The sequence below is a fragment of the Coenobita brevimanus genome, chromosome 40 (genome assembly GCF_032717465.1).
Source record: "Coenobita brevimanus isolate Jiangsu-jjx chromosome 40, ASM3271746v2, whole genome shotgun sequence".
In the NCBI taxonomy this organism is placed as follows: Eukaryota; Metazoa; Arthropoda; class Malacostraca; order Decapoda; family Coenobitidae; genus Coenobita; species Coenobita brevimanus.
In genome coordinates, this window is record NC_136993.1 from 56,242,623 (window position 1) to 56,386,801 (window position 144,179).

The 144,179-nt window shown below is 40.1% G+C and overlaps 1 protein-coding gene across 1 annotated transcript; it reads right to left on the bottom strand.

The window, feature by feature from the left end:
- Nucleotides 1–45,823: 45,823 nt before the first annotated feature.
- On the bottom strand, nucleotides 45,824–119,074 carry LOC145397123 (uncharacterized). The gene is made up of 11 exons (XM_080270323.1): nucleotides 118,866–119,074; nucleotides 117,815–117,976; nucleotides 92,051–92,202; nucleotides 89,582–89,713; nucleotides 89,118–89,283; nucleotides 66,849–67,096; nucleotides 64,191–64,369; nucleotides 60,515–60,751; nucleotides 60,114–60,179; nucleotides 46,209–46,316; nucleotides 45,824–45,961 (listed from the first exon to the last, which is right to left on the bottom strand). Exons 1-11 carry the CDS (start codon nucleotides 119,072–119,074, stop codon nucleotides 45,824–45,826), a joined length of 1,797 nt encoding a protein of 598 aa, XP_080126449.1.
- Nucleotides 119,075–144,179: the final 25,105 nt, after the last annotated feature.

A 144,179-nucleotide genomic window follows, 5' to 3' on the forward strand; every position in this document is an offset into this window, starting at 1 on the left:
TGAACGTTTTTCTTTTTAAACTAGGTAACTAAGGAGATTTTCCCACCGTTTACAACAAAATGTCATCTGACAAATGGTCGAGTTACAAAGGAGTCTGTAATTGTTCTAATACATAAACATAATATGGAGTGTGAAAGAACCATGACATTGAGCATCTTCTTTTGGTTAGGTCTGGGATATCGCATCGCTACAGAAGGGACGCTTGTCTCTAGATTTTCTTGAATATTAAAGGTAACCCAGAGGGCAAATGTCACATTTTTCACGTGGAAAAGATTTGGACTGGAGATCTCTAAAAGATGTGGATATCTGATCTTTTTTGATATGTTCGTTTCACGAGAATTTAAACACGTGTAATAGACGTGTTGAAATTCATCTAAAAGATGTGGATATCTGATCTTTCTTGATAGTTCGTTTCACGAGAATTTAAACACGTGTAATAGACGTGTTGAAATTCACAAGTAATATCTGGTGGAATAAATCACATGCATCCAAATTAGAAAGGCTCTCTAGAAGCCAAATGGATATATATATATATATATATATATATATATATATATATATATATATATATATATATATTCACTCCCTAACTCCAACAAGTTCTTCCTATGTTGAATAAAAGTAATAATTTAGCCAGTATAAATTGTCAAATTCATCAATCATCAAAGCATTGTTAGCTTATAAGTCGATTAACTCATACAGACTATAAAGTTCAGCTTGGGAAGAACTTGTGGGATCTAGGGATTGAATGTAAATTATTTTTATCCATTTGATTTCTAGACAGCCTTCCTAATTTAAGTCGTATAAAACTTGTCTAATGATAAATAAAATAAACAGTCAAGATGCATCATAATCATCAACGGGTTAATTTCCAATAATGTGCAAACTATATAAATGTCCTGCAAGATTCATATACTACATACAGTACTGTAACTACATCAGTATAGTTAAGGTATAGTTAATGGTGAATGGAACCCATGAAACTTGTCGTGACTATAAGGTGCAATACATCAATAGTCTGCGCAAGATTGGACACTAATGAGTATAGGTATGTTTTAAATTAATACACAGAGTAGTTCTTTAATTTATATAATGTGTATTACAGAAAAATCATTCACATTGCTATCTTAAAGAGTTGATGAGGTGAAAAGCTTTGGATTCCACCTTCTGCAGAAGAGCTCAGTGTGATAAAAAGAAAGTAATTAATCAGATAAATTAATTGAGGCAACTCATTAGGGAAAAAATAAAATGCCATAGGGGAACTTAACGGTATACTAAAGGTTAACAAGGGATCAGATAGGACGGTAAGGATAGCAGACAACCAACAACCATCAGCACATTCAGCAGCATGTTCGTTTCAGTAGCCAGATCCATTGCTCCTCTTAGAGTACAAATGAAAATATAAAGACTACAAACAATTAATCAGAAACCCTGGGAGCACTGTGAAAAACAAAACCCTACTTAGGTGCTACCACCAAGAATAATAACGTACAGTGTAGGTTCTGTGTGACAAATGGAGAAGCTGTCCACCTTCCTCTTAAGGACAGTGCTGGCTGCGTGGTATATGCGGTTCTATACATGTAGGAGAATTACAGTGTTAGATTATCTGAAAGAATAAAACATAGATATTAGTTTCAAGACAATATCTGAAAGAATAAAACATAGATATTAGTTTCAAGACAACACTAAGTACAGTAAATTAGGGATTTTTTTTTTTTTGTTTAGTTCATAGTACCGTGGGCTCACACAGCACGCGAGTTCACAGTACATGAATCGCATAGTATGCGAGTGACCAAAATAATAACCAAAAAAACTTCACTGCGCGAGTTTAGCCCACAATCCATGAGGTAGAGGCAAGGAATGGCCCAAAACCACTATTTTCCCTGACTAAGCAACCCCCCCTCCCCACACAACGGGCCCATTGTGACTTCAGAGGCTCTTGGGGAAGGTGCTCAAGAGGAGTCTACAGTAAGATCTCGCCAATAACGACTTCGACAATAATGTTTTCGGCAATAACGGTAAGTTAGAACAGAAACCCAGTTTCTTTAATCTATAGTAAGTCTACTAATACCAAGTCGGTTCACTTCCTTCTAAAACGGCTCCAAGCTCGCACAGGGGGCGGAGCATCGAAGTGACGTCGACTGGCTCTGGCACGAAACACCAGCTCAGTTGACTCCTGACCATGATGGAGGATGGATGTTTGCTCCACTACTCAGACCATAACATATTTTTCGGTTCGGTGAAGGAAGGGACTGAAATGTGCGATGGAAGGTTTAGGGGTGTGAAGGAAGCACTACGATTTCCCCTGCTTCGTTTTCCCTTGTTATAAATGTTTAATTTGAATCTGCGGTTTTATACATTTTCTGTTACTTAAGCCAACTGACATCACACACAAGTCACACCTCCCGGCGCCCTGATAGAAAGTGAACCAACTTGGTATTAGTAGACTTAGTCTTTAATAATTGGATTCGATGAATGACAGTTATTTCGCGGATGCCATGTTGTTATACTGTACAGCAAATACGTCCATAACAAGATAAGGAATGTCGCAAACAAACAAGAAGAGATGAAGGACATTGCCAAAAATGTGAGCAGTAGCGAGGAGATGGAGGATCCTCCCCTCACCACCTCCCCTGACTCGCCTGCCACCGTCCCCTCCACCGCCACTGCCCCCCCTCCCCCCCGACTCACCAGTCGCCTCCACCTCCACAGTCCCACCTCCTTCACCTGGCATATCTGCAACCTTCACCATAATGACTTGCTGCATTCTGGAAGAAATATAACATTCAAAAGGCCATAAATTTCTTCATCAAAGCCTGCAATAATACAACACTGGCAACTGTTAAACACGCGCGGTGTGGAGGGTGGTGCAGCAGGGGCATTCTAAATGTGCTGCCGTGCCTCGGAACCCCTGTTATTTACGTGGATCAGGCATGTTGTCTACTGTTGTTAAGGTGACTAACCATACTTTTGTTATTGTAGCTATATCTGCAGTATATGTCTGAAAAATTTTCCCTTTATTATGTCTCTAAGGGTCAAAAAATTTCAAGGTATGAAGGGGTACCACCCATATGTAATTTTTCTCATAAGATTATGTATTCACAGTGCGCAATTTCAAAGTGCGCGAGGACAAGGACTGCCCATCCACTCTTGTACTGTGCAAGCCCACTGTATTTTATTTTATTTTTTTTTCAGTATTGGTAAGAAGTAACCCTTTTTTGCATGATTTAGGGAACAATTTCCACCGCAAACAACTCCTAAGGCCTGTAATTGGGTGAAGTCAAATTCGAAATAATATCCTTAAACTGGTACTAAAATATATATATACGGTATATATATATATCTATCTATATATATATATATATATATATATATATATATATATATATATAATTATATATATATATATATATATATATATATATATATATATATATATATATATATATATATATATATATATATATATATATATATATATACAAATTTAATTTTTTCTCTGGAGAGAGGATTTACCCATATTTTGATTTTAATTGACAGTACTTTCAACCACATGTGATCACATACCCAAACCTGTCCTAACTCCCATTAAGGGGTTGAAGTCAAATACGAGTTGAAAACTGTAAAATCGAACAAATTATTTACCTTTTAGTATTAACCAAACCTAATCTAATCTAACCTAACCTAACCTAACCTGGCCTAATCCCTATGCGTGGTTGAAGTCATATATGAAATAAAAAAAAGGGAAATAAAATTGAATGAAGTGCTTTTTAACCCATTAACTGTAGCATCAGGTTTCATGGTCAATCCCCCCCATGCACAAAAAAATGGGATTTTTTTTCTTCAAAAATCATTTTTGCTCTTATTAATGAAAGAGTGCATGGAAAATAATAGGAAACCAAATGAGTTCATTATCTACCTTAGTTTCGTTGTGGTACGCTATTTGCGGACATTTGGGTGAAAAATGTAGCATGCATTTTTTAATAAGAGCTTGAGCATATGATGTACGTAGCAGTCGCATGCTATTCTTCATATGATGTACGTAGCAGCTATCGGGTTAATTAAACTAACCTAACCTACCAAATCAGACCTCATTCATTCATTCATCCATTGCCAGATGCCATGTATCCCAAAAGCGGGGTTGCCAAGACCTAATCCAACAAAATTTAACCCCCAACCTAACCTACATTAACTGCAAAAGCATCTTACCTAACCTAACCTGGCCTAATCCCTGTATGTGGCTGAAGACATACAGTAACAAAAAAAAAAAAAAAGAATTAAAATCGAACAGAATGCTTTTTAATCTAACCTAGCCTACCAAATCAACCTAATCCAACCAAATTTAATCCTCAACCTAACCTACATTAACTGTGAAAGCTCATAAATTTGAGGGCAGGGACGGGCTAACGTCGCCCTCCTCAAGCCATGACTATAGGGTGAGTTGATACTGCACGAACAATAACACCTAAAGGACATATTTGCGAGAAAAATGTCATATATGAAACCCCCTCTAAGCTGAGGAGTAAATGTCACTGGAAAGGCTGGAATTCCCTTAGGGTGTGACAAACGAAATGTAATACTACCTAAATTAGCACTATACAGGCACCTGACAGAATTAATGCCTAGCCTATAGGCTAGCCTAGGCTCTATACATCATGCAGATAGGCTAGGCTATTTAGACCGAGCCTGTGTGGTTGAATAGTTTTTTTAAGGCAAATTTCTTCGACACACTAGTCTTTATACCTAAAGCTTATATATGATTAACTTTTGATACTGAAAATTGATAGAGTACTTCAAAAATCTTACCTTCCCTCAAAGCTTGTGCCTTTGTACGTATGGTAAACGCTGGATTTGAATGTTTGTGCAAGGTTACCATTGAAAATACTCAAACTTCGCTATAGGTAGCAAGATGGAATGGCAAAATATCTAGAATAATGCCACAGATATTAAAATATCTTTTAAAATGGCTCAAATAACTATAACATTTATAGAATGTCATTAGATGTATAAAGTAAATATTTATACATGATCAAAGTCAATTCCTCTATATCTAGCGAGAAAGTTTGGCTAGATTGTACGAACATGACACACTGTTTGAGGCGTGCTGTTTACGTCGATGATCTATTAATAATAATAATAATAATAATAATAATAAAGAAAATGTTTAATAAGCACATAAAATGTATTACTTTGAATATCATGAATATCTACTGTACCATCATTTATATCGCTATATTAAGAGAGATGATCATTTTAGATAACGAATTATCCACAACCGCTTCAGTCTGTCTGTCTGTCTCAAATATGGACTTCATGGAGAAGGTTTGGGGAGGCCTTTGTTCAGGACACTAAATGCCTGATGATGATATATATATCATCATCATCATCAGCAGCAGCAGCAGCAGCATGACCTGCCCATCTCCATTTCTGTTCTTTTATATCATCTATATTATCTTTTACTAATTTAGTCTGCTCCCTGACCAAAGATGAAGAGGGCGGGGTGCCTCAGAGGTAGAGCGTCCGACTCGCAATCGCGAGGTTGCGAGTTCGAGCCTCTCATGGGTACCCGTTGACGGGATAGTGGTAGCGCGCTCCTGTAACTTAGTGGGGCTATATGGCAATAGTTGCCTAGCTCGGGGATGACGATCAAATCATCAAAGATGATGTTTTTCTGCCCCTCAAAGATATTCCCAAAGAGCAATAGAAACGACAATGTAGGGAATATCCTACATATATATATGTATGTATGTATCTTAATTTCCAGTCAATAAATATTTCATAAAGTGCTAATAGGCACGCTACATAATTACTTTCATATATACCAAAAAAGGCATAAACTCACTGCTCTGTACAGAATCACAATCGGAACTAATCTATTTCATGTGAATTCTACCACCACATATATATCTCATACTATTCTGAGAGAATTCACATGAATTCTTCATCCAGTTTTACACGAGATCTTCTCAGCTAAGTTTCCACGTGGAAAAGATGTAGAAATCTGGTGAATACTGGTGTACACGAGATTTCACCAAATATCCATGATTAAAAGATGTGGACTTCACGAGCTGTGCCCACTGGGAAGCGCATTTCTCTATGCCCAAAATTTAAGTATAACAATTTAGTTAATAATTGGGGTTATTGTATATGCAGCCAAAATACCATGCAAATATTCTAGAAACTCAACAAAGCCATTTCTTTTCACTCACAAGGCAGAGAAGTCAAAGGGAGGTTTGTGACATAGTTATGTAAGAAAACAAAGACAGGAGAAACCCGTTTATTTAAGTTACTTTTAATATTGCAGATGATGTACCATAAAGGAGACGAAGGGATGAACGGAAAGCATAATATCAAATAAGTTAGAATATTGTGTGACACCTGACCGTCACAGTCAATAGAATATTGCATAACACGACCGGCAGACAGACAGGTCAAATGTCTTCACTTACGACAATGCAACTTTTTTTTTTTTTTATGAATACACTAATGCTTATGGCTATGACATAATTTTATTTTAAATATGCTGATCTAAGTATTATTATGGATTAACTCGAGATAAACGTGTTTGTATAATTCTGCGTCTGTGCGCTCCTCTGTAGACGTCTGTGCACACTCTTCGTGCACATCAGGATGTCTCATCGAGGTTTTCGTATGACCTTTTCATTTAGGTGTTCAGCCTCCTGGAAGGAATTTATGTAATTCATTTAATTTTCGTAACGACTGCCTGTTATTTCATACAAAATCTTCAGCTAAATTTGCACTGAAGGACTAACATAATTATTAATTCAGCCATTATACTGTGATCAAGTATCACTCCTTGAGCTGTTGATCATCAGCTTATGAGACGCGTGCTGCTGATGCCAACGTTTTCTTATTTTCTTTATTTTTCTGTGCTGAGTTTCTTGCATCTGCTATAAAAAATTTCGTTGCAACCATTTGATGTTTTGCAGTCAGTAATACAATGATAGATCATATGTAAACTATGGAATGGAGGCATATTCATAATACAATAAGTAAAATACGGCATATAGCAGAAGCAGATGCTTGTGTATCAGCCACTCACCACCTGCGTTACAGGCCCATCTAAAGGGTGGTGGGAGCTTCATTCATAAAAGATACTAATGCTTAGTAGGGGTTGCCGTAAGTTGTAACATTTCACAACTTTTGAAAAACGTGTATCCCTTTCTTTGTGGCCAACTGTATACCCACGAGTAAAAGTTCGCCGACAGTCCCTACGAGGCATATGTTTCCAAACATATCCCATAGAGAGCGCGGCGCTCGTCCACCAAAGGAAGGGAGAAGGGAGGAGACGGAGAGGGGAAAGAAGGCAACGATACAGGAGGGAGAAAGCCTGTGGCGACGGTAGATGCCAGATATCGGGTGTTTTATTATCATTATCATTATTATTATAATTATCATTGTTATTATTATTATTATTATTATTATTATTATGTATAAGAATGAAGGATGTAATCCAGCGTTAGCCTTTAGAAAACGGCTTGCAGCTTTTGTAATTTTTTCTGACTAATTTTAGACGATTTTTCCTGTGTGATGGAAGCACCAGTGATGTCCAAAGGCTAAAGGTTTGATAAACTCAAGCAGCCCATAAACAGCGGTTTGAATATGATCAAACTGTCAAAGACTCCACAAGAAAATACCCATCGTCTAAGTGTTAAGGAAAAAAGAAATTAATTTAATCCTGTCAGGTAATATGAAAGTAAGCTGCGAGGTAGAAAGACGTAAATTAAGAGGCAAGGAGAGAGTGACTAGCCTTACTCATCCCTGAGTGGCACTGCGTGAGCAACAAACCCCAGCCACTGATTGGATGTAAACCTGCACCGGCTGAATCCGATTAGAACGCCTTAATTACCCACTAAATCACCAGGCGCCAAAATTTAGTTATATGGTTACTACCCAGAGTAGTAAATAGTTTCTTGGTGTACAGGACACCATTTGGCGTGTTAATCTGTGCAGACTCGTAACCAGAAGGAAGAGGAAAGAATGAAGGAAAGACAGAAGACGAAGGAAGGAAAGAAGAAAGGAAGAGAGGAAAGTCAGGCACCCAAGAGCAGCACTGCATCGAGTGAGTGGATGGTGAGCTCCCCCATCTACCACTACAATAATAATAATAATAATAATAATAAACAATTATAATAATAATAATAATAATAATAATAAACAATAAAATACTACTACTACTACTACTAATAATAATAATAATAATAAACAATAAAAAAATAATAATAATAATAAAGCACCCGATATGTGACATCTACCATCGCCAGTCTTACTTCCTCACTTGTCTTCTCCCCCCCTCTTCTCAACCTTCATTATTCCCTCCCTGCTACACCTTCTCCTGTACACAGACGCACTCGCATTGCAATCCTACCCAAGTACTGCCCTACATACATCTCCTATATGACCAACCTTCTTCCCACATTCGACCTTCGTTGTCCTGAAAATTTGTATTCATCACTTGTCAGCTCCACGCATGACTTCTACACCCATTATGTCAGCAGGTCACATTATGTACCATCATGATGCCCACACCTGGACACTGGATAATCGCATCGTTCAGGCAGAGAGGAAGGAGGTGGAAGACGGTTTTGCCTTTCAAAGACGACCTTCCCCCAAGAGTCTGCATCTGTATCGATTGTTGAGGGATGATCTAGTTGCTCTTCAGCACTGCGTTTATACTGATTCGTGGCATAAACTTATCGATAGCATCAACCATCAAACGACTGTTGGTTCCACGTGGTGCCTTATCAAGAAGGGTGTTAAGAAGAAGCCCCCTAGTGTCTTCCACCACAGTCCAGCACAGTATGCACAGGATCTTGTAGATGTTTGGTCTGCACAGTCACGGGCTTGCGCCTTTCCCACACACATACAGGACTGCTCTCCACCCAGAAAAACTTTCGTGCACTCCATCTCACCGCCGTTTTCCTGAGGACAGATGATGAGGATGGTGTGGCTAGAACTGACAATGAACTGCGACGGGCCTTCGCCAGGGGTAGGGTAACAGCTCCAGGTGATGATGGCATCACTTTTTCTGTCCTCCGTGTCCTCCTGAAAGTTCCTGGTAATCCCCTTCTCCAGCTGCTCAACCTTTGCATCCAGTTGGGATACGTGCCACAAGCCTGGACCCACAGTACAATCGCGCCTATTCCTAAACCTGGTACTGATAAATTCCGACCTGTTTCCCTCACCTCCTGCTTCAGTAAAGTACTAGAATGCATCCTCCTCACAAGACTCTTGTTTAGGTTGCAGGACAAGCTCTCGCCCGATTGTATGGCTTTTTGCTGCAGCGAGGGACACATTACTGCCCCATGGAGCTATATACCCTCCTATCCCCCACCAGTCTAGTGGCCTTCATTGGTTTAAAGAGAGCATTTGATGTCACCAATAGAGACATCATCCTCAACCAGCTGGTGGATTTTGAAGTTAAGGGGAAACCTGCTGCGACGGATACTTGTTTACGTGACTAATAGGTCCTCTCGTGTTCTTTTTAAGGAAGCATACAGTACTGCTAAGGATTTCGAGCTTGGTACTTCACAAGGTGGTGTCCTTAGTCCTTTTTTGTTTAATATCCTCATACATCGTCTACTCACCCTTCTTCCAGACATCCCTGGAACCATGATTACTTGCTATGCTGATGACATGTTCATTCACTCAAATTCCCCAGCAGATCTGCAATGTTTCTTTCACTTGTTTCACTAGTCGGCTTCCAAATGCGGACTCATTATCTCTCCAGAAATGAGTAGAAACTTCACTTCCCATCCAGCAAGAACACTGCCTGTATTCTCTTTTGGGGATTGTGTTGTTCCTCTGTGTACGCAGTACCTTTATCTGGGGGCGCCTGTACAGATTTCTCCCTCCATTTCTGCAAGACAATGCGGGCATCCGATTGTTCAGGATCTGCTAACCCGGCTACAGCAGAGCCTAAAACCTCTCAAGTGGCTCACTAATTATGCTGCCGGGGTGTCTATTCCTGTAGCACGAACCATATATATAGCGTTCATTCGATCAGTTGTTGATTATCTCTCCCCTGCTCTTTGTCAGCTTTCCATAACAGCCTTACAACCTCTTGAAAAGTTCCAAAACACACTAATGAGTCCTGGTCTTCACTGGCTCAAACAGAATTGTCAACATGCAAATTGAACTCAGCCTTCCACCACTTGTTGAGAGAATATACTCCGTGGTTACATACTTCAGCGTTAAGTGCCTGCATTATCCTCACCTTTCTCCCCTCTACTCTCACATCATTCGGACTTCCTTTGATCCCACTGCACCAAGGCCTCTGCTTTGCAGTGGTGGCCACACACTAGTTAATACTGTTTGTTCAAACGTCCGACAGCTAAATATCAACGTACTGGTGCTTGCTGAGGAGGTGGACTATGACTTTCCACCTTGGCAGACCCCTGTGCCTGCTATCTCATACACTCCAGCCTCCAAAACTGACCTGCCAAAGCTTCAGAAACAGCTAGCTTTGGAGACCATCACCAGGCTGTCATCTTCCCTCCCTTCGACCCACCATATCTACACTGATGGCTCCCTGCAGGAGGATGGCAGTGCTGGCTGTGCTGTATTTTCCCCAAGTCTGGACCCACCTCAAGGGGGCTAGTTGGGCTGTCGATTGCCAACCGCGTTGAGCTCTACGTATTGCGAACTACATGGACTCCTGGATCCAGTTACTTTATTAATACAGACAAACAACAGCAGCTTGATCATCTGTGACTCACAGCCGGCCCTCCATGTCCCCTCCTCTCCCAGGCCTGCATATCAACACCTCGTTATGCAGATACTCCAACAATCGGCCACTGCCCGCGATCGTTTGCTGTTGGTGCATTTTCTGTGGATTCCCTCTCATATTGGTCTCACAGCCAACAACACCGCTGATTCCTTGCAAGGACTGCGTGTGGACTGGATCCGCCTGCTGTGGATGGTACTAATGCCTCCTCCATTTCCTACAAGCAGATAATATGCAGAGCAGCCCACTTCCCTATTCTCCACCGTCGAAATGCTGAGAGGGCTCACAATGCATCTATCCAACATTATGACCACTTTCATCCCCATAGATATCGTTGCAGTGGTCTTACGGTTCGTCGACATAACATGGTGTGTGCCCACCTCAGGCTGGACTACCGACCTGTGTGGCAGGTGGCTGGGGCAGGTAACACACCTCATTTCTCCTCCTGTAAGCTGTGTGACGCACCCAATCCCAACACCCTTGACCATTATTGCCTGCAGTGTCAACTTGTCTCTAAATTAGTACCACATGGACTCACATTAGTGGCCACTTGTAAACATTTGTTGGATGTTAATTTGTTATAGATAGACAGCGTGTCCTGCGTGGCACGAGTTCCTCTGTACTCACTTCATATATGGCCACATGACACTGTAATAGGTTTGTCGCCTTCAGGCGTAATAAATTAATCAAATCAAGCCTTCCTCCTCCTCCCGCCTCATTGTCTCCCTCACCCTCCCCCTTTTCCTCTTCTCCGTTCTCCCGTCCCTTACTCTGGTGGACGAACGCCGCGCCCTCTATAGTATATGGGGTTGCCATACGTCCGGATATACCCGGACATGTCCTGCATTTAGGTGTCAAAATCCTCGTCCAGGAAGAATATTAAAAATTCTCCAAAAGTCCGGAATATCAGCTTTCATCACTTTTTCTCGAAAAAAAATTAATATATCAATACACTCTAATGAAACAGACAGGCCTTCTTTGTTATCGGCAACTGTTAAGTGTTGCCAACTTGGCTGGTTTAGTGCTAGCAGCTAGCTAAAATGTCCTGCCTTTTCCTGTTGTTCAGCCACGAACTTTTTTTTTTTTATTCCTTCCATGGTGCTTTTATAGCCATAAAATACCTGGTAGCCTAACTGCACACAATTACTGGCTTAGTTTTCATTTTTACACTGAAGCATTTGTTATTCTTATGTTCTTATCCTTCATCTAAGGAGCTTTAGCATTTTTAAGTCAAAATCTAGCCAATTCTGTACTTTGCCTGTTTTTCATCATATTGTAAAAAGACTAATTTTTGTGATACAGTACAGCAGTACTGATGTGTGTGTGTGTGTGTGTGTGTGTGTGTGTATCTATCTATCTATCTATCTATACATATATATATATATATATATATATATATATATATATATATGTGTGTGTGTGTGTGTGTGTGTGTGTGTGTGTGTGGTAGGTGTGTGTGTGTGTGGTAGGTGGGGTTGCTCACCATCCACTCACTCGATGTTGTGCTGCTCTTGGGTGGCTGTCCTTTCCTCTCTTCCTTCCTTCCTCTTATATTTTTTCCTTCTTTCTTTCCTCTTCCTTCTGTCTGCGGGAGACTCTACATTGAATGACAAGCCAAAAGGTCTCCTGTACACCAGGAAACCATTTACTACTCTGGGTTGTAGCCATATAACGAAACTATGGCGCCTCTTGGTTTATTGGATAATTAAGACGCTCCAACCGGATTGTGCTTGTGCTGGTTTATTGCCAAGAGGTTGTTGAGGTTTATTGCTCACGCAGTGCCACTCAGGGATGAGTGAGGCTTGTCACTTTCATCTCAAATGTCAGGACCAACTTGCCTAGCCCAGGGCTCCTACGCTTCTCATGGGGAATCATAGGAATAGATGATGAAGATGATATATGCACAGATATATACATTTATACATGTATATAATTATATATGTATATATATACATATTTATATGCATCTCTCTCTCTCTCTCTCTCTCTCTCTCTCTCTCTCTCTCTCTCTACACAATAAAGATGATAACTGTAAGGTACTAGTGCATTTTATAACTTAAAGATATTTAACCCCACACGAATTAGTTGATGGAAGGTTCATTTGACTAGTACCCAAGGCGAATCGCTCCTACTTCATAAATAAGACTTATCTAATTTAATGCTAATATGTCTTGTTATTTTAATATGAGAGTGGTTGAATTCTATCAAGAAAACAAATCTAATATAATAACAACAATGGTAAATGTAGTTGCAGTGAATATTTTGTCTAACAATACCAGCCTCTCATTATGCATTCTAGGCAATTGCTGGTACTGTTTATTGGATGGTATGTGATTATTTATTCCCTTGTGAGATTTCTTCGCGTATATCCAACGCATACATCTATATGAACCAAACCGTATTTTATCCATCGTGTTTTTTATATTGATATTTTTGCAATGACTAACCAAACCTTTAGTCTAATTAAAGTTACAACTTGGCCATACAATTCAAATGAAGCAACATTTTCAAGGCATATGAATGTGTTTACCATTGCTCAGTGATAAGAATCTCACTTTATATATATATATATATATATATATATATATATATATATATATATATATATATATATATATACATATAGGAAGAGGATTACCAGGCAGAAGACAAACATCGTGGCGAAGTTAGGGTCTTTATTTGCTAAGGTGACCAGAGTCCCGCTTTTAGGCGGGACAGTCCCGCTATTTTTACGTCTGTCCCGCTTTTTAAACTGTGACTAAAATGTCCCGCTTTTTTTACAAATTATCTTAAATGTCCCGCTTTTAGAAAATTGCTATTACATTAGATGTAACATGATCTTCTTTTATGAAAATATGATGAATTAGTAAAATTACGCATAATCCTAACCAAATGACATACCGAATTATTAATATAAAATCTGCAATACTAACTGGTAACTTTGGTCGGCCCATTCACTGTATCGTACAGTACGTTCAGAGCAGTGCTCCCAGTTTTAGGGAATTATCCCTAGATTTGGAACTTTTGAGGAACTTTGGGAATAATCGGGGGATTTCGAAAAATTTAGGGAATTTTAGGGATTTATTTTAAACATCAGGGATTATATAGGGAATATGTCCTTATGCACTTAAACCGCACCGGCGCCAGTATAAAATACTACACTCAAATATTAATATTTCAGATATCTCGCTTAACCAGTCAACCGTCCAGCGCCCACATAAAAGGTACTGTCTGACATACTCCATTCCCCGATTTGAAATCTCAGCCAATGAAAACGTAGGAGTCGCGATGGATCTGTTGTCAAAGGTTGCCCATCGGCTCACTTGCACTGAGTGCCCTCAGCTGAACAGCTGGACCTCATCGTCAGTGTTTTGTAACGTGTGTGTGTGTGTATGTGTGTGTGTGTGTGTGTGTGTGTGTGTGTGATGTGGTAAGTGAGCTTAGTGTCTTTTCATTATTCCATGTTTTTTTTTTTCTTATGAAATAAATATGTTCTACCGTATACTCAGTTTTTTTTTTTTTTCTTTTATTGAGGCGAAGGTACACTTGATCGGTTGGTGACGATTGGCTGAATGCAACATGTCCGATTAACATTTACTAACCCAAATTTCCTCATCAGATATATGTTGTCAGTTAATAATAGATTATGAAGTAATGTTGCATTCAGCCAATCATCACCAATGTCAAGTGCATCTTCGCCTCGAAAAAAAAAAAAAAACTGTAGTGGCTCAGTCTTTTAAGTAAACATTTCTAATGCAACTGTGCATTTTCATAAACCTTTTCTAGCATTATGCAATGAAAAATCTGGTGAAAATTATTTGGGGAATTTTTACCAAATCTAGGGAAATCTAAGCAGCTGTCTACGGAAATATGGCAACAGTAAAGTGGGATCCCATCAGAGTTCGTATGAGACGTCAGTCACGTCACCGTCGTCACGTTTGACGTTAGTGTTTGATCAGCAGTCGCGGGGTGAGGTGTAGCGCGGCAACAGTCGCTGTCACTAACATAAGCCTAAATATATATATATATATATATATATATATATATATATATATATATATATATATATATATACGTGAGTGTCCCGCTTTTAGCTCCAATAAATCTGGTCACCTTATTATTTGCTGACATTCCGGAAAGTGCTTATTTCATCTTCTGAGCAAAATCTACAATCGAGAAATATACACAGTTAAGATTTTTATATTTTTATAACGATCAAAACAAGACTAAAAAACATGAAAGTAAAAATACGAAGTCCATTAAAATACCGCGTTCGTAAACCAAAAAGTAATTAAATATAAAATGAATGGGGTAGAAGTAAGAAAGCAAAACGTATCTGTAAAATAGTAAGTGCAGTACTGTAAAAAACTTACCTACAGTAGTGTGGAAAACAAACCAGTTCACAGGAAGCCATGTCACTGATTAAAGGGTTAAAGCGATATTGGTACAATGCTTCCATAATGGGAAGGTCCGTGTCATTGCTGCGCCACTAAGAAATGTGGATTTTGCTCTGAAGATAGAATAATCATTTTCCGAAACGTCAGCAAATAAAGACCCTAACTTCGCCACGATGTTTTTTTTTTTTTTTCTGCCTGGTGATCCTCTTCCTATTACGTCTGCGATTACCACTCTCCAAGTAGAGAGAGAGAGATAGGGAGAGAACTATATATTTGAACCGTGATATTAAAGAGAAAGAAAACGGACTCGATGAAATTGCCTAACAATACTGGTAAGAAAACTGAATTTTTAATTCCAAGGATACAAAAATATACAAAAACCAGTATGAGGTTAAGCACCAAACCACTGTTAATCACTGAAGGAAAAAACAGCACTGTAATGACCCAGTTTATTCTTAGTACTAAAACTTTATACACAAAACAATCTCTAGTTTTCTCTAACTGACGAGATCTCAGTTGTCAAAGTATTTTAGTCTGGTCACCATTTCTACGATACACACACACCACAAAGTCAAAGTATATTAGTCTGGTCACCATTTCTACGATACACACACACACCACAAAGCCAGTCAGGAGACAGGACGTGTGTTCTGGGCATTCCCCAGGTCCTATCCTCCCCACTTACTGATTTTTAATCAGCCCATACACCACTGACCGGGCTAATGTATGGCCCGGCCTGCACTATATGTGCAGGGAATCTCTCGACGAACGAACGATTCTACGATATCGTCATCTTGAAGCATAGTAGACTTTTGGAATTCCGTATTTACAACATGCTCTGCAAGGAAGACGGCAGCGGCTGCAATAAAGCTTCCTCCCAGGAACGCAAACATCCCCTGGAAATGAAGTTAATGTTAAGATAACTTCCCCACCCTCTGTCTGTCTGTCTGTCTGTCTCTCTCTCAAGATTTTTGGTTAATAAATACAGTGTATACATCTTATGCCTTTCAGTCCTGTGTTTAAAATATGTTTTGCTTTTTCTCGACGATATAACTATCTTACGAGAGTCCCCTAGAAGTGGAGGGCAAATCAAGGCTATATATAGACATCCCCTTCAGTTCGAAGCGCTTCTTAAGTAAAATAAAATCGGATGGCTGTAACTTGAAATTAAATTTAACTTACGGCACCGAATTGTAGTGGTCAGGAGTAGTAATCAGTGACTTTAGTCGGTTGATTTACATTTGAGAAAACTGAGTCATTCCCACACTTTGAAAACTACGTCGTGGTTGCATGAAATACGTTGAACCTTGGTCATTAGATAGAAATGAGTCTCCTTGGTTACTAGGCGACGTTATACTTCAGTCTGACAACACCTGGCAGTCAGCTTATCAGAAAGAAAGTACGGATCGTTGGCAGATGAACTTATATGGACTACAGTATATGCAATAAAGTTTTCTTTTACTCTGCAAATCTAGACTGTGTTTGTATTCACTAAACTATATATAGAAAGTATTCGTGAAGGCTTGTTACATTGATGCCCCTTCAAACGAGGACGTCTTTTCACTTTTTTTTTTTTTTTTTTTTTTTAGCTGACCTAAGACTATTTCAGCTGAGTAAGTCTCCCAACCCCACCTTTCGCTAGTAAAGGAAAAAATATTTTATCCTAAGTTTCGAAATGCATTTCGTAAATTCAATAAAACCACTTGATATTACTTCATATTAATTACTAACTATGTTCATCGTACCCACAGATTAGAGATGGAGAGATTTCTATTAATTAAGATTTTCCTTGGTAGTTTGACACAAGTAGAAGAGTTTGGAATGGCCGTCTTCATCCAGTATTCAAAAAGCCCCGATTCAACCACAGACATGGCTCTGTTGAGATAAGTTTCACTTGGTAAAAATAGCAGAGACATTATTAAACATTAAAGTTCTAAGACTAAGTCTACAGTTACCTGGAAACTGCAAGTTTTACATTTGAATCACTGAGCCAGCAAAGAATGGGGAAAGTTTTCATTGTGACCATTTATAACAATGCGTTTAACTCCAGATATATGATTCAAGTGTGTCTGGGAAGATTATAAAATGGCGTTTCATACACACCAGAAAACTTTTCACATAATCAAATACGTTTGGTTGAACATTTCTGGAGGATGTTACATGGAAAACTGAAAACAGTACTGTCGACGGATTACCAGGCAGTGCAAGATGAGCTCAGATTATGGAAGTTTTTTTTTTTTTTTTTTTTTTTTTTTTTTTAGCTCACTGAGGTAGACATGCTGGCGTCAAACATTTTATTTATATTTTTTTCATATCTTGTTTTCAAATATGCACACTAATGGACCCTTCCTAAACAAATCAAAATAGCAGGTATAGGGTCTGGAACACAGAGTGATGAAAAAGAATCTGCAACAACCATATGATATGTCCAGGGATGGCCCGAGGAGTATGTGATGGGGGGGGGGTGCAAGAACGATTTTGACCAACATGATCGGTTTGGCGTTACTGTTTGACCAACTAAATAGATATAAACAAACAAAATTTATGTCCCCCCCTCCTCCTTCCTTGCCACCATTCCATGGGTGAGGGGGGTCCAGGTCCAGTCACCTTGAACCCTAGAATGCTTACGTTATTATCCTCACAGTACTGCTTTCGCATTGAGAATTTTACCCAATTTTGGAAAATTAATAAAAAATACTTAGACAAATTTTTTTTTATTAAATTTGACAATGCAGATATCAAAAGTAACTCATATACTTCCTTCTTACATAGTAATAACCATCAGGGTAAGAAAATAAATTTTACCTGAATTTATTTAGGAGGTACTAAATTTTTTTTTTTTTTTTATAACATGAACATTAAAATAAAAAACTCAATAACTATGGGCTCAGTTGCCGCTGGGCTTGGTGGCCCCCTCCTTGGGACGTTGAATCTTAAGACTAGGTAGGTGGCTCCCCTCACATATCACCCTGGCCTGAAATGGGGGAAACGAAAAAAGGGTCAATTTTCAGGTTACGTCAAATGGCTTTATTTCCCAATATGTTTTTGTTTTGTTATCAACCACCTGCATATGAGTAGAAAGTGTTATTTTATCTTTTTTTTTATTATTACCTTGTTATTATTATTTATTATTACCTTGGTGTTGTGTACATTCTGAGCAGATTGGATGATAGTGACGAGGGCACACAGCTTTCTGACAATCATAGCACCTGTAGCGTGTCTTCCTGTCCGCTTGTCCTATGCAGAAGTGGCACCTTATATGGGGTGTGGTGGTCTCTGCAGCAACAGGGCATCCATGATAGCCAGGAGCAGGATCAGGTAGTGACACCTTGAACATGTGTGAAATGATCAGCAGGAGACCACGGGATAAAGTTGGTGTATTCAATCTCCTGATTGCCCAAGGCCTGATCAGTTCCACAGCTAGTGCCTGCATATAGTGCCTCCTTGCCATTTCTTTTTTCTTCTGTTTTTTCATGTTCTCAGTGAAGATGATGTAGGAATTCAGAACCCCTGCATTCAGCATGCCATAGAACAGGCAAAGTGGCCACCTCTTAGTTTTACGGGATGTTGAATATATAGCACACATCTGGTCAAATGAGTCAACTCCACCCTTCGTACTGTTGTAAAATTCTATGACCTCCGGCTTCTTAGACTTCTCCACAATATTTCCCTGGTCATGCATTGTAGACAGCAGCAACACAATCTTCTTTGTACTCTTCTTGTCGGGCATGTAAGAAACTAGTGTCTGTTCTTTTGTGTATAGGAATGCCGAGGTCCCTGGCTTCCTATTTTCTTTCTCCCTCATGCAAGTCGGTATTTCCTTCTTGATGGCCTTGATAGTGCCAACAGTTGTCATACCAGAGTTCTGAAGGAGGTCCAGTGCTAGAGGGACCGATGAAAACCAGTTGTCGGTTGTCACATTCCGACTGGTGTGGTGGTATGGTCTGGTTAGTCTCTTCGTATAATAATGGCCGAGGCCTAACCCTTTGTCTTGGTTTGGGGCTCCCGTCCCTAGGTACGGGATGACGCCAAGCATGTACTTGCTCTCGTTGTCATTACAGAGTACCAACTTCAGTCCATATTTTGAAGGTTTGTTTGGGATATACATCCTAAATGAACAGTTCCCCCTAAATCCCAGCAACTGTTCATCGACAGTCAGATTTTCCCCTGGCACATACATCTCTTTGCAGTGTCAAATGAATATGTCCCAAATCTTGCGGATAGGTGCCAGGCGGTCTCTTGCTTTCCTCTCCTCCCTGGTGTCGGGGTTATCAAACCTGAGACAGTTTAGTAGGAACTCGAACCTTTGCATTGCTAGGCCTCCAGGGTACGTTGGAGACCCTATGACCGGGTCCCATGTTTCTCGTGTTGACAGGTGGTTATCTCGCTGGCACCCACTGAATATGAGTATTCCTAGCAGTGCCCTCAGCTCATCACTCACAATAGGTGCATGTGTCGCAGTCCTCTTGGTGTACTTGGCAGCCCTCACCTCAATCATTCTATTGATCCAAATTATTGTCTCATGTAGGACGTCCTCAGAAAAAAATAGTGTGAAGCAATCCCGTGGGGTGGTAGCAGACTGTTCCTCACGTGATGGACCTTTGGTGTACTTAGGCATTATGTTCTTTGAGGGCGTCCTAGATGACAAGACACCTGTGGCCGAGAATACCAAGTAAACCCACTTTTGGTTTTGAAAGTGGCTTTTGTGAACTCGACTTCCAGTGAGGAATCCATGCTGTGCTTCCTTTTTGCTTTAGTACGGGATTCTGCAGGGGGGTCTGGCTGTGCATGCGAGGGGCCTGGGACGGGGTCTGGTTTGCATGCGAGGGGCCAGGGACGGGGTCTGGCTGTGCATGCGAGGGGCCAGGAACGGGGTCTTGGTGAGATGATTCAAGTTTCAGACGGTGCTTGGCAAGACACTTCTTTGGTGTTGAAGTTGCATGCTTCTTTTTCATGGTTTTTCTGATAAATGTTTCTTCATATTCTGAATCACTCTCACCATCAGGATCAGCTACATACTCTACATCATTGTCACTGTCATACAAAACCTCACATTCTAAGTTATCGTCACTGTCTTCAGCATCACTAACAGATTGCGCATCATCCACATTCTCCTCTATTTCTTCCTCAGCGGCACAACAAACATCACTTAGACCTGATCGATTCATCACTGTCTGTAACTCTTCGTCACTCAGAATTTTGCCACCCATTGTGCACTTTTTTTTCGACATTTTCTTTCAGTTTAGTCTATTTTAGTCTCTGTACACTTTAGTCTTTTTGATATAATCATACACTAATTATACACCTGCAAAAAAGGAACAAACAAAAATTTAAAAAAATGTAACACAAATGCTTTTGTCGGGTAAAAAACACTTAATCCACATTCTCCTCTATTTCTTCCTCTTCCACCTCCCCAGCGGCACAACAAACATCACTTAGACCTGATCGATTCATCATTGTCTCTAACTCTTCTTTACTCAGAATTTTGCTATCCATTGTGCACTTTTTTTTTTCAACATTTTCTTTCATTTTAGTCTATTTTAGTCTCTGAACACTCTAGTCTCATTGATTATACCTGTGAAACACCTTTTTTTTTTAATCAATTTAGACTCTTTTAGATTGTTTTCACCCTTTAGTCTCTTTGATTTAATCAGAAACTAATTATACAACTGGAAAAAAGAGAAAACACAAAAATAAAAAAAATTTAACACAAATGCTTTTGTCGGGTAAAAAACACTTTAAACCCAAATATCATGGTGATAAATGCGAGATGAAACCACACCACTACCTATGTAGGTAGGGGGTAGGGTGGATTGAAGGTATAGGGAAGGACAGCTCCAAAGCTCTTATCATAACAAAATAGCTAATAAATAAATCGCTGAACAGGGAAATTACCCCAACGTAAGCATTCTAGGGTTACCCTATGGTATGGATTATGGCTTAGATTATTCCCCTGACATGAAGGAAACTAGAGTATTTTGTCATATATATATATATATATATATATATATATATATATATATATATATATGTGTGTGTGTGTGTGTGTGTGTGTGTGTGTGTGTGTATAATGAAAAAGTATGTAAAAAAATATTTTGTCCTCTTGGAGACCTTTCCTTTTGTGTAAGAAAAAAAAATCTCCACTCTCCATTTCTGACCAACTCAGTAATTTTTTTATCAACTCAGTACACACATTAGGGGGTTGACCCCTCACCCCTCAGTCGGCCATCCCTGCATATCAAATTCTACGAGTACTTTGTCCTTGGTCAGTCACGTCATATAGAGCACATGAATGTGTAATTATTAAATAAAGATTCTAATTATGTTCTTTAATTCAACTTTTAAAACACTCCGCAGCATACTGATAGGGTTTAAACAATATCATGAGACAGCACCCAATATTTGCATCTGTCATCACATGATACCAGCACATGAACACATTTTTGGCTACACCCCATGGTGTCAATCCACCATCCATCTATTTTCCTTCAACGACCTGTTTGTAAAATGACATATTTTCCCTGATGAACCTATTTTCCATTATGAATGGAAATATACCATAAATATATTCTTTCTCCATGGACCTACTCTTACCAATTGACTTTCTCCAAAACCCTGTTTCCCGCTTTGGATATATTTCCCACCATGGACTAATTATTCCCATTAACGTATAATCCCATGGACCTGTTTTCCACCACTGGCCTTTTTTCTTCATATGAACATTTTTTCCCTCATGGACCTATTGCATTTTTCCCCACGGACCCACTTTTCACCCTGGACCAGTTGTACACTTGGAGTCTGATTTTGCCTTCAGTTCATTTTCCCACCATCATCCAGTCTTCCACCTTGTACATGTTTTTACCATCTTTTGGGATCTGTTTTTGCCATGGGCGTTTTTCCTCACTGAACTTTTCTTATTTTACCCATGGACTTATTTTTACCAACTGGATAGGTCGTCTTTCAGCCAAATTTTCCATGGACATATTCTACTTAAATCTGTTTTCCCATTTGAATCTATTCCCACCATGGCTCTAGTCACCCAAAGGAGCTAGTCCCCATCACTTTTTTTTCTTACTACCCACCAACCTACCTACAGCCTAATCCAGTGTAGTCTGCTTCAGAAACAGAACTTTAACTTAGCATCTACCCATGCAAGGACGAACCGAAAGAGACACAGAGAAAGGCTCAGCAGATTTAACTGTATAGACAAACCTAGACTGGTGAGGCATAATACACGACTGTTTTGTATGGAGAACCCTAAAAACATGTAACAAAGGAGCAACGACCAATAACATCCATTTGGAGCTACTAGTTATTCCCTTATAGTTGAGGGTACTCGGTGTCTGTGACTGAAGCACTATGTTTCACAATAGTGCATTTAAACATAAGTTACCAAATCTCCAAACACTGTTTAGGAATATCGCAGTGCTTAGATAACAATAGATGCTGTTGGCGCCATAAAAACATGGAGTGAAACTGTGTATATATATATATATATATATATATATATATATATATATATATATATATATATATATATATATATACTTACCTTATATTTAATCCGTAAACGAGAGGGCTGTCCTTCTGAGCCATTAACGATGACGTGAAAGAAAGGAAGCCAAATTTTGAGACAAAGGAGTCACAACGTCCTGTTGCTGAGAGAGAGAGAGAGAGAGAGAGAGAGAGAGAGAGAGAGAGAGAGATTGGCATTGCCAGTATATAAACAGGTTACTGATTCATGGAGAAAAGGAGATAGGGTAGTGGAATAAGGTTATCAAAGGCATCACGAAGGAGATAAGAAGGCATTGCATGACCGTACCTGAAAGATTAGGTGTACAAAAGGGGGTTGTGTTGAATTAAGAGGTGTAGCTGAAGAGGGGGGAAAAAAAAGTGAACAAGTATCACAGAATTTCCGAGAAAATATGAAACTGTTGAGGCAGGAAATGAGTACTATGGGAAACACAAAAGAACAAATGGATGCACCAGTAAGAGTAGTGAATGAAGAAGTTGAAATAGTTTATGGTGAGGTTAGAAAGGAGATGGAGTAAAAAGAAAAAAAGAACTGATGGCTGAGTTAGTGTAGTGGAAATATTACTTGTTGCTAATCAGAAAGATGAAATTACTGTCTGTGATTGGTTAGGAATAAAAGAGGTAGAGGAAGCTTTACAAACGTTATGCGTGTAAAAGAAGCTCGGCTGCCTGGTATTGCTGCAGAAAGGAGGATAATGGTGCTGAATTGTTAGTCAGAAAATTTACTGTGGGTTTTGATGAAGGTGAGGTACAAGGACCCAGCAGAATACTTGTTTGTACCTCTGTATAGCGAAAGGGGTGACAAGGTGTGTTCGAGCCTTAGCTGTATAAGTCTTTGAGCCCAGCAGGTAGTGTAACATGGAATAGTGGTGCCTATAAGATTGATGAAGCACACTGAACACCATAATACGAGAGAAGCAAGGTTTTAGGTGTCGCAGGGTATGCGAGGATCAGGATTTGCTTTAAGAACTTTGTGTGAGAGATATAATGTATTGAGAAATGGAGGGATATGCACTGTAACATTTATGTGCATAGAAGAGTACTATATAACAAAGTTGACAGAAGCACTGTGTGGCAAGGGTTACAAATTCCTGGGCTGGGAAGGAAGCTTCAAAGTGCATTGAAGAGTTTTAGCAAAGGAGTAGGGCATGTGTTGTGACTGAAATATATCCTCCCATAATGGATTTACTAGGTTCCTCAGAAAAATCAGGGATCACAGCTTTAATCACACCGTGGTCAAAGCTGTGATACCTGACTTCACATCTAAGAGGTCCAGGGTTCGATTCCCAGTCAGAAGCATACAAATATATTTGTATACACGCATGTAACGTGTGTTTTTCCAACATCTAACCCGAGTCGTCCCAATGACATATGGATACGTCACCATGTTTTGTCACGGTGACATCCGACGACATATCCATACTTTTTGCAATTCCGAGGTCCGTCATTTGCACATTTTTCAAGTTTCACGGGTGATATTGGTAGGAATTTGTGGGAGACCTTCCTATACCTAAGGCCAGGCGACGATAATACCTGGCCCCACCAGACCACCCCTCCCCACCCGCACGCCATTTTCTCGGCAACTCACCTGTCAGCAGTAACCCAGCCAGTAAAGACATGTTGCACCACGGTCTCTCTGTGATTCCTGAGGTGGAAGAAAAAGGAAGAAATAAGCCAGTGGAAGAAACAAGCAGAAGTGGTGAGGTGGTAATGTTGTAAAAGAAGGTGCCATATGTTGATATTTTTGGTGAGTAAACAACTCTTATATCACCTATATCATTGTCTGAAAACCAATCTACTCTTGTATCATATATAAATTCGTACCAAATAAATAAATGTCTAATCAGTTATGAATGATTTGAAATAGCTACCCCTCCCATAGAAAACGTTTTCTCTCGAGCCTGGCCTGAGAGAACATGGTAACAAGGTAAAGGTACTCTTATTTCTACCGTATTTCTAAACTCAACTGAGCACTCTCTGAATTTTCGATGTTTCTCATAAAAAGCGGAGGTTTGAGCCAAAAAAAAAAAAAAAAAAAAAATCTGCCAGGATTGGGGGGGGGGGGTCATTGGTGCAAAATCTCCCGGGATGCAGCGGGCTAAAGACGCTCGTGTTGTGTCTGGCATACATTGAAACTGCTCTGTCACTAGCTGAGTTACGTGGGGCTGTGAAATTATCCTAATGTGTTGTGACTGAAATATATCCTTCTATAATGGATTTACCAGGTTCATAAGAAAAAAAAAAAATCAGGTTTCACAGCTTTTATCACCCCGTGGTATTGTGGTATCAGTGCCTGACTTCTGTGTAAGAGGTCCAGGGTTCGATTCCCAGTCAGGAACGTACAAATATATTTGTATACACGCGTGTGATGTGTGTTTCTCCAACACACACACACACACACACACATATTGTATATATATATATATATTGTTACGGAACAGAGAAAGATAATGTACACTTTAAGTGAGAATACGAAGAGTCACTACTGTCCCATAAAGTTCCAGGTTCAAAACAAAAGAGTTAGGTAAAATTACAAGTTAAAGTTTAATGCACAAACTAACAACTAAACATTCAGGACTCATAAGGATAATGTAATGGCAAATAAACAGGTTAAATATATGGTTAACTGCAATAGCCTCTATTAACACGAAATTAGCAAGAGTAAATTTATCTAAGTCAGCCCTGTTAAAATGAGATACCCGATAATACTCGGTGAATGCCAGATAAATAATTACAGATACAAACTATTATCAAAAATGACTGACACAAAGAACCCCACATGAATTACAAAAACTTCATTAGGCCCTACAAATTAAACTTATGCTATACAGTACAAGAAAAAATACAACAACAGTTATACTCAAATTACACACAGCTGCTAGATGGTTGGAGACTTCTTGAGCACTCACAATAATAATATCTGTACAGGGGAGGACAGAGATGTGAACAAAATGAGGAGCAGATCTAAGTGGCAATGATGCAGAGACTGAGCTCATTATATAGGGGCCAGGAGAGCTTGATACAACTTGTAATGAGGACGCGCAAATGAAGCCATGGGGACAAAGAGATGACAATCCCGCAAAGTATAACAGAGATGTCGACTTACTCTACTATAACGGTAGAAGGGGAGGACTGAGGCAGAACACGCTCGTGATCAAACATGCAGCAACTGTGCGTTAAAATTACACAAAGGATGATGAAATCATAGGCTATGTAACACCTCCCCACAAAGAAAAAGAAATTTACAAAGGAAATTTCTTATTACTCTAAAACAATCTGTCTAAAGTCTAGATAAGCAATCTGCAATAACATTCTCTTTCCCCTTGACATGTTGTATGTCTAATGAATACTCCTGAAGAAGTAGACTCCATCTTGTCAATCTCTGATTTTTATCTTTAAACTTACTAAGGAATTTCAGTGGGTTATGATCGGTATAAATGACTATGGGGTCAAAACCAGAACACAAATAAAATGGAAAATGCTGTAAACCCAAAATCGAGGCCAAAAGCTCTTTCTCAATAGTTGAGTAGTTCTTTTGAGGTGGAGTGAACTTCTTACTGTAATAAGATACAGGATGTTCAATACCCTGATTATCCTCTTGCAGCAAAACAGCCCCAGCTCCTGTATCACTTGCATCAACAGCCATCTTAAAAGGCTTAGCAAAATTTGGAGTAGCGAGCACTGGCTGACTTAATAGAATAGCTTTAAGTTTGTTGAAAGAGGATTCACAGTTATCGGTCCAGACAAATTCAACTCCCTTTTCAGTAGGTCTGTAAGTGGTGATACAAGAATAGAAAAGTTAAGAACAAATCTCCTGTAATAACCTACCATTCCCAAAAATCTTTGTAGCTCTTTCCTACTTTTAGGTCTGGGAAGATCACTATAACCTGAACCTTAGCTCCTGGTGGTGCAACATGTCCATCACCAATTACATACCCAAGGTACTGAACTTTAGCTTGACCAAACTCACACTTTGATAAATTAGCTACAAGATTAGCATGAACTAAACGGTCAAGAAATTTACTGACATGGCATAGGTGATCTTTCCAGTTGTCACTGAAGATTAATACATCATCAATATAAACAACACACCCTGCCAAACCCTCTGTTACAACATTCATGAGCTTCTGAAATGTGGCTGGTGCATTCTTCATACCATACGGCATTACAGAACATGCAAAAGCCTTTCCTAGTGTTACAAACATGAGATCTCCCTAGCACGTTCAGTCATAGGTACTTGCCAGTATCCCTTTAACAAATCAAACTTACTTATGTACCTAGCCTTTCCGATCTTGTCTATGTAATCTTCCACGCGAGGGAGAGGGTAAGTGTCTGTTTTAGTTATCTGATTAACACGTCTGTAGTCGATGCAAAACCTCTGTGACCCACCTGGCTTAGGGACTAGAGTGACAGGAGAACTCCACTCGCTCTGACAGGGCTCAATCATCTTGTGGTCCAACAGGTAGCCAAGCTCCTTCTGGATGAGAAGAACTTTCACTGGGTTCACACGGTAAGGAGGCAATTTAATTGGCTTTGCGTCTCCAACATCGACATCATGCATCAACACAGTGGTTCTTCCTGGAGTGGCACGGAACACTTGCGGGTACTCCTGCAGTAATGAAAAACTCCTGCCTTTCCTTGGGAGGTAGATGAGAAAACTTAGTCTGGAGATCATTCATGATATCAGGATTCTCCCCCAAACTATCACTCAGGCTCATACTGCATGGAGAGCTTCACTTGCAGACTCGGGTGGAACAGCTACAGTGCAGACTGGATTATTTTCGTCCCGCCTGTGATATAACTTTAGCATGTTGATGTGACATAGTTGCTTGCTCTTTCTACGATCCGGTGTGGCGATGACATAGTTGACATCACTGAGTTTCTTCTCCACGAAATAAGGGCCACTAAACTTGGCTTGAAGAGGTTGCCCATGAACTGGTAGCAGAATCAAAACCTGATCTCCTGGCTGAAAGTGGCGTAACCTGGACTTCTTATCATACCAAGTCTTCATCTTCTCCTGAGCAGCTCCTAAATTCTCTCTCGCCAGCTGTAAAGCAGTGGACAGCCGTTCTTTGAACTTCATCACATACTCCAACAGGTTGACGTCATCTTCCTCCGACAGCCAGCATTCCTTGAGTAGCTTAAGGGGTCCTCTTACTTCATGGCCAAACAGTAGTTCAAAAGGTGAGAAGCCCAGTGATTCATTTGGAGATTCTCTTGCAGCAAACACAACGAATGGAAGACCTTTATCCCAGTCTTTCTGATGTTCCAAACAGTATTTCTTGAGCATCGATTTGAGTGTTTGATGATATCTCTCCAACGCTCCTTGGGTCTGGGGATGGTAAGCTGAAGACGTGATCTGGGTGATGCCCAACTCTTTCAGAGACTGCTTGAAAACATTTGACATGAAATTACTTCCTCGGTCTGACTGTACCTGCTTGGGCAGACCAAACTTTGTGAAGAACCCTAGCATTTCCTTAACCACGTTCTTTGCTGAGATATTTCTAAGTGGAATGGCTTCAGGATAACGAGTAGCCATATCAATCATGGTCAACACATAAGAAAATCCTGAAGAAGTCTTAGGAAGAGGGCCCACAATATCCACCAACACACGGGTGAAAGGCGCCTCAAAAGGAGGAATGGGAACTAGAGGTGCAACCTTTTCGGTCTGATTACACTTCCCCACAACTTGACAGGTGTGACAAGACTTACAATACCAGGAAACATCCCTGAAGATACCTGGCCAGTAGAAGTGTTTCAAAATGCGTGCCACAGTCTTCCTCACTCCAAGGTGTCCTGCCAAACTGGAATCATGAGCCACTCTAATGATATCCTGCCTACAAACACGAGGGATGACAACTTGATGTACAACCTCCCATTCACAGTCGGCTGATGCTGTTGGGGGTCTCCACTTCCTCATAAGTACTCCTGACTTTACATAATAACAAGTAGAAGCACCAGCTGACTCTTCCTCACTGCAAGCAGAGTTAGCTAGACCTTTCAACTCAGGGTCAGCAACCTGCAACTCAACCAACTCTTGACGAGACAAATTATCAACACTACGGGGTACTGCCTCATCTGGTGAGTGGTCCAAATTAGCAAGAAAAGTGTCAGCTAGGATAACATCATCATCATCCTCTAAATCACCAGTAACTTTAGACTTAGCCCTAGTGACAGCACATGCAGGGAACACATCAGGGACATCACAATCCTGGGCCGCAGCCACTGGCTCACTAGACAACTGAGGAGCTGGACACACTTGACTTCCACCAATATCATTTCCAAGTAAGAAAGTTACACCTGACATTGGGAGTGTCTCAACCAACCCAACCATAACGGAACCATTAACAAAACCAGACTCTAAATTCACTCTGCACAGAGGGACAGAGAAGTAATTATTCCCTACACCTTGTAAGATTACAGTTTCATCAGAGGAATTAACATTAGAGCCTAGAACACTGGTCAGCATAAGGGATTGGCAAGCACCTGTATCACGATATATTTGAACTGATTTCCTGTCATTACTGTCCAGAGGACTGACAAAACCATCAGACAGGAAATTAGCACATGAACTCTTGAGAGTGTCACCCACGTTACTGCTCAAAAGAGGAGCTCCATCATGAGAATTTAAGTTACCCCTCAAAGCAGGTTCAGTTAACTCAGTTAAAGAATTCTGGGAACTCTCAAGAGTGGACACTAGACCAATTGACTGAATATTTAAAGACTCCTTTTTGTTCACATCACGCTGTCTCCTGAAACATCTCTCCGTAGTATGACCAAGCTTACTACAATAAGTACATTTACTTTTCTGAAATCTAGAGGTGAAGCTGGTATTTACTTCCTGAGAAACATCATCCTTATTCTCTTTCCTGTTACCTGTACTCTGAGTAGAGGCAACGTACTTACTCTCAGCTTTCCTTTTTCCTCTAAAATATCTCTTGTGAGTGAGAACATATTCATCAGCTAAAACTGCAGCATCAGACAAATTATCTATTCTTTTCTCATCAAGATGTAGGCTTACATCTTTATAAATACACCTTTTGAAGTCCTCCAGCATAATCATCTGCTTAAATTTGTCAAAATCAGAATCCACATTCTTAGAATTTAACCACTGCTCCAACAAATCTTCTTTGATTTTTGCATACTCAACATGGGATTGCTTATCTTGCTTGTAAGTTGTCCTAAATTTTACTCTATAGGCTTCAGGAACTAGCTCATAGGCCTTAAGAATCAAGCTCTTAACTACATCATAATTATCAGATTGATCCTGAGGCAAAGATGCATAAGTTACTTGAGCTTTACCGGTGAGAACAGTTTGAAGGAGTACTGGCCAATACTCCTTAGGCCAATTAAAACCTGTAGCTACCCTCTCAAACAACTGAAAATACTTAGTTAAATCAGATTCATTAAAAGGAGGGACAAGTTTAACATTTTTAGCCACATCAAAATCATCAGAGCTAGATGATCCAGTTCCACCTTGTTTCATGCGATACTCATGGTCTGCCTGAATCCTAGCAAGTTCAACTTGTGCGTGAAACTCAGCCTCCTTAACATCAGCCTCCCTTAGCACGTGCTTGAAATTCAGCTTCCTTCACACGAGCCTCCTGCAGGGCTAGCTGTAACTTAGCTAATTCAATCTGCGTTTGCTCATTTGGAGGAGTTACATTAAACAAGCTTTTATTAATCATGCCAACAATTTGATCTTTAGAATGATGAGAGTGAACTGCAATTCCCAATTGTTGAGCAACAAGCTTAAGTTCATTCTTTGTTCTGTTTTCTATATCACACACTGTTTGCACATTTGACAAAAAATCTTTGGCTTCATCAAGTGTAGAAATAGTAGCCATCATGAATATATCACAGTCACAAAATATCAAACAATATCCTTATGATAATATCCTGAATATCCTGATGAGAGGTCGCCAAATTTATGTTACGGAACAGAGAAAGATAATGTACACTTTAAGTGAGAATACGAAGAGTCACTACTGTCCCGTAAAGTTCCAGGTTCAAAACAAAAGAGTTAGGTAAAATTACAAGTTAAAGTTTAATGCACAAACTAACAACTAAACATTCAGGACTCATAAGGATAATGTAATGGCAAATAAACAGGTTAAATATATGGTTAACTGCAATAGCCTCTATTAACACGAAATTAGCAAGAGTAAATTTATCTAAGTCAGCCCTGTTAAAATGAGATACCCGATAATACTCAGTGAATGCCAGATAAATAATTACAGATACAAACTATTATCAAAAATGACTGACACAAAGAACCCCACATGAATTACAAAAACTTCATTAGGCCCTACAAATTAAACTTATGCTATACAGTACAAGAAAAAATACAACAACAGTTATACTCAAATTACACACAGCTGCTAGATGGTTGGAGACTTCTTGAGCACTCACAATAATAATATCTGTACAGGGGAGGACAGAGATGTGAACAAAATGAGGAGCAGATCTAAGTGGCAATGATGCAGAGACTGAGCTCATTATATAGGGGCCAGGAGAGCTTGATACAACTTGTAATGAGGACGCGCAAATGAAGCCATGGGGACAAAGAGATGACAATCCCGCAAAGTATAACAGAGATGTCGACTTACTCTACTATAACGGTAGAAGGGAGGACTGAGGCAGAACACGCTCGTGATCAAACATGCAGCAACTGTGCGTTAAAATTGCACAAAAGGATGATGAAATCATAGGCTATGTAACAATATATATATATATATATATATATATATATATATATATATATATATATATATATATATATGTGTGTGTGTGTGTTTGTGAGTCTAAGTGTGTGTGTGTGTAAGTCTGTGTATGTATGTGTACAATATATATATATATATATATATATATATATATATATATATATATATATATATATATATATGTCAGTTTGTGAGTCTAAGTGTGTGTGTGTGTCTGTGTCTGTGTGCGAGTCTAAGTGTGTGTGTGTGAGTGTGTGTGCATGTGTGCAATGTGTGTGTGTGTGTGTGTGTGTGTGTGTGTATGTCTTTTTTTGTGTGCGTGAGTTTGTGCTCGTTTTACCTCTCTAGGATATAACATATGCTGCAAACCTTGACTCACTCAGTATTTAATCTTTCCGGTTTCATATGCCTATGCAAGTTTGAAAGATTCGTAACGAGTTCCCCACCGATGAAATTACCTCCTTCCCTATGTCATTTTGCTTCCTTCCTGCAATAGATCAGTGCCAGAGTCATTCCCCTGTGAAGCACTACTAGTTGAATTTTTCACGCAAACACATCTCAGCATCATATCTGCGAAGATTTATGTGATTCAGAATCTCTTTCTCACCATCTTCCTAACACTTGTTTGGCATCGTCAGTCCTCTCACTCCCAATGCTTCTATCTTTAGCGGTTTCTCATAATGCATTCTACTCCGTATCGCCCTGCCACATAATCATACTGTGTTTAGCCGTTTCAGATCGTATGACCTTTTTTTTCCAGTGTCCTATAATGCCACTACTCACTTTGTCAGAGAGAAAACCCGTAGAAATCGTATTCAACGTGTCCATTCTTTCTCGGTTGCTCACATTTACTGCCTTTACCTCTTATCTATACTGTTAGTATGATAATCTATTCTTTCATACTCAACTCTGAAAAGACACTGACAATTACATTTACACTTCTCTAATACGTTTGTCTCCTCAAACATCAGGCAAAATCATCAACATCTTTACTTAATATTATGACAGGGTTGTCTGTATTCAGGACCGGTACTATAGTTAAGAGCGAAGGCGAAGCCCTCGCTAGTCTCATGTCAAGTAGTGACATTTTCTCAAATGTGAGCGCACTAACCCGGCCCGGCCCGAATAACGCTTCTGAGAAGCTTATAGCTCAGCAACCACAGGGCCGATCACTGGGTGGTTTGTACCATATGATAGTCCCATTCTTTAAGTTTTGTTTTTGACAGGTTTCATCTCACCCAGGCGGTACACGTGGCACGTGACATGCGTCGAATGCAGGATGTCGAAAATCTTAAGAAGAGGGCCACAGGCCAGACAGTTTGTCGTAAAAGCATGAAACTCGGTAGGTAGATAGCCATAATATGGGCATCCCAGGGGTGTAAGGCGACATTTCATTGGTTTCGGATTTAACTGACCTCGCTCGTACCACGCTGACAAATCCGTTCTACTGGTATTGGGGTGGGTGTTTCTAAATGCATGTCGGTCTTGTGAAAAAGTAGTTTTATCAGTACTGAAATTCTCAAACTCTCGCCATTTAATCTTACACATGACGACCATTACTTACGGTGAACAAGTTGTAATTGTCATCCTTATGACTGGTGAACAGGAACAAAAAACAATCCGTGTCTGAATCTTGCTCGAGCACGGCTGTTATTGCTCCGTGCAATACTGGTCGGTGAATATCAGCTGAAGGAGGAGAGGAAAACTAAAATAACGAGTTCACTGCGATAATTAGTATCTTTATTTTCAATAAGTTATTACCAGACGACTTTATCAGTCATCCTATCTCTCTGTCTGTCTGTCTGTTTCTCTCTCTCTCTCTCTCTCTAATACACACACACACACACACACACACACACACACACACACACACACACACACACACACACACACACACACACACACACACACACACACACCTTTATTAGAGAATGGGTAATTGTTCATTTTTTAATACATGAGATTATTAAAACAATCTGGATTGGACAAGTGCGCTATTAATATTACATCCTGGTACTTTAGGGGATTATTGCTCCATTAATTTCCAAAGGCAATTCTGGTAAAAAAAATTTCTAATAAACCAAACGAATCTTTAAAGACAAATATGCAAGTAGATAGCTAGATTTATTTTTATTTTTACTTTTATTTTTTACGTGTCCGACTCCAGGCAAAGGCTTCAGGGCCTATCCTCAAGTCCCAGTAGTCCTCCTACATCTCTACATGTCACCACTTCGACGCTAACACCCACCACTCATACTGAATACATGCTAGAGATGTTTCATACAGGACTGGTTTACTGGTATTAGCGTGTGGTGTTAGCGAAAAACTATTTAGAACGAGAATAAACTGCACTGGTCTTGCATGCATTGGTTACCAGTAGGCCGAAACACTCTTGTGGAAAGATATGGTGCAGAATGAAAGATGAGGACTAGGACTACGCCGGATTTCATCATCATGGTGACCATCTGAAAGTGGAAAATGTAACAGCTAATTTCTAATGACCGCTTGTGGGCGTGGGAGGGCTCAAGTCCAGATCACATAAGACATAAGAAACTAGTCTACGCTGGGTATCGTTTCACAATACGATAGTAGCTGTGGTAGTGGTGGTGGTAGTGCTGATAGCAGCTGTGATGATGATGATGATGGCGGTGGTGGTAGCAATTTGGAAACGGCTCTCATTTGGGCAATTATTTTACAGCCTGGTAAAGCCACATAGCACTTTCTCCAAAGCAAAACTTGGTTCAGAGACATCTCTAATTTGGACAAGTGCTGAGTGCCTAATAGGGCCTTGAGGCCCATGTATCATCTATTTGATGTGTGAAAAAAAAAAAGTCACAGAAATAAGGAGTCCATGCTAGCATCTTTATAAAACTTCTTTCCATACAGTACCTTTCTTGACATCATTTTTTACTAACTGTTTTCCCCAGGTTGTCAGTCTGAATCACCTTAATGTCTGCCCTCTCAAATAACAACAACAATAACAACAACAACAACAATAATCTATCTATCTATATGTCTGTCTATAGCCCGACGACCTAATCCCGCAAAGGGTGGCCGCATACAAAACGCCTCCAAGTCGCTCTGTCACCCACCATTTGACTACCCTCCCCCAACTCACCCCCCCTCCCTCATATACCTCTCAACTCCATCCCTCCACCTCATCCTCGGTCTACCCCTCCCTCTCCCTCCCTCCACCTCACCTACATACACCCTCTTAGTCAGTCTTTCATTCTCCATTCTCTCCACATGTCCGAACCACCTCAATGTATTTCTCCTAATCTTCTCAACCACATCCACATCCACCCCACAACGTTCCTTCACTTCTTCATTCGTCAGCCTGTTCCTCCATGTCACTCCACATGCTCCTCTTGAGTAACTCATTTCTACTGCTCTCACTCTTGACTTGTTCCCCTCTTGCAGGGTCCACGCCTCGCTTCCATATGTCAGGGTAGGGATCACAATACTATCATGCAGTGACTTCTTAACTTCCATACTCACCTCCCTATTCCTCATCACTGCTTTCAGTGAACCAACAACCTTCCTTCCCTGCTGTACCCTTTCACGCACTTCATCCCCCAAAGTTCCATCCTTACTCATCACACTAACCAAGTACTTGAATGCCCTCACATTCTCCATATCCTCACCATCCAACCTTACTGTACATTCTGTGACTTCATTCCTCTCAAACACCATACCTTTACTTTTGTTTACATAAACTTTCAGCTTCCTCCTCCTACATACTGTCCCAAATTCATTCACCAGACCTTTCAACTCCCATTCATCTTCACTCAACAATACTTTATCATCAGCAAACAGCAACACCGGAATCTTCTAAATCTGACCCTCGTTCATCAGAGCCACCCCCACATCCACTGCCCTACCTTGCACTTCCTTTACAACCCCATCCATGTATATATTAAACAGTCATGGAGACATCACACAATCCTGTTTCAGTCCCACATTGAGATCAAAGAACTCACTCAGTTCACCATCCACTCGCACCGCAGCCCTAGCTCCTTCGTACATACTCTTCACACCACTCAACAATTTCCCCTCCACTCCATATATTCTTAATACCTTCCACATACCTTGCCTATCTATTCTGTCATAAACTTTCTCCAAGTCCATGAAGGCAGCATACACTTTCTTTCCCTTCTCTAGATATTTCTCCACTAAACATCTTAGAACAAATATCTGATCTACACACCCTTTTCCCTTCCTAAATCCCCCTTGTTCTTCTCCAACTAGCTTCTCTGTTATATGCCCTACCCTATCAATGAGTATTCTACCATATATTTTACCAGTCACACTAAGAAGGCAAATACCCCTATGGTTATCACATACTTCTCTCTCCCCCTTTCCTTTGTATAAAGGAACAATTATACCTGATTTCCAGTCCTCTGGAACCCTTCCCTCTTTCCAAGCCAATCTACACAACTTCCATATCCACTTCACAACAATCTCACCCCCATACCTCAGCATTTCACCACACACTTCATCAATTCCTGGGGCCTTTCCTAAATTGATCTTCTTCATTGCTTCCACTACTTCTGCCCTACTGATCTCTTCCTCCCTCCTCTCATCTCTTCTTCTCCCAGCCATTCTCCAACCACTTATACTCGCACTGCTCTCACTCTCTACATTCAACAAATCCTCAAAGTGCTCCTTCCATCTCCTCAATTTCTCTCTCTTCTCCACCAACAATTTATTATTCCTATCTTTCACTCCCCTACTATTTCCCCTTTCACACTGCCTTACTTTCTTTACCCCCTTCCAAAACAATTTCTTACTCTCCCTCCATTTCATACTCAGATTCCTCCCAAACTCTTCATTCACTTTCTTCTTACTCTCCTTCACCAGTCTCTTCACCTCCCTTCTCCTGCTCACATATACCTCTCTCTTCTCTCTCTCATCTTCTCCCCTACCTCTACTCACTAACCATTCACTATATGCCATCTTCTTTTGTTCTACAGCTCGTTTCACCTCATCATTCCACCATGCTGTCCCTTGCACACCCTTGCATCTCCTCCTCACTCCAAAAACCACCCCACACGCTCCGCCTACGTCTTCCGTGAAAATCTTACATATGTCTTCCACCCCTTCCATCTGCTCTAGCTCATACCTTCCCAATCTTTCTTCCACTATGCTCTTATACTCTGCCATTCTCTCACTATCTTGCAAATTCTCCATTTCTCTCACAGGAGGTGTTTCCTCCTGTCTTCCCCTTCGTCTCTTCATCCATTTTCTTTGCAGCTTTACCTTGGCCATCACTAAGTGATGGTCCGAGACTTCATTATCCCACCCTCTCCACACTCTTGCATCCAACACTTGTCTTCTCATTCGCTCATCCACACACACATAGTCTATCATTGCCTTTCGTTCAACAAGTTCACCATCCATCCTTCTCATTACTCTCCATGTATACCGGTGGATCATCTTATGCCGAAAGTAGGTGTTGGCTATTGCCAACCCTTTACCAGCACAGATGTCCACCAACACACTACCATTCCCATCTACTTCAGCTGCACCCCACTGACCATCCACTCCATCCACTTGTATATTCCCAACTTTGCCATTCATGTCTTCAATGAAAAGCACTCTCTCGCTCCTTTCAAATTTGTCCATACATGCTTTTACTCTCGCCCAAAACTCATCTTTCACTCTTGCCACTCGGTCCTCTGTCGGAGCATACACACATACAATCGCCCATGCTTGTATACCTACTTTCATCCTCACCCATACAATCCTTGCACCCACTGTTCCATACTCTCTTATATTCTCCTTCCACTTCTTGCTTATCATCAGACATACTCCCTCTCTTGCCCTCTCATTCTCATTGACTCCCGCACATATATCTAAACCATATTCCCATTCTCTCACCCTTTCACCTTTTTTTTTAGTTTCAGTCAATCCACATATATCCACATATATCCAACAATAATAATAATAATATTTATAATAAAATAATAATAATAATACTAATATTATTATTATTATTATTATTATTATTATTACAAATACAGTTAATCAGGGGTATATTGATGTTTCTTCACAACACTTCATACATTTTATGTATGTTCTTTTCTATTCTTAACTATGTGTCCTCTGTTCCATTTAACTCATCGATGTTTCTTTTGAATGTTTTTTTTTTTTTTTTTTGCACTGCATAACTCTCCTCACAATACCCAATACATCTCCATGTACTTATGATGGTCAGTAGCGTTTTTCCCAGTGAAGCTTATTTATTACTTTTTCCACTTTTTTTTTTTTTAAACAGAGATCCATTTTGCCAGATTCCACTACGAACTACGCACATAGTGAAAAGTTTATCCACTGGCATTCACTTATCTTGAAACACAGTTTTGTAATCAGTGCCCGTACTGTAGCTCCCAAATTTTTTCCGAAGTGCTTCCTTAACCTCCAGTGAAACGCTCATCACATTTTCCACTATTTTGCCATTGTCAGCAATACAGTATTACAGTAGTCCACCTCATCTTAACTTAATTAAAAATGTTTGATCAGTGTTACATTCATTACGATTCCACACTAGTGTTACGTGTCTGACTCCGGGCATAGGCTTCAGAGCCCAATACCTGAGGCCTAGCAGTCCTCTTAAGTAATATACACATCCACATGCCACCACTTCGGTGCTAACACCCATCGACCATTTTGAATATGTGCAAGGGTTATCTCAGACAGGACTGATGTATTCGTATTAGTGAGGATTTTTTTACGCCATGTACAGGGCCGGATTACCAGGTATAGGCATAATGGGCAACTGCCTACCAGGCCACGGCCTGTCACAGGCCATCCAGACTTCCAGAGCGGAATAAGTATTCGCTTTGGGTGTCCAAGTAAGGGTCATCACCGATCAGGCCATCAAAAAAGGCCATTATAGGTCATGCCAACATTTCACTGAAAAGAGAGAGAGAGAGAGAGAGAGAGAGAGAGAGAGAGAGAGAGAGAGAGAGAGATCTATATGTTGCAGGCCAACCGTCTGCGTTGCCTACCAGGCCACAGCAGGGGTAATCCGGCCCGGGTCATGTTTTTTTTTTTTTTTTTTTTTTCACACTGTCTATATACCAAGGCTGCTTCCCCCAAGGAAAGGGAGGTAGCCGAGACAGGACGACACACTCCCAATTTACTCATCCACATAAACACATTCATTCACATCTTAGCCCCAAAGGGGAGAAGGGACAGATCCTCACCGTACCACACTGCACAAGAGTCAACTGCACAGAGCAATCAGTGACATCCGTAGCAGGGCCCGATAACAGAGCTGGTTTACCCCTGCCATATCATAATAGACCCATCCCCTTACCCACACCTGACCTGATCAGCTGATCAGACTAAATGTGTGAGAATATCCACTCAGGGCTGCATCATCATTTATTCATTTACAATTTCTCTCCATTCATTTCTATCATGCACAGCCACCCTTCCTTGCTCAACAGACATCCCTCCCGCATCCAACGCTCTCTTCACACTGTCCATCCATCCTATTTGTGGTCTCCCTCTCGGCATTACAACTCTCACATCAGACTTAGTTATCTTTTTCACCAACCTCTCATTTTCCATTCTCTCCAAATGCCCAAACCATCACAACACCCTCTGCTCAATTCGATCAGCCATCTCCCGAACAACTCCAGTTCTCCTTCATACTTCATCATTTCTTACTCGATCCATATGCGTCACGCCACACACACTCCTCAGACAACTCATCTCCATTACATTCAAACTTTTCCTCCGTGCTACACCCATATTCCATGTGTCAGCCCTATATAATGCAGTCGGTACCATAACACCCTCATACAGCCTCCTCTTTACATTCACTCTAAGCAAACTACATCTTAACACTTTTTTCATTCCTCCCAGCACCTTTCCTACTTCATTCATTTTAAACTTCACTTCTGCATCTATTCTTCCATCCACAGCAACATGTGACCCTAAGTACTTAAAACATCTACTTCCTCAAGCAACTCACCATTCAAAACTATATTCATCCTCCTACCATCTACCAATCTCGTACACTTCATCATTTTACTCTTATTCTCATTTACTTTCAATTTCCTCCTTTCACAAACCCTTCCAAACTCCTCTACCAACTGTCTCAATCTCTTCTCTGAATCAGACACAAGTGCAGAATCATCTGCAAACAGCAGCTGCTTCAGATTACACTCTCCACCATCAACATTCACCAGACTCAGATTTACACCTAACACTCTTGCATTCACCTCCCTTACAACACCATCATATAAATATTCAACAACCAAGGCGACATCACACATCCCTGCTGCAGCCCCATTCTCACGGGAAAACCAATCACTCACAGTATTTTCCACTCTTACACATGCTCTACTATTTACATTAACACTTTTCACTCCTTTTAGTAACTTGCCATCAAGTCCATACAATCTAAAAAGAGTCCACAAAGCCTCCCTATCAATTCTATCATACGCTTTTTCTAAATTCATGAACGCCCAAATCACATCCTTACCTTTCGCTAAATATTTTCCACAAACCTGTCTCACAGCAAACACCTGATCCACGCATCCCCTCCCTCTCCTAAAGCCACACTGCTCATCACCAATCACTCCCTCTGTACCCTCTCTAATTCTCTTAAGTAACACTCTGCCATACACCTTACCTACAACACTCAACAGACTTATACCTCTAAAGCTAGTACATTCATACTTATCACCCTTACCTTTATACAAAGAGACCACACAAGCACCTGCCCAGTCAATTGGCACCATACCTTTCACAAAGCACACATCCAACGATCTTACTAACCAGTCAACAATAGTCAGTCCACCACCTTTCAGACATTCCATAGCACACTCATCCACACCTGCAGCTTTCCCTGTTTTCATCTCGTTTACTGTTTCCTGCACTTCCTCCTTTTTGATCAAAGAATCATTCAGTTCTCTCAACACATTTATTCCTTGTAACCTTCGCTTCGCCACAATCTCAGCCTCCATTTCCTCCTCTACATTTAATAATCTTTCAAAATACTCCGCCCATCTCTTCCTTTCTACATCCATCTCCCTCCATCCTCTCCTTTTACTCGTTCTTCCTTCTCAGACTCTCCCTTTCGCACCCTTTTCACCTCCATCCAAAAAATATTCTAATTCTGTTGAAAATTCTCAGGCAATCGCCTACCCCACCTCTCATGTGCTGCCATTTTAGCATCATGCACAGCCCCTCTCGCCCTATTCCTCTTTTCCTTCTGCCTCATATATGACACCTCGTCCTCCCTCTGCAGCCACACTTCACATGCACGTCTCTTCTCAGCCACAGGCATACTTACTTCCTCGCACCACCATTCACTTCCGTTTCTTACACCACCACCCACTCGTCTCACACCATACACCTCTTTTGCATGTCCCATCACAGCACTCTTAAACAACTGCCATTCCTCCTCCACACTGCCATTTTCCTGATCTTTCACTGTATTCCACGCATCTTTCAATTTCTCCTGATACTCTATAATGTTCTCTCTTTTATCCAACTCACTCACTTTCAAAACCTCCCTGCCACACCTAACCCTCCTAGCTCTCACCCATCTCTTATCTACTCTTAACTTTCCCTCCACCAAGTAGTGGTCAGACATACCTCCACCCTCCCCTCTCAGAACTATCACATCCAACAATCTTCCTATTACATTCCTGGACACAACCACATAGTCCATCAATGCTCTATCAATAACCCTTCCATCCTTCTGTCTAACCCATGTAGCCTATACCCATAAATATCTTTCTTCTCAAACAAGGTATTTCCAATCACCATCTCTCGCTCAACGCACATCCCTATCATTCGTTCCCCATTTTCATTTCTTCCAGGCACACCATGCATACCAACTACACCTTCAACTGCTACATTTCCCACTCTAGCATTCAGATCTCCCATCATTACCACATTTACATTTGCTCCAAAACTAAGCCAACACTCATCAACATCATTCCAGAAAGACTCCCTCTCTTCTTTATCCCTTTCACTACCAGGCCCACATGCACTCACAAATACCCACAACTCACGTTCAAATTTCGTTTTCACCCACATCAGTCTCGATGACACCTCCTTCCATTCAATCACACACTGCTATACTTCCGGACTCACTAACAAGGCCACACTCTCTCTTGCCTTCATCTAGCAGCACCTGATAATCTTCCATTCACACTTCCAAACACAGACTTACCCTTCCCTTTCATCTTCGTTTCACTCAAAGCTAACACATCCAACTTTCATCTCACAAATATCCTCCCAATCTCCCTTTTAGCCTCAATCGCACTACATCCACACACATGCATATACCCAATCTTCAGGGTACGGGGATAACTAAATCCCCATCCCTTTCCCTGGCCTGTCTCTTTTTAGGAACTAAAAACAGAGGAGGGGGGCCCTAGTCCCCTCACTCATCCCCTTATAGTCGCTTTTTACGACACGCAGGGAATACGGTGGCAGTATTCTTCCTAACACGGCGAGATTGTGCCCCGCCCCCCCCAGCCAAATTAAATAAAATCTTCTTGGACGAAATTCAGATCTTTAATCTGTGTTCCTTGTCACAGCCAGAATTCGAATCACCTAATATAGTTCCTCAGCGTCTATCTCTTCTTTCTACCATGCACTGTTCACTTTGGTGCCTTTATTTTATTTCCTCACCAATTTCCTTCAAACTTAGTACAATTGTTTCTTGGGCAAGTGCCTCAGGCAGTTTTAAGGCTTTGTAAATGAATTATAAATTCAAATGGTAATCACACAAACAAATTTTGGGAACTTATGTTCTTGCGTGTTCATTAATCATCATGGCAATTTGTAGAGAAGTGATTCTGTATATTGTTGTTGTGTGGAAAGTCTTCTCCATTCCCGTAGAAATACTGACTATATATATATATATATATATATATATATATATATATATATATATATATATATATATATATATATATATATATATATATAGATGTGTGTGTGTGTGTGTGTGTGTGTGTGTGTGTTCATAAATACATTTATATATCATTTTATACCTTTTATGTATTTTATGCAGAGAAGAGGGAACCGATTTCTTGAAGCCTGCAAACTTGTTTCCTCATGAGAAAAAAGGAGCCAAATTCTGTTCATTTCGTGATGCCTTGACAAATTGCTGTTAAAAGACTGGAAGTCATGGGCAATGGGAAGTACAGACTGAGGAAGTCATTTCCAGACATAATTTGTTGCATATACAACTGACCATAAATATCGATTATCTCTTGCATTAGAGAGCTGAAGGGAAAGAGAGAGAGTGTGTTGCCAGACGGATGCTACATTTTTGCCGTAATGGAGGAAGGATGCAAGCAGACAGTTCAAAAGTGCGATGATCACTGAGGTAGCGAGAAAAAAGAGATATAGATGCAACACTGAGGGACATATAGAGAAGCGGAAAGCAGTGAGATGAGGGGAGTAATTGAGGTAAAATATGTTTGACTTCACCTTGTTTAGACGAGATGTGTGTGGGAAACCCCCAACATATGGAAGCTGTACTACACACGGGGGCGAATAAAACCCTTGTACAAAGCCAACAATGTCCAAAGAAGTAATGAAGACACACAGCGCCTCTGCACATCCAGTCTCTTGGAAGCAGAATTTGCAAGAAAAGTAATGTGATCTTTCCTCGATAGGTCCTGAGACGATGAAACACAACGCATATTTGGAGGGGATGAAGGACTGAGTTATATAGTGCTTCATATTACAGGACTCATTTATACAAGATTTTGGAGAGTCAGAATATGTAGGAACTGAGTTTTCAATGCATTAAAAAAAAAAAATTCTTTTATCCTAATCAGAAACACTAGCCACGTAAAAACTAGGTGTTCCATTGCCTCTTCCTGTAAATACTGAAGGAACTACTTTGACGATGCTCTGAGAATAGGATGGAGAGGTGAATGGCGGAGTCATTATCGTATGAGTGGATAGGGTTAGATGTGGAACTCAGATAAGACCTTGACGATAAAAATGAAGATTAATGATGGTACGACAAAATCCAGAGGAACAGCACAATTGACAGATCGAGAAGAACAGTGTCCGTCTGAACCAACAGGGAGTTAAAGATAATGAAACAAACACAATGATACACGCCACATGAAAACACTTTGGAAAATAAAGTTTTATGCCTTAGTCGATTTAAAGCCTCTGAGATGTCAAACACAATGGCAAACACAATTTTACCAGTCCTGAAAAGATGATCAAGGGACTGAAAAGATGATGTGAAGATTGCCAGTGAAGCATCCTTGGCGGGCGCATACTCGCGGTTATAAAATCAGTTATGAGAGATGAAGTTATTAATATGAGTTTGGGGATGACGAATAGCATCGGAAATGTTTGACATATGGGATATTAAAGCAAGTTAGTGATAATTAGAGCTCTGAAAACGACCACCCTTCTTTTGGTAGTGCTAAATGAAGTCTAATTCCTGAAGAAAGAAAGGTACAATCCGCAAAGATGACAGTGTTTACTTAGGCACAGTCTCAGCTCAGAATCAAAGCTCTTGTGAAAAATAGGAGGGACCCCATCAAGCTCGTACACGTGCAGTATTGAGCCAGTGAGAACAGAAAGCACATCATGTAAAGAAATAATAAATTTAGTGTCGTGGAAGTCAGAGTGGGGAAGAGACGGAGAATTAGTAAGGGAATTGTCCAAAGTGGAACTGATGGAGAAAGTCTGAGTGAAGACTTCTGTCTGTTCAGCAGAAGAAAAGACTACAAAACCATGAGAAAGGAAAAAAGGATGGGAGGAAGAGTACGTCTAGTTGCTGGAAACTTTTTTTTTTTCAAGGTGCCAGAAGGAATGTTAAGAATGTGTGTCAGAAAGTTCTGACAATATATTAAAATTAAATTATTCTGAGTTTGATGAAGAGACTTAGCAAGATTATGGACAGTAGCATAAACCAGATGAGACTCAAGGCGAGTTGCTCTGGAACTCTTTGTTGGCTGGTTCTTGTTTAGTACACCATTGGAACAAGGATGATTAAACCAAGACTTATGAAGCACACTCAAATGGCTGTCAGTCATGGAGGTAAAAACCATTCTATGGATAATAAGACGTACTCCTAGAGAGCCTCGAATACTGGATGGGAGCAGCATTGCAGTAGTGCCTGATGTGAGGGTAACCAGGTTTAGCTGAAGCGACAAAAGATGTGATCAGAAAAGAAAAAAATAATAATAATAAAAGAAAAGAAAAGAAAGAAAAAGACTGGAAGGTCAAAACAGTAAGCTGAACTATTTGTAGTAATGGAGAGGTCAAGTATGTTTGGCTGTTTCCACTTCAGTCAGGGATAGGGGTAGGATGCTGGAAATGCTGCTCTGGGTCATTAACGATACACACGATATGGGTTTGGTGGCCAGGTACTGTACATCAGTAAGTGTAGGGGACAGCCAAAAGTGGTGGTGTACACTGAAGCCACCAATGAATTTGTTCCATGTTTAAAGTAGCATAGTTAATGAATTTTGCATACGTGGTACAAGTTGACAATAAGTAAAAAACACAGACATATTCAGTAATAGTATGACCGAACATCCAAAGCCAGGATGTAGAGAACTCATAGGATTCAAGTTCATGAACACAAAAGTAAGATAACTTGTCGTATACATACACACAACAACGACCTTTGTCTTTGAAATGAGTATAGAAAATGCAGGAAAATACAGAGTAGGATTTCCTATCAGTCACCTCAGACAGCTGAGCCTCTGTGAGGAAATGAAGGTGAGGTTTAGAAGGAAAGAGGTGGTGCTCAAGAGAAAGGGAATCAGAAGGCTGTCAATGTTGAAGAAATGCACGGAAATAGTATCAGGCCATGGTTTACCGCGTAAGCCTTAGTCGTCACCGAGAGAGGTAAAGAGTCTGGGCTGATTTATGTTCCCTCACCCCTGCTAGGAACACCAAGGCAGAGTGCTTGGTTTTCATTTAAAAAATAATACTAATAGTAATTCTGTAACATATACTCTGGTGTGTAATCTCCATGTACTTTGGTGGAGATACTTACAGAATTTATACGGACTATACTAGCCTATTCCCTGTGCTACTGAGACACTGAAAATAGGCCACTGAGAGGGATGTTCAGGTTCATGTCATCCTGTCAGTAGCTTTCCATTCATCTCAGGCGTACTGCATTTTCTTATTAGTTGACATTTAGAATTAGATATTAGGTTTGCAACTTTATCATGGTAAAAGAATATGAATTATTATACTTTCATCAGCACATCTGATGGTTCCCCTCCTATCAAAATGATGTAAAATAAAAATATATAGAATAAATAAACACTGTTATTCAGGACTGAGGAAGTACAGGAAGCAGGTCTAATGAAGGTCAGTTCTTAGGAACTACACAAACTGCACATGTTATACATCAGTCACCCGTATTTCCCATCAATGTCTGGCTGATGCACTTCCTACAGGATAGTCTGACAATGTGAAAAAGCAATGGTCTCTGTCAGCAGGGTGAGGGTGGCCAGTGTGGAGCCCAGGAACAGCAGGTAGAAGGCCCCCTGAAGGTGGTTCAGGCCCAATATTACCTCCCCACGTCCATCCTGTCAGAGTATTGTGTCAGGAATTTTTTTTTCTAATTAATTATATGCTATTTATGTCATGCAAAAATTTTAAAATAATGATAAGTATTTATGTGTTGAAACTGAAATGGAACATTATTTGGATATCACACAACTTTATTACTCCTACAAAACTTATTAGTTTGATGATTCTGTTCTGTTTCCGGGACAAGTTGCATATGCTGAAACAATCCATAAGTCTTACAATGTATTGTACTACCGAACCAACCATGTAGTTGAATGAGGCAGGTATGGTGATGTTCGGCTTCTGCTTCCTGTACTCCCTCACCCGTCGAGCGATTACCTCCTGAAGCCAGTATGTGATAAGGCCAGAGTCCTGCAGGCGATGGATCATGGGGTACAAACTATGTTGATGTGGTGCACCTCTTCTGTAATTTCAGATCATTATATTACTTCATCTTTTCTGTGAAATTGTGCAGTGGTTTGAACTAGGAAACTGTCGTCTTGGACAACAGTTACATTCACATAAATGAAATGCAGAACCCTGTTTTGATAACATCATTTCGAAATGCTACAGGAAACCATTTAAGGATTAATCATTACTTTGCAGATGAGTGCAAGAATTTTAAATCGATTTATCTGTGCCTGATTATAACACATCCCCTCATATTATGAAAACTTTCATCAGCACGTCTGTGTGTCTGTATCCGGCTATGATATAACTCAGTTTCCTGTCTGGCATATACAAAATTTGCATTTTATCAAAAGATAGCTAACCTAAAACATGTTTAGTACAAGAAAATGTAAGTTGTCATGAACTTACTTTAGATTTTAAAAGTTTCTGTCTCCTGGCGTTAATCATACATATATATATATATATATATATATATATATATATATATATATATATATATATATATATATATATATATATATCCAGGGGCAGGATCCCACTGGTACTTGGCACATCCTCTGGTGGCGAACAGGGGAAGCCCTCGTAGATATATGAGGTAGGCTACCGTCTTGGACAGCGTGGACCATGGGACCCCCCATAGATATATAGGGCTCCACTGCTCCTCTGAATATACTAAATAAGGTAGCACAGACAATACATCTCACCAGAAACTATGTGGCAGGGAGGTGAGCTTATTTGCCGGGATCATCCCAACCAAACAACAATTCTATTGCAAATGATTTGACAGGTGTTCCTGTTGGAGCATCGTCTACTAAAGGTCCAACCACACTGCCTCCTGTGCCTATGGGCAGTGTGCCACCGAAAGTGAGTAGGCATTGTGTTGGCAAATTAGAGACTGGTATATTAAACAAACTGAAATCCAAGAAGATCTATGCATACAATGTAAAAAGCCTCGCAGAAGATTACAAACTTGATAACTTGATGATTGAACTGGAAACAATAGCTGGGATATCGTTGGTGTGAGTGAGATTCACAGAATAGAAGAAAAAGTAATTCAGCTAGAAGACAACAATCACCTATTTTATTACAGAGGACGACAAAATTAAAGAGTTAGCGGTGTGGAATTTCTAATTAGCAGAAATCTTCCAGACAACACTTAAATTCAGCAGTGTATCTGACAGAGCAGCATTGGTGTAATCAGACTGTGCAAATACACTCTAAAAGATGTGAAGAAAGACAAACATTCTATGATGACATCTCCCAGATTATGGAAGAAGAAAGGACCACATATATTATACTCATGGGAGACTTCAATGCAACAGTTGGGAAATCAAAACATGGAGAATCATGTATGGGACAATTTGGTGTGGGAGAAAGGAATGAATGAAAAGAAATGGTGGTAGATTTTGCGGAAATATATAACATGAGAATAAAGAACACCTCTTTCACAAAAGTACAGTGAGAAAGTAGACCTGGAGAAGCCCAAATGGAGAAACAAAGAATAAAATCAACTTCACTATAGCAGATAAGAATAACATGATCACAAATGCCACAGTTATCAACAAGGTAAATAAAGGAAGCTACCACAGAATGATGGGTTGCACAGCCTGGTTCAGTTTCAGAAGTGAAAGATGAACAAAAATTACAATACTCGTATATGCCCAATAAAAGTAAACAAAAACAAAGCAGCCTTTCAGTTAGAAATAACGAACATATTTCAGGCACTAAGTAATGCTAAATGTGACATTTATGAGTTATATGACAGACTAACAAAGGTGCTAAGAGAACCAGCTGAAGCAGTAGGGAAACCTAATACATCCAAAGCCAAGAAGTATTTGGAAAAGACACTGAAGCTCATGAAAAGAAGAAAGTAAATGAAAGTAAAAACAAAGAAAGATGAAACTGAAAGAGCGGGCTTAAATAAGCTTATCAATAAGAGACAAAGAGAAGAAAAAAGAGAAACATTGATCAGATCAAACCATCAAAAAAGAAAAAAACACGTCTGAAATAGGTCTGGGACTTGGAAAGCCACATAATATATCACAGAAAGAAAAAAATTGTGAAGTCATTAAATGCAGGGTTAAGATGGTGAAGAGAGTTGAAGAATATTGCAAAGAATTGTATGCATAAAAGACAGTAGTACCAATAGCTAACTTTTCAGTCGACACAAGTGAATACCTGAGGTAACACCCGGCGAAGTAAAAGTTTCTCTTAAAAGTATGAAGAGAGGGAAGGCTCAGAGAGGAGATGGAGGAGTAGAAGTACAAAACAGGCATGCCTATTTGTTTACTTATTGTATAAAAAACAAGAAAATTCCCTAAACATGGTGTAATGCAATAGTTATTGCACTTTACAAAAAAGGCAGCTCAAAAGAATTTAGAAAGTATCGCCCCATTAGCTTATTATCAGTCATTTACAAACTCGTCACTAAAGTCGTTACGCACAGAATAACAACAGATTTGGAAGAAAATCAACCTCACAAACAGGTAAGTTTCCGAAGTGGATATTCAACTACTGATCATGTACACATAATGAATCAGCTAATTGAGAAAACTACAGAATATAATAAACACCTGTGCATAGGTTTTGTTGATTACAAAAAGGCTTTTGACTTAGTGGAACACATAGCAATTATAAATTCATTGCGAGGACATGGAGTAAATGAGAACATTGTAAAACTGCTCGAAAACATATATTAAAAGGGAACTGCTACAGTTAAATTACATAAAGACTCGAAAAAAATTAAAACCGAGAAGGCAGTGCGTCACACACATACATTTTCACCAAAATTATTTACATCATACCTAGAAACCATTATTCAGAAAGCTCGAATAGGAAACCAAAGGAGTAAACATAGATGAAGAAAAGCTAAACCATTTAAGATTTGTGGATGGCATTGTCCTAATTTCAGAAACAGGAGAGACCTTGCAAGAAATATTAAATAACCCAAACAGAGAAAGTCTCAAAGTAGGGCTAAAAATGAAGCAGAGTAAAAGTAATGTTTAATCCAAATACACCAAAGAGCATCATCAGAATAAGCGAAAAAGTTTTGAACAAGTCGAGGAATTCAGTTACTTTGGGCAAATACTAAAATAACGAAAGACCATGACAGAAAAAAGAAGAAGCGTTGAAATTCCATCGAAAGCTGTAGGTAAACACAAAAACACCATGAAAAGAAGCTTTCCAATAGTATGAAATGAAAAGTATATTACGAATGTATATTTCCAGCTTTGGCGTACAGTTGTGAGACCTGGAAAATGACATAATCCATAGAAATTAAACTAACCCGTTCCCAGAGAGCATTGGAAAGGTCAGTGTTCGGAATATCTTTGAAAGGCAGGAAAAGATCAACTTGGATGAGAGAGCAGACTAAATTCAAAGACATTATAGAAGCTAGAAAAGAACAGAAATGGAAGTGGACAGTCCAAGTAGCAAGAATAAGGGAAAACCGATGGAGCAAGAGGCTGACTGACTGGACCCGAAGAAACTGTTAGCATAGCAGAAAAAGGCCAGACAGGAGGTGGCGAGATGAGATAGAGAAATTTGCAGGGATAACGTGGCAAAGATTGGCTTATTGAAGGAACTCGTGAAGTAGGTTGGGGGAGGCCTTTGTTCAGCTTGGTCAGCAGTGAATTTGTAATGGCTGATGATGATATATATATATATATATATATATATATATATAAGCCGAAAAGATCCGCCCTCCGGCCGGGCTTTTTTGGGTAGCTCCTGCGGAGGGCTGATATACGGTATATATATATATATATATATATATATAGATAGATAGATAGATAGATAGATAGATATAGATAGATAGATATGTATGTATGTATATTGTGTGTGTGTGTGTGTGTGTGTGTGTGTGTGTGTGTGTGTGTGTATCCTAGGCAACTAACCCTATATATGAAGCAAAAGTTTTCTGAGGGATGAAACGTTGAGAAAGGCGGTACACCTAACACACATGCTCTGACCCTTACACACCGCTCCAGGTTTCTTATGAATAAAATGGGTATTTGAGTTTCTTCATCAGTTTGTGAAATGCTATTTTGTGTCTCCTAGTATGAGTCCATGGTATAATAGGTGTTGAATGTTGTTACTGCATTTCTTAATACTTTTTACTATTATTTTTTTTAATATTTCAGTCGTTTATTTGTCCACAATTATGTCAGTTAATGACAAAATGCAGTAATCTGATGATTCGTCACACGAGTAGAAGCCCCAAATGGAATAATTTAATTTAATGTTGTGCAGACGAACTATATAAAAACTCCTCTCAGTGACACATGCTGCCTTCAAAAGACAATGCCTGTAAATTTTATCAGAGCACAAAGGATCTGAGAAGTCTTTGCACAGATGATGTTGGTGATGAAAGACTAAGAATGTCACTTGAATGTTAATTTCATGTTTATCGGACAAGACTGTGTGTGTGTGTGTGTGTGTGTGTGTGTGTGTGTGTGTGTGTGTGTGTGTGTGTGTGTAAACTTGCAAGCCTTCCTGTGGGTGGAACCTGGTGAACAGGTGGTTAGATGGTAGGGGACTGGATTGGGTAAATGTGGTGTACAGATGGGATGGACAGAGTGGGTGGGAGGTGGAAGGCGTGGTTGAGTGGGCAAAGTGAGGAGGTGTGTTGGTGAAGAAGAACGGGATTGGCAGAATGAGTGGATGAGTAGGATGGTGGAGTGGGTGAGTGGAATGGGTGAGTGAGGGAATGGCTGGACGGGAAATGTGTGTGGGCAGATGAATGATCAGTGTGTGTCGTGGATTATTGAATGGAATAGAAGTGGCGGCGGGGTAGGTGAGTGGGTTGCCAGAGTGGGTGGGTGGATGGTGGGCTGGATAGGGTGAATGAAAAGAGTTAGTGGGTAGATGGGTGGGAAGAGGAAATGAATGGGTGTATCAGCCAGTGGGTGGGGGGGAGGGCAGGAAAAGTGGTTTGCTTGGTGGCTGGCGTGAGTGTGTTCGTGTGTGGCTCGACCAAGTGGCTGGATCGGTGGAACAGTGGCTTCTTGGAGGATAAGGCATAACACAGACTTATGCTTCTAGTTCTTCCCATAAGCGAAAAAAAAAAAAAAAAAAAAACATCGCTACATGACTATTCACCTTCCTCGTTGTTTGATCTAAATTGGGTCAACTCCGACTCATAATGTTCTCCCAAACAAATAATCACACACACACACACACACACACACACACACACACACACACACACACACACACGCACGCGCGCAAAAGCATGCATATATACAAACATAGAAGACCTAAAGGAAGAACACTCAGAGAGAGCACACCCTTGTCAATGTTAAAAAGATTTAGGTCAAAGCGAGCCAGTGATGACACTGACCTTTTGACAAAAAGGGATTCCCAGTACAGTACAAGGATCTGGTTCCAAACCCCCCCGGGTAGGGGGAGAGTATACTTCCTCAGTATCCCACTATGCCATAACCACTTCTATGTCAAGATCACTTCAGTACCAAAACCGTCATTGCCAAGACCACTACAATGCCTAGACCATTACAATGCCAAGACCAATTCTACCTCAAGACCACTTATGCACCCAAACCACTTCCACATCTCCTTCCCCATGTTTATTTTATTGCTAGTTATACAGTATGTGTTTGCTTTGAACTGGTGACATATAGTATATATACCTGGTACTAGGAATCTTCCTTCAAAATGTAATACCTAGTTCCGTTGACAGTTCTTACACATTATTCCAAATATCATAAAAATCTGTTTTTGTTCTACCGTAACCTTGATCTTTATTTTTCATTTCTTTGTGTGTGCGCACAAGGGGGGGGGGGGATTTACTTATTCTTGTGATAGTCTTCAATCATTATTCCAGCCACGGTGCAAGTTTATTTAATGGTTTCTCCAAAAAGTTGCTACCAGACAGAAAGGTAGGTAAACAGACTGAATCGTGTGCTTAATACCCGCACGGTACAACGGCGAGTGTACTGTACAGTCGGCCTAAGAAGTGGCGGCGGAGTATCCAGAAGTTTTCGGTCAGCATTAATGCACATACTCTTCCTTATATTTCTACGAGGTGAAACCTAATACGTAAAACTACTACTAAAAACAATAAATCAATGCATATTTCAGATTGGCCTGGGAGGAAGGTAGAGTCCCGGAGGATTGGAAGTCAGGTATAATTATTCCCTTGTACAAAGGAAAAGGGGAAAAAGAAGTGTGTGGTAATCATAGGGGCATTTGTCTTCTTAGTATAATAGGAAAAGTGTATGGTAGGATACTTATTGACAGAGTTAGAGAAAAAACAGAGGAATTAGTTGGAGAAGAACAGGGAGGCTTTAGGAAGGGAAAAGGTTGTGTAGATCAGATATTCATTCTCAGATCTTTAGTGGAAAAGTTTCTAGAGAAGGGAAAGAAGTTGTATGCGGTTTTCATGGATTTGGAGAAAGCATATGACGGGGTGGATAGACTAGGATTGTGGAAAGTGTTAAGAATATATGGAGTAGATGGGAAGTTGTTGAATGCTGTGAAGAGTATGTACGATGGTGCGAAGGCTGCAGTACGTGTGGATGGTGAACTAAGTGAATTTTTCTCTTTGAAAGTTGGGTTGAAACAGGGATGTGTCATGTCTCAATGGTTGTTCAATCTGTACATGGATGGGGTAATAAAAGAGGTACAAGGTAGGGTAGTGGATGTTGAAGTGGCCCTGGTGAGAGAGGATAGTGTTTGGAAACTCCCTGTGCTGTTGTTTGCAGATGATACTGTGTTGTTGAGTGAAGACGAGGGGGAGCTGCAAGGCTTGGTGGATGAGTTTGGGAGAGTGTGTAAGAAACGGAATCTAAAGGTGAATGTAGGGAAGAGTAAAGTGATGGTCTTTGAGAGAGGTGAAGTCAGTGAATGTACAGCGAGGTTGGATGGTGAGGAATTGGAAAATGTGAGTACGTTTAAGTACTTGGGTAGTGTGATGAGTAAGGATGGAGGTTTGGAGGGTGAAGTGCTTGAAAGGGTACAGCAGGGAAGAAAGGTTGCTGGTTCTTTGAAAGCAGTGATAAGAAACAGGGAAGTGAGCATGGAAGTGAAAAAGTTACTACATGACAGTATTGTGATACCAACTCTAACATACGGAAGTGAAGCTTGGACGTTGTTGGAAGGACACAAGTCAAGAGTGAGAGCAGTGGAAATGAGTTATTTAAGAGGAGCCTGTGGAGTCACATGGAGAGACAGGCTGACGAATGAGGATATAAAGGAGCGTTGTGGTGTTGATGTGGATGTGATAGGAAGCGTTATGAGGAACATACTGAGGTGGTTTGGCCATGTGGAGAGGATGGAGGGTGAAAGACTGACGAAGAGAGTGTATGTGAGTGAGGTGGAGGGGGAAAGAGGGAGGGGGAGGCCGAGGATGAGATGGAGGGATGGGGTGGAGAGGTATATGAAAGAGGGGGGTGTGAGTTGGGAGCAGGGGAGTGAAATGGCGGGGGACAGGGCGACTTGGAGGCGATTTGTTTGTGGCCACCCCAAACGGGACTGAGGCGTCTGGCAATAGATAGATAGATAGATATTTCAGAATTGTAGGAAGCAGTTCGTTAGTTACGATAATAGGAAATCCTAAAAGGAACCAATTGAAATTTCACAACTATCGCTCAGGGAGAGTCAGGTATAATTTGTGGAGTTCATATCTAGAATGGTAACACGCAATTTTTTTTTAGTAGCGTAAGACTGAGCAAAAGGGAGCTTCAATAAACAATTAAAATTAGTAATTAGTATTAATAAAATATTTTCCATTACAATACAAAGAAATAATTTAAAGTCATTGATTTCCGTCTCCAATGTCTCCACTTACGACGACAGAAAGCGGGAAGGCGGCGTAAACCAGTAAGCTATTTTAAATGTTTCGATCAACACGCACGATAGAAGATAACATTTACTCAGAGACATGCAGTTATTACACTGCCTTTAGCCAGTTTTCCATTAAATAAAATCTCTGGATTACTTAATATAAGCCAGAGGGCTATCGGTTAAGTATAAAAAAAAGAACCTCGAAATTTGCCTAGAGTCGGAGCTCCTTCGAGAATGCTAACTTTAGTCTGATATCCTCAGTGCATAATCGATTAGCGAGAGTAATAAAATACAGAGGTCCATAAACAAATAACTGAGTTCAAAACTTCCAAATGAGCATTTTCTGTTCAGTAGGACGTTACAGTTTATTGAAAAAGACAGGCATTATTTTTAAAAGATGGAGTAAAGAGTGTGTGCTTTTGCACTGCAAGAGTTTATGAACTCATGTTTTGGTCCTGTTTATTGCATTGTGTAAGAGTAAAAGGCAGAATGTGTCATACCTCCTTAAAGTAAAAATAATTTTGCATCAATTGGGAATAAAGTTGCTAATTATAAATATTATTGGCAAGAGGAAGACGGTATAAAAGGCCGTATGGCTTGCTGGTCCGCAGGTAGGGCATCATTACGGAGAATAATTTCATTGTTAAGGCATATTGTTGCTGTGTCATCATAATAGCATTTGAAAACAAGGCAGCGTATTGCAGCCACAAGAATTTTCCTTAACTGGCCTTCAAAACTAGAGCATCTGTATTTGAAATCCTGGGAAACAAATAACTCAGGCACACGGAGTTATAGGCCTACTGCCTGCCGCGTGCGGAGTAATACATTTCACATTCATTCAAATCGGGAAAGGTAACTGTTAACTTCTAATATATCACTGCCGCCTGTTATTCATTTCACATCATTCTTAGCGAGATATAATGTATATCTTATTTGATATGATGTGATGAAGCCATTGAATGTTTACCTTATATTCACTGTTTTCATTGAACATATGGCACTGCAAAGTGACCGAAGCAATCTGAAACTCTGCCATCACTTCTTGGGGCGACTGTACTAAGTAACAAGCGTAGATTTTATGTTCACTCTCTTACTATCTCACTTTTTTAAACTGCCCCATCCTGACGTTTTCTGGGCAGTGGTATGCCCCAGTCCCGACATTTTTGGACCTTTTTTTTTTTAGGCTCAAACATTAGCTTTTGGTGAGAAACATCGAAAATTCAGAGAGAAATCGCTCACCTGAGGTTTAAAATACTCGATCCAGGTACAGTCGGGGAAGAAAGAAGCTGAACACAATTGGCGGCCTCTGGCAACAACTCCTATAGTAAACACGTAGGTGGTAGCGGGTATGTATGAATGGAGGGGTAACGTTTGTATCGAAGTGTGTGATTGGTCGGCACAGCACCGTCTGTCTTTGCCATGTAGTCAAATATTGGAGAGGGTTTTGAGTATGAATACACTATGTGGTAGATATAATAGATATTCATCCTGTGTCATAGGACATATAATATCTTAATTTGACAGTTGATTAGCTGTATTGATTAATGTCACTCATATTTAAGGCACTGTGCAGCTGAAAGTATTTGTGGAGTCAAAAGCATCTGTCTTCAGAGTAGGTTCAATATGAGACCGAAGCCTCAGATCCTTGAATAAATCATAATTATTATCAAGCGCAATACATAATTTATTGGCGAGTTCGTTTGTATGCTTCATTAACGAATATGTCGTTGAAATACAACATTGGTTCTGATAATCTTTATGACTTTGCTACGTTCTGAGTCAGTAGAAACGTTCCTTCCATGAACGTGGACAGAGCTTCATTGAGCACCATCCCTTACCGTGCTGGGGGTGGGAGGAACCGTGAACACACGCACGATTTATTAGTTTCTTCATTCAACTGCTAATGAAAAACTACTATGCAATTGCTAAACAAATGTTTGCTCCGTCCATGATAACAAGAGACTGCTCCTTGATAAGACAGATATCTCTGATACTGAAAACATTCCTTTTAGGTGATGTCCATCACACGTTTTCCCTCTCGAGTTGAGGTGATGAGTTGGTAGGGTGAAGTATGGCCTTTTCAATGGCACTTCTGTCGCGATTGTTTCGCCCTACAACCTCTCTACCGAACTAGCCTCACATGAGCATCCCCTCCAAGCTAGCCTCACACGAGCACTTTCCTCCGGCATTCTCTTCCCTCACTTAGCCCAACCTTTCACATTAGCAACATGTCAAGATGATTCCTAACATCCAGTTCAGTCACAGAATTTGCACGTTAAGTAATGATCTTTTGCCCCACAGTTCAAATCAAGGAGATTCAAATTAACTAATTTTATGGTGAGTGCTTTTTCAAGTTAGTGAAGATGTCCACACTCATAGGTTACATGTTATCAGGTGATACCATTTATACACACAATATAATTCACTCAAAAGACCTGATGAGTATGTCAGCGTTTTATACTAACTAACGCTACACGATTCTAGTTCCTTTATAGGGCATCCTTGCATATTTATGGTTAACTCTTTCGCTGCGAGTTTTCTTCCTGTGATGTGTTTGGTGCTTGATTAAACAAGTGGCCCTCCGTAAGGGGGAATCACACCATCCGCGAGCCGATACATATCTAGCCCGGCTCGGAATATGACCTTGACCTTGACCTACTACCACCATTTTCGAACTCGTAGGAGATTTTCATCCTTATTACACACCTGTATTTTTTTTTATGATATCCTGAGGGGTTGCGAAGTTATCGTGCTAACAGACCCACGGACCTTGACTTAATTTCTCCAATTCCGAACTCGTAGGAGATTTTCATCCCTATTACACACCTGTATAATTTTGTGATGGTATTTTGAGCGGTTGCAAAGTTATCATGCTAACAGATACACACACAGACAGACAAATTGAAAACAATGCCATGTTTGCTATCTCGCTGGTAATTACTAGTCACGTGCGGTAAAGCCCTAAGCACTAAATGAAAGGTGACGTAAGCTTGAGCATGTTACTGAAATTACGGTAATTCCATTTAGCACACACAATGTCTTTCCAAATAAAAATTAAATTTGTGATGCATTGAGTACAAGTGCCACACACGGATTACAGTAAATTCTTTTTCACTCGTATAATATAGCATGCAAAAACCTTTACATTCGAAGCATCTTCTCCATAATATATTCATAAGCTTACAACTGAACTAGCAAAAGGTTTAATATACTGATATGCTTAACGGTAGACGATTTTGCTGATACCTTGGAACAATCCGCCTTCAGTAAGGACTGGCAAAGAATAAAGGTGATAAGGATAAGGTTACCAACAAACGAGTATTTCCAGTGATGCAGTAATGAGCTGCAGTATTACACTTGACTTCTGTGTTTAGCTTATATTCTTGTAACTATTGATTTTAACATCATCGCATTGCCTTATGTGTGATTCTTTTAATTATGTTCATGAAAATGACGTCTATGGGTCCTACAACATTTATTGTGCTTCACTCATGATAGGTCACATTCTTTTCATACCATAATAGATTGAGGTAATATGAAGCTAGCAAGTCAAGAGACTGAAGGGGTGTGCATTCATCTTGTATCCGAGGACAGAACAGGCGCAGTAGAAGCATAAAAAGGATACGCACGAGTAATTATTAGGAATTATTGCCTTCCTACACCAGTTGGATTGATATTGTGATAAACGTCGAGCAGTAGTTTGCAGGGAATGATGCGGATAACACGAAACAACAGATTTTTAAATACTCCACACAGTTATGGTGCTGAGCCATCAGCCCTCTGCACGAACTTTGGAATCGTGCTCTACCTTAATTATTACAACATTGGTTTCCGATTTGTTATGGTGCGATATATCTCGGATTATAGTCTAATGACCTGCTTTAATCCATCATGTAGCTACAGTTCACTTGTTGGCCTTCATTTGAATTCATCAGTATGGTAAAGGGGAAGTTTATTCACCTGTAAATCTGTGCTGGTCCGATTATGACAAAAAGGTTCCAATTAAAAATATCATAACATGGTTTCTTATATTTCAGTTATAACTAATCACACATACATATAAACACTGAAACATGCACGCAAACCATGCCATGCTCTGTGACTGAACTGGATGTTAGGAATCATCTTGACATGTTGCTAATGTGAAAGGTTGGGCTAGGTGAGGGAAGGGAATGCCGGAGGAAAGTGCTTGTGTGAGGCTAGCTTGGAGGGGATGCTCATGTGAGGCTAGTTCGGTAGAGAGGTTGTAGGGCGAAACAGTCGCGACAGAAGTGCCATTGAAAAGGCCATACTTCACCCTACCAACTCATCACCTCAACTCGAGAGGGAAAACGTGTGATGGACATCACCTAAAAGGAATGTTTTCAGTATCAGAGATATCTGTCTTATCAAGGAGCAGTCTCTTGTTATCATGGATGGAGCAAACATTTGTTTAGCAATTGCATAGTAGTTTTTCATTAGTAGTTGAATGAAGAAACTAATAAATCGTGCGTGTGTTCACGGTTCCTCCCACCCCCAGCACGGTAAGGGATGGTGCTCAATGAAGCTCTGTCCACGTTCATGGGAGGAACGTTTCTACTGACTCAGAACGTAGCAAAGTCATAAAGATTATCAGAACCAATGTTGTATTTCAATGACATATTCGTTAATGAAGCATACAAACGAACTCACTAATAAATTAGGTATTGCGCTTGATAGTAATTATAATTTATTCAAGGATCTGAGGCTTCGGTCTCATAATGAACCAACTCTGAAGACAGATGCCTTTGACTCCACAAATACTTTCAGCTGCACAGTGCCTTAAATCTGAGTGACATTAATCAATACAGCTAATCAACTGTCAAATTAAGATATTATATGTCCTATGACACATCGTGAATATCTATTATATCTACCACATAGCGTATTCATACTCAAAACCCTCTCCAATATTTGACTACATGGCAAAGACAGACGGTGGTGTGCCGACCAATCACACACTTCGATACAAACGTTACCCCTTCATTCATGCATATCCGCTACCACCTACGTGTTTACTATAGGAGTTGTTGCCAGAGGCCGCCAATTGTGTCCAGCTTCTTTCTTCCCCGACTGTACCAGTACCTCCTTACCTGACTGGGTTTTCTAACAGGCTGGCACCAAAGAAAACGAGTTCTTTGGGAGGGTAACTATTTTATCCACTCATAAACAGTATTTATTTATTTACTTGGTACGAATTTATATGTAGCACAAGAGTATATTGGTTTTCAAACAGTAATATAGGCATTATAAGCATTGTTTCACTCACTAACTCATCACCATACCTGACCTTCTTTTGCCACATTACCTGATCATCATTTCTGACTGTTTCTTCCTCTAATGCTATGTAAACTTTGTCCTCCACATTGTCATCGATTGGGGAATCACTCTGGCCCTGAATGTCTTTATTGGTCAGGTCACTGGTAACAGGTGAATTGCCGAGACAATGGCGTGCAGGGGGGGGGGAGAGGTTATGTGGTGTAAAGCATTGTCCCTGCTTGGCATCTTGTAGAGGAATAGAGGAAGGTGTCCCGTGTATATGTGCCAAAAATCACTCGCAAAATCACTCGCGAAAATTGAAAATTGTGCAAATTAGGGATCTTGCAATGTTGCCGCATTAATTTACGTCTCCGGGATATGAGTGCACATCATGTGAGGACGTGAATTCACGTCTCCGGGACGGGGCGGGTTAAAGGCCATCCTGTTGATAAGCATTTAAGTGAACCATCATACATGAAGAACATAATAAATGCTAGGCAATTTTTGAAATAATGCTTAATACTTATATATGTACAAAAATAAGAATACTTAATACAACACCTACCTGCAGGCCCATCCAAATGCTGGTACATTTGAAAAACCCTTTTTACTTATGTGATAGGGGGTTATGCCTGTCAAGTCAGTATACTGGGAAGGAATTATGAAGCTCATTCTTACTTGTGAACTTATCAAAGACATCCCTCCTTTCAGCATTTCTTTCAGTCCTGCATCTAGTTCAAATATCTGGTAGAAAAAAGAATGATGAATGTAATGAATGTTTTTGGTAAGAAATATCTTATAATCAAGGAACAACGTTTGTCTTCATATTATCATAAGCCCTTATCAACACTAGTTTGTTTAAAGGTGTGGATTTCTAGCAGAATACTGATTCCTTCAAGTATTTTCAGTTTCTTATTCAGCTTGGAGTATAATTGCTCATAGTTCAAATGAAAATATGCAGATATAAGAACTCTAATGCTGTAGTATTTCACTGTTTCTGAACCGTGTTTATAATAATATGCATATGAGTGTGAAGGGTAAACAGTATTTTACCAAAATAAAGTTCCACAGGAAATTACCTCTTTTCGTTCATCTATCACTTTTGTTACAGGGTCATTTTGCTCAGCGAAGTAACTGCCCATTTGATATCGTATCACCAGGGGTTCGAAGGCCCACCTCCAGCCATCTGCCTCGACCAGTTCCTTTATGGTCTCCAGGGGCTTAGTCTTGCCCTGGACAGTGAGGTGGGCGATGAGGGAGGACTTGAACCCCGTACACACGATCAGGCAGAACAGCAGCCACCATCCTACTAGCATCTGTATCAAAACCTGTGATTTATTACATTTAATTCTTGAAATTATTACATATATTACTAAAGACCCTTGTTATGAGTGTAAGAGTAGCTGTTCCTTTGTTGCAGTATCTCACGTGTGGTGTGGCTGGCATGGAGAAGCAGTGCACATTTGTTTTTGTTGTGCCTTGTGTTTCATTGTCTAGTGCACACAGTGGTCATTTAGCAAAGGATTTTACTTCTCTCGAGTTCTTAGCCGCAAACTAGTGTATTACTGTAACCACTTGTAAGTACTCCTTCCTCCTTTATTTTGTGAATCTTCCTTCAACAACTCTCCAATGTCAGGTTAAACTATCAGCCTACTGAAGACACTAGAACAGCGAAATACGAGTATTTTTATGACTAAGTCTGATTTAGCATTGTAATTTAGTGTCTTTACATCACCATTGCTAGATACCCAATGGCTGCTTATTCATTTATATTAACCCTTTCATAACGGACTCCAATCGAGTCATTAAATACCATCCTGTACAACATACCATGATGCTCATCGTGTCAAACAAAGGAGGACACAAGTATCCCACCGATGTGTGTCATATTTTGGGAATGTCTTTTTACTCGATTCATGTCATGGTGCGCTTTACAGGTTGTTAAACAATCTAATGACTCAAAGCACCTGCACCTGAGAGGGGTACGTGCCATCTTGTACGGGATTTTGTAGATCACTATGTGCACATATACCCTACAGCTCATGAAAAAAAGAACACACACACACACACACACACACACACACACACACACACAGGCCTTTCTATATTAAGAATTTTCTTCCCTGTGCATGTTTATTAACCCCTTAACCGCAGGGCGTCACTTTCGTGACACTTGGGAGCAAGGGATCATACCGCGGGGCGTCACTTTTGTGATTCTGTGTTATTTTGAATTCGCCCGGGCTTTCAAGTGGTGGCTTGTATCATCTATCAGTACTGCCAATGTCCAACACTAGTCAGCACTCCTAATCTCATCTGTACTCCCATCCATTGTTGACAATTTAACCATTTCTCCCCGTTCTTGACTCCCCTCCCTACCTCCCCTCCATTACCCTCTCCTCTCGCGTGCCCAGCTGTGCTACGCTAAGTAAATCTTCCCTGGAATTTTCCACTGATTTCATCCTTTGAAATAAGCCCTATGCCCTATTCTTATACCAAATAATATATACCAAAAAGAAATAAGGTAAGTGAGAGTGCCATACACCTGGAATTGGCTTATTATCACATGACAACACCTCATGTGCACTCGTTCGCTAATTTTCGCTGTTTATTTCCCCTTGAAATATGCCGTATAATCTATTCTCATAATAAAAATATATATAAGACAGGAAGGGAGAAGCCTAAGTGATATTTACATTCACCTGGAACTACCTAATTTATAATGTATTTTCTAGATTTCCTGCCACTTATTTCATAGCTGCAGTACATATTAGCAGCTCTCACGAGGCTGACGTTGGCAGTAATGCTTTCTCCCTAAGTAGGCCACCCCGGCCCACCAATATCAGTTTACTATCGTCTTTCAAGGTGAAAGTACGTCGGATTCACTCTTGCTAACTTCCGCCACTTTTTAGCTCCATTCAAAGGGCCCTGTGACCTCTACCCCCTACTAAACCTCATGTGGAAAGAGGTAAAGGGCTGACAATTAATAGAAAGTGTCTACGATCTCTCTGGTGAGTAAAACAGTGCAAGTGGAATCGTAAATAATGTGTAAACAGCAAGTGAAAGCAATGAATGTAAATATAAGTGAACAGTGGAAAATAGTTTTATAAGTTACTTCAAGTGACAGTGCATAACACAGTGTAAATAAAATAGAAATGTAAATAATGTAAAAAAAATAGAGAACATAAATAGAAATGTAAATAAGTAGTATTATAAGAATACGAGTATATATACTAGGAGTAATGAAAGTGAAAGTTTCACTCTAGCCTGTATGAATACTGAGTTATGAGAGTGATGGTGAAAGTGATAATTCACTCTCAATGCTTGTATACAGGACGAGAAAGTGAATGCTACGTATTTTACTGAGAGAGAAATTGAATGCCTACAGTGACAATAAACTACTATTACTGAAGGAAACTTATGGATAAAGACTGTAGATATATATAAGTGTTATATAGTAATAGAAATATAAACTGTGAGTGTTTTTATGAATAATAAATGACAGAACACAAGCGGTGAACGATGTGACGTGGGAAGGTCATACGCCCTCATAATTTTCATTGCTTTCACAGTGTGTTTTTTTTCTTTGGAGTATGGATTCCAAACTATTTGAAAATCATAGAATAGTGTTTCTAGTGATAATATCAGGCTGTAGTAATCATGTTACGGGTTGTCGGGAAGTGTAAAGTGGAGACTTCATTACCCAACTTCAGAGGTCTCCACAAGTCCTACGGTACTCGACGAAGGCTCAATAAACACCCCAGGAGAAAGTAGAAGGTATGTGCCATAAATATATATGATTTTAATATTCTAGGACTAATAACTGATTTTTGGCAAATATTTTTAGAGAGTGTCGGAGCTCGAATATGCCCGAGGGAGCCGCAAGAAAAAGCAAAACAAGCCCGCAGTTAAGGGGTTAAACACTAGGACTGAAAACTTATGAGTAAATTCAACTGTAATATGTATCATTGCTGGGGAAGATCAGGCTTTAACAGAAATTAACGATCAGCTTTCATGAGCCTCTTGTAAGCTAAAGTCATTAATTCCAAGATTTGCTCTTTATACTTCTTGTTTTGCTGTAACTACTGTAAGTAGATATTTAACCAATTTCAGGCATTTTTAGTTAGAGGTTACTAACAGAACTGGAGAATTAACGTTTGTCAAGAAGTGTTTAGTGTATAAAGTTCCCCTAGTGCACATTAAAGGTCCAAAACAGACCCTGTCACCTCTTCAGTGTAAACAATGTTTATATTGCACCTTAATAACAAAAAGGAAAATGAAAGAAAAGCATTCGAGAGTCGAATGTTAATTGCCCACCAGAATACGCTGTTGGCCAAGTTACAAGCACCCCCCCCCATAGGGGGCCGGGGAGCGGAGGCCCCCCCCTTAGGAGGGGAGGGTGGAATATTATAACCATATCTTGATACCCTGCAGATTTCATATTGATATCTCAAGCCGTTCATGAGGTATAATGATACTAAAGATTGGTGATAAAAACTAGTCGACCTTTGGCAGCCATTTTGCTGACCTTGACTTTGACCCAGAGTCCCCATTTTCGAACTCGGACAAGATTTTGACCATATCTTGATACCCTGAAGGTTTCATGTTCATAGCTCAAGCTGTTCATGAGATATAATGGGAACACACACACACACACACACACACACACACACACACACACACACACACACACACACAGTGGAGGGCAAAACCATTATCCCTCTGCCATGGTAAAGGCGGATGATAAAAATCCAGCACCTGTCCAGAAACAGTGCTTGAAGGATCTGATGGAGGTCTCTCCAGTAAAGCACCCCAGCCATACAGGAGGGCTATTTTGAGCTGGATGCTGCGCCCAACTGCCACCCACACCGATGCTCGCTGCAGCAACCACAGTGTCACTGCCCACACTACCAAGCCCACTAGAACCCCCACCCACACTTCATCTGCAAAACACAATAAAAATTGGAAACTACCAGTTCCATCAACACTTCAGCTGCAAAATGCATTAACAGACGAACATCTCGTAAATAATGAAGTCAGAACTAATGGCTTCATGTTCCAATAATGTTTATCTTTTAAAAATTGGGATCACTTGTTTTCCATTCATAGACTATCAGCGCTTACTCACACTTCGCAGCTGTACTCAGTTTATCAGTTGCTGACAAAGTCCTTACATAGGGTGGCGCTGTGCATTCTGGGTAGAGCAACTGTGCCGTCCATCTCCTGCATCTTACCGTGGAAAGGACCCTGGTCTAACCCTGGTGAGGCACTCTCTACCACAAGGGGACGCCGGATCCCTTCACAGTGCATACTGTATGCACTTTACTCTACCTGTAGGACTTCCCCACTAAATCAGTCTCTTACCTTTCGTCGATATGTGTGCTCGGCCAGGCCAGACACAGTGGGATTAAGTAACAACAGCGACTTCATGAATGAACAATTCTTTGTCACTGATATGCATTTGCATCAATGTTGCCGAGTTTAGTGTTTCTAGACTATTAAATTATTGGCCCAAGGCTATGATTATAGTACACCGTCTTTACGGTATCACACACACACACACACACACACACACACACACACACACACACACATCCTTATTACATTTTCTGAATTTTCTGAGAGCAAAGACAAAATAACCATGATGATTTTCGACAGTAAGTTGTTATTGCCGCTGCCGTTGTTGTTTTGCCCCCGGGCTCAATTCAACGTGAACCCGATGGACTGGACGCTTAACTTGCTTTTTTCCCTTCGTCCAGGGACAGAGAGAAAAGTGAGAGACGTTTCTACAACCAGGCTACCTGGCCACCTATAATCTCACCATCATCATATGAAGAAGTCCACCTCCAGTGTCTCATAACTATGGTATCAAACAGTACATTTCAAAACAGATTTTGTGTTAATTTTTTGTCTGAACTGTTTCGGGTTCATTCCAGAAAATACTGTGAAACAAAAATGTGTGCAACCATTTACACCATCTGGTGAATATTTACATTTATGACCGCTCCCCTCCCCCCTCCCATTAGAGATAATTTTATAGCACAAATCAATGACGACTGGCTTCTTAAATGTTTGCCCTGTGTTATATGCTAAAATCACAGTGAAAACAATGTTCATGTTACATATCTCTTTTGCATAAGGATTATTTTGTAATACAATGTAAGTCTTGAAGCTCAAAATGTGAATAAATCATTATGTAAGTATGAAGACTTGATAGGCCTAAAAGTACTCTGAATGTCTGAAGTACTTTTCAGTTTATTGATGTCAGAGCATGGGAAAAATAAGATACAACGGGTAGGACCGATCGTATTCACTCTGACTAGTTTGTCATTTAATGAGATGAACTGATTCTACTCATACTGGCCTAGAATGTAATTACTTGGATCTTAATGATCTTGATATGGTGCCTGGTTAACCTAAATGACCTCAGTGGACTTAAATGAGATTAAATGAACCATACTTTACTCCGATGGTTCAGAACAAACCTGACTGTCCCTTTTGAGTCCGACTGAATGTGAACAACATGAATACATATAAATGATCGGACTGAACCCTGTTTGAACAAATGAACCTAAATGAGCCTGAATAAAGCATCACATGAGCTTACTAGATGGAATGAATTGATATAAACGACCTGGAAGGGAACTCTATGGGCCTGAATTGACCTGAGGGAACTTGGGTGGATGTGAACGACTTTCTGGGTTTAACTGCATCTCAGATGGACGCAAGGGGATCACATTTGACCGAAATGGCCCTGAATGGACGCATGTTGACCAAGCCGACATTTAACGAATATGAACATACTAAATGGACTTTTATTATATGAATGAAGTACAAGGATGAAAGAATCGACTTACAGTAGGTCTGAATCAGTCTAACTGGCTTGAATGGCGCTAAACGAGTGTGGACTGACCTGAGCAAGCCTGAATGGATGGGACTGACATGAGTGGACCAAAATGACCTGAATTGGGCTAATTGGATTTTAAGGCACAAATGAAGTGGAATTGCAATACACTGACATGAAGGGATCTGTCTAGGCAGAGTTTTTATCAACTGTACTTCCAGCCACAGAGATAACATTTTTTTTTTTTATTTAACACAAGTGCTAAAGTAAATGGAAAAAAGTGGAAAATACATTAACTGCTTGCAATTACTTTTAAATCCAAGATCTGAGAATACAGGCATCACCTAACGTCATCAGACAGTCAGTACGTTAAACGTATATATATATATATATATATATATATATATATATATATATATATATATATATATATGTATGTATATGTATATATATATATATATATATATATATATATATATATATATATATATATATATATATATATATATATATATTTATTTATTGTCATTCACTGTATAACAAATATAGGAATCTCTTGATACACTGAGGACACCAACCTTCAAATGGTCTGACAAGAGCCAAGTGTTGGGGAAGTAATGTTGGCTTCAGCGAAATAACTGTAATTTTATCCGACTCATAAACTCGAATGAAGTCAGCGACCTTTGTTCGACCGCTTGTGTAGGCAAGGACCGTAGAAGAGGCTGCCTCCTGTCTCTGCAGCTGACCAACAACTCCATTATAATTTCCATCTCTGTCCGGACTTCCAGATTTTCCCAGTGGGTCTCCATAAATATCGTATCTGTAAATCCACAAATTATGTAGATGTCAGTTATCCAGAAGTGCAGTGTGGGACAAATGCACCTGTGAAATATAAAACCTGCAGTAACCCTTTTGTCCATAATCATATATAATTCAAGCAATATATTTTTTCACTGACGTGTATCGCCTCTGTTCCCGACGTGCTTTTGACTTAGTATTATTACAGACATACGTACTCACTGCTTGACCAGTCTAATGACTTAATACTTTATGAAAAACTGAAAATAAATAATTAATTACTGCAGTTTCTATAATCATCTCGTGATTGGTAACGCTAGTGTCATGCTATCCCTAACCTCTTTAACATGGGATCTAACTAGCCTTCTGCTGGTCCCCCTTGTCAAGAGAATATCAGCGCTGGTGAAGGAAGGTGAAGTCAGGCGCTGCCGTCGTTGTGGTTTGGCGGCGAGGCTTAGTTTAGAAATTAAGAAAAACAGTGAAGTGATTAGCACCTTCAATGATATTTTAAAAGTTGAGAAAGTGAAGCTGATTACTTAAGTATGTGCCAAGGTAGTGTATGAAGAGGAGATTGGAGAAGAGGTGTTTCGGAAAAAAAAAAAAATAGAAACTAGGATGGGAACACCCCATGTTAGATGACAGTACAGGCTGCCAGGGAGGTACGGAAGGGTACAAAGGTAAAGTAGGTAACGGTGACAGGGATGCATCTACTAGGAATAGGTTCCACGTTCTTTAAGATAAAGTAATGGATGAACCAAACCTCATACTTGTTTGGGTCTTGTTAAGGAGGCACTTGGAGAAGCAATTTGTGCTAATGGTTCTAATAGCTTGAAATTTTGCTTTCTTAGGTGTAAGTTACAGGATATGACAGAGATGACGACGGTTCATACTTTCACAGAAGACCTATGCGTGTTGTATGGTGCTACTACATGTATTTAATTGATGTTTGTCATCGTTTATTGTGATAGCCCGCACTTGTTTGCACTTGTGTTTATTCAATCAGTGATTCACAAATGACTCAGAAACAGCTGTTTTCCCCTTACAGTCTTTCCAGATCTTGTTCTAGTACTAACGGTAGCACTTCATGATGTCCTGGACTCAGGTGGCTTACAGAGATATCATGATATGCGTGGTCACATAAATGAATCAGAATGACGAGAGATCCTGGTTTCTTTTGCACATCCTCCTCCTCCTCCTGTTCCAGTAGCAGTCTCCCCATTGCCATACTTACTATTATGAGGCAAAAGAGTGCTCGAGCATAAGGCATGCCACTGAGTACGAAAATACTGATGTCACTGTAACTTATCGTGCTTCCGATAGAATGCCAGCATCATCAGATCAGCGGCACTTGTACCCAGTTATCATTTCGATGTAATAAAAACACTGTTTGCAAATTTCCAGATTTCAGTTTACTTCATAGTATGTCTCAGCATTGTTCCACATTATGATGCGACAAGAATATATCATCATACCCAGGTCAAAAGAGCTCAAAATATACTTTTCCCTGCCTCAGATGAGGCTGATTCAGAGTGAATCAGTAGCTCATTAACGACTGCATTATCAGTATGGACTGGCTCACTGGGGGCGAAATACTGTAGGATGGATTTCTTATTTGAGGCTTCTGATGCTGAAGGGAATCCACTAGAGCCTCCTGCATCCCATGACTGCTTAGCCACCAAGAAAGGAGACCAAAATAATACTGAACTATTGATGCATCATAGACTTGTTGAAAGAGGGAGAAAGGAGGATCTGTCTGAGAATTTATGGCCGATGACGACATGTTTCTCCCCGGAACCGTGCTAAGTCTATTCTTCGCTCTGCTAAAAATAATTACGTTCATACTAAATGCCCTGAACTCTCTAACTCAAATTCCTTTTGCACAGTCTGGCACCTTGCCAAAAATCTTTCTAACAACTTTACTTCATCATCCTTCACTCCTCTTTCACACTCTGATGGCTCTGTAGCTATAACTTCTACCGTTAGAGCAGAACTCTTCGCTCAGACTTTGTCCTCCAGTTCCACCTTAGACGATTCCGATGCTGATTCTCCATCACTTACCCCCCTCTGACTTCCTCATAGCTAACATAATTTTTTTTTCAGTTGATGTATTTTCTGCCATGACTGGCCTCAGTACTAACAAGGCATATAGGCCTGATGGAGTCCCTCCTGTTGTCCTTAAGAACTTTGCTTCTGTTCTTTCACCCTGCCCAGGTAAACTCTTTCGCCTTTGCCTGTCAACTTGTACCTTTCTTTCGTGTTGGAAGTTTGCTCTCATTCAGCCTGTCCCAAAGAAGGGTTACCATTCCCATCCCTATAACTCTCATCCAGTTGCTTTAACATCCTGTATCTCAAAAGTTTTTGAGTCTATTCTTAAAAAAAAAAAAATACAAAAATAAAATAAAAGCTCCTTTCCTATGACAACCTTGTTTCAGCTCGTCAGTAAGGGTTCCCGAAGGGAGGCTCCACTGGTGATCTTCTCACCTACCTTTCAGACTCCTGGTCATCCTCCTTTCGGGACTTTGGGGAAAACTTTGCCATTGCACTTGACATCTCAAAAGCTTTAGATCGAGTCTGGCATTAATCTTTAATTTCCAGACTGCCCTCTTACGGTTTCTATCCTTCTGTTATGCTTTCATCTCTAGCTTCCCTTTTGGTCGTTCTATAGCTACTATTGTAGATGTCCACAGTTCTTCTCTTAGAGCTATCAATAGCGGTGTTCTTCAGGGCCCCGTCCTATCATGAACTCCCTTCCTTCTATTCATTAATGACCTTCCAAGCTGAGTATCTAACCCTGACTACTCATAAGCTGATGACCTCACCCTTCACTTTTCCATTCGCCTCCTGCAGTGCCCATCTTTGCAGTGACTTCAACAAACAGGAGATGAGGCTATGGCACACCTAATATCTGACTTGGCTAGTATCTTTGATTGGGGCAAACGTAATTCTGTTGTTTTTAATGCATCAAAAACTCAGTTTTTACATCTTTCAACCAGACAAAATATTCCTCAGGTGTATCAAGCTCAATCCTGCATCATCTTTAAACATAAGTGAGGTTTCATTCAGTCGGGAGATATCTTGGAATGATCATATTATTTCTCTGGCAAAATGTGTCTCCAAGAGATTAGGTGTGCTGAGCCAACTCCGTACTTTCATTACCCCTGCACAGTTTTTGACCTTATATACGGGTTATATTCGCCCATATGTGGAGTACTACTCTCATGTGTGGGGAGGCTCCCCACATACAGCTCTTCTCAACATGATGGAGTCATAGGCTTTCTGTCTCATTAACGTTCTTCCTCTTACTGGCTCCCTGACACCTCTGACTCTTCACCGCACTGCTGCATCTTTATCTCTTTTCTATCGCTACTTCAATGGTCACTGCTCCTCTGAACTCTTTGCTTTTGTCCTTCCACCACAACGGCGAGAGCGTAGCACCCGTCTAGTAACAAACTCATCTCTTTTCTGCCCAGGTTTCTACTGCAAGAGTTAACCGTTACTCCCAGTCCTTCATGTGTGCAACAGGTCAACTCTGGAACTGTCTCTCTTTGTATCTCCTACAGTCTATGATCTCGGCTTTCAAGCGCAGTGTCTCCAGGCATTTCGAAATGAACAGTTCTTGAATTTGGGTCACTGTTATCTTTTTTTTTTTTTTTAACTATGTTGGGGGATCCTGGCCTTTGGTTCCTTCTTCTTCCATTAAAAAAAAAAGTACGGAATAGGGAGAGACGACAGAGTTCGTGGTATTTGTACTTAAATAACTGGCTTTTGCCGGCAAATGGTAATTTTTGAGAATCATCACCCCGGTGGGATGAAGCCAGTTTTCTTTTTCTTCTGGAAAAAGACACTGCCAGCACTGTTCACGACATGGATGCCACAGGTTTTTGTGAAAATATTGTTGAGGCTGTCCCCCTCCACACGGCAAACTGCATTGTTGTCACCACAGACAATCTGAGCAGTGAAAGAAATAAATGTCCTATCGACTTCCAGTGACATTAGCATCCCCGTATCAATATCGAAATCAAGTGACTCTGAGTGCATCAATCTGTTAGCAGTTACGATGAGCTTTTTGCTGCGGAAGTGATGGGAGCCAGTGCTGCATGGCAAAAATTGCTTGGACAGAGTCAATTTGTCTTTTACAGGAGTTACTTATCAACTGATATGAAATAATAAAACATATTCCTATTGCCATGCGTATACGATGTACAACTCTTTGCTATGCATGGTCCTTGTGTTGACAATAAAAATGAAATTGTGTGCTAAAAAGTACATGGGAAAAGTAAACGTTCCTCATATGGACACGGGCTCACCTTTCCTGTTGTACGGTTCTGTAATTCAGTGACATTTGGGATATTATTGGTCATGTGTATGGCTTTTAACGTGCATCATATATCTGGATCATCTTGAGCTCAAGTAGTGACTGATAAAGATTTTGTCAATGAGGCTGACGAAAGGCAACAAGAAGGACAGGGGCAACTAGCTCTCAGAAGAGGCAAATATTTTCTTCCAAAAGGGACAACTGATAATGGTTAAAGCTTCTTGGATTTAGTCGTGAGTTAATATCAGCCTTAGTCATGAAAACAATGCACAAAAGAAATAGGTTCTATGTGCGACTCAAGGTGAAAGAGGGGAGAATTTTACCCGAGATCTCAGAGCCAAACACAGTCGTGACTTACTCCGACAGAATGTTTTGCAATGTTTTCCAAAGAAAATTTTTGAGTATATAGTCCAATACAATGTAGCTAAAGAATAGTCAATATATATTTCTAGAGATTTTGTCTCGTAAGAATCAAATCCCTTTCTTAGCAAAACTTCATAATGTGTGGATCAAGATTTTCGTATTTTAACGGTACATGATCAGATGTCTGGTTTGACTTATAATGAAGTGTGTGGACGTTATATTAAATAGCGAAGGTAAAGAAATAATAATGTAACTCTGAGGGAAAGAGAGAGGTTGAAGGGAGTCTGTGGCAGGAGTGGCGTTGTAACAACAATCCTTTGACTCTACCCTGTTTGCAAGTGCTGTAGGCTATATGGGGAACCCTTCTACCCTCAGACATGTGAGTTGCACTCAACACAGGGAACCATATTACATCACAGAGATAGTTTAGCACACTAAATCTCTCGGAAGCAGATTTTGCATGAGAGTAATATGATCTTTCATGAAGGGGGGCCAAGAGGAGACCCCAAAGATACTACGGGATGGTGAAGGATTGAGCTGTATATCGACCATACTTCAGTATTACTGTACCATAATGGCTCATCATTTCTATTGTTCCCTGATCCTTGCAGGTTTATCTATTTAAAAAAATACACCGTAAAGTCCGTAAAGTAAGGTAACAGAAGAAAACTGTGAATAAATATGTAGACGAGTTATTAAAAAAAACATAAAAGCATCAACATTCTTCAGCATATACGAATAAAGTAAAAGGTCCGAAGAGCATAGGCTAGGTCGAAGTTATAAAGAGATTGTGCATATATGTTAGTAAAACGACCAACCACCGCTATACTTCATCAGACACATGGCATCAAGATAAAAGAGAAACACATTAGAATACATTTTTGGTGGATATTTAGGGAGATTTTCCACACGTATTTCTCATTTTCCACACGCCAGCAGGGTCTACTTGGACATAATGTCTAGCTGGTAAAATTGGCCGAGGTGCCAAAAACCTTGGATCACGAGGAGCCAAAATATACTAAGTACCCTTCAACAGCAACAATATGGTTTTGATTCTGATCTTGACCTTGAATCAACTTGATCCCACCATAATTAAAGCTCGGGTTCTCAATAAGCGCTATGGAGGCATTGTGCTGAAGTTGACTGGACTTCTAGGGATCGAGAAACATCAAGTGCACAAACATGGGGCTAGCCGCCGAAAATGGAGTTCTGGAACCCGTGTGGGACATTATTTTCCATTAGTAACATTAGACTACCTTAAGTAGATCTACTAAGGATGTATTATCATCGTTACTGAAAATTTTGATCAATACAACATTATTTAGAAGTGATGAGCGCCTTGAGAGGAACGACTAGGATTTAGTGAGGCAGGCGATGATCTTATTATTGATCTTACTAAAATGCAACCTACTTTGCAGTAAAGGAGCGAGGAAAACTATTTACGAAAATATTAAATGTCAGAACAAACGCTAGCAAAATTTAATGCTCACCCCAAAGAGACATTGTAGACCAAAACCTCTACATTCCAGTAACATACTTTCCGTGTTGGGCATAAAGTTTTCACAAATGGACAAACAGACTAATATATACAAATATTTTATTCAGACCACCTAATTATACCAGAAGAATTTCATAATAGTAACTCACTGAAATACTGAAAGTGGTTAAACATCAGAATATAAAAAATCTTTGTGTATGGCATTAAAAATTATGAGAAAATCTTTGACTACTTTGGATCAGCCTTACTGATGAACTCAGTTTGAAGGAACTGTGAACAAACTTACGCTAATGTCAGACAGTATATGTTTTACAGACAGGAGAGTGATACCACAAACCTCGATTATGAATGCCAAAAAACACCAGTCAATAAGTTCTCCTTTCCTCACATGCCTGGTGAATGTTCCGATTGGTATGGCACAAAGAAAATAAACGGAGTGTGATTGAACAGTTTTTGATTTGTTACCGATTGTACTTTCAAGTGAATTAGGGGAGGAACTACATGAAATAATTGTTGTTTTAAATAAGGGGAGTTTGAAAGTTATGTTCAGTAGACACATCTCATTAACTCTCCTTCTCATACTAGCTTCCTTCAACCTCTGTCTCTTCCCCGCACTGTTGTATCTTTATCTCTTTTCTGTCGCTACTTCAATGGTCACTGCTCCTCTGAACTGTCTGCTTGCATCCTTCCACCTCTACGACGGGTGCGTAGCACCAGTCTAGCTATTAGAACTCCATATTATAATTACAAATCATAATAGATTGATAGATAAATAGATAGATAGACAGCTCTATGCGAGCCTGGGAATGGGAAATGATCTTGCAAGTTACACTGAGGAAAAGCTGACGACAGACTAGGAAGTAGGAGTCAGGAGATGATGCAGTTAGTTGGTCAGCGATCGCCAGGTGAACACACATACACACATACTCACACACAGGCTTCTAGAACTTTCCAATCACAGGGAACACACGTGATACGTCTCCTGTTTCACCAGAATTTAGGAGAGAGAGCTCAGAAGGAAGCTAGCCATAGAACAGACAGGTCGCAGGGAGAAGGGCTTAGCAACTTGAGAGAGAGAGCGAGACAGGGAGACAGGGACTCATACTCACTCGTGAGTGAGACACTTGTTAATATTTCCAAGACAAATAAAAATAGTCCCATACTATTCTTTACCTCTCCTGTCACTACATGACAAATGGGAAAGAATATTATCTACTTACAAAGCTACTCAAGTATAACAAGTATAACACTAACACCAACATCAGTAGTAGTTCATGTACCATTCATAACTGAAGACCTGTTCACAGTTATACCAAATACACCCCTTCCCCTATAAAAATAACAACACTTTGGTCATCATCAACATCAACACAGACACTGAACTCATCATGGTCTCCAAGAGACGGGACACTGTCACTTTCGCAAGTGAATCAATGATTGAACGAAAGTGCCGCACATCCTTACATGCTGTTCATCTTTGTCCTGCGTACATTTTCACGTTTCAGCCTACTGATACAGTCCCTTGTGAAATGGCTATCATCAGAAATGACAATATTCATCATCATTGCAACTTCACTTTTGCTCCAGATAAACTTGTACACCATCAATGCATTGGACACTCACAGTTTTTTTATTTCCCTCATAACACATCAGTTTACATAGTCTGTCCAGATATACCACCATCTCATACATCAGCATCAGGATTATACATAGCACCAGACTGCTGTGCGGTATTTACACCAGCCATGTCTACTTTATCCACCATCAATCACTACGCCATTCTCAATCATACACACAAACATTTCCACCCACTGCCTGATATGGACTTAAACATGAGCACAAGTATTAAGTTGACTTCACCTAAGTTTGAAACTATGCAACTGATCAATGAAACAATGAAGCCCTGGGAAGATTTGAGTTTGAGTATGTTCAACCCATATTATGTGTATAGCCCAGCACCTACTGTCTTTATAATCATCTGCATTGTAGTTGCAGTACTGCTGTTCGCAATGCACAGAATGCATGCAAGAATTGCTAATTTGGAGTCATTATTTAGTGGGGGGAGAGTTAACATCCAAGTTAACCCCCCTGAATGAAGTGTACATATTTTGTATGTAGTATTAATTATATATATAAAAAAAGAAAAAAATAAATACAAAGAAGAATGACCCATGTATGGCATACCAGTACCATTATCTTTAAATGAAATATTAATAACTCTTACCATAATCTTAATTTTAAACTATTTTTTTTTTCTTCTTGCATGTATGCATTTCACTACAGTAACCCAAGTACATACTGTATTACAGTTAAATAATTTACTTTTAATGCATTTATTCAAATATGTATACAACTTGTTTAAAATGTAATATTACTGAATAATCACTATTTACTATAAATATTATATGTATACACTATTCATACAGTTAAGTTACTTTTCCAATATTATGTATTTCACTTAATTAGCTTATAATTTCATTATAATGTGTATATAATATGTATTAATATGTTATGACTATTAACTGTCGATGGTACGCCATTTTCGCGTGACCGAGCATATATTAGGACTCCATATTATAATTACAAATCATAGTAGATTGATAGATAAATAGATAGATAGACAGCTCTATGTGGGCCTGGGAATGGGAAATGATCTTGCAAGTTACACTGAGGAAAAGCTGACGACAGACTAGGAAGTAGGAGTCAGGAGATGATGCAGTTAGTTGGTCAGCAATCACCAGGTGAACACACATACACACATACTCACACACAGGCTTCTAGAACTTTCCAATCACAGGGAACACACGTGATACGTCTCCTGTTTCACCAGAATTTAGGAGAGAGAGCTCAGAAGGAAGCTAGCCATAGAACTGACAGGTCGCAGGGAGAAGGGCTTAGCAACTTGAGAGAGAGAGTGAGACAGGGAGACAGGGACTCATACTCACTCGTGAGTGAGACACTTGTTAATATTTCCAAGACAAATAAAAATAGTCCCATACTATTCTTTACCTCTCCTGTCACTACATGACAAATGGGAAAGAAGATTATCTACTTACAAAGCTACTCAAATATAACAAGTATAACACTAACACCAACATCAGTAGTAGTTCATGTACCATTCATAACTGAAGACCTGTTCACAGTATACCAAATACACCCCTTCCCCTATAAAAATAACAACACTTTGGTCATCATCAACATCAACACAGACACCGAACTCATCATGGTCTCCAAGAGACGGGACACTGTCACTTTCGCAAGTGAATCAACGATTGAACGAAAGTGCCGCACATCCTTACATGCTGTTCATCTTTGTCCTGCGTACATTTTCACGTTTCAGCCTACTGAAACAGTCCCTTGTGAAATGGCTATCATCAGAAATGACAATATTCATCATCATTGCAACTTCACTTTTGCTCCAGATAAACTTGTACACCATCAACGCATTGGACACTCACAGTTTTTTATTTCCCTCATAACACATCAGTTTACATAGTCTGTCCAGATATACCACCATCTCATACATCAGCATCAGGATTATACATAGCACCAGACTGCTGTGCGGTATTTACACCAGCCATGTCTACTTTATCCACCATCAATCACTACGCCATTCTCAATCATACACACAAACATTTCCACCCACTGCCTGATATGGACTTAAACATGAGCACAAGTATTAAGTTGACTTCACCTAAGTTTGAAACTATGCAACTGATCAATGAAACAATGAAGCTCTGGGAAGATTTGAGTTTGAGTATGTTCAACTCATATTATGTGTATAGCCCAGCACCTACTGTCTTTATAATCGTCTGCATTGTAGTTGCAGTACTGCTGTTCGCAATGCACAGAATGCATGCAAGAATTGCTAATTTGGCGTCATTATTTAGTGGGGGGAGAGTTAACATCCAAGTTAACCCCCCTGAATGAAGTGTACATATTTTGTATATAGTATTAATTATATATATATAAAAAGAAAAAAATAAATACAAAGAAGAATGACCCATGTATGGCATACCAGTACCATTATCTTTAAATGAAATATTAATAACTCTTACCATAATCTTAATTTTAAACTATTTTTTTTTTCTTCTTGCATGGATGCATTTCACTACAATAACGCAAGTACATACTGTATTACAGTTAAATAATTTACTTTTAATGCATTTATTCAAATATGTATACAACTTGTTTACAATGTAATATTACTGAATAATCACTATTTACTATAAATATTATATGTATACACTATTCATACAATTATGTTACTTTTCCAATGTTATGTATTTCACTTAATTAGCTTATAAGTTCATTATAATGTGTATATAATATGTATTAATATGTTATGACTATTAACTGTCGATGGTACGCCATTTTCGCTTGACCGAGCATATATTAGGACTCCATAATATAATTACAAATCATAATAGATTGATAGATAAATAGATAGATAGACAGCTCTATGCGAGCCTGGGAATGGGAAATGATCTTGCAAGTTACACTGAGGAAAAGCTGATGACAGACTAGGAAGTAGGAGTCAGGAGATGATGCAGTTAGTTGGTCAGCGATCACCAGGTGAACACACATACACACATACTCACACACAGGCTTCTAGAACTTTCCAGTCACAGGGAACACACGTGATACGTCTCCTGTTCCACCAGAATTTAGGAGAGAGAGCTCAGAAGGAAGCTAGCCATAGAACTGACAGGTCGCAGGGAGAAGGGCTTAGCAACTTGAGAGAGAGAGCGAGACAGGGAGACGGACTCATACTCACTCGTGAGTGAGACACTTGTTAATAATTCCAAGACAAATAAAAATAGTCCCATACTATTCTTTACCTCTCCTGTCACTACATGACAAATGGGAAAGAAGATTATCTACTTACAAAGCTAATCAAGTATAACAACCACTCGTCCACAAGTCTAATATATATATATAACTTCTCTACAAAGGAGTTACAAAGTCTTTTTATGACATAGCAACATACTCTCATCCCTTTTCTGTCCAACTCTTTAATGCAGGAGTTAACTGTTACTCCCAGTCTTTCATTTATGCAACAGGTCAACTCTGGAACTGTCTCGCTCTGTCTTTATTATCTATTTCCTATGATCTCCAATGTTTCAAAAGCAATGTGTCCAGGCATCTAGAAATGTATGGATCTTGAATTTGGCTCCTTTTTTTTTTTTTTTTTTTTTTTTAAGGAACGGTTTGTAGGCTCCTGGCCTTTGATTCCATCTTCCTTGCAGAAAAAGGAAAACAATGTAATAACGAATTCATATACCAAATTCAAAAGTTTCAGACAGTTCCACAGAATGGGGAAAATTTCCTCCTTACTTTATGCGAATAGGGGAGTAGCTTGGCAAACTACTCTAAAAATTACAAATTTTCTTCTTAACAATGAAAACCTTCTTAACAATGAAAGTGACATTATTTTGTATAATTCAGTAATTTTCAAAATAAAACTATGCATACATACGCACATACATAAGTAAATAAGAATAATACACATCTGTGTGTGAACATTTAGGCTACATACTGTGCATATGACCGTACTGTATGTACTCTCTCTCTCTCTCAGTATATATATATATATATATATATATATATATATATATATATATATATATATATATTGTTACGGAACAGAGAAAGATAATGTACACTTTAAGTGAGAATACGAAGAGTCACTACTGTCCCGTAAAGTTCCAGGTTCAAAACAAAAGAGTTAGGTAAAATTACAAGTTAAAGTTTAATGCTCAAACTAACAACAAAACATTCAGGACTCATAAGGATAATGTAATGGCAAAACAGGTTAAATATATGGTTAACTGCAATAGCCTCTATTAACACGAAATTAGCAAGAGTAAATTTATCTAAGTCAGCCCTGATAAAATGAGATACCAGATAATACTCAGTGAATGCCAGATAAATAATTACAGATACAAACTATTATCAAAAATGACTGACATAAAAAACCCCACACGAATTACAAAAACTTCACTAGGCCTACAAATTAAACTTATGCTATACAGTACAAGAAAAATGCAACAACAGTTATACTCAAATTACACACAGCTGCTAGATGGTTGGAGATTTCTTGAGCACTCACAATAATAATATCTGTACAGGGGAGGACAGAGATGTGAACAAAATGAGGAGCAGATCTAAGTGGCAATGATGCAGAGATTGAGCTCATTATATAGGGGCCAGCAGAGCCTGATACAACTTGTAAGAGGGACGCGCAAATGAAGCGATGGGGACAGAGAGCTGAAAATCCCGCAAAGTATAACAGAGAGAACGACTTACTCTACTATAACGGTAGAAGGGGGGGACTGAGGCAGAACACGCTCGTGATCAAACATGCAGCAACTGTGCGTTAAAATTACACAAAGGATGATGAAATCATAGGCTATGTAACACCTCCCATTAAAGAAAAAAGAAATTTACAAAGGAAATTTCTTATTACTCTAAAACAATCTGTCTAAAGTCTGGATAAGCAATCTGCAATAACATTTTCTGTTGTATGTCTAATGAATACTCCTGAAGAAGTAGACTCCATCTTGTCAATCTCTGATTTTTATCTTTAAACTTACTAAGGAATTTCAGTGGGTTATGATCGGTATAAATGACTATGGGGTCAAAACCAGAACACAAATAAAATGAAAAATGCTGTAAACCCAAATCAAGGCCAAAAGCTCTTTCTCAATAGTTGAGTAGTTCTTTTGAGGTGGAGTGAACTTCTTACTGTAATAAGATACAGGATGTTCAATACCCTGATCATCCTCTTGCAGCAAAACAGCCCCAGCTCCTGTATCACTTGCATCAACAGCCATCTTAAAAGGCTTAGCAAAATTTGGAGTAGCGAGCACTGGCTGACTTAATAGAATAGCTTTAAGTTTGTTGAAAGAGGATTCACAGTTATCGGTCCAGACAAATTCAACTCCCTTTTTCAGTAGGTCTGTAAGTGGTGATACAAGAATAGAAAAGTTAAGAACAAATCTCCTGTAATAACCTACCATTCCCAAAAATCTTTGTAGCTCTTTCCTACTTTTAGGTCTGGGAAGATCACTTATAACCTGAACCTTAGCTCCTGGTGGTGCAACATGTCCATCACCAATTACATACCCAAGGTACTGAACTTTAGCTTGAAACAAACTCACACTTTGATAAATTAGCTACAAGATTAGCATGAACTAAACGGTCAAGAAATTTACTGACATGGCATAGGTGATCTTTCCAGTTGTCACTGAAGATTAATACATCATCAATATAAACAACACACCCTGCCAAACCCTCTGTTACAACATTCATGAGCTTCTGAAATGTGGCTGGTGCATTCTTCATACCATACGGCATTACTGAACATGCAAAAGCCTTTCCTAGTGTTACAAAACATGAGATCTCCCTAGCACGTTCAGTCATAGGTACTTGCCAGTATCCCTTTAACAAATCAAACTTACTTATGTACCTAGCCTTTCCGATCTTGTCTATGCAATCTTCCACACGAGGGAGGGGGTAAGTGTCTGTTTTGGTTATCTGATTAACACGTCTGTAGTCAATGCAAAGCCTCTGTGACCCACCTGGCTTAGGGACTAGAGTGACAGGAGAACTCCACTCGCTCTGACAGGGCTCAATCATCTTGTGGTCCAACAGGTAGCCAAGCTCCTTCTGGATGAGAGGAACTTTCACTGGGTTCACACGGTAAGGAGGCAATTTAATTGGCTTTGCGTCTTCAACATCGACATCATGCATCAACACAGTGGTTCTTCCTGGAGTGGCACGGAACACTTGCGGGTACTCCTGCAGTAATGCCGAAAACTCCTGCCTTTCCTTGGGTGGTAGATGAGAAAGCTTAGTCTGGAGATCATTCATGATATCAGGATTCTTCCTCAAACTATCACTCAGGCTCATACTGCATGGGAGAGCTTCACTTGCAGACTCGGGTGGAACAGCTACAGTGCAGACTGGATTATTTTCGTCCCGCTTGTGATATAACTTTAGCATGTTGATGTGACATAGTTGCTTGCTCTTTCTACGATCTGGTGTGGCGATGACATAGCTGACATCACTGAGTTTCTTCTCCACGAAATAAGGGCCACTAAACTTGGCTTGAAGAGGTTGCCCATGAACTGGTAGCAGAATCAAAACCTGATCTCCTGGCTGAAAGTGGCGTAACCTGGACTTCTTGTCATACCAAGTCTTCATCTTCTCCTGAGCAGCTCCTAAATTCTCTCTCGCCAGCTGTAAAGCAGTGGACAGCCGTTCTTTGAACTTCATCACATACCCAGCAGGTTGACGTCATCTTCCTCCGACAGCCAGCATTCCTTGAGTAACTTAAGGGGTCCTCTTACTTCATGGCCAAACAGTAGTTCAAAAAGGTGAGAAGCCCACTGATTCATTTGGAGATTCTCTTGCAGCAAACACAACGAATGGAAGACCTTTATCCCAGTCTTTCTGATGTTCCAAACAGTATTTCTTGAGCATCGATTTGAGTGTTTGATGATATCTCTCCAACGCTCCTTGGGTCTGGGGATGGTAAGCTGAAGACGTGATCTGGGTGATGCCCAACTCTTTCAGAGACTGCTTGAAAACATTTGACATGAAATTACTTCCTCGGTCTGACTGTACCTCCTTGGGCAGACCAAACTTTGTGAAGAACCCTAGCATTTCCTTAACTACGTTCATTGCTGAGATATTTCTAAGTGGAATGGCTTCAGGATAACGAGTAGCCATATCAATCAGGGTCAACACATAAGAAAATCCTGAAGAAGTCTTAGGAAGAGGGCCCACAATATCCACCAACACACGGGTGAAAGGCGCCTCAAAAGGAGGAATGGGAACTAGAGGTGCAACCTTTTCGGTCTGATTACACTTCCCCACAACTTGACAGGTGTGACAAGACTTACAATACCAGGAAACATCCCTGAAGATACCTGGCCAGTAGAAGTGTTTCAAAATGCGTGCCACAGTCTTCCTCACTCCAAGGTGTCCTGCCAAACTGGAATCATGAGCCACTCTAATGATATCCTGCCTACAAACACGAGGGATGACAACTTGATGTACAACCTCCCATTCACAGTCGGCTGATGCTGTTGGGGGTCTCCACTTCCTCATAAGTACTCCTGACTTTACATAATAACAAGTAGAAGCACCGGCTGACTCTTCTTCACTGTAAGCAGAGTTAGCTAGACCTTTCAACTCAGGGTCAGCAACCTGCAACTCAACCAACTCTTGACGAGACAAATTATCAACACTACGGGGGTACTGCCTCATCTGGTGAGTGGTCCAAATTAGCAAGAAAAGTGTCAGCTAGGATAACATCATCATCATCATTATCCTCTAAATCACCAGTAACTTTAGACTTAGCCCTAGTGACAGCACATGCAGGGAACACATCAGGGACATCACAATCCTGGGACGCAGCCACTGGCTCACCAGACAACTGAGGAGCTGGACACACTTGACTTCCACCAATATCATTTCCAAGTAAGAAAGTTACACCTGACATTGGAAGTGTCTCAACCAACCCAACCATAACGGAACCATTAACAAAACCAGACTCTAAATTCACTCTGCACAGAGGGACAGAGAAGTAATTATTCCCTACACCTTGTAAGATTACAGTTTCATCAGAGGAATTAACATTAGAGCCTAGAACACTGGTCAGCATAAGGGATTGTCAAGCACCTGTATCACGATATATTTTAACTGATTTCCTGTCATTACTGTCCAGAGGACTGACAAAACCATCAGACAGGAAATTAGCACATGAACTCTGAGAGTGTCACCCACGTTACTGCTCAAAAGAGGAGCTCCATCATGAGAATTTAAGTTACCCTCAAAGCAGGTTCAGTTAACTCAGTTAAAGAATTCTGGGAACTCTCAAGAGTGGACACTAGACCAATTGACTGAATATTTAAAGACTCCTTTTGTTCACATCACGCTGTCTCCTGAAACATCTCTCCGTAGTATGACCAAGCTTACTACAATAAGTACATTTACTTTTCTGAAATCTAGAGGTGAAGCTGGTATTTACTTCCTGAGAAACATCATCTTTATTCTCTTTCCTGTTACCTGTACTCTGAGTAGAGACAACGTACTTACTCTCAGCTTTCCCTTTTTCTCTAGAATATCTCTTGTGAGTGAGAACATACTCATCAGCTAAAACTGCAACATCAGACAAATTATCTATTCTTTTCTCATCAAGATATAGGCTTACATCTTTACTAATACACCTTTTGAAATCCTCCAGCAAAATCATCTGCTTAAATTTACCAAAATCAGAATCCACATTCTTAGAATTTAACCACTGCTCTAACAAATCTTCTTTGATTTTTGCATACTCAACATGGGATTGCTTATCTTGCTTATAAGTTGTCCTAAATTTTACTCTATAAGCTTTAGGAACAAGCTCATAGGCCTTAAGAATCAAGCTCTTAACTACATCATAATTATCAGATTGATCCTGAGGCAAAGATGCATAAGTTACTTGAGCTTTACCGGTGAGAACAGTTTGAAGGAGTACTGGCCAATACTCCTTAGGCCAATTAAAACCTGTAGCTACCCTCTCAAACAACTGAAAATACTTTGTTAAATCAGATTCATTAAAAGGAGGGACAAGTTTAACATTTTTAGCCACATCAAAATCATCAGAGCTAGATGATCCAGTTCCACCTTGTTTCATGCGATACTCATGGTCTGCCTGAATCCTGGCAAGTTCAAATTGTGCGTGAAACTCAGCCTCCTTAGCTTTTGCCTGAAATTCAGCTTCCTTCACACGAGACTCCGCCTCCTTAGCCTTAGCCTCCTGCAGGGCTAGCTGTAACTTAGCTAATTCAATCTGCGTTTGCTCATTTGGAGGAGTTACATTAAACAAGCTTTTATTAATCATGTCAACAATTTGATCTTTAGAATGATGAGAGCGAACAGCAATTCCCAATTGTTGAGCAACAAGCTTAAGTTCATTCTTTGTTCTGTTTTCTATATCACACACTGTTTGCACATTTGACAAAAAATCTTTGGCTTCATCAAGTGTAGAAATAGTAGCCATCATGAATATATCACAGTCACAAAATATCAAACAATATTCTTATGATAATATCCTGAATATCCTGATATGAGGTCGCCAGATTTATGTTACGGAACAGAGAAAGATAATGTACACTTTAAGTGAGAATACGAAGAGTCACTACTGTCCCGTAAAGTTCCAGGTTCAAAACAAAAGAGTTAGGTAAAATTACAAGTTAAAGTTTAATGCTCAAACTAACAACAAAACATTCAGGACTCATAAGGATAATGTAATGGCAAAAACAGGTTAAATATATGGTTAACTGCAATAGCCTCTATTAACACGAAATTAGCAAGAGTAAATTTATCTAAGTCAGCCCTGATAAAATGAGATACCAGATAATACTCAGTGAATGCCAGATAAATAATTACAGATACAAACTATTATCAAAAATGACTGACATAAAGAACCCCACACGAATTACAAAAACTTCACTAGGCCTACAAATTAAACTTATGCTATACAGTACAAGAAAAAATGCAACAACAGTTATACTCAAATTACACACAGCTGCTAGATGGTTGGAGATTTCTTGAGCACTCACAATAATAATATCTGTACAGGGGAGGACAGAGATGTGAACAAAATGAGGAGCAGATCTAAGTGGCAATGATGCAGAGATTGAGCTCATTATATAGGGGCCAGCAGAGCCTGATACAACTTGTAAGAGGGACGCGCAAATGAAGCGATGGGGACAGAGAGCTGAAAATCCCACAAAGTATAACAGAGAGAACGACTTACTCTACTATAACGGTAGAAGGGGGGGACTGAGGCAGAACACGCTCGTGATCAAACATGCAGCAACTGTGCGTTAAAATTACACAAAGGATGATGAAATCATAGGCTATGTAACAATATATATATATATATATATATATATATATATATATATATATATATATATATATATATATATATATATATATGTGTGTGTGTGTGTGTGTGTGTGTGTTAGGTGGGGGCGCTCACCATCCACTCACCCGATGTATTGCTGCTCTCAGGTCTCTACCCTTTCTTCTCCTCCTTCTTTCCTTCCATCCTCTTCTGTTTTTTTTTTCCTTCATTCTTTCCTCGTTCTTCTGTCTCCGGGTGACTTTACACTCCCTCTTCTGTCTTTCTTTCCTTCATTCTTTTGTCTTCCTTCTGCCTGTGGATGACTCTACACCGAGTGGCAACCCAAATGGTTTCCTGTACACCGGGGAAACCATTTACTACGCTGGTTGGTAACCATATAACAAAATTTTGGCACCTGGTGGTTTAGTGAGTAATTATGACGCTCTAATCGGATTGAGCCGGTGAAGGTTTATATCCATGGGGTGGTTGGGGTTTATTGCTCACGTAATGCCAGAGTGAGGCTGATCACTCTCATCTTAAATGTCAGGACCAACTTGTCTAGCCCCAGGCTCCTACGCACCTAATGGGGCAAAGTAGGGTTGGATGATGTATATATATATATATATATATATATATATATATATATATATATATAAGGTGGCAGAAAAATTACATCTCACCAGAAACTATGTGGCAGGGAGGTGAGATTATTTGCCGCAATCCTCCCAACCAAACATGAGTTCTATTCCAAAGTATTTGACGGGCGTTCCTGTTGGATCATCGTCTATTAAAGGTCCAACCGCACTGCCTGCTGTGCTTATGGGCAGTGTGCCACCGAAAGTGAGTAAGCACTGTGTTGACAAGATAGAGACTGGGATATTAAACACACTTAAATAAATGAAGATCTATGCATACAATGTAAGAAGCCTCACTGAAGATTACAAACTTGATAACTTAATGGCTGAACTGGAAAACATTAATTGGGATATTGTGGGTTTGAGTGAGACCCACAGAAAAGAAGAAAAAGTAATTCAGCTAAATGACAGTGGCCACCTATTTTACCACAGAGGAAGGGAAAATGAAAGAGTTAGTGGTGTAGGATTTCTAATTAACAGAAATCTTGCAGACAACATTGTTAAATTCAGCAGTGTATCTGACAGAGCACAGTGGTTGTAATTAGACTGTGCAAAAAATATACCCTGAAAGTGATACAAGTATATACACCAACTTCTCAGAGCTCAATATTGAAACATTCTACGATGACATCTCCCAGATTATGGAATAAGAAAAGACCACCTATACTATACTCATGGGAGACTTCAATGCAAAAGTTGGAAAATCAAAAAATGGAGAAGCATGTATGGGAAAATTTGGAGTGGGAGAAAAGAACGAAAGAGGAGAAATGTTGGTAAACTTTGCAGAAATGTTTAACATGAGAATAATGAACACATTCTTTCACAAATGAACAGGGAGAAACTGGACCTGGAGAAGCCTAAATGGAGAAACAAAGAATGAAAGCGACTTCATTATTGCAAATAAGCATAACACAATCACAAATGTCACAGTTATCAACAAAGTAAATATTGGAAGTGACCATAGAATGGTGGGTTGCACAGCAAGATTCAATTTCAAAAAGTGAAAGAAAGAAGATGATTAAAGACAAAAAGATATGCCCAATAAAAGTAGCGAAAACAAAGCAGCTTTAAGTTGGAAATAAGGAACAGATTTCAGGCTCTCAGTTATGCTGAATGTGACATTGATGAGTTGAATGACAGACTAACAAAAGTCCTAAAAGAATCAGGGGAGGTAGTAGGAAAACCTAATACAACCAAACCCGGGAAGTATTCAGAAAAGACACATGAGCTTATGAAAAAAAGAAAGGTAATGAAAGTAAAAACAAAGACGAAATAGAACGAGCTGAATTAAATAAGCTTATCAACAAATGACAAAGGGAGGAAAAAAGAAAGAGAAACATGGATCAAATCAAAGAAACCATCAAAAAAGGAAAAAGTCTGAAACAGGTCCGAAGTAAAATGGCACTTGGAAAGCAACAAATTACATCACTAAAAGACAAAAATGGTGAAGCCATTAAATGCAGAGATATGATGCTGAAGCGAGTTGAAGAATTTTACAAAGAACTGCATGCATCAAAGACAGTAGTACCAATAGCTCACTTTTCTGTTGACACAAGTGAAATACTTGAGATAACACCAGACGAAGTAAATATTTCTCTTAAAAATATGAAAAGAGGGAAGGCTCCGGGAGAAGATGGAATAGTAGCAGATTTACTGTTGGATGCAGGAGCAGAAGTACAAAATTGGCTTGCTCACTTATTTACCCAATGTATAAAACAGAAGAAAATTCCCAAAACATGGTGTAATGCAATAGTTATTCTACTTTATAAAATAGGCGACTCAAAAGACCTTAGTAACTATCGACCCATTAGCTTGCTATCAGTCATTTACAAACTTTTCACTAAAGTCCTTACAAATAGAATAGCTACAAATTTGGAGGAAAACCAACCTCGTGAACAGGCAGGATTCCGATGCGGGTACTCGACTACTGATCATCTGCACACAATGAATCAGCTAATTGAGAAAACTACAGAATATAATAAACCACTGTGCTTAGGTTTTGTTGATTACGAAAAGGCTTTCGACTCAGTGGAGCACATAGCAATTATAAATTCATTGCGAGAACAAGGAGTGAATGAGAACATTGTAAAAATGCTCGAAAACATATATAAAGAGGGAACTGCTACAGTTAAATTACATAAGGACTCAGAGAAAATTAAGATTGAGAAGGGCGTGCATCAGGGAGATACAGTTTCACCAAAGTTATTTACAGCATGCCTAGAAAGTATTTTCAGAAAGCTAGACTGGGAAAACAAAGGAGTAAACATAGATGGAGAAAAGCTAAACCATTTAAGATTTGCAGATGACATTGTCCTAATCTCAGAAAAAGCAGAGACGTTGCTAGAAATTTTAAATGACCTGAACAGAGAAAGTCTCAAAGTAGGGCTAAAGATGAACCGGAGTAAAACTAAAGTAATGTTTAATCCACAAACACCAAAGAGCGTCATAAGAATAAGTGGAGAAATTCTTGAAGAAGTTGAGGAGTACAATTACCTGAGACAAATACTAAAATTAACGAAAGATAATGATAGCGAAATAAAAAGACGCATTTCAACTGGATGGAAAGCTTTCGGTAAACATAGAGACACTATGAAAAGTAGCTTGCCAGTTTGTATGAAACGAAAAGTATATAACGAATGTATAATTCCAGCTATGACGTATGGTTGTGAGACTTGGAAACTGACAAAATCGATGGAAAATAAATTAATTCGTTCTCAGAGAGCAATGGAAAGGTCAATGTTGGGAATATCTTTAAGAGACAGGGGAAAGATCAACTTGGGTGAGAGAGCAGACTAAAGTCAAAGATATTATAGACGTTATAAAAGAACAGAAATGGAGGTGGGAAGGGCATGTAGCAAGAACAAGGGATAATCGATGGAGCAAGAGGTTGACTGACTGGACACCAAGAGATGGTAAGCGTAGCAGAAAAAGGCCAGACAGGAGGTGGAGAGATGAGATAGAGAAATTTGCAGGGAAAACATGGCAAAGATTGGTTCAGCCAAGGAATTCGTGGAGGAGGTTGGGGGAGGCCTTTGTTCAGCAGTGGACTTATAATGGCTGATGATGATAATGATATATATATATATATATATATATATATATATATATATATATATATATATATATATATATATATATCATTTACTGTACATGTAAAATAAATATATGTGTATGTACGAATTGACACACACACACACACACACACACACACACACACACACACACACACACACACACACACACACACACACACACACACACACACAAGCACACTCATTTATTCACCTTAGTTCAGTAAATATTTCATAGGGATAAACAATTTCTCACGTAAAGTTGAACTTTGTTGAGAGTGTGTGGAGTAGATGCATATCAGCCGAGTCCTGTGTAGTGACGGGGCGGCCTGGATGTCCAGCATCTTTTCTGTATGCTGTATAAGGAAACAGCAACACAGCCACAATTTTCAGCCTGTGACCCATTAGGTCTTGGACATAGCCTGAAAACATATTTTAGGAAGACTATTGAGGGAATGGTTCTGACTGACTTGGTAATTTACTTAAACACAGAGCTCAAACACTAAAGCCACTGCACAGAGTGGTTAGGAAATGAGAAACAATAAATGACAAATTTGGCCTCTGGACTCCCTGTCACGTAGCTTATATAAATATATATATATATATATATATATATATATATATATAGATAGATAGATAGATAGATAGATAGATAGATAGATATGAATGTATTATATAAAATGATAAAGGTTGCTGAGAGGTAAAGAAAATAACATACACCTTTTTGGTTGAAAACGTGTTCAGTGAATTGAAGAGTAGTGATGTCACCTCTAAAGACAAACTGAATATCCGCCTCCCCATTACTGCAGTACAGACACCGACGATACACCCACACTCGCAGAGTTTCTGCCCCTAAAAAATGAATAAATAAAGTAATATATAAAAAATCAAATTAAAAAAAAAGGGGGAAACCCACTGTCCCATATTTAATAATAAATAACTGCACGATCTCTTGGAAATAAACATAATTAATCAATTCATTTATTTTAATTTTGGTAGGAACTGTAAATTGTATACAATTCTTTTATACCCTTTCCTGTAATTTTACAAGATATTTCAGTGGTAAGTAGATAGCAGAGAAAACAGAGTTGCAAAAACTCACTAAAATTTTTCGTTCACACTACTTCACTGTTCTACCTGCCCACTTCATCACCATTCCTTCCAAGTAATCCCTGTCTTTGAAACACATACTTCGATGTTTGGTTATCGATAGCCATTGTTATACATTTACCCGTTGCTTTAAAAAAATGCCAGTGCAACTTGCATTTCCATCATTAATAACATATATACTCCAACTACCTCTCTTCCGAATACCTCATTAGCTCCGGATATGATCTTCATTACCTCAATGAAACCTAGCTGGCTGGTTGGGACGAGTGACAGTAGACTATTCTGTGTCATCTTGTGTTCTTTTTCTCATTTTAAAACCAGAGGTAGTTGTACATGTACGTACGCAACAATATAACTTGTTCTCATATTCCCGGACCTGAGTGTTCTGACTGCTCTATACTGTTTCTGTAGGTTTCTAAGTAAATTCGTGTTCTTCACTTGTCTTCAGAACTTACCAACTAAGCATATTTTTTACCACCATTATCTGCAGTGAGAAATATATATGTATATATATATATATATATATATATATATATATATATATATATATATATATATATATATATATATATATATATCTATCTATCTATCTATCTATATATATATATATATATATATATATATATATATATATATATATATATATATATTCTGTATATCTCAGTACTAAGAAATTTCAGTATTCAACACCAAATGTGCCTTTTGCTTCCGGTCACTGATTTACTCGGTGAGCAAGCCCAAAACTTTCTTTAGTACTGTAATATAGTACAGCTTATAGCATACCCTAACCTTACAGTATGTGACCACTTTCTTGCAGTTAATCTTACTGTTTTTTGGTCACCATGTTCTCCTACAGGCCCCTTCGATCATTTGCTTCATTTAACCTGACCAGTTTCTCCTGCAATGCCTGTGCACTGTATCCAGAAGCGGCGTTTGTGGCAATATGGTTTTGTGGATTTCGAGATCCTCAGTCAGTACTCTCTTTGTAATAATTCGTGGATACCATATCTAGTAAACCACACCAACATTGCATTGAACTACTCTTCACTGATAAAAGCCTATGGAAAAGGGCAAGCATAATTTTTCAAGTCTACATTGCTCTCAGATTTGAACATATCAATAGACTCATCATAAAAGGCATTCGCAAATCTCAGTGATGGCTAAGATTCTAGATCCATCACCTACCCACCCCTCCCAGGTACACACACCATCACATGTCATTACTTTTAGTAACCGCTCATTGTTCTAATTGTAGTACTTGATTAGGTGATCTAGTTTGGTCTGTCTGGCCGTACAGACCCTTCGAGAAAAGCAATTAGCCTCCTTCCTGCAGTAGACAGCGTCACTCCCGGGTCGGAACAGGGTCCTTCCACATGGCACGGTGTTGGGAAAATAGAGCAGGAATAGCCCCAAGAGGATGAGCTGTGTATAGATGTGTATGAGTAGTAGTCTTCCGGACCTTGACTAACTGGTATATGTGGTCGAGCTCCCCACTTGGGAGTATTATACAGGACAAGCTGCCAGGCATTGGTCCCATGCCATTCACATGGTAGTACTCGGGATGATAGTAACGTAGACAAACTACCGTTTTGGAGGGCTAGTGGGTACTAAACCATGCCCATTGGTGACCCAGGACTATGCAGTACACACGTCCATCTTCCTTGAGTCAGGCACATGCTCTGACTGCATACCACAGTAGCATACACTGATTCTCGTGTTTTAAAATTCTAATTAATTTGAAGAACATCAGTCAAATGAAATTCACAACATCTGGAAATAATGATTTTTGCCAAGATTTCTTAACATTTCGCAGATGTCAGGGATATTTAGGAATTTGTCATGATGGCAAGGTAAGTAGTGAAGCTGACAAATGTTTATGTGACAACACCTGAATAACAAAACACTGTATCATGAGGACACACCTAAACATGTGAGGATTGTCAGGCTACTATTATGATTAGTATCTCTGTCATGTTACTGTTTTAAATGCATATCTTTTTATATAATACAGAGGATTAGAAAGCCAAAACCCTTTATAACTAGAAGAGCTGTGAAAGTATAAAGGACCAGATTTTGCACTTCGCGATGCCTTAGGATCGATGGCGACGTATATGGCGTGAATGCTGTTGCGGAGGCTGGGGTGGAGCAAGACCGCCTCCACTTCTGCCCTTCCTCCCACCACCAACACCCGCGTCTCAGGCAGCGTCCATAGTCCAGCTTGCTCCAATAACCTGGTAAAAATTTCCATTTTTTAGTCTATTTGTCTCAACTTGCGGATACGAAGCCACACCTCCAACGTAAATAATATGCTTTAGTAGCAATAGAAGTAGTAATTGTTTTTGTTGTGACACTTGCTTAATCTAAATGTGAACCCAGTAGACTACAGGCTGATCTTCTCGCCCTCCTACAGTCCAACATCCCCTTTTCAGAGGATAGGGAGGGAAAAGAGAGGTGTTTACATAAACGGACAATTGAGTCAAGCAACTAAGTCAGTGCCTCAGCGTGAAGGCGCCCCTCATCAGCAGCATGATGAGCTGTAATTAAGATAAGTTCAAGGCGACACTAACAGGGCTTTATTATATCGCGTGCTTGAATGGGTAGACAAGCCCCAAGTTTCTGATATCCATTTGTTATGTTCAAGGAGACATGAAGTATTTGATTTCTCAACCTCGCTGCTGAATAGAAAGTAAAGAGAAAATTAGGTAGTTTCACACGGAGGGGGGGGGGAGAGCAAAAACGTGTCTCGGTCTGCGCATGACGTCACAGATAATCCAGACTGCGGGTCTCAGCCTGGTAGTCTGGCCAGTCACTCACCCACCTGCCCTGTGGTATGTGCTCCTCGGCCTCCGTATTCTATTGTACTGACGGGAGAATTCAGTTATGATCGCAAATGGGTATGTTCTGTGATCATGCCCACAGTTTGTATTGTTCGTGGGTGCAATCGGTTCATGTGAAAGGTGGTAACAGAAAAAGTTGATAACAGAAGGTAAACACGAAAATCAAACTACTCAAATGATAAGGGAGATTTAAAATGATGATTTCCTATGTGGAATACTTTTATCTACATCCTAAACTGAATGTACAGCAACGAAAAGGTTAATGCTATGTTTCTGAGATATAAAATATGTCTTCAAGAAGAACTATCTGTTTTCAGAGAGTATAGGAATGTCATATACAGGGTCATACAGACACAGATCCGATGACATAGGTGCCTGTAAGCTAGCTGATTATGAGAAAACAAGTGAAAATATTGACGGAGATCATTGGCCGAGAGCATAACAACACAAAACACCTACCAAATGATCCGGAAATTACTAGTTTACATTAGTATTCCATTATATTCGTTCTCTCTCTCTCTCTCTTATTATCCTTGACGTCAGAGCCTCTGCACCAGCCGGGAGTGGTGAACCTACCTCTCATGTTCTCTTTACCTTGACTGAATGTACTCTGTAACATTACCACGCAGGAAAACTGCATTTAATACTTGTATTCAGTCCATAATTTACGCTCTGCATACAGCTTCGCACTCTTAGCTTCAGCTGTACCAGCCTCAATATGAAATCTATTGAAATAAAAAGAACAGTAACGATAAATTTGCCCTCCAGTATTCATCAGGAAAATAATGAGCATCAGCACATACGCTTTCTCGCTATTAACCTTATGAATCATATATCTTTGTTAAGTGGTAAATTCTTAATTTTCCAGGTTAATATTAATTTTAAAAAATAATATTAACTAGAATTCTCAAACTGCTGAAGCAATATTCAAGAACTCCACATTAAAGATGAAAATACTTTTATCATTGCAGAAGCAATATTATGGGAATTTTGGTTTGAATATTGTATATATATATTTTTTTACGAATTTAGACCTGTGACCTTGAGATCAAGGTCAACGTCATTCATACTATGCGAATTACGTTCCCTCATGACCCACTAAACATCCACCGAGTTCGGTCAAAATCGGCCAAATACTTTCCGGTTTAGCACTTTCAGGCATGAGTGGGCCATTTTGATTTTCCTCAATATCTCAAAAAGTATTCATTGGATCTCAAGATCAATACCCAGGTCCACTAGTATACTGTATGTTGACGACTATATATTGAAACATTTGCAAAGAAGTCAGTTCAGTAGTTTTTGCTGCGCTGAGAAAAAAAAAAAAAAAAAAAAAAAAAAAAAAGGGCTCGAGTGTGGCACTAGTGCTAGGATTTTTTTTTTTTTTTTGCCAAAAGAAGCCTACAACCAAGATACATCACTCCTGATTATTTCAAGCCTCTATCTCGAACGGTCTTGGAATGTCAGTCTTCTTGATCTCCATATTCTGGGGAGCTGTCTTTCTAAGGCTGTCCTAGATAAAGACTTGAAATTTTCAGCAATGATGTATCATATATATATATATATATATATATATATATATATATACAGAGAGAGAGAGAGAGAGAGAGAGATACAGTAGGGCCTCACAACTACTGTAGTGATCTTAAGAGAGTGATGAAACCTCACTAGTCGTGAAACCTCTAGTTTGGGGGCAAACTTTACATACTGTAGGGAAAAATAAAAATAAATTGGAACATTTAGAAATTTCGAAAATTTTTCCATTTTTGCCCACTTTTATCCACTAAATAGTCACATTCTTACATACATATCATAATTAATTGGACAAAGCAACAAAAAGTCACCATTAAATGCTCAGAATGCAGTTATTGAAAGAAAAAGTTGGGAGTTGGGGGTGCACATGCTTACTGAGTAAGTGCCACCACCATCGTCACCCTCCTCTCCACCATTGTCACCCTCCTCTCCACCATTGCCACCCTCTCGGGCACCAGCGTTTCTCCGAATCTCGTGTAGTATCTCATCATCACTTTCAAACCCTTGATAGTCCTTAGGTTCAATGAGGCTGAGTAAGGCAACATCATCTGGTCCTTCATGTTCCCTCACCACTATCACCACCTCTACCACTAGCACGTGTGAAGTATCTGTCTGCCACTTTCAAACTTTCGTTTACCTCATCCTTGTTTCTTTTTACATTACGCTCACTCGACTCCAGAACATACAACTGCCTCAGAGTTTCATAGGTTTTCAAGCCATCTTCTGTAAGTTTAACGAGTTTCTTCTTGTCTTCAGCGCTGTACTTTATCACTCGCTAAGTGCGGCTCACTCACTATACTCGGTTCCACGGAGTCTGACGCACAGATTTTGCCAGCTGATGACTGGCGGAATTGGTAACACTGCGCCGTGTCCTCGGGCGGTGATTGGTCAATCTCCATTGTATTTGAACGTGCGCCAAATTGAATTTGTATTCCTACCAACCTCCTCATTTATTTGTAAGATACAGAATTATACGGCTGCAGATTAATGCAATGATATCTTTAGTGATAAATATGTCCTTTTTAATTTATTAGAGATAAACCTGAACGACACTGATAACAAAACTAAGCCGCTACTGGACGCATACGGACAACAGTTAAGGACAGAAGCAGGCCTAATGATAATTATGTTTTATTTGTTTATATTGTCATTTCACTATGATTAATTTCGTTCACACTTTACGCGGTTTAATTGTAGCGGCATGGTACAAGTTATTATTTTCTCATGGGGTTTCCTTTTATCTTTCCTTTATTCCGTCGTTAACAAATACTCGGTTCATTCTGCAATAATGTAATCCATTACCTTCCGGGTCTCTCTCTCTCTCTCTCTCTCTCTCTCTCATGATACTCTCTTATGAAAAGGCTCAGGAAAATAAACACCAAACGTATTACCGTAAGAAATTTTTTTTTACTGAATCTGACTATGAATACAAACAAAATAATGTAGCTCTGTAAAGCTACTGTTACCTATGAAGGTATTGAAAATGTGTGTTTATTAAGAACAGCATGTATTGACCCCAGTGAGGTTGTGTGTGTGTGTGTGTGTGTGTGTGTGTGTGTGTGTGTGTGTGTGTGTGTGTGTGTGTGCGCTCACACGAATCATAATCAAGAAAAGCTAAGCATATCTAAGGTAAGGTTGTATATTTAGGTCTCCATATCACTTTCCTCTTCACTTGGATCGTCCACACTACTTTCGTCAGATGCCACATTAATTACAAAATTTTCAACATAATGATCTTGTGCAATGTCCTTGGCCCTGAATTCAGCCTCAATTTTTAGTGTGTGGTCGATGCATTTCCGCCAATGTTCAGATGTTATGTTGTTGATTGCCTCGTAGGCTATTTGCTCAATTCTCTTCAGGCACTGGTTACCATTAGAGTTTTCTGCTTCACTTCAGTTTTCACCTGTGCCCAAATTAGTTCAATGGGGTTCAGCATGCAGTGGTAGGGGGGTAGCCTGAGTACTCTATGTCCGTGACTAACTGCTATCTGATCAATTTCGTATTCTTGCTTTGACTTGTGTTTTTTACAGATCTGAAGTAACTGTACTTTAGTAGCAGAGGGATCATGGGAGATGTTGTTTGAAGCTAACCACTGTAGTAGTTCATCTTTTCTGCTGCTGGTTGTTGGCACTTTACAGGTGAATTTTGAGTGGTATGGTGCATTATCTAAAACTATTAGTGATCCTTCACTGATCTTGGGAAGTAATTGTTCTTGGAACCAGATCTTGAACCGTCCATGGTCCATAGCATCATGGTAGTCCCCCTTTGATCCATTCTTGGACCGGAACATCAAAAGAGCTCCAGGTATGAAGCCTTGGTGACCACCAGCATGAACTATGATGAATCTGGCACCTCTCCCCGTCTTAAGTTTAGGGCCAGCTGTTCCGTCTAGATCAGTCCAACAACGCTCAACACAGATGTTTTGGTTGATCTATGTTTCATCCAAAAAGACCACCGGACGGGGATGGGAACTTGCTCTGTTGTTGTTCATTTCTCGAAGGTATTCTTTTCTGGCTGCCACAATGTCCTTCCTTTCCATCAAAATTTTCCTTCCACTTTGCACCTTCTTATACCGAAATCCCAGTTGTCTTATTATTCTAAATAATGAAGTTCGACACCCCTTGAAACTGATAGGAGGCTCCTGGACTTTCTTTAATAAAGCCGAAATCGTTGGCAGTTCACCTTGTTCATAAAACGCCAGCAGCCCTCGTCTGATGCATCCTTGGTCAAAACTGTCCAGATTTCCTACGATGGGCGATGATCGTACACGTTTAGGAGATGAACACATTATACCATTCGGTGACTTAGAAGCCTCTGCTATTATCCTCTGGATAGTTCTGTAGCTGACTCCAGTTGCTTTTGCTGTTTTCAGTGTCACCTGTAGTTGTGGTTCACACTGACCCTCCCTCGTAAAAAATCGGTGAACGTTCATTATAATATTTCGTCCCTGACTTCCATATTTGTGAGGAGACCGTTGGAACTTTTTGTTAAGGCCTGTGTGTTGCTCTGTACTTGCAGCGCAGGTGGCGGTAGTATTAGTGGTAGTGGTAGTAGTAGTAACAGTGGTGGTAGTAGCAGTATTACTACTTGTTGTTGCTGTAGTAGTTGTTATTAGTGTTGTTGTGGTGGTGGTGGTAATGTCATGCTGGGTCCACGCATGTTGTCCAATACATACCTGCCGACAAATCTTTATTTCAGGCAACACATCCTAAGCAGGAATATATTAAAAATAAACGAAAAACCTACAGATGAACCCGTCAATCGTAAAGATTATACTATATATAAATAATTTCATACTTGTAACAAGAATGGGAAACCTATGCAATATTTGATTCTTGAGCTGCTTTCTGTTATAATATAGGTCATCAATTATGCGGTGTTTATGGCACTATTTAAAAAGGATTTTGGGCAGTCAAGTCTTTTGACATGGTTATTACAACAGCTTCATAAATTTTAAAGGATGCTTACGTAATGTCTATATAACACAACTAAGAAAATCTACAGATATTTTTTGCTCCTTTCTGTTATCCTACCAGCCAGGGCTACGTAAGTTGAGCTGGCGTTTGCAGCAAGCCTACAGGCCATATTCGGGCGCTATCACGTTCGCAAACATGGCCTACTGTCTCGCTCGCTGTTACCTCTACACCAGCACTGCTATTAACTGATTGTACTAATTCGTATAATCGCTCTTCCTTATTACTATTTATTACCAACAAGTAATGAAACTACAACCCACGATGAATATTAACACGACGGAAGAGTACAGAAAGTATTTGCTGGAGAACAATTTTTGAATTATGAACTGTACATAGCATCATCACACACTACGACTAAGTTAGGACTAAAGTTAGGACTAAAGATACCAAAAATTCTTACAGTAGATGTGGTAATGAAGGGCATGGTGTAGACTGTGACAGTTTTGTAGTAGTGGGAAAAACATTCGAGCCTTCAAAGGACCTACGAAACCACCCTGCTCCGAATGTCTGAATTCCCGCGACAATCGCCAACACTTGTCCGTATACGTCCAGTTGCGACTTTACTTAGCTTTGTTATCAGTGTCGTTCAGGTTTATCTCTAACAAATTAAAAGAGACATATTTATCATTAAAGATATCATTGCATTAATTTATATCTTTATAATCCTGTATCTTACAAATAAATGTGGGGGGTGGCAGGAATACGAAGTCAACAGGGCGCACGTTCAAACACAACGGAAATCGACCAATCACCGCCCGAGTGCATCGCGCAGTTTTACCAGATCCACCTGTCCTCGGCTGGCAAAATCAGTGCGTCAGACTCCGTGGAACCGAGTATAGACGAAACTCGCTCGCTAGGAAAACGAGTCGAAATGTCCCTCGTGGCTTGCTCGCTATAGTACTTCCAAAATATCCAGATCGTTTCAGCGTTGTCCCTCACGGGAGTTCCCCTGTGTGCGACGTTGCCACAGTTTTTACCGGGCCAATTATCGGATTAGAAACAAGGGTTAACCCTCACTCCCAGCTTACTACCTCTCTCTCTCTCTCTCTCTCTCTCTCTCTCTCTCTCTCTCTCTGCATATAAAATCTACAGTTTATGGAGATTTATTTTTATAAAAAGTCTAAACGGTTTTATGAATTTGTATAATTTGAGGAAAAGCTTCCATCTTTGATGGCGGTCAGAGAGGAAGTGACCTGCAGATTGACATATGACCTACCCTCACTGATTCACCTACAAGCATGACAGCATTGGAAAGCAAAGTTGCCAAGTGTTGTGATATTTATAAAAAATCATTTTTATTATTAAAAACAATAGGCATTTTCTTACACTATATAGCCTTATTAGAGAATTATATATATATATATATATATATATATATATATATATATATATATATAAACACATAACTGTAAATAAATTTCATTTAGAAATGGTAAATAGCTGACATGAGACAGAGAGGTGTGTTTTGGTACAGATTCGGCAGAGTCGCATGAAGGGGAATTCCCGTGAGGGACAACGCCTAAACGATATGGATATTTTGGAAGTACTATAGAAGTCCCCACTTCGGTTGGGATAGGCCGGTCCTGCAGTGGACACTCAAACAGCTGATGAGATGAGATGAGATATATGACTATCTACATACCTCATTAGCATTGCTAGCTAAGCAATCCCTGGTGTGGCAAGACTAACAACAATGAAGAAAGGTACGGCATGGTGGGATGAAGAGGTTAAGAGCGCAGTAAAGGAAAAGAGGGAGAAGTGGCTAGAGAGTTTACAGGACGGTGGTTCAATCGAAATAAGAACCGAATATACTGAGAGCAAAAAACACGTAAAGAGACAAGTGAAAAGAAAAAAGAAAGAGGGAAAGGATGATCTACTGTAGGATAAAAAAGGAATGCAAACTACCCTGAAAATAGGAAGTTATTCTGGAAAGAGGTGCGGGAATGTGGAAGTGACAGTGGAAAGAAATGTGAACATGTGAAGGATGTAAGTGGTAGATTATTAACCCATGAAGATGAAGCAAGGACCAGAGGGAAAGAATATTTTGAAAGCCTTATGAATGGGAATAGAGCGAGCAGAGCCGCTGTCAACATGACTGGTTTGGGGGCTGAGCAGAGAAGGAATGCAGTGGAGGAAACGTGACACGAGCACAGGTGAAGAACACTGTGAAGGGGCTGAAAAATGGGAAAGCAGCTTGGGTTGATAAGGTGTATGCAGAGATGACTGAGTGTAGTGGAGAGAGCGGAATGAAGTGCTTGTTTGTGGTATATATGAAGGCATGGATGAGTGAAGCTGTTCCAAAAGAGTGGAAAAAGGCTGTGATTGTACAACTGTACAAAAATAAAGGTGAGCAAAGTGAGTGCAAGAATTATAATGCCATAAATTTTTTGAGCGTGGTGGGGAAGGTATGTGTAAGAATTATTACAGAGAAAGTAAGAGAGATAGAAGTCCTAGAGAGCGATGAACAGGGTGGCTTTAGGAGTGGCAGAGGATGTGTGGATCAAATATTAAAATGCAGTAAGATAGCTAATGGAGAAGGCTTGTGACAAGGACTATAAGGTGATTACTGCATGTATGGATTTAGAAAACCATACAACAAAGTAGACAGAGAAGGATTTTGAAAGGTTTTGCGCATGTAGGGTGTAGATGGTAAGCTGCTTGGTGTCGTCAAGAATTTTGATGACCGAATTGAAGTATGCCTAAGGGTAAATGGGCATCTAAGTGGATGATGATTCACTATTGGTGTGGGAGTGCAACAAGGTTGTGTGATGTCCTCATGCTCATTCAAAATATATATATATATATATATATATATATATATATATATATATATAGTAATCCCCATACTATCTGGACGCCCACTTTCCGGACACCCCACTTACCAGACGATTTGGTCCCGGGATTCAATATACCCAAAATTGGCCAAAAAGAGCAAAATATTTAAAAAAAAACGACTTTCCTCCCCTGTAATATGAACTCGGCACGTGTGGCACGGACCAGCTGTGTTTTGGTGCATAGTTCCGCCACCGTCCGCTAGAGCGCCCCTGCATCCTCCCCACCCATCGCCCGTCTCTTGTTGTGAGTGCACGCTCAACATCATGGCCGCCCACGTGCTCGCTTTTGTGGTGGTGCCCTACCTCCTGCAGGCTCTGCTGCTGCTCTCCTGCCACTTGTTAGTGTGTGTGATGATGGCCCTGCCGGCCGAGAAGAGGAAGATAGTGGTTTTGACTCTGGAGAAGAAGAGGGAGATATTGGACAAGGTGGACGCGGGATGGTCAACCTCATGCATCCTCTGTGAATTCAACCTGGCCTGATCTACTTTGATATCAAGAGATCCCGCGACAAACTCATGCAGTACATGGCTGACTTCTCGTCGAAGAACAAATGCAACGTGGAGAGGAAGATGATGTTTACTCCCCGGTATGCTGAAGTCGACCACTCCACGTTGATTTGGTATCGATAGCAACGTACTGCTGGTGTGCTGGTACGTGGCACGGAGCTGAAGGCTGCTGCTGAGAAGTTTGCAAGGCTTCACGATGCTCCAGACCTCAAATCATCTGATGGTTGGCTCTTCATGTTCAAGTTACAACATGGCCTTACCAACCGTAAGTCTCATGGCGAAGCTTTGGACGCCAATGAGGGTGGAGTAGAGGAGTTTCGGCACAAGGTGAAAGGCTTGATCGACAGGGAGAGCCTCACTCTCGGTCAAGTCTACAACACTGATGAAACTGGTTTATTCTATCGGTCTTTGGCAACGAACACTCTAGCCGAGGAGATGGAGAAGCGTGTACCCAGCTGCAAGCCCTCCAAGCAACGGATATCTGCTTTGCATTGAGCCAATGCTAACGACATGCACAGTCTTAAGCCCGTTATTGTTGGACATGCAAAGCAGCCTCGGTGTCTTCGTGGGGTAATGGATGCCCTTCCTGTCGTTTAGTACAATTATTTGAAGGCATAGTTCACTGCCCAGATCTTCAAAGACTTGTTCCACCGCCATTTCATCAAGGAGGTCATCCATTACCAGATGAACACACTGGGAATCCTGCACTACCAGGTCTCCCTCCTTCTCCTCGATCATGCACATGCCCACCTGTGTGACAAGGACTTGGTGGCTGAGAATGGGCATATTAGGTGCATGTTTATGCCACCTAATACGACTGCTCTTATCCAACCAATGGACCAAGGAGTGATCGTGGCAACGAAGAGGCTGTACCGAAGGAAGTTCCTGGACAAGGTGATGGTTGTTCTCTAGGACGAGGACGAGCGCAGGGAGGGACGGGACACGCGATGCCAGCAGACTTTGGAAAACCTTCACTGCAACAACATCAAGTCCGCAATCTACAACTGGGCCAGTGCATGGAAGGAAGTCCCCGTCAAGACTCTAGAAAATGGTTGGTCTTGTCTGCTTCTCTAAACGGATGTGGAGCTCGATTTCCTAGGTTTTGATATGGATGACTTCCATGCACGTCTATGTGTGCACGGCGACGATGTTGATGTGGACAAAGTGCATGAGTGGTTGGATGACGACGAGGGCGATCCTGGGTATCAGACCATGTCTGATATCGAGAATGCATCTTTAGTTGCAGGTGTCAGCACCTAGCCTAAAGATTCCAACGAGGACGGTGACGATGATGCGGACTCCTCTCAGCGTAACACTACTCAAGCCATCCCCAAGCTGAGTGCACTCCGGGAACACGTAGAGTTCGTTCTTGACTACCTGGAACACCCAGACTGTGACAGGGAGATGGGGCCCTTGGGACTTGTGGAGGAAGTGCACGCTTTCAGGCAGTGCATCATTAATAGCCGAAATCGTTGCTCCTTGCATCAATCAACCATTGACAGCTTTTTCAGACCCGTGACTCCCGCTGTGCCCAGCCCTGGCTCTAAACCATTGCCTCCCCAAGACAGGCCTTCATCCTCCGAGCCACAGCTCAGCACATCGGCCACGGTGGAGTCACCACTGGACGTGAGTTTGCGCCTCTCTTCAGAGTCGTCTGCAGTGGATAGTACATCACCATGTCCCAGCGACACACCTCTAGGCCACCTGCATCAGCTACTCTCAGACTCTGACAGTGCATAAACAGCAAGAACTTGCCTCTGAACCACATGGGAATTTACAGTGTTGTGTGGTGAAAAAAATAAACAGTGGTAGTGTTAAGAAGTTAGAATTCTGAGTGCAAAGACTTATGTGCAGAGTGCAACACTGATTTTATCGACGTTCAATGGAGCACAAATTAGACTAGAGTGTGTAGTGTTAAGAAACTAGATTTATGAGTGCAAAGACTTAAGTGCAGAGTGCAACACTTATTTCATTAAGGTGCAATGGAGTGCAAGTAAGACTAGAGTGCACAGTGTTAACCCTTTCAGGTCTCAAATAGGGCCGAAGGTCACATTTGAGAGACGCATTTTTTTTTTTTTGTAAACAACAGGATGAATTGCTCGTACTTTCTACATCAAATACGCAGAAAATAGAAAGTCCACGAAGGTACAAACAAGACCAAGAGGTGTGTGAGTAACCCAAGGCCAGTTGGTGTTGGAGTAGAGGTTTCCTGGGGTTTGGACTTAGTCATAATTTAAGGCTATAAGTCAGTGTGCTTTGGTAGCACCCCCCTTGACCTCCAAGCTCCTGTTTGCGCATGCGCACTAGCCTTGACAACAGGCAGCGTCCTTAGTAACCAACCCAACAGCAACCCTAACGGCCTGATACACAACCTACCACTTGCCTTTACGCCTAGAAATAAGATAGTAGCAAAATGGCTGATAATGCTGATGCAGTGCGTGAATTGTCACCAAATGACATCAACAAAATGACAAATCCACAATTAAAACGCGCTCTCACCACGCTACTTAACGCAGAGAGAAGACAAGATCCACCTAATTCTGTACTACTAGATGAACTGAGAAGTATTCGAGAGGAAATAGCTGAGGTAAAACAATTGAAGCAAGAGGTCCAGCGTTTGTCAGAGGGTCTTGATAACGCTTACAAGATAATCCATAACCAACAGCTGTATTTAGAGACACTAGATAACAAGGAGAGGAGATGTAACCTAGTGATCACTGGATTATCTGAAGACCCAGATGAGATGGGCGAGACTGACAACGAAAAAGTAGTCAAGGTGTTGCAAGCTGCTGCTTACACCGACACAGTGGAACCAGCTAGGTGGGAGATGAAGAGACTGGGACAGGACAACGAGCGTCGCAGAAGACCACTGCTCATCAAGATGGAGAACCAAACGAGAAGAGATGCTGTTTTACAAGCAGCGAGAAATCTGAAAGATGCACAGGGGCAACTGGCTACTGTGTACATTAAAAAGGACCTGCACCCTGCTGTAAGGAAGGAGTACGCTCGCCTCAGGAAGAGAGAAAAAGAAGAAGAGAAACCTGCAAATATTGGAGCCAATATCAGCTACGATCGGAAAAACCGGGTTCTGCTTCGTGATGGAGTAATCATTGATAAGTATTCACCTCAGTTTTTTTAGGTGGAAGGAAAGTGTTCGTGAGCTGCGTTTGGTTTCATGGAACATTGGTGGTTTAAAGGATAAACTAGATGAACCGAATACTTTAAAGTTTGTAATGGGATATGATATTGTTTGGTTGATAGAAGCTAAAAAGTATTTTCATTTGAATGTGCCAGGTTTTAATGTGTATTCAAATGTATCTAGGAGTGGTCAGCACCGAGGCGGTGTTGTAGTGCTCATTACACAATGGTTAACGGAGCACGTTTCCAAGATAGATACGGATGCTGAAGGACAGATCTGGATACAGTTGTCATGGTGGTCGAATTTGAAACTAGGTGGTGTATATATTCCTCCAAGTGACTCTCCTTACTACCACGCCTCTCAGTTTGGTGAGTTGGCTGCTCGCACTGTAGGCCCAGAGAAAACGGTGGTAATGGGAGACTTAAATGCAAGAGTAGGGGAACCTAGAATCAGAGATGAAAGTGGAAACCAGTATGAGTATAGAGGAGTAAGAGACCACACGATTAACAATCACGGAAGAACACTTGTGAATATGTGTAATAATAACAAGATGGTGATAGTGAATCACATAAGATGTAGTAATAAATACATAGATGGAAATTTAACATTTAGAAGGAAAGATGAGTGGATTTCTGAAATTGATTTGTGTGTTGTAAAACAGAATGCTTTAGCCTTGATTAAAGAGTTGGTGATACAACAGAATGTGTGTGGGTCTGACCACGCACCACTATGTGTTACACTGAACATAGACAGAACAGCGTGTGCTTCGTCCAAGGAACTCCTGGCAAGGTCGGAACAGTTAGGTGCCTCGTATTACCAACAACCAGTGCGACACAAATTACAGAGAAGTGTATGCCACAGTCAGGTAGATATGGAGAAGATGGCGAATGAATTACGGACCTATGCTCCGCCAGATGTGAGTGGTGTCATAAATGTAGATGTAGCACTGACGGCAGGGTGTAATACTATCATGGAGTGTGCGCGTAGAAACATCGTAAGATTCTGCACCTCAAAACCACACGTGGGAAACAAACCAACCCAGATGGAAAAGAATACTTGATGGAAATGATAGTAGATTGATTTGGAAGTCCATTAACTGGAAAGGCAATGTACAGATAGAAAATACGGAAATACCTACAGATGAACAGTTTAAGGTGCATTTTGAGGAACTATTAAATCCTCCAAACGTGGAAAATGCTGAAAGAAATGAGACTGGCAATGACAATTTTGAAAGTCTACCATATATACCAGTTTTAGACGACCCATTTTCTTTGAGTGAACTTGACCAGGCCACAAAAGACTTAAACAAGAACAAAAGTTATACAGGAATATGTCCAGCTTTGCTGAGTGTATTCGATGTATCGTGGAGACTGTTCTTATTATTGATTTTTAACGTAGTGTTCACTAATATGTATTATCCAACTGTTTGGTGTTATAATAAACTGGTAATTTTGTTTAAAGCAGGTAACCGTATGATGTGTAATAACTATCGGGGTATAAGTGTAATGGATACATTGGCAAAACTGTATGATAATATGATACTCAACAGACTTAGATTATGGTGGGACATAGACAAATGTCAGGCAGGTGCCCAGAAAAAGCGAGGGTGTATTGAGCAAATTGTTACCTTAAGGCTATTATGTGATTATGCGGCATACAAGAAAAGAAAACTCTATGTACTATTTATAGACTTCAGTAAAGCATATGATCGAGTCCCTAGAGATAAATTAATAGAAAGTTTAAAACGTTTAGGATGTGGTAGAATAATGGTGAAGGCAATAAAGGCAATGTATACTTGTACAAAAAACATCTTAAAGTCAGCAGTAATAGAGTCGTCTATTGGTGTTCGCCAGGGGCCCTGACCAGCTGTTTGCTCTTTTTGTTTTGTATATTGATCATATGGTAAAAATGATAAAAAATGAAATAGCAGTGGACGGTTTTTTAGGAGCATTACATATATTACTTCTAATGGATGATGCGGTAATATTAGCAACAAACAGAGAGATGTGTGAAAAAAGCTAAACATTGTATTGAAATATTGTAATGATTATGGAATGGTTATCAATGAAAAGAAAACAACATTCTTTGTTATCAATGGTGAGGAAACGGACAGACAAAACTTGAGAGTAGGAGGTGTGACTGTCAACTAATTGCCTAGATACTTGTATCTGGGCGCGTGGTTCACTGACACTGCCAAGATGAACGATGTGATTAACATGCATGAGATAGCTAACGAGGCTGTTGTAAATAAATTTTCAATATTTTGTGCAACCAATACGCAGATGCCGTTTATATACAAGAAAAAAGTGTTTGACGCGGCAGTGACTTCGGCACTGCTGTATAGTTGTGAATCATGGCTAAGCAACAAAATGAAAAGTTTAGAGAGACAATACAATACTTTAGTGAAGTGTTTGTTGGGAGTAAGAAGAAACACTAGTATTAATTTATGTATGCTTGAAAGTGGTATCCTACCTGTTGTAGAACTAGTGAGAAAAAAGAAGAAAAAGTTTCATAAGATCTAAGTTAGAAAATACAGATATTGACCATCCATTCAACACAATATATGATCTCTGTAGACGAGAGAACACACCAGGATATAGATTTCTGTATAATGAGATATACTTAGAAGCTGATAGTGAACCCTTGGAGAGGATCAAACAGACTATTATAGATACACCAAACACAGCAACAAAGATTATGACTTATAAGACAGACCTTAATCCATTGTTGAGTGTACATAACGTATATAAGAGCAATGTGTATATACCTGACTACCAACGCGAATCATTTTCAAGATTAAGGTTGATGTCACACAGTCTGAGAATAGAGACAGGGAGATGGAGTCGTACGCCTCGCCAAGATAGAGTGTGTGTATGTGATGGTACTCAGGTACAGACTGAACGACACGTGTTGGTGGAGTGCCCGCTAAGTGAACACCTTCGTGGCAGGTATTCCATGTTACAGTTTGCAAATATTAATGATTTGTTAAATGAAGATGTTTATGTTAGAGAATTGTGTAGCTTTATTTTTGATGTTTTTGAGATATTTAAATAAGTTACCTCTACAGTTTATCAGGAAATGATAATTTCTTTTGGACAAAATGAAGGAATGTAATCTTTTGTTTTTATATGATATTGTATGTAAATTTATTTTGTCAATAAACTACTAACTACTAACTAACTATGTCCACCTGGTAACAAATAAATGCATGGTACATATATAAAAGGCTACAGAAACAACCTTAGAATCCTAGAATCATAAATCTGTAATTATTTTCCCTCAATCAGACACTCTAACACCCAGGAAAAGAATGAATATTGAGACATACAATGCGGAAATCTCTTGCTTGCCTGTGACGCAGCAGCTATGTGGGTAGGCGGGAGGCAGTGGGTGGGGCATTGGAGGGAGAGTGGGGGTGAAGGGTAGGAGGTAGAGGGGTGAGGGATTGGTGGGAGGTAAGAGGGTGGTGGAAGTAGGGGGTGGGTGATTGGAGGGAAAGTGGAGGGTGGAAGAGTGGGAGGTAGAGGGGTGGGGAATCGGTGGGAGGTAGGGGGCTGGAGGATGGGGGATATGCAAGGGAGGAGGGAGGTGAGAGCTATGTATCCTCCAGAGCAGTAAAAATATATTGCAAACAATATTCTTTTGCTAAATGAACTGTCTGATACCAGAAGAGTAAAAAATATTGCCAGATCAACAGTATAATAAAAATAGTACGTGCAGTCCAACCCCCCACCATGATTAGCTCTTCCCAGACTGTTTAAACTAAAATATTGTGATCTGTGCATGCCTGGTGGAAGCAGAGGGGTCTGAAGAGCAGCTCGTATCCTCATTTCATTCACCAGCCTCACGCAACAGTATTCATTCATGCCTAATTATGCTGCCACGGGAATGGCTGGAAGATCCCTACCGAGAAAGCCACTAAAGTGGCCAGGAGACCTGAAAGGGTTAAGAGAATGGAATTCTGAGTGCAAATGACTAAGTTCAGTGCAAGACTTCATGTACAGTTTACTGCAGGTGCTTCAGGTACTCCTTTTTACTGTCAGAGTCTGAAAGGAGGCGGGTTATTCATCGAGTTGGGCAGGGACTTGTAAGTACCCAGAATGTTTCATATTTTACTGTATTTTCCATACTTACCTCTAAAACCTCATTTCACTCTTAAATGTTCCTTCTTGGTGTGAATAGGGTGTAAGGTGCTATGCATGTGCAGTAGGGAGGTGTTAGGCTAGGTTAGGGTCCATAAGTACCAGTCCAGGAGCCAGGGACTTGTAAGTACCCAGAATGTTTAATATTGTATAAACTCACCTCTAAAACCTCATTCTCTGGTTCTTTTGCATTTATTTCAGTCTTTTATGTCCCTTATTAGTGTGAATTGGGTCTTAAATAGGTGTTATGCATGTCCAGTAGGGAGTAATATAGGTGTTTTTCTGAGTCAGGGTAGGTAAGGGTCCATAAGTACAGGTCCAGGAGGCTGGGGCCCACTTTCTGGACGGGACCACTTTCCGGACATGCTTTTGGCTCAGTTGTATTAGATAGTACCGGGATTACTGTGTATATATATATATATATATATATATATATATATATATATATATATATATATATATATATATATATTTACAGAAATAAATGGAGAGAAATTGTGAATGAATAAATGATGACGCAGCTCTGAAGGGATATTTTCCCGCATTTGGCCTGATCAGCTAGTCAGATCAGATGTGGGTAAGGGGATGGGTCTATTATGATGTGGCAGGGGTAAACCAGCTCTACTGTCGGGCCCTGCTGCGGATGTCATTGGTTGCACTGCGCAGTTGACCCTTGTGTGGTGTGATGCAGTGAGGATCTGTCCCTTCTCCCCTTTGGGGCTAAGATGCGAATGAATGTGTTTGAATGGATGAGTAAATGGGGAGTGTGTCGTCCTGTCTCGGCTACCTCCCTTTTCTTGGGGGAAGCAGCCTAGTTATATATATATATATATATATATATATATATATGGATGAGGTGATGAGAGAACTAAAAACATGAGTAATGGAGAGGGGGATGGGGTTGGTAACAAACGGTGATGGATGACATATCTCATATTTGTTGTATGCTGATAATGTAGTACTACTTGCAATTACCTGACAAGAACTTGGTGGACTAGTTCAGAGTTTTACTGATGTCTGTGAGCGTCATACCTTGACAGTAAACATAGTAAAGGGTAAAGTGATGGTTACTGAGAGTGAAGGTGACTCCCAGTGTGATGTTACAGTGAATGGAAAGAGACTGGAATTGGTGAGAGAGTTCCAACACCTCGGTACAATTATAGAAAAGAGAGGAAAATATGAATGGAAAGTAGAATGACACAAGGGAGGAAAGTAGCTGGTGCTATGAAAGCATTGATAAGAAACAGAGGCTTGAGTGCTGCAGCTGCACGAGGTTTACATGGAGGACTGTTGTGCCAACTTTAACATATGGTTATGAGACTATGGTGTTACATGAACATGAAAAGTCAAGAGTGAGAGCAGTGGAGATGGGACTGTTAAGGAACGCATGTTGAGTACAGACAGTGGATAGGATACAAAATAATGTGATTCGTGAAAGATGTAGAGCGAGGAAGTCTGTGGACACCAGAATTGAAGACAGAGTACTGAGATGGTATGGTCATATGGAGAGAAGGGATAGAGTGGTGAAATAGGTATATCTGAGCGACTATGAAGGAAGAAGGAGGCGAGGTAGGCCAAGGAGAAGATTGAGGAATAGGTGGATGGGTGTGTGAGGAAGAAGGGTTTGGAAGTTGGTGGGGCTAGAGAACTAAGAAGAGATCGAGCTGGCTAGATGAATGTTGTGAGACGTGCATGATCAGGGATTCTGCACCCCTTTTAACGCGAGAGCGTCTGGATTGACTCTATCGGATACGTTTATGTGAAGCTACAGAATGTGGTGAATGTTTTTGGCGTATCAGATAGAGCAAGGATTCCAGAGGCTTGAATGATGGGTTGAGTGGTAACGTAGCCCACTGACTTGGGCAAACTTTGGCTGTCTGGGCGCAGATACTCCTCACCCTGCCCTAGGGTGGGAAAGGAGGTCCGGATGATGATATCCTTATTTTATATCCTTTATAAGCTTTGGAGGGGGCCTGACCTCCCTGAAAATAATGGCGAGATTTTTATGTAATGCGAGATATTATTAAATATCCAGCCGAAATGACCTAGGATGTTTGCTGAAATTCATGTGTTCTCTTCATTTTTCGGGGAGGGGGGGCTGACACCCTATACATCATTAGGGGAGTTCACGCTCCCAAAATATCGCATTACGGATATCAAAGTCATGTATGCCATCCTTTCATTATTTCTGAGAAATTTTAATTTAGGTAGGGGAACAGACACCCCAAAAAATTATAATTGGAAATGTTTTCTTTGTGAAGGAATTTTCTAGGGACCCAACTAATGCAGTATTTGGAGACCAGGACCCTTCCAGTGATTCTTGGGAGGTCAGACCCACTTCCTAAAATAAAAACTATCAGACATAGGTGAAAGTTAACACATGGTTCTCAACGAAATCGTCATACATATCACAGGATTGGGTACATACTCGTAGTTTCTATATTTCCTTAGAATACACAGAAAGAAACTGCACATCTACTTTATTCTATCACAATATCTGCTTTTGTTTTCGCTCTTGTATTTATTTTTTCATTTATCCAGTGGCAGTTTGTGACCTCAGCGCCTTCTGTAGATTTGCGACAGCTGTTTTTCAGCCAGCTCAGGTCACATGCCCCAAAGGCTCCATATTGCTTCCAAGTGGCGCGGGCAGCAGGGGCGGGCAAATTTAATGTCCAGCACGCTTTTTGTTTTTAAATGCGATTAATTAGATTTCTTCGTTAAATATACCACGTCATGTTGCCTGAGGATGTTCTTCCCATCCTGTACAAGAAAGGTTGATCCACAGATTTCCTAGAAATTCTCTGTGAAAAAAGGAACGGGAAATAGAATTCCAGTAGGAAAATTGAAGAGCATATTAAGTCATTTTCATTTGGCAACATTAAGTTGCCAAAGAGAAATTATATTACTTGTAATATTAACATATTATATTACTTGTAATATTAACATCTGATACCTGAAACATTCCTTTATCATAGAAATTAAATAACCTTACGATATTTCCAGCAATCTTCTAAAATGGTCATACGCTTAAACAAAAAGTGTCATGCCACAACTGTAGACTCCACAGTTGTAGCAAGGCATTTGATTTTTTAGCTTAATGACTCAGTAACAACTGCTTTATAACTGAGCTACAATTCACATTATCTGCGTTTTCGAAGCGGTCAAAAACTTGCTTGCAGTTCGTATGTTTACCCATTAATGGCATTCAGATATTGCAAAAAATGTGGTATTCCACAAATGAGTTGTAAGAATATTAAAAGAAAAAAAAATACGATGAAAGACTACATATCATACAACACTGGAGAGATTATAATATGGGTTACTTCATAAGACGTCGTAGAGAACAAAAATTTTAAAAAATCCTTACCTCCAAGAAAGTGAAATGGATTAAAATTTTGAGGGTAGGCCTAAAAATAAATACATCCCGCACCCACGCAGTCATCCCCTTCTGTTTTCATGTTATGTGAAAAGCACAGCAATAAACAACGTTCGCTATGCTTACCCTGTGTTATGAGGGCACCACAAAGGGGGTCAAGCCGAGAAAAATAAGTGTACAGGGCATTTTTTTTTTTTTACTGACATTCAGTTTTATCATTCTCTATATATCCTCATATTATCAGACACAGTCATAAATAATGTAGTTCATCATCATCATCATCTGAACCTCCTTTCCCACCCTAGGGTAGAGTAGCTACGTCCATACAGCCCAAATTTGCAGAATCCAATAGGCCACGCTTCCATTCGCTCACCATTCAAGCCCCCGGAATCCTGGCACTTTCTGATACGCCAAAAACATTCAACACGTTCTGTAGCTTCACATAAACGTATCCGATAGAGTAAATCCGGACGCTGTCACGTTATAAATGGGTGCCAAATCCCTGATCATGTGCTTCTCCTCACAACATTCATTCAGCCACCTCAATCTCTTCTCAGTCCCCTAGCCTCACCGACTTTCAAATTCTCTTCCTCAAACACTCATCCACCATATCCCTCCACCTTCTCCTTGGCCTACCTCGCCTCCTCCCTCATTTAGATTCGGTCAAATATACCCTTTTCACCACTCTCTTGTTATCCATTCTCACCACATGACCATACCACCTCAGTACACTCTCTTCGATTCTGGTGTCCACAGACTTCCTCACTCCACATCTTTCACGAATCACATTATTTCGTATCCAATTCACTCTCTGTACAGTACTCAACATACATTCCTCAGTAGTCCTATCTCCACTACTCTCACTCTTGACTTTTCATTTTCATGCCACACCATAGTCTCACATCCTTTTGTTAAAGTTGGCACTAACACTCCTTCAGAAATACAATCAATTAAAATACGCACTGGTAACAAACCACACATAACAATCGCTAACACATACATTCCCCCTCAATCGTCCCTACAGTACCACACAGTTACTCCCCACAGATACATCACATTACTAACATACCCAGCATCATCCTGGGTGGTGATTTCAACGCCAAATCGTCGCCCTCGCAAGTCAACAACCCTGACACAGATAGAGGGCTGGTACTACAATCCCAGACAGATCATCTTTTCATACTGAACAGTCTAGACCAATATACCCATATCCCACACCAAACCCTCTTCCTCCCATTATCCCCAGACATCACCTTCTGCTCCCCAAACCTCGCCCCCACTACATCATGGAGAGTGGTCAAAACCCTAAGTTCTGATCACCTCCCAATCATCATCACTACCAAAACCAGAATCACTCCAGCTGGCCCCAAACACACATACACTAATTATAAGAGAGCCAACTGGGAGGTCTTTGTAACTGAAACAGAACAACATTTCGAAACACTAAACAGTACACCAGTCACAAACATCAACACTGCTGTGCATACTTTCAATACAGTTATACAAACCGCAGACAAAAGACACATCCCTAGAGGCAACAGAAAGAGACACAACCTCAACTTCACACCAGAAATTCAAGGTCTCATCAGACAACGGGACACACTGCGACACTCCTCAACACCCCATAAGCAAGACACTGTACAACAAATACAAGAACTCATCACTCAAATAAACAATAAAATATAAGAACAGCAAACACGAAACTGGAAAAATTGCCTCCAAACACTTGACCACAAAACAAACATCAACAAACTCTACAAAACACTAAACTGCATCACACTTTCCAACAGCAACACCACGCAATCACACACTGCCATCACAACAACAGACACCATACCCTCATACAAACAACAAGCAAACACTCTCATCAATCACTTTTCACAAATCAGCCATCTAAACCCCCATCCCGAAGACCGACGTATCATCCGACGTAAGAGACAGTTCCCCATAGACCCAGACTACGCACCTTTCACTTACAACCAGACGAAGCACATCATTAACAACCTTAAGCAACACTCACCTTAAACACCTTGGACCACAAGGCATACAAGCACTCACCAACATATCCAACTTCATCTACTCACACAGCATAATACCCAACATCTGGATGCATGGCATTATCATCACTATCCCTAAACCCAACAAAGACCCCACGTTACCCTCCTCACACCGCCCCATCACATTCCTCTGCACCCCCTCTTAAGTCACTAAACGACTGGTACAACAACTAGTCGCACCTCACATTCCCCTAGCCCAATCACAACATGGCTTTAGGCCACTACACTCCACCAACACCTTTCTTACAGACCTTACACAGAGAGTTTTCGATGGCATGAATTCAGCTAGGCCACCACACATAACACTCCTAATCACACTAGACATCAACAAAGCTTTTGACGCCATCCCCTGCCACAACCTCACAAACCAAATACTCAGCACAAACATGCACAATAACACAAAAAGATGGCTGGCAAACTACTTAGCAGGCAGATGTGCACACGTAACATTTGCCGGTCAGTCTTCTAACATCAGAAACTTCACAAACGGCGTCCCCCAAGGATCTGTTTTGTCACCTACACTCTTTAACCTACACATGCACGACACACCCACACCCGACACACCACAGATACATATAGCTTCCTATGCAGATGATATAACACTTACATGTACGCACCAAAACGCAAACACAGCTTCACACATCATCCAACCTTACCTCAACAAACTACACAAATAGTTCACCACAAACAGGCTCAAAATAGCCCCAGCCAAATCTACAGTGACCCTTCTCACAAACTGGACAGCAGAACACAGTCACATCCCACACCTCACCATAAACAACACTCCCCTACCACACACACGCACACACACACACACACACACACACACACACACACACACACACACACACACACACACACACACACACACACACACACACACACACACATACACACACAAAATCCTTGGTGTAACATACAATACATCAATGTCATTTAAACAACACATCACATACATTAAAAACAAAATAACACCAAGACTCCATGCCTTGAGGTCACTTGCCCATACAACATTGACACAACAAAGAAACCACCACCACAGCATACAAACAATACATACGTTCAGTGATGAATTATGCAAGCCCTGCCTGGGCTCCTCACCAAAACACACTACAACACTCTACAGACCATACAAAAGATGGCCCTAAAAATAATCACAGGCTGCACAGCTACTACACCCACAGACCACCTACATCAAGAAACCAAAGTCCTCGATGTCAAGGATCACCTAGACATGAGAGGCACCCAGTTTCTTGCTGCAGCCTCCACAAACCCACAACATCCACTGTATTACATGGCAGCACATCCACCCACACCAAGGAACATCAAAACAACACCCAGCACACGATACCATACACAAATACTGTCATCTCTCCCCCCTCACCCACCTCAGACCAGCTTCCAGAAGCATATCCACACTCAGATCACTTGCCGCTCCATTCAGTCACTTAAAGACAACACACAGCCGCATGCACGGCCTGCTGACATCCACCCTTCTGAATCCTATCTCCCTCGTGAGGACAGGGTCCACCTGGCCAGAGTGAGATGTGGGCGCCATCCAGCACTCTTAAGCTACCAGAAGAGGCTGGATGACTCTGTCGCTGATGCCTGTCCAGGATGGAACACAGCACCCCATACTATTATGCACATTAAGGAAGACTGCATTACACACAGTCACCTACGCCAACAACACAACATACACTCTTTGAGAGCTCTGTGGGAAAGCCCGGTCTCGGCCATGGCCTTCCTAAGGGAATCGGGGCTGTCCGGCCAGACAGCCTGGGGAACAGTGACTACTACTACTACTCCTTCATGTAAGCCTCGTGCAGCTGCAACACTCAAGACTGATCCTTATCAAGGCCTTCATTGCACCAATTACTTTCCTTCCTTGTGTCACTCTACTTTCCACTTCCTTTGCACATTTCTTCCCTTTTCTATCACTGTACACAGGTATTTCAACTCTCTTACCAATTCCAGTCTCTATCCATTCACTGTAACATCGCACTGGGAGTCACCTTCTCTCTCAGTAACCATCATTTTACTCTTTTTTGCATTTACTCTTAGGGCACGACGCTCACAGACATCAGCAAAACTACACCAGTCTACCAAGTTCTTGTCTGGTATTTGTAAGTAGTACTGGATCATCAGAATACAACAAATTTGGGATAGTCCATCCACCATCATTCATTACCAACGCTATCTCTCTCTCCATTACTCGCGTTTTTCTTCTCTCATCACCCATATATATATATATATATATATATATATATATATATACACTGAACAGCCATGGGGACATCACACATCCTTGTCGCACACCCACACCGATCGTGAACCATACACTTACATGCTCAATAACCCTTACACATGTTTCACTACAATCATAAAAACTCTTGACGGCACCTAGCAGCTTACCAGCCACTCTGTACATGCACAAAACCTTCCACAATCCTTTTCTGTCTACTTTGTCGTATGCTTTTTCCAGACCGATGAATGCCATAAACACCTCATAGCCCTTTTCACAAGCCTTCTGCACTATCTGTCACACTGCAAATATTTGATTGACACATCCTCTGCCACTCCTAAAGCCACCCTATTGATCACCCACTAGGACTTCTGATATACATCTTACTTTTTGTGTAATAATTCTTCCATATACCTTCCTTACCACACTCAATAAACTTATGCCAAGATAATCCTTGGACTCACTTCGCCCTCCTTTATTTTTGTACAGGGGTACAGTCACGGCCTTGTTACACTCTGCTGGCACAGTTTCGTTCATCCATGCCTTATGACATATCCCCAACAAGCACTTCACTCCGCTCATTCCACTGCACTTAATCTTCTCTTCATACATCTCATGAACCCCAGCTGCTTTCCCATTTTTCAGCCACTTCACGGCGCTCATCACCTGTGCGAGTGTCACGTCTCCTGGCACTGCATTCTTTCTCTGCACACCCCCAAAACCAATCATGTTCACAGTGGCTCATCTCTCTCTATTCTCATCCATCAGGCTTTCAAAATATTTTATCTATCTGGCCCTTACTTCATCCCCATGGGTTAATAATATACCACCTACATCCTTCACGCCTTCACATTTCTTTCCTCTTTCACTTCCACATTAAATTCTGCACCTCTTTACTGAATAACTTTCTATTTTCCGAGTAGTTTGTTTTCATTTTCCTTCCTAGATCATCATTTACGTCCTTTTCCCTCCTCATTAGTCTCTTTACGTGCTTCTTGTTCTCAGTATTTTCAGTTCTAATTTCAAATGATCCCCTGTCCTGTAACCACTTTAGCCACTTCTTTCTCTTTTCCTCCACTGCTCTCCTAACCTTTTCTTCCCACCATGCCGTACATTTCTTCTTTGTTGTTACTCTTGCCACACCACACACCGTTTTAGCATTTCTAAGCAATAATAATAATAACAATAACAACAACAACAATAATAATAATAATAATAATAACAACACGGTTTAGATATATGCACAGCAAGTACAAGGGCATGATTTCATAAAACAATCAATCTGTGCTGGCCTCACTTTCCCACGAGAGGACGGTCCACCTTATTCCCCTTGCATCAGTAGTTGGGTCCTAATATATACCGATACTTTCAGAAGCATGTAATAAAAATATTCATATCTTTGTCTTGTGTACAGCATCATTATTAACTAAACCCTGTAATGCGGGAAGTTGGATGATCGGGAAGTTGGATGATCGCGTCTATCATCCACAGGCTTTTCATGATTGTCCATCGAAAAATAGGTAACTGTCACCGCCTCAACCATGTAAATTTTAGGAATGCAGTCGCATCCCCGCTGCGCTACTAGATGAAGAGGAACATGGAGGAAACAAAAACAGTCCGACAAAAGACCCGCTGCATAATCAACCTTGTATTTCTCTAATTACAGGCAATCTGTTATAGGTTTATAAAGAAGCAAATTACCTGAGGCTCACGTCGCTGTTGTTGTTGTTGTCAGTGGTGATGCTGAGATCCAGGTGTATGATGAGTGACCGGCAGGTTGTCCTGCTGTTCCCCCAAAGACCCTGAGGAAGGCCCTGTTGCTCCACTGACCCTGCCACCACAACCATTCCAACACTCACACGCCTGAGGTAAATATAATTGAATCGTGAAATTCACAATTGAGGATCTACAATATTCCGTAGTAAGCTATCACTTGTTGGAGCTGTTAATAAGAGATAAATAGTAGACGATTAGAGTGAAGATGGTAGGTCGGTAAGGTCCTCACACTATACCACTCAAAGACGAGTAATTAGCCACAGTCACACTCAGTTTACTGTCCCTAAAGACTTGTCTTACTGTAGCTCTGTTGTTCGATATCTAGATAAGTAATGATGTTGCTTTAAAACATTTACAGGCCTTACAATGCTTCTCACGTCAAGGAAGCGAAGCTTATACACGTTTTTTTAATAAGAGAAATCAAATTTTTCTGAGGTCTTGTACTTTTAATTTCTTTAGTTTTTTTTACGCTTTTTTAAATATACGTGTCTTATACGTGGATATTTGCAGTACAACTCATTATTAATTCATATTATATGTATGCATACACACACACACACACACACACTATATATATATATATATATATATATATATATATATATATATATATATATATATATATATATATATATATATATATATATATATATATATATATATATATATATATATATATATATATATATATATACTGTATATAACGTAACATGCTAGTGTGTTTTGGTCAGCATTGTAAGTTATCTTAAGTACTAGTGTAGACTGGTAAATGGCTTGTCTTTCTCCCCTCAGAATTAGTATTTTTTTTCTTTTTTATTTCATTATTGGTTTTAATGTAGTATTATGGTATAATTTCTTGTATGACTCACATATCATAGAACCCTAAAAATTTAGACTTCATATATTAGCCTCGTGCCAGAAAGCTTTTATTCGAGCCAATAAGAACCAGACAATGAATGAACAAATGGATATTTACCTGGCAATGGATGATGCAACAGGTGACTGTGGTGTGGTGGTAAGGAGCACTAGGTGACAGCCGGTGAAGTGCTGCTCCACCACCTGACCCACCATCTCTCCCACCTGCTCCATGCCCGCCACCTCATTCAAACTCCCACTCACGCATTCTGTCTTAACCACCTCTACCGCTACCTCCAGCACCACCATAACCAGAAGCCAACCCTCCATAATTGCCTGGAAAAACTAATTATCAACGTAATTTTACTGTTCGTATTTTTCGTGAAATATTCCACTCTACTTTCTTCCGTTTCAAAAGATGCTGGGCTAGGGCATTGACTGAATTTCTATTTTATGTTCAACAGTCTCCTTGGTAGTGCTTTTTTTGCACTCTTCGTATTTTCCTCAACCCATTCGACAACACCTAGTAAAATTTTGCTATCCAAAGACACCCCTGTATCTATGTACAGTCAGGGAAAGTTCCGTATTACCCACCTCTCGAAGCACTGGTGTGAGACGGGTGAATGTGAAGCAGCAGCCAGACCTCATGTGTCTGGTAACTGTGAATGTGAAGGAGGGGGAGGCGGGGGACTGGGGGCAGAGGAAGGTTCAGTGATTGATTGGGAATCAGGTGTAGGTGTGCAGTGTTTGATTTGGACGGTGTGTTTAATTTAGTAAGGATAGATGACATGATGCTAGCATTATATTTAAAAAAAAAAAAAAAACGTAAATGTCTGTAAAGCAAGTGTTGTCAGGAAAGTTATGGAAGCTTGCTGAGTAGGGACAGAGGTTTGAATGCTTTCACTCATTTCATTTAACATGAGAGCGTTTTCCCAGGAGAAATTCATAATGATACAACATATTTTTATATTTTGTGTTGACTCTAACACAAAACTACAGTATTATCTCTCTCTCTCTCTCTCTCTCTCTCTCTCTCTCTCTCTCTCTCTGTATTTATGTAAATTCTTATAAATTTGTTTATTTATCCTCTGTCGTCCCACTATAAACATCCTCCTGCAAACATTTTTAGTGTTATTCTGGTAATTATTCATATCGAACTTAGTCAAGGGTAGTGTGCAATAATACTACTAAAAAAAAATATTTATATGATCGATTAACAGGTTTTTCGTTTTCCAATATGCAGAATAACATGGGAAATCCTAATTATAAAACTCTGTAACTACGAATATCATTCCTATTGAACATTACAAAACGGAACCAAAGGAGCATACCTTTGACAGTAAACATGTATTGATACTGTGACATGAGCAACTCTCCAAACCCTCCCTCCCCCGGCCACCCTCCCTCTACCCACAGTTACCAGACATGTGGGGTCTGGCTGCTGCTTCGTGACTATTCGTCGACCACCAATGCTCCGAACAGTGGGTAATGCAGAACTTTCCCTGACTGTACCTTTTTTTCTATCTGTCTACTTACCTATACATCGTCAGATGCTTAAATACGGTGACCACAGCAAAACGCCTCCATATCACTCTGTCCTCCGTCGTCGGGCTGTCCTCCCACCAACCATCGCCTCCCTCATTAATAGCCTGCACTCCAGACTTCAGTCCAGTCAAACACAATAACTTTCAAATTTCGTTTCTTACACACACTCCCGGCTAAATTCATAAAGCCTTGCAGCTCTCACTTATATTCACTTTGCAAAACGTTATCACCAAAACTGAATAGTATAGGTAATTTACAAACCCTACCATCTCTCACTAAGGACAGTGTAACATTTTTCGTATGATGTCTAAGCATGACCACCTAAGTCATTTTGACTGGTAATTGATTTGGCAGATATAACAAAGTTTATGCAATTTTCACAAACTTCGTGCCAATATTTGGCACTTGTCCTCCTTTGGCATTGCTCTGGTCTAACCCTGTTAACCTGAATGGATTTGATGAAAAAAAAGGCCGGAAATTTTGAACTGTTTATAGTGTAAGCCACCACATTGATAAGCCAGATATTTGGCAGGGAGTTTCATGGGCAATACTTAAATTGATCGATATTACTCCGAATAAATTCGACTAACCTTTAATGATGCGCATGGGCTTGAAGGAAAACAGGACTGATTGAACAACACTAAGATGATCCGCTTATGCGAGACCCTGACTTAAAGCGACTAGAATGATTAGTATGGCTCGAAGCAAAGCTGAATGTAAATAGAAAGGAAATTTACTGAATGGACCTGAAGTTATCAAAACAAACAAAACATGAATGACCTTGAATTGAAGTACAGTAAGTGTGAATGAATCAATGTAAACGAACTAGTTATCTTCTGTGGTCTGAAGGAGTTAGAGAAATGTGGATGTTTCTCCTTTGATCTGAACTGAATTCAATTACTCAGAATGACCTGAAGAGCCTGAATGAACCTGTACAGTCTTTGATTGACCACCCCAAACATGAATGAATTTGTTGTTTCTCAATAGACCAGAACTGACCTGAGGTAACATAATGGCTATTGCATTCTGCCCGGACTGACGACGCTGGTCTAGAATGCGAGCTATTTGCGGAATCGTTTAATCTCACCCAGTTGGTAAAGCAACCAACCAGAATACCTGATAACCCTGACCATAATGCCCATCTCTTGGATTTATTCTTGACAAATAATCCAGATCAATACAGGATAGAGGTACTGTCACCACTTGGATCCTCTGACCACAATCTCATCAAAGCCTCATTAGTTAACCCTCCTACACCTCCCCATTCCGAACCTGTCAGGGTGACCCGATGGCACTTTGACAGGGCAGACTGGGATGGATTTAGAAATTATCTTGCTGATGTTCCATGGCAGTCTTTCTTCTCTAGTGATCCCAATTCTACCCAGTCCCACATTTGTGACTTAATACTAGCTGGTATGGATTTATTCATACCAAGTCAACAATTCACTAAAAGATCAAACTCTCCAAAATGGTTTGATGGCAATTGTGCCAGAGCAACAGCCCAAAAGTCATTAGCATATAACTCTTACTTAAAATCAAAAACACCTGAATCACTCTCCCAATTTAAAATTGCTAGAAATCATGCAAAAGCTGTATTAAATCTATCCAAATCAAACTTTCTTCAAAAGCAAGCATCAAAACTACTTAACAACCCTAATGACAATAGAATATTCTGGTCAACTCTTAATTCTTTCAATAATAACTTTAACAAGTCATCTTCCATTCCCCCACTAAAATCTTCAGATGGCAATATTACAAATGACCCACGTGGGAAAGCAGATATCTTTGCTAGTACCTTTGCAAGAAACTCTACCATAGATGATACCAGCCAGAATGTCTCAGTACTGGAACTTGATTCTCCCGAAATTGCCCCACTTAAAATACAGACAAGATTTGTAAAATCCATCCTAGACAATTTACCTACCAACAAAGCTCCAGGTCCAGATGGAATTCCGCCAATTGTTTTGAAAAAGTGTTCCCCTGAACTTGCCTCTGTCCTAGCTAAATTATTCAGACTATGCATACGTACTTCTTTATTCCCAAATTCATGGAAAGAAGCCAATATCCACCCAGTTCCGAAGAAAGGAAGTTCGTCTGACCCCTCCAATTACAGACCAATAGCTATCACATCTTCTCTTGGTAAGGTATTTGAAACTTTAATTAATAAGCATATTGTTAAACATCTTGAATCCAACAACTTAATTAATGATAGACAATACGGTTTTCGCCACGAAAGATCCACCATTGACATACTCAATCTCTTAACTCATACCATCCATCAATCAATTGATCTTTTTGGAGAAACTCATGCAGTAGCTCTTGATATCTCTAAAGCTTTCGACAGAGTATGGCACCGTTCCCTGCTGTCCAAACTCCCTTGCTATGGACTAACGTCTTTTGTTCCTTTGATTTCTTCTTATCTTAGTGACAGGAAAATAAGAGTAAAAGTAGATGATGTATATTCGAATTTCCACTCAATTAACACCGGCGTGCCGCAGGGATCAGTTCTGGCGCCAACCCTATTTCTGGTTCATATTAATGATCTCTTATCTGTCACTCACAATCCCATTCACTCATATGCAGATGACTCAACACTACATAGTTCATTCACACTCAGACATCCATTTACAAAGTCTAATATCTCTACCTCTCAACTCAATACAGCCATCTCCATAAATGAAGATCTATCTACAATCAGTGAATGGGGACAAAACAACCTTGTCTCTTTTAATGCTAGTAAAACTAAATATATACAGTTTACCAATAGACAGATATTGCCAGACTCGTACATTACCTTCAGTGCTACTAATATTCCCATCTCCAAAAGTATTGAAATTCTTGGTGTCTCACTTAACAGTGCCCTCAGCTGGACCTCTCATGTCAGATCACTTGCTAAAACCGCCTCAAAGAAACTTGGATTATTGTACAGAGTCCGTAACTTCTTCGCCGATGAGCAGTTAGCTATAATTTATAAGAGTCATGTGCGCTCTCAGCTTGAATATTGCTCACCCTTGTGGAATGGTTGTGGAGAGGTTGCATTAAGGCAACTAGACAAAATTCAGAATAAAGCTGTTAGAATCATTAACAACCCTGCCATTACATATAAACTACCTCCCTGCAAGTAAGAAGGAATGTTGCCTCCTTGCATTATTTTACAGATATTTTTTTGGCAAATGCTCAGACGAAGTTGCGTCCATGGTGCCACCTCTCCATGCCTTCCCTCGTGCTACATGGGCATCTGGTAGCGCTCATGACTGGAATGTCACTCAACCATATTGCAGAACTTCTGCCTATCAGAATTCTTTCATTCCCCGAACTGCATCTCTCTGGAACTCGCTTCCCCAGAGTTGTTTTCCTCCAAATTTCAACCTACAACTCTTCAAGTCTAACTGTTACAGATATTTTATGAACAGAGGACACCAGTAATCTGGTGTATGGATTATTTTTTTTTCTCCATTTGTTTTTCCTTCCTCCGTTCTGTTATTAAAAAAAAAAAAAAAAAAAAAAAAAAAAAAAAAAAAAAAACTGCACATGAACACACATGAGTGGACTGAATTGATCTTACATGGTTTGGCATGGTTTTGATTAATGTTACTGCCTCCTTTGTAAAAGACAGAAAAACAAAAACAAGCTTTGTAATGACATGGTTGAATGGGAAAAGCCTGCATGAACCTTTTTGACCTACTTTTGAATAATATTTCTGCCTCCTTTATGAAAGGGAAAGAAGCCTTGTCATAACGAGGTTGAAAAGGAAATGCCCGAATTTGCCTGATGAAACCTGACTTGATGTGACTTATTTAAATAAAAATAAGATGAACCACAGCCCATAAAGCTTTCCCTGCCAATAAAACCGAAAAAAAAAAAAGCCAAAACATAATAACGTTTTATACTGGCGTGCCTTGTGATACTGCGTATGAACTATAACCTGAATGAATGTAACTGCTTGAATTAACTGAACCCTTTGAAAGTGGTGGGCTTCTCAGAGCTCCCTAAATAGTTTAGTATTAGAATTTAAAAAAATATAATCTTACCACAATGTTTGTAAATGTTCTGGAACCGGAGATTTTCGTAGACTGAGTAAAACCGTCTGATGCTGGCGGGAAAAATTAATTCCCATATTCCAGCCACTCATTAACGGGAACGGCTCTTAGTTTTCCGGAGTAGCACAAACATATTTAAATTGTTTTGTTTAAACCTACAATAGCAAGGAACTTGTTCACAGCAGCGAAATAATTTGTAAAGATATTCTTAAACTATGTTGCTGAAGGAATTCCTCTCTCTAAAGAAGATGCCATGATAAAACGATTAATATTTTTATAACTTATGCTGTTGACTGTAGTGTTCGATTTTTAGATATTTATACTCGCAGTAATCGAATATTATTTAATTCAGCACAAACGATCCATACATCGCCAATGAATTTAGCATCGGATTATCATTTTCATAACCTCAACAATAAGGGCATTATGTGGCACCTTCTCATTAACGCACTTTGGCATCCTGAATTTATAGAACTCTGTTGTTTGACACCACACCTTTTGAGGTGTGGCGCGACACAGTATCTTTCACGTGCCTGTCCTTACTGGGCAACGAGTCCTCTTCCTACACCTTACCAACACCATCCCTTCCCTACCCTCGCACTTGTACTGTATCCCTTTATCTAGTTCTACATCTTCCTCTTTTCCTAAGCACCTATCTCTCCTTAACTCTCCTAGTCGCAGGCCTGTGCAATTGTCGGGAACAGTTTGTCAATTCACTTAATTCACATTATGATCTTTACTTAATATGTCATAAACGGATACATGATATACATTCAATTCAGAGATTCGTCAGTTAATTTCCTAAACTAACTAATATTTAATCAAGTTGATCCCAAAACTATTACACTATAGCCTACATGAATGCCTCTCTGCGATATTGTATCCTTATATTGTCATGTAGGGCTCTGTTTACATATATAAAACCAATGAAACAAATGTTTTTTTTTGACATACTGTTAAGTCGGAAATTCTAAAGCTCATATAGGATGTCCATGTTGACATGTCTCCTTGTACTGTCTTGTCCGGCATGCTCGAAGTTTCATTTGTATCCGGCAAACGTCACCGTTGTTCGTCATAGCCCTCTGAGCCTGAGAACCATCCACCAAAGGTCTCAGTTGTGGAACTTTCTGTCGACCATTCTCCTGTTCCCTTTGCCCTATAGGCTCTGGGGTCTAGCCAGGTGGAGGCTGAAGTTGATGGTTCGCTTATGGTTCAGTCCCCACCTGGGGATGGTGTTGCACAGACTTTTGGTGCTTCAGTTCTGCCACATAGCATCTCTTCCTCACTGTGTTCTGGTCCTGTGGACTCTACTTCTACTTCTGGGGCTTCTGGTGGTTGCACTGGCCATCCTACATCAACCTGGGCGGCATCCAAGCCAACCTCCAAGCAAGCTGTTGTTCAGGCTCAGAGGAGTGTTGTAAAATTTTCTTTTTTCTCATCCTCACGTTTGCCCTCGGAGGTTCGGCATGGGGTGCAGGTTCTTGGTGCTGGGCAGTCTCTTCCTAAGGGCCTTCCTAAGTATGAATCCAAACCTGCTCGCCCATCCAGAGTTGTACAGTCCTGCACCTTATCCTGATCCTCCCTCCAGTATGGGTTCTATCATTCATTGTAACTGTCAGGGTTTACGATCTAGCCGTGAGGAACTGTGTCATCTTGTTGTGCAGTTTTGTTCTATAAGCATGAGCATCCAGGAGACCATGGTTGGTGATGTTCTTTCTTCTGTTCCTTCTGGCTACCATACCTTTTATTTTGATACTGTACTAGGTCAATGTAGTCATGAAGGTGCTGCTATTTTCCTTCGCCAGGACCGTTCGTCTGGACCTTTCCACTCCCCGGCAGGCCGTTGCTGTCCAGGGTGTTTATATGCCATAAGTATACAGTTTGTAGTCTATCTTCCTCTTCGTGCTACTGTCGAAATGGAGGATATGGAATACCTTATTCATGACCTTCCTTCTCCCTTTGTGTTATCAGTGGATAGTAATGGTCATCAACCACTATAGGGTGAGAGTGAGGCCAACCCTTAATGTGTTATGCTGGCTTCCTTAGTAGAAGATGAGAAGATGGATGTTTTTAACTCCAATGAGGTGACTTATTCCCATGCCCAGACTGGAACTTTTACTGCTGTTGATTTGTCCTTGTGCTCAGCAGATGATGTTCTAGACTTTAACTGGGATGTGCTGCCAGACCTGTATGGCAGTGACCATATCCCATTACTTTTATCTGTTGCGGAGGGTGACCTCAGCCTTGTCTTCCTCGCCGGGGTCTGGATAAAGCAGACTGACTAGTTTTCATGGAATTAATTTCCATTACCTTTCTGTCAATGAGTTTGGCTGTATTTCTGAGGCAGTGTCTTATTTCATTGACGAGTTGCACTCAGCAGCCCTGTTATCTATTCCAAAACGAGGGGTCAATTTCCTAAACTTCTGATTCCTTGGTGGAACCCTTAGTGCAGTTCCGCAATGAGAGCCAAACAAACCGCCTTCTCTCGACTATGTCGCCACCATGGGGATCCAAAGTATATGGTGGCATATTGGTGGGCACGAACTCATATGAGGTGGGTTTTAGAGGAGTTCAGACATTCATCCTAGAAGGGTTATGTTTCCTCCATCAGTTGGAGGACTTCTCTCACTCAAGTGGGGTACATGGTAAGGAGAATTTTTGGTAAATTTGCTATTTTCTCCCCTCCTCTCTTATCTGCAGCAGGTGAAAAGTGGCTGATCCTTTTGCTGTTGCAGAGTTGCATGTTGATCATTTTGCCAATGTCACAAAAGGATATAGATTCGTCTTCGGCTTGCCACCGTCGGCGCCTAGAATATCGTGGTCTCAGTTTTGCCTCTTCTGGAGGGGAGGCTTATAATATCCCTTTTTCTGTTTCTGAACTCCAGGTAGCTCTGTCACAATACCATGATTCCTCTCCTGGCTGTGATGATAATCATTCCTTATGCATTTTTATGGTCTCTGTCTGCTGTCTGATGAGTTCCTTTCGTTTTTGTTTAATTAGATCTGATGTACTGGTGAGTTTCTGGCTTCTGGGGGTATTACTGTTGTTATCTCCATCCCTATACGAGATAAGGACCACCCACAGGCAACGAATTATCAGTCCATTTCTCTGACTTCTTGTATATGTTAGGTCTTGGAAAAGATGGTCAATGGTCGACTTGTGTGGTTTTTGGAGAAAGGTGACTTCTTATCCCCTGTCAAGTATGCTTTTCGTAAAATGTGATCTACCTCTGATGTCCTGCTGTCGTTGGAATCTTCGGTCTGTGAAGCCCTTTCTACTTACCAACACCAGGTCACGGTCTTTTTTGATCTCGGAAAGGCATATGACACTGCTTGGCATCATGGCATTTTATTTTCTCTTCATGAGATTGGACTTCATGGTCACTTGCCTGTTTATATTAAGTAATTTTTATTTAACCATTTCATAAGGGTGAGTGTGGGAGGAGTGCTTTCAAATGCCCGTGCACCTGAAGATGGGGTACCACAGAGGAGTAACCTTAGTGTTCCTCTTTGCAGTGGCCATCAACAGTGTAATCAGTGTACCTCCAGATGGTGTATGTGGCTCACTGCCGTATATGTAGATGATCTTTCAATTTCTGTTACTGCCTCTAGAATATCTCTGATAAAGAGGAAGTTGCAGCTGACCTTTTATAGAATTTCTGTGTATGCTGAGTCTCGTGGTTTCTGTTTTTCTTTTACAAAACAGTGGTTATGCATTTTCTTTCGTGTTTGAGGGGTTCACCCAGACCCTGACTTGTATCTCAATGCTTGGAAGAGACTCGGTTTCTTAGTCCTCTATTTGACTGACGACTAACTAGGGTTCCTCATATTTGTGATGTGAAGGCACCCCTTATTATATCCTTGAGTCTTCTGAGGGTTTTGAATCATAATCTTAGGGTACTGACTGTCAGACCCTCCCCCTCTTGCATAGGTCCCTTATCCTTCCCAAACTTAAAGATGGGTGTGGGATCTGTTTCTCTGCAACAGATACCCGTCTCCAGATGTTAGATTCAGCAGATCATGCTGATGTATGTGTGGACGTGGGGCTTTCAGTTCATCCCCGATTTCAAGTTTGTTCGATGCTGATGCCCTCCCTTTGAATTTACGCCACCATTTTTTTTTTTAATGTGTCTGACTCTGGGCAAAGGCTTCAGGGCCTGTTTCTCGGGGGCAGTGACCTATCCCAAGGCCCAGTAGTCCTCCTACACCTCCACATATCACCACATCGGCGCTAATACCCACCATCCATATTGAAGACATGCTAGGGCTGTCTCATACAGGATTGGTGTGTTGGTATTAGCGGGGGTATTTTTACGACATGTCGTTGGGTCATCTGGTAGATCAGAAAAGGCTGCTTTTAGGAAATTCAAATCCTTATACTGTTCCCTGCCCCAGCCGGGACTCGATCCTGGGCCCAATAGGACTGCAGGCCGCCTCTCAACCGATTCAGCCACCGCCTTTCCCATTTGTTGATGATGAGGTGTTGGTATCGTCTTCACTGTCTCCCGGACTCAGGACCTTGTGCCATGATCTCCCAGGATTCCCGATCTTTTGTTTATGACACTCGTCCTAGTTTACTGAAGCCCTTTGGTTACAGGGTCCAGTCTGTTCTGTTACCTCTCTCTGTTCCAAGACTGGCAGTTTGTCCACACCAGATCCCGAGAGTTGGAATTAGGCTACTTCCCCGTGCGATATTTTGTAGGTCCGTTGTTGGTAAATAGAACTCATTTCCTTCTCAGATGTCCCTCTCTCTCGTTTTAGAACATGCTCAACTCATCGGGGTTCTGTCCCTGTCTGTGCTTACGGATCTAAGACTGTTTCTGGGGGTGGCTTTGGTGTCGTCTTCCCTTCCTTCAGTTGAGGTGGAAGCCTTGGTATTCAGTAAATACAGCGGAACTGATTGCGATTTTATATGCTCTCCAAATCATGTTTACTCTCCCTAAATCTGTTTTGTGATTTTAATGACTCCAGCAGTGCTCTATCTGCACTGGAGTCATTTAATTCATTCCAGTCACTGGTTTTATCAATTTTAGTGTGTCATCGCCGTTGTGTGGACTTTTGTTAGGTTCTTGGTTATTTAGGGGTATCGAGGACTGAGCGGGCATATCTGCTGGCTAAAGCATCATTGGCTCGTTCTCCTGCAACTATGGGATGCCATCCTCCTCTGCATCGGATGCCTGAATGTGATTTTTACCCTTTTAAAACGAAGCAAGTTTGGTATTATTGGCAAGACTGCTGGGATGCGGTTAAGCCTAGCAAGATGCATCTTATTTGTGGCGAGGTTGGCTCCTGGACTTACCAAGGATTGTCTCACCGTTAAGAGACTGCTTTGTGCCGTTTGAGACTTGGCCACACCAGGGTGTCACATGGATTTTTAATGAAAGCTCTACCCCTCCATTCTGTGATTGTTTAATCCTCCTGACTGCTCAGGACTTGCTGGTGGAGTGCCCCATTCTTGGGGATTTATGCCATCAGTGTCTTTCTGAGCACCAGGCAGGTGATGGGTTGTACCGTCTTTCATCAGTGCCTGGGGAGATGGCTTGCAGTATGGAAGGATGAACCATCAGCTGTGTGGTGGCAGTTGGACTGCAACATAAGATTTAGTATTCAATGTTTCGTTTTGTTTTTAGTGTTTGTTTTTTGGTGCTTTAGTGATTCTAGTGTTTTTCTGTGTTTTAGTATTTTCCCTTAATTTTTAGTTTACCTGTTGTCTTTTAACTTGATACCTGGCGGCATATGACCTTAGTAGTTCCGGCGCCAGATTTTTGTTGTATTTAATCAGTCAGTCATAGGATGTTAAATGGATGATGTCTGTTCAAGATGCAAGAAGCAGGACAAATGAGCGTCCAGTTAGTGATTGTGCCGAATGGAAGACAGGGATCTCAAAGGGAAGGTTGTCTTGCCTAAAGCCGGATGTCTGGCCACGCTGGTTATGTTTTCCTTCCTCAGAAGAATGGCAGAACTGAAGTATTTGTTACGGTTGAGTCATGAGTCAGTTTCCTCAGTTGGACCTCTCAAATTAGATCATTTGCTGAAACCACTTAAAACTTGGGTTATATTGTACAGAATCTGTAACTACGTCACTGATGAGCAGTTTGCAATAATTAATACATCATGTGAGCCCTCAGCTGGAACACTGCTAACCCTTGTGGATTGGATGTGGAGAGGTTGCGCTAAAACAACTGAACAAAAACCAGAACAAAGTCTTAAGAATTATTAATAACCTTATTATTACAGATGAACTACTTCCTCTAAAAGTAAGATGGAATGTTGCCTCCCTTGCATTCCTTTACAGATACTTTTATGGCAAATGCTCAGACGAAGTTGCATCCATTGTGCCACCTCTCCACGCCTTACTCCGTACTGCATGGGTATTTAGTAGTGCTCATGACTTTACCGTCACACTGCCATATTGCAGAACTTCTACCTACCAGAATTCTATTATTCCCAGGGCTGCATCTGTTTTTTACTCGCGTCTCCAGAATAATTTCCTCTTTCCACTTACAACAGTTGAAATCCAACAGTTACAGATTTTTTTTATGAATGGAGGATACCTGTAATCTGGTGTATGGATCATTCTTTAAGCTTGAATTCCTTCCTCTCTTCATCTTTTGTTTAAAAAAATGATTAAAATATCCCAAAGAAAAAAAAGAAAAGAATCCTATGATACAAATTTATGTCCCAAAGCAAGGCATTTCTTGACATACGTGACGTTTTTTATTTACCATCTAGGCCTCACTTACCATGCTATGATCTGCCTATTAGATTACGTTAATTTCGTGAGGTAACCTGAACCAGGCTCGTAAACTTAATGTTTCATTTTTAGTAAGGAACACTTTAACTCCACGTTTGAACATAACTGTGTTACTTTCCTTTTTTTTTTTCTTTTTTTCTTTTGTAATGTTTCCAGTTAATAGATACTGTATATTCTTCAATGCCACAGTGGTGTTGAGTGTAAACCATAAAGAAGAAGAGTTAGCATCACACTCAGATACCGTACGGCAGATGGCATAACATCAGTGTGCTATTCTACTTGCTACAAAACAGGAAACTGAAAACTCCATAAGAAAATTATGACTCAGTCTAGAGAGTGCTTATTGCATGTATAATTTTGGGGTACCAGTGGAAAATATGTATAAATGCAATTTATGGATTTGATATTTAAGGGAGATAAGAAACTGTGACCCAGACAAAAATTAAAGATTGTGTGTGTGAGAGAGAGAGAGAGAGAGAGAGAGAGAGAGAGAGAGAGAGAGAGAGAGAGAGAGAGAGAGAGAGAGAGAGAGAGAGAGAGAGAGAGATCTGTTCTGAGCGTTCAGTGTCTTGGAGTATATAAATTTTCATCACTGGCAGCATTTTCCCTCAGAAAACCATTCAGTCTGTTCAAAGTTTCACCTATGATTGTACTGCAGTTCGAGTACTTCATCTTTCAATTTCTGCATTAAACGTCCTTCGATTTGTGTCACTGCAACGTATTATATTTCTTTATCGGTTAATAACCAGAAACCTTAATCCCGTAAGGTGTGTCCATAAACATAATGCTCCTTGTCGCTTTGTTATCTGCCATTTGACTGCTGTCCCATCAGTTCGTATCCCTCTCATTCATATATCTTTCCATTCCATCTCGCCATATATCCTTGGTCTCACCCACATCCTCTAGACCTTAGTCACATACATTCTTCAAGTCAGTCTCTCATTTTTCATTCTCTCTACATAGGCAAACAGCATTGGAGTACAGTATTTTCTTAACTGTTTCGGTCACATCCACATCACTACCACAATGCTCCTTTCCTTCATTTCTCTCGCCCACTGCCCATGCAACTTCATATGCGCCTCTCAGATCACTCATTTTCACTGCTATCACTCTTGACTTGATTCCTGCCAACAGGGAATCATTTTTGAAGATCACAAAAATTTAACTTTCTAATGTCGCAGGCATTGATCTCTTCAGTTTGGGGATGCATTAATTATGGCATTTCTGGTAAAATTGGATTGTTTTATTAATCTCAGAAGACCCTCCTCCCCATAAAAGGATTTGTCGATGGTAAAACTAATCTTTACAGTTTCTGAAATCCCTTCTTAATCGCATATAAAAAGATTGTGACTTAACTTTGTCTTACACATTGATTTATTTTCTTGCCCCCGTCACATGAATTTACCCTAATTACTACAGATCCCTCATTAGTACAAATGGTCTCTTAGCTGAATACAATGATCTAACATTATCTAGAATGCAGTAAAAATGACGTTCGAGATATTCACAATATCTTTCTCCCTTACAAGGGTTATATTGTCAAAGAAGGAGTGAACAGAAAACTCTTGTACAAGAAATGTAAGAAAAGAAACGCTCTCTGAATGTGAATTTTTGTTTACATTTCACTAAGAAAGACGTCAAGAAAACACTTTCACGTGCTCAGTAAATGAATTTGCTCACAGATATGAACTCTTGATTTAATAGCATCTTCCTACTGAACAACTGAATACAACCCATCTGATATTTATATGCAGGCCTGGATCCAGCACTTAAGAAAATGGAGCGTTATTCCTGGCGGAAGTACCAAAAGTCTGAGGTCATACTGATTCATTATGAAATCCCTTTCTTTTTAAAAGTATTCCATCATTGCATTGTAAGAAAATCATCACACGTAATTGGAAAAAAGAAAATTTCATTCAATATCAGCAATCATTGGCCTGTTGAAAATAGAGGGGTGTTCTCTTCTTGCACCCCACGTCATCTTTAACCAAAATCCTTGCCTGCATTACTAATGTGTTCCATTTACGAATATAATTACAGACTAAGATGGTATACTGTGGACATACATAAATCACCATTTGTCCCCTAGTACGTAGCGTTAATAACATCTCACTTCACAATGAATACATCTTATTCACGTAGTTTTTATTTTTTTTGTAATTACTTGTGAGGATGAAATAGTCTTAGAAGGGAAGAGAGGCATGACCCGTACCATGCTGCGACGCCTCATTTCCACAACGACATTTCCGACATCTTCACTGATAAAATATATCAATAGCGATTGCCATGATCTCTGTCTGTATATGCCGCTTCGAGTGAAGAAATGCTAAGAAGCTTCTAGCTGTTTAGGAGCTATATACATTCGTCTGCATCTGGCTTTACATATTGATAGTGAAGCGCATGTACTTGTGTCATGCAAGCGTGTGCATGTTTTAACGCTCCCTACAAACATATCTTAACTGAGCAGTACATTAAAGAAGGCATCAATGTATAATACTAACGAGTAACATTTCAGAAAACAACCTTTACTTTTTATTGAAAAAAAAAAATATATATATATATATATATATATATTCCGGGATCTATATATCAGTCTATCTATCCATCCATTTATCTACATCTATATCTATCTACTGTATATTATAGTTAGATAGATGGATATATATATATATATATATATATATATATATATATATATATATATATATATATATATATATATATATATATATATACTGTATATATAAACTTGAAGTACATCAACCTTTCGTGTTATTAAAAGTTTTTAGCATGGCTAAAAAGGCGTTTCTTTCCTTCCATCCTCTTCTGTCTTGCTTTCCTTCATTCTTTCCTCTTCCTTCTGCCTGTGGGTGACTCTACACTGAGTGACAAGCCAAATGGTTTCCTGAACACCAGGAAACCATTTATTACGCTGGGTGGTAACCATATAACCAAATTTTGGCGCCTGGTGGTTTAGTGGGTAATTATTGCACTCCAGTCGGATTGGACCGGTGAAGGTTTATATCCAAGGGATGGTTGGGGTTGATTGCTCATGTAATGCCACTCAGGGATGAGTGAGGCTGGTCACTCTCATCTTAAATGTCGGGACCAACTGCCTAGCCCCGGACTCCTACGCTCCTCATGGGGCAATGTAGGATTGGATGATGGATGGATGGATGGATGGAAAAAGGCGTAGCCGACTAAGTTTGAAGGTGGAATGAGACGTAGTGGTTCGAGTAGAAAGCAAATAGAGATGGTTCAGGAGTGTGTGAGAACGCGAGATAGGGAGGATTATAAGGCTTGGGAAATGACAAGGAACTGTGCTAACACTGGAAGATTTTCAGAGGAGTTAATGGCTCCCTTGTTTTTGTGCGGTGGACTAATAGTTTTCACATTTGCTCTACCTGATAGGTGATGAACAACGCTTACATGTCGTGGTTATGACAGTGAGGTGAGGATTTCGGGGATCTGACAGGTAAGTGAATAGGATTTTGCCCCATTTTACCGGACCTGTTGCCGATAGTTTGTCTGTCTTGTAATTTATTGCCCTCTGGACCCCGGACCCTTCTTCATCCTCATCCCTGGTTGGGAAAAGGGAGGGCGGGATGATGATAATGACGGTGGGATTAAAAGTAACTGAAACAATATCAAAATCACTGGGCTGTAGGATTAAGTAATTCTTCAAATAATTAACTATTTTTCCTAAATGCCGAATGAAAAAAAACAAAGGCGGAACAACTATGAGAATTCTCCTTTCGAAATAGTACTGAATAAAAGAAATCTCAGCTTGTGTTTGGTTCATTTCAGTTGTGCAGACAGACTGCACTTAGGAGACAGAGGTAAAGTCTGAATAAAATGAAAGAGAAAGGTTAAAAGAAAAAAGGGCGAGAATGAGTTTAAATGAACGGGTGTTGTATGTTAATTGTTAAGGAAAAAGCAGAGAGAGAGAGAGAGAGAGAGAGAGAGACAGACAGACAGACAGACAGAGAATCAGAGGAAGCATTATGAGTTAATGTGACGAAAATCTTCTGTCCAACGTGTTTCGAAGAGGTCTACGTGCTAAACCTCCCCAAAAATAACAGATGTACCCAACACATAGGCGAATAAATCCAGTGATAAGTTAGCAACTGCACAGGGATAAAGAAGGTGGGGAGTCTGCAAAGAACATCTAATTTCGTTTTCTAAAAGAAATGTGTGATTTCTCAACGACTTATGAAGGCACAAAAGGCACCGAAATTTTGAAAAAAATAAATTTAGGGATCACTTTTTGTTGCTGATACTAATATATATATATATATATATATATATATATATATATATATATATATATATATATATATATATATATATATATATATATATATATATATTTTCAAATGACTGCAACGGTTTGTTTATTTTTTCGTCTTCACACAAGCTTATGGTGGATATATCGTACCAAATACGAGACTAGGCAGGTAAGCACATCTTGTTTCCCTAAACATTTTACTTGTGTATATTCAGGACCACAAAATGGTCCCTTTATTCAAAATTTATATAGCAAAACTTCCTTATTATAAAATATAGCATGAAGCATTTATCTTATTTTTAGCTTAAATACATTTCGTCCTAAACTCAGACTGTCAGTTTTACAGTCAAATACAGAATTTGAGTCGCCTCTCCTGCACCAGTTTCATTGCTGAATTCATATTAGCTGCATTGAGGTTATTATATTATCATTCATCTGCGGATGATGATATGGTCTTTCATAAACTAAGTCTCATTTAAGTATCTTCGAATCCACCAATGAGAATAAGGCAAGGGAGGCGAGCAGACTTTACTTTTGCTTGTATAAGTGATTCAGTTGATTACAAAATGTAATGTATGATTTTGGTAAGATTGCTGGTATGTAGAGAGGAGCACCTGACGTGTTGTGTCTATGGTAATTATGAGCACTCTGACCATGTGATGTATAAGTACTGCTAAGCTGAACAATGTTTCTCTCATGGGGAATTGTTGAGAGGTGAGCCAATGCTTCCTGTGATAGTGAAAACAGCAACGAGGACTTCATCTTTTCAATTCCTTCTGAAGCTGTCAACATACTGTGTTTCCAAAAAGGTCTACAGCGTGTTCTTTTGGCGCATCGCAACCCCTTCTCCTTCCAATTACGAATCCAGCGGTACACGGTGGAAGTACTGGCTCCCGTCAGGTGGGATATGAATCTGGCCGAGGCTCCTTTTAACCACAGACATCGTACCCAGGCTAACTCACTCGTAATCGACATCCGCGAGACCTTCTCGAAGTCCATGTGGTTTCTGTTGGACGACAACGTCATTCATACATGTATAGTTATAAAGATATACAATTTACTAAATGTGTGAGAATGAAGGGATGGTGGTGTGCCACAAACCATCGAAGCAAGATCGAGACAGTAAATCCATCCCTACAATATCAAAAAGGTCTGATATTATGCACTGCATGGTTCAGAAAAACCTAAGTGCAGAACAATGGTACTTATTCTAATAAAAATATTGTACATACATACATAGCTACATGAAAGCATTCACACATACATATATACATATATATGAAGTAACTTCAATTCACTGTTAAGAAATGTATGCAAATTGACTACAGGAGAAATGGATATCGAGACAGTACGTTCTTTCGCAAGAGTAGCCTATGATAAATCTTTAGGGCATATACGAAAGTACTTACTGTCAATTTTAATTTCGCCTGTGGTCAATTTGCGCATATATATATATATATATATATATATATATATATATATATATATATATATATATATATATATATATATATATATATATATATTTATGCAAACCAACCACAGGAGAAATGAAAGGACCGACAGTGAGTACTTTCGTATATTACATCTTCAAACAGTCTGAAGATGTAGTATACGAAAGTACTCACTGTCGCTCCTTTCATTTCTCCTGTGGTTAGTTTGCATACATATCTTCATGGTGAAATGAGGACTCTGCATATATATATATATATATATATATATATATATATATATATATATATATATATATATATATATATAAAACACAGTGGGGCCCAGTGTTCCGAGTATTGGACAGATCTGGGATGTTTCAAGTGTTTATAAAGGAGGGAACCCCGGGTAGGGACCTATGAGGTTCGCGACTATGAGCCGATAGGCGGAGGGTGATACACTTAGTACCCTCCCAGTGGAGTGCCTCGCCCAGCACCCGTGGGATCCAATGGGATATATATATATATATATATATATATATATATATATATATATATATATATATATATATATATATATATATATATATCTTTCCTATTAACTTTATGACCATAAATCTAGCCCACCAAGCTTTGCAATCAAGGATGGATAATTCAGTCATCTAACCATTTTCATTTCTGTACGTTTTAGCCTACGAATATCCTCTTCTTTTACTGACCAGGGCTCATTACCATATAGCATTAAACTCCAAGCACATGCCGCATATGATAATCCCTTAGCACAGAGGAAGAGCCCTCTCAATGTCAGGAAATACAACAGCTCTCAGAATTTCCTCGAGCCACTTCTTACGTTAGTCACAGAGCTAGCTCTGGCTCTACTTCCAGTACATAACAAGTCCCCCCCTTTACCCCCCCCAAAAAAAAAAAAAAACTCCACACTCAAGAGACTCACCAGGAAGATCAATCCATGCTTACCTGACAATCTGTACATGCTCTCCCCAACATGTCATGCACATGGAATAAGCAGTATCCCGCAGTCTGTCGGCAATTCCACTACATCTCTTATGCAGCCAATCATCACAAAAACTGTACAAGATGGAGTTACTTTACTTCCCACACCCTTGTAGCAAACCTCACATGGGCTCTCTTCCTCTGCATCGACAGAACCACAACCAGCCTTAGATGTCATCACTTTCACTTTATCCTCATTTATTCTCAAGTCTTTGTGCCCCATTCCAACTCTTCACTTCCTAAATCTTTTCTCCGGTTCCCTTTAAATCTCTGCAATCAGCACCAAGTTATCAGTATACAACATCTCCCATGGGCATCCATTTCTTAAGCTGCGTGAGAGCTTCAAGCATCATAACAAACAATAAGTGGCTCAAAAACGATCCCCTAAAGCACGCCCACATTCATGAAAAACTCATCACTTAACCTGTCACGTCCTGAGCTATTTCGCACCTCTGACACCCCCCAATCACGACGTATTTTCGATTTTTTTTTTTTTTTTTTGGCCAAAATCTCCGCTTTTGGTGAGAAACATCGAAAATTCATAGAGAAATCGGTCACCTGAGGTTTAAAATACTCGATCCAGGTACCAGTACCTCCTTACCTGACCGGGTTTTCTAACAGGCTGGCACCAAAAAAACGAGTTCTATGGGAGGGTAACTATTTCACACCACTCATAAACGGTATTTATTTATTTACTTGGTACGAATTTATATATAGTATGAGAGTATATTGGTTTTCAAACAGTAATATAGGCATTATTAGCATTGTTTCACTCACTAACTCATCTCCATACCTGACCTTTTGCCACATTACCTGATCCTTATTTCTGACTGTTTCTTCCTCTAATGCTATGTAAACTTTGTCCTCCACATTGTCATCGATTGGGGAATCACTCTGGCCCTGAATGTCTTTACTGGCCAGGTCACTGGTAACAGGTGAATTGCCGAGACAATGGTGTGCAGGGGAGGGAGGTTATGTGGTGTAAGGCATTGTCTTTGCTTGGCATCTTGTAGAGGAATAGAGGAAGGTGTCCCGTGTATACGTACGAAAAATCACGCGCAAAAATTGAAATTGTGCAAATTAGGGACCTTGCAATTGCACGATGTACCAGTACGTCGTCGGGACTGGCAAATGCAAAATGTTGCAACGTACCCATACGTCGATGGGACGGGGCGGGTTAAATCTCCATTCACTCTCACCTGGGTGCGAGAACCTGCATACATAGTCATAAAACACTCTAACCAGTCACTGCTTAATCCCAAGGTTTCTTATTGCCTGCTTCACCACCACCCTAGGGAGTATGTCAAAGGACTTCTCAAAATTATAAAAAAAGTACAATTCCTTCTCATTCCAATATTTTTTTCCTGATGTTGACAGACAATGAATATGGTATCATTTTTCCTTTACCTGTAATAAACCCATATGCATTTCATCAATTTTCAGTCTTTTCCCAATCATGCCATCTAGGATTCTGTCCATTACCTTCATTACATGGTCTAAATATTATATGCCTTTATACTTTCCTCTTTTCAGGGCATCACCCTTGCCCTTGTACACCCTTACGGTCACACTCTTCAGCCAGTCATCTGGAACAACACACATATAATCACATTTATCAGATCAGAAACAAAATCCATTCCTGTATCTCATGAGGCCTTCAGCATTTCAGCAGTCATCTCAGACACATCTGCCACCTTCCTCAACTTCATCCTGTCAATTGCCCACCTCACACTAGTGGTAACAAAGAACATGGGCCAAACACAAGATCTGCTGCCAAACTTTCCCAGTTCCAGTCAAACTCCTCATTCAGACATCTTTAATATACTCACTGTCCACCTCCACCTTTCCCTCATCATTCTTCAAACACTGATCACTAATGATATCCTTGCTTTCCCTCATCATCTGATTTGCCACCTTAACCCCTATCCGCCGAGTAACGTTTATAAACGTCACAATCGGGGTGCTACATGGCCGCCTGGTATCGGCTATACATGTAAGTGTCCTCCCGCCACCATCTGAACCGGCCACCATTTCATCTCGGCACCAAGTGTGGGGAAGGAGTTCCTCCGTAGCACACAGGCGAGAGTTAGTCTGTCCCGTGCTTTTGCCAGGTGTATAATGATGTCTTCAGGTTCCTATTTGTCTGATTCTGTCTACAATGCCTGTAGCCAATAGCATCCTCCTTCCCTGCCAAGCCTCTTTCCAAGGATAGCCACTAAAAAAGGGCTCTGTAATAGTGACATAAGGCGTGCCTTGGATGCAACAGTGCCTAGTTTATCTAGTAATGGAAAAGTTATCATGTTGAGAGTAAAGCCACAGTTGGCGCTGCGGGCAGATGCACAAACACATTCTGATCTTCCGCCAAAAATTAGTTCTCTTCCTCACGTCATTACTCATCAAAGCACCGACCTAAAGACCTGGGGATACTTTCGTTACCAAGGAAAAGAGGAGATGAATAAGACAGTCTTTAATTTGTTTCCATAAGTGCTATACTTTCTGAGATATTAAGGTTTGTAAACAAGTAATTTCAAGGAAATTGCCAGTAATGAGGTGACGACTATGTTAAAATTAGCCCTGCATTTGGTGGTTAAGTATCATAATTATTCATCCATTCAGCACTGTTTACGTTATCCAGTAAGATCCTCTGAATCTCATATTTTGCCTTGTATATTTCCTCCCAGTTTGGCAACCTTCTTTTCTTCTGAACAGCAGTTTCTGCAACCTCATCCCACCACCATGTTATCATGTGTCTCGGAGCACCCCTTGTCCATCCATACATCGAATCAGGAACCCTCAAGAGACTGCCCTTGAGAGTTCTGAACCATTCATTAACACTTATATATATATATATATATATATATATATATATAGAGAGAGAGAGAGAGAGAGAGAGAGAGAGAGAGAGAGAGATAGATATATATAGATATATTATATATATATATAGATATATATATATATGTATATATATATAGATATATATATATAATTGGTAGTTTGGGCACAGAAAAAGTCGAGGATTATGACCAAATGATAATACAGATGTAATACCTTTGTGTTTCGGAGTTACTAAGGTTTTTTTGTGTGTGTATAGTCAATGGTCGTGTCGGAGCCATCCCTTCATGGACTGTCTACCAACACTCTGATGGCTGATTGAAAGGTAAGGTACAAGAGGCAATGGAGAGGGACGCCTTCTCGAATCCCACTAAAGGAGGAGGATGTACTGAGCGTAACTTAAATTCAACCCTCCCCCCCCACACAAGAGAGAGAGAGAGAGAGAGAGAGAGAGAGAGAGAGAGAGAGAGAGAGAGAGGAGGAATGTAACATGAAAACGCAATTTCAGCCAAAGTTTTAACAATATTCAGTAATTAATTCTCTTCATTTACTTTTATTTCTTCTTCTTAATCATTTGAACAATAAAAATTTTCGTTGCTTATTCTAATCATCTTCGACTATACCCTTTTGTAATCTAATCGCGTTTAAAACTGCCATCCCTCTATCTTGAATACCAAGTCGTAGTGAGATAATAACCCGATAATATGATGGTAGTCACGAAGAAGTGCCATGGAAATTATGTAGATTCATGGTATTTTCTTTATCTGCCACTGAGCTACCCGAATTAAGCTACAAAATGACAGTCTGGGCCAAGTTTAGGTGAAAAGATTATAGTCCGTGTAATATACGAGTGTATGTGTGCCTCTATACTAGCAGAATAATTAACAGGATATTTTGAATTTTTCTTTTCCGAAGTAATAACCCTGACGTTTTTCAACGCACGATAATATGTGACAGGGATAAGGTACATTTTTATTTTATTTTATTTTTTTTTAATGTGTCCGACTCTGGGCATAGGCTTCACAGCCTGCTTTCAAGGCCCAGTAGCCCTCCTACGTACCGCACACCTCCACATGTTTGCAACACCACAGTGACGCCTATTTGTATTTCGCTATATGACATTATTTTATTGTGTTAGTGTTTTCGGCAACTACAGTGCACTTTGCTCACTTCACCTTGGAGCGAAATTGTCCTCTCATCTAAATTGCCGAGCTGTGACAAGATATTTACACTGAAACATGATGTTATGTACGAAGATATGCAATGAAAAGAAGATATGGCTGTAGTATATTCTTATTCTGACATGAAACTACGGGAAACAGGCTTGAAAGGGACTACAGTCTCTGCCCTGGTAAAGGCTACTGAGTTATAACATACTCTGCCTGAATCAGGGCTGAAGTGAACTGTTTCTATGTGTGAAGTTATACTGGAGCGAATTGCGAGAGTGTCAGTAACCAAGGGAAATGGGAAATAATGACCACAATGACTGACGAAGAAAGGACCTAAATTACGTTAGTCTCCTTCATTAAGATGGCATATTGTGTCGGATCTGTGTGATACTCAGACCCTTGTACTGAAGTAAAGAGACACTTTTAGAGGAAAATGAGTTACTCATAGACTTTATCAATTCCCTTCAATAAGTTAGGCATTTCCTCAGTTATATATACTAGTCTGACGTCGCTAAAGCAAAATATCCTAATATGTCATCGGACTGAAGGAGTTATCAACAGACTTACTTTCTTAAATTCAAAGGTGAAGTGCACTGGCTGGGTGTATGAAGTTATGTAGGACTGGGTGACGAAACCGTCACTGGCCAAAGCAGCTGGCAACTGACGTCCACAGTGCTGCTCCACGTGTTATATACCCCTACTCACAACACTAACCCCTACTCTCTCTCTTCGTTAACCTTTTCCTGCAGTTGAACTTTCCGTGAAAATTCAAAATCTTCCACACTCAGTATTAACCCCTCCCTCTCTACCTCCTCGTTAACGTTTTCTAGCCGTTGCCCTTTACGTGAAAATACAAACTCTTCCTTTGACATTTACTTTTTTTTTTTTCAACATTTATCCTCCTTCTGCTCCAGGACATCTTCAGTATTATATTTTAGTAATGAAGGTTTTATCCAGCCCCTTCATTTCGGAAAGTCATGTTCAACTCTTCAATCCGGAGACTAATTTTCCCTTCTATACTTGGTGACTTCATGAGAAACGTTTGGTACTGGAAGCATCCTGTATGAATTGGTTATTCTTTTCAGTAATAAGATTTGCATACAGTCAATAAATCATAATTATCCTCTGTTGGCTCCTATACTAAAATGGGAAACAAGTCCGGGAGCGAAGGGGTTAACATAGCAGGACGAGAACTTGGCATGTATGTAGTAAGGATATCCCCCAACTGATCCTCTTATTAAGCATAATGGCCGTGTGAGATTATAACTGTTTAAGGGTTAAACATGAAATGCGTGGTTATTAGTAATTATCGCTAAACCCCATTATAATTATATTAGTAGCATGACAAGTATTAGCCAAGTAGAAGGATGTGATTAGCAAACTTCATATCTCTCATTCTCTCACCAATTGTATTAATCCTTTATTCATACAATCCCAAATTTCTTAATCCTTTCGGCATGAGGATTTATTTTTCGCACACTAACGAGAGAAGATTTTATTTGTATTGAAACACGTCAGTCATCTGAAGGGATTGCCTGCAGTTCAAGTCATCCCACAACAAAGAAAATTTCGGTGAGGTGTGGCTTATATAACACGCTTCTTTTTCAGTACGTTAAATGAATGTATGATGTTTTACCTGGCCTGGATGTCGTACGAGACCAATGTAATTCTTCACACATAATATTACGTATATAATAATGATGACATTGATACTGTATGAATGACGCCATCTTAAGGAAGTGGTTATTGAAGGCATCTGATGGAATTCAAAAGAAGATTCAAGGTAGCACATGTATTAAGCATCACAATCATCATATGTTGCTGGGCGGCTCAGTCTGTTCGTGTGAGCAGTGCAGAAACGTTGACTGCTTCCTGAAATTTCTGGTGAACTAAGGAAGCGGATGATGTATAAATGTGATGTATGTATGTATGTATGTATGTACAACACTATAAAGCTAATGAGATGAGCTATGTGAAGCTAAAAGTGATGCAAGGTGGTAGTTGTAGTAGTAGTAGTAAATGTAGTAGTAGTAGTAGAAGTAGTAATAGTTGCAGCCGCAGAGTCATCTGTATGTGAACCCAGTGGACTGCAGGCTGATGCTATCCTTCTGCAGTCAACCATCCACCTTTTGGGAGATAGAGGGGGAACTGAAGGTGTTTGTCTAACCAGGCAGGGGAGCCACCCGGTCATATCGGTGACACCACATGAAGGCGACCCTCTCCAGCGCCAAACAGGGTAGACACTAATTTAACTGCCCTGTCCCTGCAAAACACAAGGATATGGGTGTGTATTATAAGAACAACGCTGATATCGCGTAATCGTATCGAACTAGTAACAAGGCATTAATTCCAATCTCTTTACTATC

What these genes read in the sequence shown, in the direction of transcription:
- LOC145397123 (XM_080270323.1), bottom strand. Translation starts at nt 119,074, where the DNA reads ATGGAGGGTTGGCTTCTGGTTATGGTGGTGCTGGAGGTAGCGGTAGAG. An exon ending in AACAGCGACGTGAGCCTCAG is followed by an intron (nt 92,203 to 117,814) that starts GTAATTTGCTTC and finishes AATTTTTACCAG; the next exon opens with GTTATTGGAGCAAGCTGGAC. An exon ending in CTGCCTCATTCAACTACATG is followed by an intron (nt 45,962 to 46,208) that starts GTTGGTTCGGTA and finishes ATACTCTGACAG; the next exon opens with GATGGACGTGGGGAGGTAAT.